Below are 143,796 nucleotides of genomic sequence, written 5' to 3'. Positions count from 1 at the left end.
AGAAGAAGAAAGAAAGCACAAGTGGGGGGAGGGGCAGAAGAAGAGGAGAAGCAGGCTCCCCGCTAAGCAGGGAGCCTGATGTGGGGCTCCACTCCATCCCAGGACCCCAGGATCATGACCTGAGCTGAAGGCAGACACTCAACTGACTGAGCCACCCAAGCACCCTGGAACACATTTTTATATTAAAAATATTCATTGATGATCTGAAATTCAAATTTAACTGAGTGTTCTGTATTCTATCTGGCAACTCTATCAATTTATCCCAACAATATGCATTGAGTCTCTGACATGTGTCAGGGGCTAGTCTAGGCAATGTTACTAGACAGTAGTGAAAGAAGTAGACCCGGTAAAACCTTCCTGGAGGTAGCAATCTAACAGGGAAGACGGGAATTAAACCATCATGTACTTAATACATTTCAATGGTGAAAGTGCTATTAAAGAGAAGTTTGAGCGGCACCTGGGTGGCTCAGTCAGTTAAGTGTTGGACTCTTGGTTTTGACTCAGGTCACGATCTCGGGGTTGTGAAATCCAGCCCTGCGGTGGGCTCTGCACTCAACTTGGGGTCTGCTGGAGATTCTCTCTCCCTCTCCCTCTGCCTTTCCCCCCCACCTTGCACACCCACACGCATACACTCTCTCATATAAATAAATAAAATCTTTAAAAAAAAGAGAGGGCGCCTGAGTGGCTCAGTCAGTTAAGCGTCTGCCTTCGGTTCAGGTCATGATCCCTGGGTCCCGGGATCGAACCCCATGTCGGGCCCCCTGCTCAGCGGAGAGCCTGCCCCTCCTCCTGCTTGTGCTCTGTCTCTCCCCCCACCCAATAAATTAAAAAAAGAGAGAGAGAGAAAGAAAAGTTTGAAATAATGTAACAGAGGTCCTAATCCAGTCAGGGGCTAGAGAAGGCTTCTCTAGTCTAGAGGAAGACAATGACATCTGAATAAGAAGGTCTTAGTGATGTAAAAGGGTCAGGTGGAGGAAGGCCTCTCCCAGCAGTTAAAAAGGCCTATTCAAGGACGTTGGGAAAGAGTGCAGGAATTTTCTTTTCTTTTTTTTAAAGATTTTATTTATTTGACAGAAAGAGCAAGAGAGCACAGCAGGGGGAGCAGCAGAGGGAGAGGGAGAAGCAGGCTCCCCACTGAGCAGGGAGCCCAATGTGGGGCTTGATCCCAGGACCCTGAGATCATGACCTGAGCTGAAGGCAGATGCTTAACCAAACTGAGCCACCCAGGTGCCCTGAGTGCTGCAATTTTCTGCATGAGAAAGAAGGAATTGGCAAGGGGAGAGGAGGTGGGTCTAGCATGGTTTTGTGCGGCCAGTAAAACATTTGCCTACTGGGCCCAAGTACAGTGGTAGGTAGACAGTGGGGATTCAGAAATGAAGGCCAAATCCTGCCCTAATAAACTCACTACATAGTGACTCAAAGAAATGAGGATAAAGAGGAAAAGGTAAGAAATAAAAATTGAATCCTCCCTTCAAATAACATGGTTATAGATATCTTTGTGGTAGTAAACGTGTTCCCAGACACTGCCAAAGATTTGTTATTGAATTTACACTGCTGTGCCTGCTCACCTCAACTGTAGTTATCTGCTGGAATGTTTTGGAGGATGTTTGAATAGCATTTTTGAAATGTGGCAAGTCTGAGACTGAAAAGCCAGTAGAAATCCACTAAATATCCTTGCAGTGAATTAGGTAAAATCTAACTTTAGAGCAGTTATTTTCAAAGATGTGTTTGGAAAAAGAACATTAAAACAAAAACAAACAAAAACCAAAACAAACAAAAAACAAGCCTTGACTATGTTAAGAACTTTGAAGGAATATTAGCTTTGTATTTTAGCCTGGTTCTTCAATTCCCGTGGCCACACACAAAAAAAAAGCATTACTCAAAATTTCTCGTGTGGATTTACTGATAGAAGAGACAGGACTACACATTCTTTGTAGGATAGAGTACAAGCCAAACTGCTTGTTTTTACTATGATTACAAAATAGGGACACTACCAATTGTGATACACCTTGGTATATGATTAAAAGCATCCGGTGCTCTGAACTGCTACAAGTTTACTTTAATCCAAAGGTAACCCTAATACCAAATCTCCCAGATCTTAAAAAAAAAAAAAAATTGGAATTGCGTGAGAAAGATTTCTGAAATTTGGGGAAAAAATTAGGATATGGGAATGAAGTGAATTGGGCTGGCTTGGAACGTCGTGTTACAAAGAGCCAATATAATTTTAATTTTTCCATCTAGTATCTCAAGAAATAGTATTATCTTTAATAAAACATTTCTGATACCAATATTCTTTGAAATACTAGTCTTTCAGTAAAGAGATCCCGGGATTTTAATTTACGAACTCCTTTGCCATTCCGAAGCTGAATCAAGCGCTGACAGCAAACACCATAACTAGAAGCAGTAAGTCTGGAGACAACCGAGCGCTAAGGGGAGGCGTGATTGGAAAAATCTCGCGAGAAGCACCGCATTCACTATTTTTCGCGATATTTTGGTGCCCAGCCTTTTTCCTCTCTCTCGCAGGATCACGGTTAATCTCGCGATATTTGGGAAGTTCCGTTGGGAAGATGGCGGCGGCCGGGAGCACCCTTCTCTTCTTGCCGCCGGGGACTTCAGACTGAGCCTTCCCTGGAAGAGTGGGAACGGCTGGTGCCCTGCGTCCCGGGAGCCCGAACCAACTTGGTTCCTTCGTTAGTGGTGGGGAAGGGCTTATCCTCTTGTGTAGGGTTCAGGACCTCCCCACCGTCGGGATGAAGGCTCAGGGGGAAACCGAGGGTGAGTGACTTGAGGGGGAAAGCAGGGGGCGGGACACAGCTTGGGGGAGCCAATCTGTGAGAGGAGCTGGGGGGCCGATGCCTCCGCCGGGGCAACGTTCCCGAGGTCGTGGAGTCCGGGAGGCGGTATAGCTTCTGACTGTGCCTTCCTTGGTGATGGAGGGCTCTGACTCTGGGATGATGTGGGCTCTCAACTTCTGTGAAGGTTTCCTGCTTAGCTAGGGACAATCAGTTGGGCCTCAGGACATTTTCAGCCTAAAGTTGATGGAAGACCAGGCGAGTGAATCTAAAACCTACTTACATCTCGTTTCAGAAGAGATGTCTGAATAATGACATTAAAAAAAATAATACAGAGCTGTGTGTCAAGTATTGAAGGATGTTTTGGCGTTAGTGAAATGATTAGGACCTTATGATTGTAACAGCCAGTAATTTAATATTTAATAGAATGTCACAATGTTCAGATTTTGTACTATTGTATATTTGTAAAATGCGTTGAATTTCATCCTTTCAGTGCTTGGACTAACTTAAGCTGCTGAAAAAACAACTTTTCTGTGGAACCGTACTTAGATTCTCTAAAGTTCTACACTCTTAAATGCTTCCTTAGTATTTTGGATATAGTTCTGTTAATAAGGATCACTGTATTGATGTTTACCCATCCATCTTCTCCACTTTGAGCTTTGTTAGATCAGGGACCTTGTCTTACTCATCATTGTGTAGACCCTGGCACAAAAAGTGTTTGAGCATTCGTGTGAAGTACTTATCATCGAGGAAAAGGGGGGTGGGGAGTGTATTTTAAAGGAGAGGAAGAAGAAAGGTTTACTCCTTGGTTGCAGAGGATTGGTGAGTGTAAAATGGAAACTCGATGAGGCAGGAATTTTGTCTAGTTTGCTCATTTCTGTATCCCCAGCATATAAAGCAATGCTTGAGTGAGTGAGTCTTGAAAGTGGAATTGCCAACAACGTGTCCAGAGCTGTAAGCTGGCTGAAACAGCCCCAAAACTGGTTTTCCAGAAGATGAGGACATTGGAGAAAGGAATTTGAATCTTGATTTAGAAAATGTCACTGCCTTAACTCTGATTGGTGACATTCTATTCATCTTTCAATGCCAACATCAACTGTCACCTTTTCTGTAACATCCCCAGGACTGATAATGAACTTTCCATTTTGCGTTTCAATTGTAATGTGTCTCTGTTTTTAACAGCATATCTCATTTTGCTTTCTGTGATGGTTATTTCCACTTTAACTTATGCACACCCCCTCACAGATATCATCTCAGGCGTATTGTGTGTTTTTGCACTGCCAGGGTCTCTAGAACAGGTCCTCGCTCATACTAAAAAGTATAAGAATTAGAGGAAGGATCAACTATATTTCAAAAGTAAAAATTTTAATAAAAATAAAAACTATAATTCAATAAGAAAACTAATAAAAATTCAAAAATAAATAAAAATCAACTAAATTTCAGTAATAAAAATTAGGAGGGCTGGAGAGCATAAGAGTTGTTCAGTCCAGGAAACTGAGGACTTTTCTATCTTTCTCTTACCTCTGCTGGAAACTCATCCTTTAGTCATTGACATATTCCCTATCCATATGGTTTTAGTTTGAATTCAAACAGGAAAATTTAAAATGGCAAATACAGCCTGTTTTCTTGATACTACTTCTACATTGATCTCTTAGAATTATGTCAAAAAATTAAGAAAGTCTGTATTTCACATTGAAAACCAACTAACTATAGTAAGGCCATGTTCAAATGTATGTTCTACATATATCATGCAAGGGATTTCATGCATATCATGAAATGATTTTGTCACCAAACATAGTCTTGATCCTGAAACATAATTAGAGGTGGTTCTTTTTTTGGTTTTCATTAAAAGACTGAATAGAAATCATTTATGTTCTATGGTGTTCATTTTGATTAGACCCCAATTTCTGCCTTCTTGTTATTAAAAGTAAAGTATTTGTATATTTTGAAGTAAATGGCGTTGAAAAATATTTTAACTGAGTTGTTACCAGGATGAAGTATGGGGGTTTCTTTTGCAAGAAAAATTGTGGAGGGTCTTGAAAGAAGAGTTTCTAATGCTGTTTTCTAATTTATATCGTAGAGTCAGAGAAGCTGAGTAAGATGAGCTCTCTCTTGGAACGGCTCCATGCAAAATTTAACCAAAATAGACCTTGGAGTGAAACCATTAAGCTTGTGCGTCAAGTCATGGTGAGGATTATGCTGGTGGATAAAGTGTTGTGCTTAGATAATTATTTAATAAGCTAAGCTCCCTCTGTAGATTTTTTTCAAACTAGTTATTATAGTGTGTCCTCAGTTTTTGTTTGTTTCTTTAAGAGAGTGTGAGAGTGTGAGCGGGCAGGGGGGTGCGAGGGCGGGAGGTTCAGAGGAAGAGGGAAAGAGAGAATCTTAAGCAGGCTCCTTGCCCAGCACGGAGCCCGATGTGGGACTCGATCTTATGACCCTGAGACCATGCATGACCTGAGCCAAAATCAAGAGTCAGACGCTTAACCGACTGAACCATCCAGGTGCCCTCAGCCACTTGATTCTAATGAGATAGTATTTTCATTGTATCTATACTACTAATAGAGTTTGCAACTGATTTTTTTTTTTTTTAAGATTTTATTTATTTGACACAGAGAGAGGGTGCGCACAAGCAGGGGGAGCAGCAGAGGGAGAGGGAGAAGCAGGCTCTCTGCTGAGCAGGGAGCCTGATGCGGGCCTGGATCCCAGGATCCTGGGATCATGACCTAAGCTGAAGGCAGACGCTTAACCAAGTAAGCCACCCAGACGCCCTGCAATGGATTTTTTAAGAAGATTTATTTATTTATTTTAGAGAGCATGTGAGCATGGGGGGAGGGGCAAAGGGAAAGGGGGAGAGAGTCTCAAGCAGGCTCTGTGCTAGGCTCCATCTCACTGAGATCATGACCTGAGCCAAAACCAAGAGTTGGATGCTTAACTGACTGTACCACCCAGGCACCCCTAGAGTTTGCAATTGATTCTTTTTTTTTTTTTTTAAGATTTTATTTATTTATTTGAGAGAGAGAGAATGAGAGAGAGCACATGAGAGGGGGGAGGGTCAGAGGGAGAAGCAGACTCCCCGCCGAGCAGGGAGCCTGATGCGGGACTCCATCCAGGGACTCCAGGATCATGACCTGAGCCGAAGGCAGTCGCTTAACCAACTGAGCCACCCAGGCGCCCCTGCAATTGATTCTTAATTAGCTTCACCTGTTCATTCTGTCTACCTTTTCCTCTGTAGTACTACTTCTTGAGTCATTTACCACTATGGGGAGACCTTAAGTGAAAGTTAAGTGGAAGACAGGGGGTAGGGCCTAGCTGTTAAAATTTCATCCATATGATTCCAGTAGTAGTCAAATGATGTAGGAAAACTTTACTTCTATGATTTGACCTCTGCAATGGTTATATGGATGTGTTCACTTTGTGATAATTCATGGATCTCTTCACTTAAGATTCATATACTTTTTTGTATATATGTTATACTTCAATGAAAGTGCCCCCTTCTCCCCAACAAATCTTACTTTGGGTCCAGAGTAAGTTCAGTTTAGTAGATGTATTAGTGTTTAAAATGATCATATCAGTATAGCCCTAGCAAAAGAACTAAAGTTGCTGTCAAAAGACCTATATTTGAGGTACTTACTACCTATGTGACTTTGGACAAATTATTGACTCTCTGAGTTCCCTCATCTGGAAAATAGAGGCACACAATACCAGTTTGCTTTTCTACATAGTTTTGTTGTACGAATCAGGTGAGATAATGGATATTACAGTGTTGTGTTGCTGAAAGATTTCTGTAGGGGCGCCTGGGTGGCTCAGTGGGATGAGCGTCTGCCTTAGCTCAGGTCATGATCCCAGGGTCCTAGGATTGAGCCCCATGTCAGGCTCCCTGCTCAGCAGGGAGCTTGCTTCTCCCTCTCCCTCTGTCTGCTGCTCCCCCCTGCTTGTGCATTTCTGTGTATTTCTGTAACTGTAAATTTGACAAATGTATGTATATCTCTGGCTGAGGATTATGTACATAGAATGTGGGTTTTTGTTTTGTGTTATTTTATTTAATGCCTTAAATAAAATAATGGCAGTTTTTCCTGTCTGGGGATTCAGAGGTTGTCATTTTTATACTACCAGGTAGCCATATTCTAGTTTGAAATATGTTCTGTAAATGATATTGTCATTAGAGAGACATCATGAGATAGAGGAATTCCAGGTGGCTACTAAGACCCTCTCATGGGGAACCAGTGTTTTGGTTTGGTTTCCATAGCCTCCACTGTCTACTTCTCACTTTGCATATTCGGAGACCTGATTGTATTGGTGTATTAAGACTTTGAAAGTTTTTCAACAACTGACATAGTAACAAAATCTTAGTAGACTAAAATGTAAATCAGACTGCCAGTTTATTAATTTACCACAGAGGGTTTATCTTTCCACTTAGCAAAATATTTGTATGCACCATCCAGAGCAACCCCTTATCTATTCAAGGTACAAGAGAAGCCCGATTATTAGTCAGATGTTTGTTTTATGAAGGTGGAATTAGAACAAAGAGATGGATTTAGGGCATTGAAAAGCCTGAAAAACTATCCTTTTATCATAAAACTTTCACATTTCTAGGGATTGGAATGTTGTGCAGGAAGAAACTTCCTTGGATAGGGTTAGAAAAACTGTCAAATCTTTTGCTCTTTGGGAGTCCCTTTTTCTGGACTACACATTCTATTTCTTAGAGTCAATCTAATTTTACTCAGGTTTGGTTTTATTTCTTAGATTACATGCGAATTACCTTGTTAGATTTGGGAATTGTCAAATCTCCTGAGCCACCTCATTAAACTTAGGATGTAGTTACTTCTGCAGGAGGCTTCAGGCTTCATTTATTATATTTGATTCTTCCTAATCTAAAATAAGATCTGGGCATACCTTTTTCTACCTTCATGTATATGGATATGGAAGTATCCATGTTTATGAACTTGTCCTCCTGTGGATGAATGGACAGAGTAATAGGAGTCTATAGATTATCTTGAGTATATAGAGAATATAGAGTATATAGACTACAGCATTTGGTCTGTAGATTATCCTGAAATATTACTACTAGGAGAAGTACATTTACCTGAAACACTGTTGGCTTGGTTAATTTCTACCTCAAATGTTTTCCTACTTAATACAGGAGAAGAGGGTTGTGATGAGTTCTGGAGGGCACCAACATTTGGTCAGCTGTTTGGAGACTTTGCAGAAAGCTCTCAAAGGTTTGTAAACGTGTTTGAAATATGCTTTCTTAAAACACCCAATTTTATAGTTACAGAAGAAATGTAAACCGAGATAGATCAACTTTCTATGCTAGGTGTTGTCTTGCTTTCACTATGGAGTTGAGATGAGCTCTTACCTGAACTTTTGAAACATTTATTTTTAATCTATTTTGGAGGGTGATAGAGATTCAAAAGATAATTGATGGAGAGTAACTATAAGATAGGAGGGGAAAGTTCTCTTTTTTCTTCACATATTCTCTTCTAATTAACTCACAATAAGAAGATGGACATTTTAACTCTAATAAAAGATTTTTACATTGTTTATGGACAGTGTTTTCAGGAAAGCAAATAAAATTTAAATCATGAGCTTGAATATTCATGCTTATAATTGCTAGTTCTGTGTATTTTGGGGGAAAATTAAAGTAAAAACAGATTTTACTCTGATCCATCACAAATGAACCTGATTCAGCTGAATATTGTCGTCCCCCCCCCTTGGGTTTCCTTTAAAATCTGAAGTCTGAGAGTGGGTTTCTACAACTCTCATCGCCCCTTCTAACATTTCCTTCTCTGATGGTTAAGAATCCTTGTTTAGTTCATCGAAATGTAGAGGATCCCACTTTTGCTTCTTCCAACTCAACACAGAGTCTCAGTCTTGAAAGGTAACCCTTCCCAATCTGTGGATATAACCATAGTATGTAGAGGCAGAGACTGGTACTTTTTTTTTAAATTGTGATAAAATATACATAACATAAATTTCACCATTTTAACCATTTTAAATTATAATTGAGTGGCATTAAGTACATTCACATTGTGTGTAGCCATCATCACCACTATCCATCTTTAGAACTTCTTCATCTTCCCAAGCTGAAACTCTATACTCATTAAACAATAACTTATTCTTTCTCCCTCTCGTCGACTGTTGGTAACCATCATTCTACTTTCTGTCTGTAAGAATTTGTCTACTCTAGGGGCGCCTGGGTGGCTCAGTCGTTGGGCGTTCGGCTCGGGTCATGATCCCAGAGTCCTGGGATCAAGCCCCACATCGGGCTCCCTGCTCGGCGGGAAGCCTGCTTCTTCTTCTCCCACTCCCCCTGCTTGTGTTCCCTCTCTTGCTGTGTCTCTCTCTGTCAAATAAATAAATAAAATCTTAAAAAAAAAAAATTTGTCTACTCTAGATACCTCATATAAGTGGAATCAAACAGTATCTGTCCTTTTGTGACTGGCTTTTCACTAGCATACTGTCTTCAGTGTTCATGTTGTGGCATGTATCAGAATTTCCTTTTTTTTAAAAAAGCTAAATAATACTTTGTATGTATATACCACATTTTATTTCTACGTTCATCCATGAATGGACATTTGGTTTGTTTCCATCTTTTGGCTGTAGTGAATAATGCTGCTATGAAAATTTAATTTTTTTAAAAAGATTTTATTTATCAGAGGTGGGGGAGCCCAACCAGGGGGAGCGGCAGGCAGAGGGAAAAGCAGGCTCCCTGCTGAGCCTGATGCGGGACTTGATCCTAGGACCCCAGGATCATGACCTAAGCCCAAGGCATATGCTTAACCGACTGAGCCACCCAGGCATCCCTTGAATATTTGCTTTTATGTTGGTTTGTTTTTGATGTTAATCTTCCTTATTCTAGCATTAGCAGATACATTTGTCTTTTTGAAGTTAAAGATAACTTATCCCAGGGCGCCTGGGTGGCTCAGTTGGTTAAGCAACTGCCTTCGGCTCAGGTCATGATCCTGGAGTCCCGGGATCGAGTCCCGCATCGGGCTCCCTGCTCAGCGAGGAGCCTGCTTCTCCCTCTGACCCTCCCCCCTCTCATGTACTTTCTCTCATTCTCGCTCTCTCAAATAAATAAATAAATCTTAAAAAAAAAAAAAAGATAACTTATCCCAGATGAGCAATGCAAAAGGGAGAGGAGAATGGTCCAATAATTTTTTCTTTTCTTTCTTTTTTTTTTTTAAGATTTTTATTTATTTATTTGACAGAGACACAGCGAGAGAGGGAACACAAGCAGGGGGAGTGGGAGAGGGAGAAGCAGGCCTCCCGGCCGAGCAGGGAGCCCAATGCGGGGCTTGATCCTAGGACCCTGGGATCATGACCTGAGCCGAAGGCAGACGCTTAACGACTGAGCCACCCAGGCGCCTCTCAATAATTTTTTCAAATAGATCTTTTTTAAGTAAGCCCCGCCGACATGGGGCTCGAACTCACGACCCCAATATCAAGAGTTGCATGCTCTACCAGCTGAGGCAGCCAGGCGCCCCTCAAATAGATCTTTTTTTTGATCCTTACTACTGCCTAGATCACAGCTAAGTCTTACTAATGAACTTGTACAAATCATAAGCATTTGAACTATTGAATGTAATGGCTTGGAAGGATGTATACTCCTTAGGATGTTGCGGTCTCTGAAGAATAAAATTTAAGTATTTGGATCATTTTGTGATTTCCCTTTTTTACCTTCCTAGTTACATCTTTACCAGCAATGACTGACCGCTTGGAGTCTATAGCAAGACAGAATGGGTAAGTAGTCTATCTCAGGCAGAAGTATTTAACTTAGTGTTGACTTTGGGTGGCTTTATTTATGTGTCTTCTATTAATTTTTGTTTTGATTTGTTCCTGCTAGACTGGGCTCTCATCTCAGTGCCAGTGGCACTGAATGTTACATCACGTCAGATATGTTCTATGTGGAAGTGCAGTTAGATCCTGCAGGACAGCTTTGTGATGTAAAAGTGGCTCACCATGGGGAGAATCCTGTGGTATGTGTTGTTGATATTTCACTGGAATCTGTGGGGTTTACTTAGGGACATTAAAATGAATTGTTGGGGTTTGAAATAGCTTGGGTTTAGGTTTTTTTGTGAGCCACTGTAGAGATGATGTGATCGGCTATAATATCAATAGCTCTAGAATTTAGAATAACATGGGTCCATCTCTGACATCATCCAAAGGCTTCGACAAGTGGAGACACTAGAGGAACGCTTTCCATTTCATATCAACAAACATGAGCCGCATTTGAACAATAGGTGCTGGGGATACAGAATTCCTTAAAGTTCCTATCCTCAAAGAGCTAATAATCAAGGACAGATAATCTTATACATAGCTAATGTCTCTGAAAAAGCCTGTAATAGAGATGAATGTTTAATGTGTGTAACCAGTTGAATATGGACTCCAAGGATGGCATTAAAGGGAGGTCCTAATGTTTTAAGCTACTGAAAGTTGATTTCTTTATAAACTAGTTCATGTTTTGATCTTTAATTTCCCACCCCAACCCCATGGTTTACTAAGTAGGAAGATGCTTTTTGATTATCTTAATAGAAGGATTTTCTGTAGTTTTATGTTTTTGTTATAAAGCATGTGCTCTTAACAAAAGAGAAAAACTTTTGATGTCTTCAGAGACCTTAAAGTAGTTTAAGGTTTTAACGTGATTTCTTTAATTTCAGAGCTGTCCAGAACTTGTACAGCAGCTAAGGTAAGCAAATGACATTTATATTCCCTGATATTGTCAGACAGTGCTGTTCTTTATAGCTAGTCTTGAGGCTGGTCAAAAGTTACTCTCCTAAGGAACATATTTATTTTCTTGGATCAGGATTTTTCAGAGTCTATATTTGTTCACTTTCAGAATTGACTTGGCTTCTTAACCTACCCCGTCTATCCCAGGGTTTCTCAACCTTGGTAGCATTGACAGTTTGGATTGGAAAATTCTTTGCTCTAGGGGGCTGCCCCGTGCATTGTAGGATGTTTAACTACATCCTTGGTCTCTCCCCATTAGTTGCCATTAGTATCTCCTGACCCGTGACAATCAAAAATATCTCTTGATATTGTCACATGTTCCCTGGAGGGTGAAATCACTTCTGGTTGAAAACTACTGATCTAGCCTCAAGAATTCTGTGTGCAACAAAAATAAATAGAACCTAATTACTGAATCAGAGAAGGCTTGAGAAAATTGAGTCTATACCATGGAAAGAACTTTTTTCACTTTGAGAAAAGTTGTTTTACATTTAAGGTATATGTGTGATAAACTCCCATCATAGTAGAAGCGCTAGACATGAAGAGTTTCTTGGCAGTTGATGGCATTTCCCCCTGGATTATCCTTTCCTTTTAAATTGAGTGGAAATTTACTTTCTGGATTTTGAGAAAGCCAATACATTAATTTTATGTCTTAAGTATAGCAAAGTTCTCAGATACTACGTGGAGATGTCTTAAGATGTTAATATTGAGGGAATAAGTTTTATACTTGGCCTTTGCAGTGATCATTTTAATGTGTTCATAGCCAAGTGTGCCACATTTGAACCACCTTTTAAAAATTGCAATGCAACATAAAAACAGCCTTTTTATGAGTTTATTGAATCAGTTAAGTCTAGCAAAGGTGTGTTGCCAGAATAGTCCAGAAAGCCAATATTTCTGGTTCTGATCTGGAGTAGGAAACTGCACCAGTTTATGAACTGGTGGTGGTTTAAAGTTAATTTGTAAGCATGTTTTGAAGTGGGAAGCTCAGAAACAATATTAGCCTTTACATGCTATTTTTAGTCACTTTGTATAGATGGTGATTTTAAGGTGGGGGCATTTTTACTGCTACTCTTGTTTTGTTTTACTGTCTTCATGGCATTTTGGGCAGTAAGTGTTGAATATATGCTCAGTAAATGCCTGACCAAATACCTGACATTGTTAGGGCAATTTAGCTTTAAGAGACTTTTTTTTCTTTTTTTTTAAGTTTGAAAAAGATACAGAGAATTAGAATTCTTGAGTTGTGTTGGATTCCTGAGCCTGCCCACAGAACCCAATTGACTAAGAATCCAAGCCTGAATATTGGGTTCTAGGATGCGAGGGGTCTAGGTAGTAGTTCTTTTTCCTGGGGCAGGTCTCGTCATAGGAACATTGTAGAATTTGTGGTTTGCCTCCACAGTACTCACCTCCTTTTCTCTTAGTCTCCTCTCTCCCAAGTGTTCATTTTCCTCTTTGCTTTTAGGTTGCCATATACATACATGCAAGTGTTCTTTCTTTCCAATTTACTTATTTCCATTTCCTCTCCAATCAAAGGTTTGTTTTCCTCACGACATCCAATCATCTCAGTTACATATTAAGAGGAAAAGAAAGTGATTTATTTAAACCAAGTCTCATTACTTAGGATCAAATTATTGTAGTATAGGAATTATTAGGTCTTTTTGACATTTTTTATAGTGCTTACAAGTACCTTCTCTAGATAAATGGGATAGAGAAAGGAAAACATTTCATTTTCTTTTGCTACTTTTGATTAATTCTAGAAAACTTTGGGGGAAAAGAGTAAAGCAAATTATTAAAATTAGTTTTATGTAGCCATGGTTTTTGGCACTTTGCATTGAGTAGTAATTGTATGTTTTATTCTCCTCCCTCTCCCCTGAATTCCTTATAGGGAAAAAAATTTTGATGAATTTTCTAAGCACCTTAAGGGTCTTGTTAATCTTTATAACCTTCCAGGGGACAAGTAAGTATTTTTAATTTTGGTTTTGTTGGAAAAATCAGTATAGATGTAAACCGTTTTGTGCTTAGAAATTTGCCAAGTCTTCTGCCCTATCTTATTTGTGATTTCTTCTCATACTGACAACCTATAGCTTCCAACTTCATATCTTTTGAAGGTATTTGAAATAAATAATTTCTGTATTAATGGATATAATGCTAACAGAGACTATAATCCTTGAGATGTCTTCAACATAATTGATTTTTAAGCTGAAAAGAAATTAGTGGTTGTGGAACTGGCTCATCATTTTTATTTTTTATTTATTTATTTTTAAGATTTTATTTATTTGCGAGAGAGAGAATGAGAGACAGAGAGCATGAGAGGGAGGAGGGTCAGAGGGAGAAGCAGACTCCCTGCTAAGCAGGGAGCCTGATGCGGGACTCGATCCCGGGACTCCAGGATCATGACCTGAGCTGAAGGCAGTCACTTAACCAACTGAGCCACCCAGGCGCCCCATCATTTTTATTTTTAACCTACCTGGGATTCTGTTAACTAGCTTGGCTCTTTGAAACAGAATTGCCCTCTAGGCTATGTTAATGTTTGTATGTGTGTGTATATGTGTATTTTTCAACTATTTAACTCTTGTTCTCTTCATCTACTTTCTAGCAAACTGAAGACTAAAATGTACTTGGCTCTCCAGTCCTTAGAACAGGATCTATCTAAAATGGCAGTTATGTATTGGTAAGACTGGCTAAGGTGTCAATTCTATATGACTCTCTGGATACTTTGTTCTTAAAGCTTTTCATCTAGGGGGTTATTAGGGTCCCATATTATAGACCCATATTATTATATATTTTATCTATATCGTATATCTTGCCCATCTTTTTTTACTTCCCAAGTGATTGCATTCCATTTTCTCAGTATAAGTTGTTGGTTGATATTCCATCAGTTTTATTTGAAGTCTTGTCAAACCTGGCCTCACGTCTGATAAATAATAGTCTAGTTGTAATTTTTGTTCACCATATTACAAACTGTTTTACATGTGTAAATAAGCTCTTTACCTTGAAAATGAAATACAATTGCTATATGTCCAGTTATAGGACAAGTTATTAAGATTGAATTCTAAGACTTTTAACAGCTTCTCATTAGCACATTGTACACTAATACCTTCAGGGCTTTAATACAAACATAGATAATTTGTCTCATAGGAAAGCAACCAATGCTGGTCCCTTGGATAAGATTCTTCATGGAAGTGTTGGTTATCTTACTCCAAGAAGTGGGGGTATGTGATCCTACTTTGCTTACTTTGAAAATTATTTATTTATTTAAGATTTTACTTATTTGTCAGAGAGAGAGAGTAAAAGTAGGGGGAGTGGCAGGCAGAGGGAGAAGCAGGCTCCCTGCTGAGCAAGGAGCCTGACGTGGGACTCGATTCCGGGTCCTGGGATCATGACCAGAGCCGAAGGCAGACGCTTAATGACTGAGCCACCCAGGCGTCCCTGTTTTTATTTATTTTATTTTATTTTTTAAAGACTTTATTTGTCCGAGAGAAAGTGAGAGCGAGAGAGAGAATGTACACAAGCGGGGTGGGGGTGGGTGGAGAGAAGCAGGCTGCCTGCTGAGTAAGGAGCCTGATGCAGAACTCGATCCCAGGACCCTGAGATCATGACCTGAGCTGAAGGCAGACGCTTTACTGACAGAGCCACCCAGGCATCCCTATTTATTTATTTATTTTAATTAATTAATTTATTTGAGAGAGACACAGAAAGAGTAGGGGAGTGCACATGCGGGGGGAGGGGCAGAGGGAGAGGTAGAGAAAATCTCCAGCAGACTCCCCACCGAGCACAGAGTGGAGATCATGACCTGAGCTGAAATCAAGAGTCGGTCGCTTAACCCACTGAGCCATCTAGGCACCCTGAAAAATGTAAAAATGTTTTATTTTAGTTAAGGGGTGATTACATTTATACCTTGGGTTTATAAGCAGAGGGAGAAAATTACCAGTCACCTGTATATTTTTAAATGGTTTCTAAGGTGTTAACACCTGCCTTCCCCCAGTTACATTTTTAAATTGTGAAGTAAATTATTAGAATCAATACTTACATTTCCATCATATTTCATAAGTTGTTTTGGAGCATGAGTCCTCTTATCTATGGAATTATTTTCTCATACACAGTTTTGTAAAAATGGGAACATTTTTATTTGCAGTTTACCTGATAAAAATAGTGATAAGTTTTATTTTGCATAGGTCATTTAATGAACTTGAAGTACTATGCCTCTCCTTCTGACCTGCTGGATGACAAGACTACATCTCCCATCATTTTGCATGAGAATAATGGTAAGACTTTAACTGAAAAGCAACTGACGGTTTGGTTCAGTGTTTTAAAAATACTTAAAATAATTTGAATGCCTGAGCCTGGTTGTGTATTTCCTGATTTGCTACTTTCTAATAAGTTTGCCATCATACCAAAGTTCACTGTTCCTATCAGATTTTGCATCTGATTCTTACACACACACATACTCTTAATATATACACATGTATGTGTACACATACATGATAATAAAAGCTTAACAGGTGCTTTTGAACAAGTTGAATGAATGAATGAAAAGGTATAAACCATTTGACTTGAAATAATCTCCTTTAATCATTACTTCAAAGGTGAAGAGATTAGCCAACTTACTAAAGAATATAATAATGCATGTTGTTTCCTATTTGCATTTTTAAAATTTTATTTCTCATTAGAAGAATGAGAAAACCCAATGTGGGGCTTGAACTCACAACCCTGAGATCAAGACCTTAGATGAGATCAAGAGTTGGATGCTTGGGGCGCCTGGGTGGCTCAGTCATTAAGCGTCTGCCTTCGGCTCAGGTCATGATCCCAGGGTCCTGGGATCCAGCCCTGTGTTGGGCTCCCTGCTCTGTGGGAAGCTTGCTTCTCCCTCTCCCACTCCTCCTGCTTGTGTTCCTCTCTCGCAGTGTCTCTCTGTCAAAAAAATAAATAAAATCTTTAAAAAAAAAAAAAAAAAGTCGGATGCTTTACCAACTGAGCCACCCAGGCGCCCCTCTATTTGCATTTTAATACACTAAAACAATGAAAAATGGCCTAATACCTCATTTGGTCCCCTTGTAACTTTAGTCATTGACTATCCTATAATCCTAATTCTATTTAAATGCATTCTGGAATTGGAGAAAATAATTAAGTGTTGGTAATGAACCTTTAAAAATTTTTTTTTCTTTGGACTGCATTGTGTTCTGTATTTTATTTACTGACAGAAATATTGGTTGTAAAAGGTAGTTTCTCAAATTTCTAAGTCATATAGGTATTACAGTATCTGACAAATTATGCAGAAGTTAGCCTGTTTTTTGTTTTTAAATGTTAAGATCCTTGTAATTTGTGTTACTTTGGAGAAAACCCTTTTTCTTTCCTATTCTCAGTTCCTCGATCATTGGGCATGAACGCATCAGTAACAATTGAAGGAACGTCTGCTATGTATAAACTCCCAATTGCACCATTAATTATGGGGTCACATCCAGTTGACAACAAATGGTAAGTTAAGTATAATTCTAGCAAGGTTCATTTTTTCAACCTCAAGCCCAGTACGAAACAAGTATTACTTTGACTTGCCTCTTTCCTCACTTGACTTTCTAGAGATTGGCTTTTTATTTTATCCATTTAATTTCTCTTTTCAGTATCTATTTGAATGTTCCTTTCTGAAGTCTGCTTATAGAACACATTGTCTATCCTGAGAGAGAGAGAGAGAAGAACTGTACTAATTCCACTGGTTTAATGACTGCTTTTTTTTTCTTACGTTATCATGGGACTTCTCTTGACTGGAGTAATAACTAGAGACTCGAGATAGATGTTTGATTAAATACTTTAGGGTTAATAAATAGGATGTTTTGGAACTGGGGAAAGAAAGTTGAAAGAGTGAACTTTTTTTTTTTTTTTTTTTAGATTTATTTATTTAGGGGCACCTGGGTGGCTCAGTTAGTTAAGTGACTGCCTTTGGCTCAGGTCATGATCCCGGAGTTCCAGGATTGAGTCCCACATTGGACTCCCTGCTCAGCGGGGAGTCTGCTTCTCCCTCTGACCTTCCCCCCTCTTGTGCTCTCTCTCTCTCAAATAAATAAAATCTTAAAAAAATATATTTTATTTATCATTTATTTATTTGAGAGCGTGTGTGTGCACGCACGCGAGCAGGGGAGAGGAACAAGTAGACTCCACACTGAGTGTGGAGCCAGACGCTGGGCTCAATGTGGAGCTTGATCCCACAGCCCTGAGATCATGACCTGAGCTGAAATCAAGAGTCAGATGCTTAACCAATTGAGCCACTCAGGTGCCCCAAAAGTGAACTTTTTTTTAAACATTTTAATTATTTGTGTTAAGTAATCTGTACACCCAATGTGGGGCTCAGACTCATGACTGCAAGATCAAGAGTTGCATGCCCTACGACTGAGCCAGCCAGGTGCCCCAAAAGAGTGAACTTTTGATAGACTTCTGTTAAATGATACAGACATGTCTAAGAATGGGTGTTTAGATTTTTCATTTTTATATCAAGTCAAAATCCAACCCACACCCTTCTTTTTCTTGAAGGACCCCCTCCTTTTCCTCCATCACCAGTGCCAACAGTGTTGATCTTCCTGCCTGTTTCTTCTTGAAATTTCCCCAGCCAATCCCAGTATCTAGAGCATTTGTTCAGAAACTTCAGAACTGCACAGGTGAGTTTTAAGTATCAAGAGCTAATTCTTGTTAAAAATGTGAAAAACAAACTTCAAATTCAGATGATCTTCGACCTCTTTCAGTCTTGTTTTCAAAAAAGTACCGATGGGTATAAATGTCATAGTGCTTTGTACTAGTAAATGCTTAGTAAGTACTTTTTCAATAAATGGATGAATGAAATAGGAGTCATCAAGGGAAAACTGAGCTGTCAGCATTTTGATGTCATTACGATCATTATGTTCTTGTTTTTCCAGGAATTCCATTGTTTGAAACTCAACCAACTTATGTACCCCTCTATGAACTGATCACTCAATTTGAGCTGTCAAAGGACCCTGACCCCATACCTTTGAATCACAACATGCGATTTTATGCTGTAAGTAAGGCTCCATAGATTGTTGTAGGTTATTTTTGAACCCAAGATCAGAATCTTCCTTTATAGGATTACTGGGTCAGAAACATTCTTTTGGACTACTGGATCATTTCCTAGTTCCTCATTCAGGCAGGAAATTACAGAAATTTCTGAAACATAGTGAAGAAAAAGCATGAGCTTCCAAGTCAGGAAGTAACAATGTACATTTCATGGCCAGAATTTCAGATGAAATTCTCTTAATGGTATCCTGAACTTTTGTAAGTTTGTAAGTAGATGTTAAGAATTCCTAATGTTTGGGGTACCTGGGTGGCTCAGTCGTTAAGCGTCTGCCTTCGGCTCAGGTCATGGTCCCGGGGTCCTGGGATTGAGCCCCACATCGGGCTCCCTGCTCGGTGGGAAGCCTGCTTCTCCCTCTGCCACTCCCCCTGCTTGTGTTCCCTCTCTCGCTGTGTCTCTTTCTGTCAAATAAATAAATAAAATCTTAAAAAAAAAAAAAGAATTCCTAATGTTTAATTCTTTCAAGTGTCATGAGCTTATAATCTGAAAAGGTCCTTCAAGTACATATAGAGAAGAAAGTGCTAGAATGAATAAATTAAGAAAGGTTCCAAAACCTCATCTGGACTTGAATTTATTTGAATGTTTGAGGATAATCTAGACTAAAGTAGTAGTTTCCAGACTCTGTGTTACAGTTATAACAAGGTGTTTTATTAAAAATAGAGATTTTGCACTTACGGTTTAGGGGCCTCTTTTATACAAATTTCTGACGTAATTTTTGTTAGTTAGGTTAGGAAACCACTAATAGAACATTTATAGAAAAGGGGTCTTTTCAGCCAAGTTAGTAATTGGCATTTATAACATCAGCTGACCAAAGAAATCACTGTGGAGTTTTATTATTCAGTGAGAAACTGCTGCTGATTTTTGAGGAATAGGGGTTTTTTATATTTTGTGGTTGGAGCACCATGGGTGAGTAAATAGTGTTCATTTCCTTTGTCCTTTTTGCCCAGGCTCTTCCAGGTCAGCAGCACTGCTATTTCCTCAACAAGGATGCTCCTCTTCCAGATGGCAGAAGTCTACAGGGAACTCTAGTTAGCAAAATCACCTTTCAGCACCCTGGCCGAGTTCCTCTTATCCTAAATCTGATCAGACACCAAGTGGCCTATAACACCCTAATAGGAAGTTGTGTCAAAAGAACTATTCTGAAAGAAGGTATTGCCTTTCCTTTTAATATACTTACTGGCAAATGGAGACTCTTTGTTCTTGTGGTTCTCTAATTTGGTGGCTTATATCTCCTGTGGAGCTTTTATAACTGGTTTCCATTCACAAGTGAACTGAATTAGAACCTCAGTGGGAGGAGTTGGGAATCTGGTTTAAGCTCCACATATAATTATGATGGAACTAATCCATAAATTGGCATTTGGAAACCACTGTTTTTTTGCAATGGACTTACTCTTTTTCTGCATACAGTGATATAGTTAGGTACCTACAGGCCTGAACCTTACAGTAGGTATAGAAGGTAGAACTTGGGATGCTGTGGGGAGAGATGATTTGTTTCTTTCTTTTTTTTTTTTTTTTAAGGCATCTCTACACCCAGTGTGGAGCTTTTATTCACAACCCTGAGATCAAGAGTTGCATACTCTGCCAGGTGCCCCAGAGACGATTTCTTGAGATTTAAATTTTAGGTTGTTAGGACAGTGCTTCCCAGCTTTTAGTCCTGCCTGAGTATGTTTCCTGTCCCCATTCTTTGGGGAACTTAAGCATATAGCCTAAAAAGGGTTAAGACCCATGCCCTTTTTTCTCCCTAGATTCTGGAATGCTGATATTTTTCAAACACAGTTTGCTGTTAGAATCCCTGATGAGACTTTTGGCTGCTCTAGTTAACTGTAATTAATTTTTTACCTTAGTTGTAAAGCACTTCAGTAATAGAAATGTATTAATGCGAATGGCAGGCAAAAAGAAACAAGGAAGGCAAATCAGGAGATCTCTTTTTTGGGAATAAGAATTGCTTTAGAGGGGTGCCTGGGTGGCTCAGTCAGTTAAGCATCTGCCTTCACCTCAGGTCATGATCCTGGAGTCCTGGGATCAAGCCCCATGTCGGGCTCCCCACTCAGCGGGGAATCTGCTTCTCCATCTCCCTCTGCCCTTCCCTGCTGTGTTCTCTCTCTCTCTCTCTTGCTCACTCTCTCAAATAAAATCTTAAAAAAAAAACTGCTTTAGAAATGAGAAATTTTAGAGAGAGTGATGACACTGAGCATGTGCAAGTGTGCTTATGGCCCTTCTATTTCATGTATTTGAATCCTGGGAGAATTCTCCAAGTAGTTTCAGGGCATCTAGAAATTAGTTTTTGTAAGCCATTTATGAAGTTAGTCCTGCAAGATGCATGCGTTTTCCCAAGAAAGTATGTGATCCTCGTCTCTGGGCTTCCAGCATGTTTGGCTTAGGAACCTATGATGATAGATATTATATGTATATTTGGCATAAGGATATCATTTTATTTATTTACTCATTTATTTATTTTACAGATTTTTTTTTTTTATTTTAGAGCCCTAGCAGGGGGAAGGGCAGAGGGAGAGGGAGAGAGAATCCTTAAGCAGACTCCCTGCAGGACCCTGAGATCATGACCTGAGCCAAAATCAAGAGTCGGCCGCTTAACCAACTGAACCACCCAGGCACCCCAAGGATATGATTTTATTTTATTTTATTTAAAGATTTTATTTACTTATTTGACAGAGAGAGAGAAAGAGAGAGCACAAACAGGAGGAACAACAGGTGGAGGGAGAGGGAGAAGATGGCTTCCTGTGGAGGCAGACGTTTAACCGACAGAGCCACCCAGGTGCCACCCCAAGGATATAATTTTATTTATTTATTTTTTTAAAAAAGATTTTATTTATTTATTTGACAGAGAGAGACACAGCGAGAGCAGGAACACAAGCAGGGGGAGTGGGAGAGGGAGAAGCAGGCTCGATGCGGGGCTCGATCCCAGGACCCTGGGATCACAACCGGGGCCGAAGGCAGATGCTTAACGACTGAGCCACCCAGGCGCCCCAAGGATATAATTTTAGATTATAGCCCCTACATCCATGCTTACCAAACTATGGGCCACATAGCTAACATCTGCAAACACTGATAAAAAGCAGGGTTTATGGCAGTGGTTCTGGATGTCTTATCAAATAGAATGAAAAACTCTTGGCCATGTTTATTTTCATAATTCACTTTCAAGGCAAGGCATTAATATCTGTCAAGGTCTTTAACAATTTAGGGATTAAGTGGTCTTCATTTTAGAAAGTGGAAGTTTAGTTACTTCTTTGGAGTATTTATAACATCAGCTGACATATTTTTTGGAATCTGATTCCTTCTGTCACCTGTGAATGATATAGTAGGCTTTACGTGTAAAAAATATGTAGGATTGGGGTGCCTGGGTGGCTCAGTCGTGTGCCTTCAGCTCAGGTCATGATCCCAGGGTCCTGGAATCAAGCCCCACATCGGACTCCCTGCTCAGCAGGGAGGCTGCTTCTCCCTCTCCCTCTGCCCCTCCCCCTGCTTGTGCTCTCTCGCTAGCTCTGTCAAATAAATAAATAAAAAATCTTAAAAAAAATAAAAATAAAAGTTAACTTACCTAAAAAAAAAAGTGTGGAATTTAGTTTCTAAGGAGACAGAGAATTTCATCCTGTATACTTAGGGATTATTATTTACTAGTGTCTAGTCTTATATTTGGTTGATTATTTTATGATCCTTTTCTTTGCCTTTTAGATTCTCCTGGCCTCCTCCAATTCGAAGTGTGTCCTCTCTCAGAGTCCCGTTTCAGCGTATCTTTTCAGCACCCTGTGAATGACTCCCTGGTGTGTGGTGAGTTGTGAGGGGGCTAGCACTTTTCTTAGCGCAGTAGTTTGGTCCCTTTATCTTCTTTTTGAAGTCAGAAGCTGAATTTCTCTCAACTCCTGTGTATTTTGTCTTTCAGTGGTAATGGATGTGCAGGACTCAACACATGTGAGCTGTAAACTGTACAAGGGGCTGTCAGATGCACTCATCTGCACAGATGACTTCATTGCCAAAGTTGTTCAAAGGTAGCACTGGCCCTTTTCCATCAGAGTCACTGCTTTGAATTCACATTTCTGTGTTTTGGGATTCAAAAGTAATGTGAGCTTTGGTTTTTTAAATATCATGAGAGTAATAGGAAATAAGGTAGGTAACTTTAGGTCCAGTATTAGGGTTCTTTTAGGAGGGAGACAGCTGAAATAAGATGTAGGTTTTGTTGTTGTTGTTGTTGTTGTTTTTTAATTTTGCATCACTTTTTAACATATGTAATATGTCATGTGGTGGCATGTGGGAAGATAACTTAAGCCAGTCAGCTTCCCAGAAATATTAATATGTAATTTTGAGATTTTTCTAGAATAGGTGCTTGTGGCCTGTTTTATAAATAAATTTTATTAGAACACAGCTATGTCTGTTCATTTATATATTGTCTGTGCCTTTTTTTTTTTTTTAAAGAGTTATTTTTTTAGAGCGAGAGAGTGTGCAGAGTGGGGAGGGGCAGAGTGAGAGGGAGAGGGAGAATCTCAAGCAGACTCCCTGCTGCATGGGGATCCTGATGTGGGGCTTGATCTCAGGATTCTGAGATCATGACCTGAGGTGAAATCAGGTCAACCAACTGAGCCACCCAGGTGTCCTTATATATTGTCTGTGGTGCCTTTTGAGCTAAGATGGCAGAGTAGTTGGACAGAAACCATGGGATCTTCAAAAGCCTAAAATGTTACTGTTTGGTCTTTTAAGAAAGGTTGCTAAAATGTTCTAGAGCAAAGTGTCTTCTAAAATGTATTGTTAAATTTATCTGTAAGATAAAAAGTGCTTTGCTTTAAAGTAATCAAGATTTTATACCAATAATAGCATCTTTCACGGTATAGCTTTGGGATGATCTAAGTCATCAAGGTTTAGAATTTGATGGTTCAAGAGATTATTCTAGTGGTTCATTAATTAAGATAAATAGCATATCCCATTAATCACGTGTGAAGCCCGAAAAGGAAGATATTTTCTTACTGAGTTCATTACTATCAGTTTTTAGTTCAGTATGACATCTAATTTGGGCTCTTGTTTGTGGTTAGTTGGGTTTTGGTAGTGCCTCAAAAGAGGTTGAGAGTGCCTACTGGTACAGATTCTTTTTAGAATGAATTTGCCCAAAGCTCTGGCATTTTACAGAACTATTTCTGCCTTTCGGGTTATTTGCCTTACCTGAAAATTGCCTACTGCAAACCTCTGAGGGCATATCTGAATCTCAGGCAGAATTAAAGCCTGTTTTCCCAAGTAAAAATTGTTTTCATTCAGCAGCTAATACACTGCTAACTTTGTTTTTTCTATCTTATCTTACAGATGTATGTCCATCCCTGTGACGATGAGGGCTATTCGGAGGAAAGCTGAAACCATTCAGGCCGACACCCCAGCACTGTCCCTCATTGCAGAGACAGTTGAAGACATGGTGAAAAAGAACCTGCCCCCGGCTAGCAGCCCAGGGTATGGCATGACCACAGGCAACAACCCAATGAGTGGTACCACTACACCAACCAACACCTTTCCGGGGGGTCCCATTACCACCTTGTTTAATATGAGCATGAGCATCAAAGATCGGCATGAGTCGGTGGGCCATGGGGAGGACTTCAGCAAGGTGTCTCAGAACCCAATTCTTACCAGTTTGTTGCAAATCACAGGGAACGGGGGGTCTACCATTGGCTCGAGTCCGACCCCTCCTCATCACACGCCGCCACCTGTCTCTTCGATGGCCGGCAACACCAAGAACCACCCGATGCTCATGAACCTTCTTAAAGATAACCCTGCCCAGGATTTCTCAACCCTTTATGGAAGCAGCCCTTTAGAAAGGCAGAACTCTTCTTCCGGCTCACCCCGGATGGAAATATGCCCGGGAAGCAACAAGACGAAGAAGAAGAAGTCATCAAGATTACCACCTGACAAACCCAAACACCAGACTGAAGATGACTTTCAGAGGGAGCTATTTTCAATGGATGTTGACTCACAGAACCCCATCTTTGACGTCAACATGACAGCAGACACGCTGGATACGCCACACATCACTCCAGCTCCAAGCCAGTGTAGTACTCCCCCAACAACTTACCCACAACCAGTACCTCACCCCCAACCCAGTATTCAAAGGATGGTCCGACTATCCAGTTCAGACAGCATTGGCCCAGATGTAACTGATATCCTTTCAGACATTGCAGAAGAAGCCTCTAAGCTTCCCAGCACTAGTGATGATTGCCCACCCATTGGTACCCCTGTTCGAGATTCTTCAAGCTCTGGGCATTCTCAGAGTGCCCTCTTTGACCCTGATGTCTTTCAAACCAATAATAATGAAAATCCATACACAGATCCAGCTGACCTAATTGCAGATGCTGCTGGAAGCCCTAGTAGTGACTCTCCTACCAATCATTTTTTTCCTGATGGAGTAGATTTTAATCCTGATTTGTTGAACAGCCAGAGCCAAGGTGGTTTTGGAGAAGAATATTTTGATGAAAGCAGCCAAAGTGGAGATAATGATGACTTCAAAGGATTTGCATCTCAGGCACTAAATACTCTGGGGGTGCCAATGCTTGGAGGTGATAATGGGGAGACTAAGTTTAAAGGCAATAGCCAAGCTGACACAGTTGATTTCAGTATTATATCAGTGGCTGGGAAGGCTTTGGGTCCTGCAGATCTTATGGAGCATCATAGTGGTAGCCAGAGTCCTTTACTGACTACTGGGGACTTAGGGAAAGAAAAGACTCAAAAGCGAGTAAAGGAGGGCAATGGCACCAGTAATAGTAGTCTGTCAGGGCCAGGATTAGATAGCAAACCAGGGAAGCGCAGTCGGACCCCTTCTAATGATGGCAAAAGCAAAGATAAACCTCCAAAGCGGAAGAAGGCGGACACTGAAGGAAAGTCTCCGTCTCACAGTTCTTCTAACCGACCTTTCACCCCACCTACCAGTACGGGTGGATCCAAATCTCCAGGCAGTTCAGGAAGATCGCAGACTCCCCCAGGTGTTGCCACACCACCTATTCCCAAAATCACTATTCAGATTCCTAAAGGCACCGTGATGGTGGGCAAGCCCTCCCACAGTCAGTATACCAGCAGTGGCTCTGTGTCTTCCTCAGGCAGTAAAAGCCACCATAGCCATTCTTCTTCCTCCTCTTCCTCCTCTTCGGCTTCCAACTCAGGCAAGATGAAAAGCAGTAAATCAGAAGGTTCCTCAAGTTCCAAGTTAAGCAGCAGTGTATATTCTAGCCAAGGGTCTTCTGGATCTAGCCAGTCCAAAAATTCATCCCAGTCTGGGGGGAAGCCAGGCTCCTCTCCCATTACCAAGCATGGACTGAGCAGTGGCTCCAGCAGCACTAAGATGAAACCTCAAGGGAAGCCATCATCACTTATGAATCCTTCTTTAAGTAAACCAAACATATCCCCTTCTCATTCAAGGCCACCTGCAGGCTCTGATAAGCTTGCCTCTCCAATGAAGGCTGTTCCTGGGACTCCCCCATCCTCTAAAGCCAAGTCCCCCATCAGTTCAGGTTCTGGTGGTTCTCATATGTCTGGAACTAGTTCAAGCACTGGCATGAAGTCATCTTCAGGGTTAGGATCTTCAGGCTCATTGTCTCAGAAAACTCCCCCATCATCTAATTCTTGTACAGCATCTTCCTCTTCCTTTTCCTCAAGTGGCTCTTCCATGTCTTCCTCTCAGAACCAGCATGGGAGTTCCAAAGGGAAATCTCCCAGCAGAAATAAGAAGCCATCCTTAACAGCTGTCATAGATAAACTGAAGCATGGGGTCGTCACCAGTGGCCCTGGAGGTGAGGACCCAATGGATGGCCAGATGGGGGTGAGCACAAATTCTTCTAGCCATCCTATGTCCTCCAAACATAACATGTCAGGAGGAGAGTTCCAGGGTAAGCGTGAGAAAAGTGATAAAGAAAAATCCAAGGTTTCCACCTCGGGGGGTTCAGTGGATTCGTCTAAGAAGACCTCAGAGTCAAAAAATGTGGGGAGCACAGGTGTGGCAAAAATTATCATCAGCAAGCATGATGGGGGTTCTCCCAGCATTAAAGCCAAAGTGACTTTGCAGAAACCTGGGGAAAGTAGTGGAGAAGGGCTCAGGCCTCAGATGGCCTCTTCCAAAAACTATGGCTCTCCACTCATCAGTGGTTCCACTCCAAAACATGAGCGTGGCTCTCCTAGCCATAGTAAGTCACCAGCATATACCCCCCAGAATCTGGACAGTGAAAGTGAATCAGGCTCCTCCATAGCAGAAAAATCTTATCAGAACAGTCCCAGCTCAGATGATGGTATCCGACCTCTTCCAGAATATAGCACAGAAAAGCATAAGAAGCACAAAAAAGAAAAGAAGAAAGTAAAAGACAAAGATCGAGACCGGGACCGGGACAAAGACCGGGACAAGAAAAAATCTCATAGCATCAAGCCAGAGAGTTGGTCTAAATCACCCATCTCTTCAGACCAGTCCTTGTCTTTGACAAGCAACACAATTTTATCTACCGACAGGCCCTCAAGGCTCAGCCCTGACTTTATGATTGGGGAGGAAGATGACGATCTTATGGATGTGGCCCTGATTGGCAATTAGGAACCTTACTTTTTAAGACAAAAGTGGCCAGAGAAAAACTAGTAAGTTTATAGGCAAACCACCATAAGGGGTGAGTCAGACAGGTCTGATTTTGTGTTCAAGAATCTTAAATGGCATGGCTTTGACACCGAGCTGGGTGAATTTAGAAAGGCATAGCCAGACCCTACTAAAGAGACCATAGGGTTTGATTCTGGTTACCAAGAATCACTTTTTCCTTTGCCAGAGAAAAAAAGAGAAAAAAAAAAAAGTTAAAATACTTGCTTATGAAAGGGAGGGGGTGGGTGGGGCATAGGGAGAGGGAAGGGTGGGAAACAGTTTTGTGGGAAATATTCATATATATTTTTTTCTCCCTTTTTCCATTTTTAGGCCATGTTTTAACTCATTTTAGTGCATGTATTTGAAGGGCTGGGCAGCAAATGAAAAAGCAATACATTCCTTGATGCAGTTGCATGAAGGTTGTTCACTTTGTTTGGATAGTTGTCCATTTGAGGCATGGACAAATGAAGGACTTTGGTCATTTTGGACACTTAAGTAATGTTTGGTGTCTGTTTCTTAGGAGTGATTGGGGGAGGGAAGATAATTTTAGCTATTTATTTGTAATATTTTAACCCTTTATCTGTTTGTCTTTACACAGTGTTTCTAATTCTATAAGGTTCAGGGTTCAAAGTGATGGGAGGTGGAAGAGCAAGGCTTATTTGGTGGTAGGGAGCCTGTAGCTTGTGCTGGTACTGTAGCATTAAGCCCAAGCAGATTAGTCAGAGTCCACCTTTGGAGTTAAGTAGAAAAACCAAAATGGTATTTTTGTTTTAGGAGGTTTATCATAGGGTTCAGACATCATAGGAATATTAGGAGTTACCTCCCTGTGGAGGTACTGATTTATAGTCTCTTTGTCCTTTAATAAAGGCTGGGCTGGCTTTTTGGGATGTAAACATGTTTTCAGATGCAGTAAGTTTTAATGTACAGCCTCCCTGACCCAGTGGCATGAAAACCATTACAGAATTAATAGTTCTCCTATTTCCACAATGTGCCAAAAGTCCACATCCCAGCATTTTGTTTGTAGGAGAACTGATGCCATTCCTGAGAGCTGGGCTCCTTGTTTCTCTGCATCACATGGAGAAGGAGTCCAGACTTCAGTCGCTCCACTGTATGCTCCCTTAGATAAAACAGTAAAAAATTTGCAGCCATAGTTCACTTAAAACAATTTCAAGCTCACGTGAAGTAATGGGGGCCTGGAATGCTAGGTGGGCATGAAGATAAACCCTTGCTACTATGTAGCAACCCAATTGGACCTTTTTGGAGGAATAGGTCTGAGTCTGGATTCTGGGGGACATCAATAAGAAGCCCTTCTCATGAATATAGAAATCCAGGAGACCATTTGAGTGCAACACAAGTTCTCAGTATTTGGAGGGTCCTCTCAAAATTCTGCGGCCTTACTTTGATTTTGACACCTGCACTGTGCCATTCCTGATGATTCCATTCAGGATCTGTATCAGCAGGACGGGGCACAGTCCCCAGCACAACTCTTCTGGATTAAAAAAAAAAAAAAAAAAAAAAAAGCCAGGTGATTCATTTGTGTGTGTGTGTGATAAATGGAAGTGACTTCATCAGATATTGAAGAAGATTTCTATATTCAGCTCTTTCTGCAGGTTGGAGTTAGCATAGAGTTGGAAAATCAGCTTTGGCGTTCTTTCCTGACTGTCTCTGATTTCCTCTAGTGTTCTCCCTTTTCTGGTCATCAGCTCTCAACAACTCTGCCACTTTTGTGTCCCAAGGTAATAAGAAGTAGGAAACGAAACATTGCAAAGTGGAGCAAGAAAAGTTATCGGTTACCGTATCAGAGTCAAATGTCTTGGGTGACACTAAGGAGGACATGGGCAAGGTGATACCAGAGTGCTTTATCTTGTGATGCTGATACAGTAGCAGCCTCTCAGACATATAACCAGGTTGGATTTCTCACAAGTTTCTCACCTAGTTTTGAATCCTATCCCATTGGTTTCTGCAGAGAAAAAAAAAATGTTACGTGGTTTTTAAGTTTGTTCTGGGTGGGGAACATCTTATGGGGAATGTACTACATATCAGGGGCTCAGCTTCCCCAAGCAGAGCCAACAGATTCCAAAATGAGTAAACTGGGAAGCTTTTTCTCTCTTTCTGTCTTCATCCCAGATCAAAGAATCCCGAGTTAGGATCTGGATGAAGGATAAGCCCCTGAATTGTCGATGGGCACACCCCACACACTGACCCAGCATCTGAACTTGCTTAACAGGGAGCCGGGGCTAACCTGCTTCACCCTGCCTGAGAACCAGGGAGCACTGCATTTCTCCACAGGGTGGAGGAGAAGAGGCAGAATAAATCAAGCCTGGGACACCTCCCTCCTGTCTAGGTGTACTCATTCTTCTGTTTCAAAAGACTGCAAGGACATGAAGTCAACTTCTACCTGTCTTCTGCTGCTGGTGTCTTATGTATTCTTAGTTTGACCTGATTCCTCTTCTGTCTTTTGGCTTCATGTTAGGGGTTCTTGGTCAAAACCTGCTCTGATGTACATGAAGATTTCAGGTTCAAAATCCATGTGTTTTAAAACAGGTATTTTATAAACGGGGGAGAAATGAAGCAGGATATAATTGCCAAAACTGGCCTTCAGGTTAGTGGCTCTCGGAAAGATTTTCCTTAAGGCCTAGGTCTGAAAATGTAGTGCAACAATAGCATGAATTCTCAGAAGCAACCCTTTCAAGGGAGCCAGTGAGTCATACAGTATCCAGTCAAGTCACTTAAAGCAGATGACAGTATAGGAAATTTTCACAATCCCTGGGCAATCTCATTTTCTCCCCCCTCCCTTTTTTCCCTTTTCAATCCCTCTACCCCCTTATTTCTACCCATGAGTTAGTTTTTGAGGGGTAGAAGTACCTAACATCTCGGAAGCTAGGTTGGGAAACATGCTCAGCTGTAAAAGCTGAGCTTTATTAATCTTGTGTTTTAGAAATGTACATCAGGAGCAGTTGGGGAGGGTCTTTTCTAAAAAAATCTTTCAAATTTGATTTTCTGTGCGTATGGCCGTTCTGTAAATACTTTGGGGTTTTTCATTTTTTTGAAAGTAGACAAAATCTGGGATTTTTCCCCCCGAAACATTACAAAAGAACCTGTTTATTTACATGCAAATAAATTTCTTTGATAAAAAGTATTATGCCTTTGTGTAGTAAATTTTTAACCTTTGAGTAATTTTCACTTATTCAGCTTTTTTAAAAAAGGATTTTCTTTTTAGAGGGGGTGGGGGGAGGGGCAGAGAGAGGGACAAGCAGACTCCCTGCTGAGCGGGACCTGCAGGGGTGGCTCAACCCTGAGATCATGACCTGAGTCAATCAAGAATCAGCAAAATTAAGAGTCAGCAGTGCAACCGACTGGGCCACCCAGAGAACCCCTATTCAGCTTTTTAAAAGTCCACCAATCAGAAAAAATTCAATCAGGAAATAAAAGTCTTCCCTGAGTATTACTCAAAATAGGTTAACCGTAAAGGATAACTGAAACCTGGTAAAAGACCTGTGAAAGTTTGCTTCATTTGATTTATCTGCTTGAGCCAGTTTTACTATCTTTTGCAGGTCTTAGTCACCAAATTCATCAATAGTTGGGAGAAAACTGCTCTTAGATCAGATACGACTAAAAAGCTGTGTTTATATGGCTGAAGTGAAATAACAGAAGTAGCAGACAATATAACATCTAGACCTGGGTTTGTGGGCCTGAGAATGAGTTTCTGAAGCTAGGTTCCTTGCTTAAGAAGCCCTTTCTAGAACAAACACGAGAAAGTTTAAGAAAAAAAAGTGCTTGAAGAGTTGGGTAATAAAGCTTCCAGCTTAAATATGCCTATTTTATTTTTATAATTTTTACTGTTTTTTTTTTTTTTTTTAAAGAGCAGGGGTTGGGCTGGCGGGAGGGGAAGGTCAGAGGGAGAGACTCTCAAGCAGGCTCCACGCCCAGCTGGGAGCCCAAGCACGGGCTGGATCTCACAGCTTGAGATCATGACCTGAGGGGAAAGAGTTGGATGCTTAACCGAACGAGACACCCAGGCACCCCAGAATATGCCTATTAAAAAAAAAAAAAAATCTCCAGCACAAGTTGCTCTTAAGTAAGCTCCTCTCTCTTTTATAAATGTTTTAAGTAATCTCTACACCCAACGGGGCTTGAACCTACAACCCCGATATCAAGAGTGGTAGGCTCCACCAACTCAGCCAGCCAGGTACCCCAGTAATCTCTCTTAAATCAGATTCGTAACAAGCCAGTCACTAAAACTAATTAAAGGAGGTATGAAGACAAACATACTTACTTTGGAATACGATTAGGGGCAGTGATCCTGCCAGGACTGCTGGAATTTATGATACAGTTTCTAATATTTCATCTTGGGTACACGATTCTGTAGTTTGTCGCTCTAAAAAAGGGTAAACTTATTCCTTAGTCCATGGAAATTCGATAATAAATTTCAAGACCTTGAGGGCTGGTGTTGCTAAAGTATAATAATATAATGACACAAACTAGCTTCTATGGAAGGAGCCAAGGAGTCAGATGAATGTAATTTCCACTGAGCCAGCGCCCCCGCCTACTAGTTAAGACACGCTTGTTTCTCCCGCCAAAGTGGCGTCAGGATCAGGTTTTCACCAAGCAAAACCCTGATTGGAGGACGGGCAGGCACTAGAGCCCATTGGGCGCCAGCAGCAGTCTGGTGGCGGAGGGGCGGGGGAAGCCAAAGGCACTTCAGCCTCGCACGGCCCCCCCCCCCAACCACCAAAGCGCGCCCCTCCCCCAGCTAAAAGGAATGGTCGCCCAGCTCCGGCGCTGCACCCCCTAACCCCAAGGCGCGAGGTGCGGCCTTGCTGCATATTCCTGGAGCAGAGGGTAGCGCAATTACCCCCTCCTCCCGTCCTCCTGATCCATGCACGGGGAGACCCACGCCCTGCCGCGGCCCCCCAGGCCTCCCTGCAACACCCGGTAATGCAATCCACGGGGGCGGGGGAGGCGGCGGCAGCGACAGCAACAGCAACGACGGCGGCGGCGGCAGCAGCACTGCCTCAATCTAGAGACAACCAGAAAGAGGAGGAAAATGGCTCCGAGCAGGGACCGCCTGCTGCACTTTGGGTTCAAGGCGACAGTGAGTGATAGGGAAAAGGAGTTGGGTGGCCGGGAAGGACATGTGTGGCTGCACAGGCTACCGGGGAAGAAGCGACAAGACTAGGGGGCTGGGAGGGCTTGACAGGAAGCTCAAGTGCTTGCTGGGTGGGTGCGTGCTGTTTGCCGGCGAAGGGGATTAGATGGGCTCCGGTACTGTGTGCAGTTGTCCTGCTTTCCTCACTCGCTAGTCCGCGAGCACGCGCGCACTCACACCCTCCCCACAGCCCCTCCCATACACAAATACACACAGACAGATAGGCACTTCCCTGCCTCTCCTCGCGGTGGGCTTGCGTGCCTCGGAGGCAAGAGCGGGCTCGCGCCGCCGCCGCCGCGCTCCGGCTGCTCCCGGGCGAACCGTCGCGGGCTGCGCCCGGGAGTGGGGGAGGGGTGGTCCCGCGCCGCCGCCGCAGCCGCCGCCGCCGCCGCCGCCGCCGCCGCGCGCTCCTCCTCCTCCCCTCCCCACGCCGTTCCGAGGCCCGGGCGGCTCTGCCCAATGAGGAGCGGCGTTGCTGGCAGGTGGGGAGTGTTTTTGTTTTGGGTTGAAGTTGAGGCTGAGGGGAGAGAAGAGCTAGCGACGAGCAGTCGTCGCTGCCGCCGGCTCTGCGGGAGGTGGAGGAGGCCCCGCCGGAGCCGAGAGGTTTCCCCTCCCCGCTGACGGCCCCTGCCCGCCGCTCCTCTACCTCCTCCCGGTCCCGGAACTCCGGGGCCTGCCCTGGGCCCCCAGTTTTTGCACTCCGCACGCTGCAGCGCCCGGCCCCGGCCGCACCCGCCGGCCCCATGAGGAGGGACGTGAACGGAGTGACCAAGAGCAGGTTTGAGGTGTGAGCCTGGGGGAGCTGGGGCGGCGTGAGCAAGGCGATTCCCGCTCTTATGCCCCGAAAATTTCGCTCGGCACGGAGCCTCCTCCCTTGCCTGGCGCCGTCACCCACCGACCGCTGGGGCTGCCAGACTTCTTTCCCCTTTCTCGCGACCTGAAAGCCCGGTGCAGCCCAGCTTCCCTAGTCCTCAGGGCTGGTCACCTCCAGCCTGTTCCACCAGCGGGCCCGGGCAAGGGATTACTCTGGCGCCCTAATTCCCCCCTCCCCCCAGTATCACTCAGCTTTCCATTCTTTACACAATCCTTGGCTTCTCTCCCTCCACCCGGCAGAAAAAGCATCACAGCTCCGATCAACCGGAGCTGGCTTCTTTTCTTTCTGCCACCTTCTTCGTGAAGCGAGAGGGACATTATGGGCCAGGGGGCCATTTCTCTGTGTTTGAGAGACCTTGGTTCAACTAGGGAAGTGGAGGTGGTAGACTGGGATGATAGAGACGACCACGAGTTTTCGGTGCTGTTTGGTGTGGGTATTGTTCTGATACTTCCTCTTCTTTCCCGTTTAGTCTGTACTTTTGTAGTTCATTGTTTCTGGGAACTCTTAGATGTGTACGGTCGAGACTTCAGAAAATCCACTCTTTAACAACTTTTTCTCCTCTGGCGAGAAAGGTTTATAGCTAATGGAATTGAGGAATGGATGAGGAAACAGGAAAACACCTGAAAGCGTCTTCAGTGAGTAGTCACCGTGTTAAGGAAGTGATTCCTTTGGGAAGTGAAGTATTCTAACTACGGATGAATTGCAGTAGTGTGGTAATATACCCCAAGGTTTACTGAGGGGGTAAGACAGTGAGACAAAAGTTTCAGGAAACTTGTCCACTAGGTGCCCAGGGTGAAATTGTTACCTAAGGGTCTTTCTTCAGTTTAGTCTATTTCTTGGTTTCTTTTTATGCTATGGGGAAAATACTTTAATTTATCCACAAAGATCTAGGTAGCAAGTGTTGGGGAGAAGTTTAAATTCAGAGCTCTACGGTATTACTGTTGGAGGTGAGGAATGGAGAAAATCGAGAAATTGATCTCTTCAGAGTTTTCATATTTAACTTAATCATAGGAAGAAAATATAGTAGATATGATTGGGTGTTTAACAGAACTTTAGGTTGCCTTAAAGTAGAGAGATCCAATAAGCTTAATTTAGGATGGTTTCATATTTAGTACTACTGTACTGTAAAGTCCAGACCCTCATTAAAATTAGTGGACTTTTAGCAGTTAACAGGAATCTTGAAAGAGAAACCCAAATACTTAAGATCTGAGTGGGGGATAGCCTTTTGCCATTGAAGTCTGCTCTTTATCATTTTGCCATTTTCTTGTAGATTGAGATACTGTTGGAAGGAGTTCTTTTGTAGTATGTGTTTTAAAATTGCATTGCTACATCCTGTTTTTGTAATTATCTTATATTTTAATTTGTAGTTTACCTGTAGTAGTGTATCATAATAAAGTTTATTGCCTTGTTAAGTATATTTATTTACCTTGAACTAAGCCAGTTGAAGCTTTCTAAAGGTGTCTGATAAGATAAAGAATAAGAGGGGATTAAAAAACCCTCCTTCTACAGTGTTCATGATTAGCTTTTGGTTTATAAATATTTTAGTCTTTTATGATAAGAAGGGGGTTCCATGCCAGAACGGGAATGGGAAAGTTTGGAAATGATATATGTTAATGAGTTTAATTATCTGAGTATTTCTTAAAGTCATTTACCTCTTTTTTTTTTTTTTTTTCCATTTACCTCTTTACTGACCTAATTTACAAGTAGTAAAACAATAAACTGTTAGGTCTCTTATGAAGTAGTAAACTTACTGCTAATTCATTGAAAACATTTTAAATATTTAGTTTCAATGGATAAAACATGTAGACAAAATAAAGCAGTCTTTTCATGTCAAAAATATTTACATCAAGTTATTTTTTTAATTCTCAGAATTACAGAATGGTTTTTAAAGGACTGATAATTTTATGATTGTAAGTAGATAGCCAATCCCTGAGAATTTTTGTGAGGGGAGGAAATTTTTGTAGCAAATAATAAGTCATGTCAAATTATGGTTAATACAGAAAGTGAAATAATTGTTTTCTTTTTCTTGGTCACATTTTTTTTCTGGGTGGAAGGTAACTAAAGTTTATTTTTTTATAGTTCATTCATTATAAGGAATATTATGTGCATTATGCTTTTGGATGTTGTAACTTCAGGCCACATACTTTAAATCTCATGCTCAGATCTGGAGCTGTAGAAAAAAATTTAAAGTTAAAATAAAGGGAGTAGAGTACTTGTTAGCCAGATATGTAGCATCCTGTAGAATAGCCAAAGTAGATGATAGTTGGGTAAAAGAGTTAAAGAGATACAGAGATGGTGAAAATATTGTTCTTTGATGTATCACTTTGACATTAACTTTCCACAAAAATAACCCTTATAAGCTAGAGTGCTGATTAATGTGTCTCTCAGTTGAAATTCTTCATCTAAGTACTTTTTATTACATTACTTACAGTATACATTGTTTTGTGGCAAATTTTGATAATTTCCTTGCAGACTTAATAATTGTTACTGAATCCTGCATGCCAGGCACTGAGCTAGATGTTTTACCTCAGTTACTTCTAATTCTCACAATTCTGTTTTACAGTTGAGGAAAGCTAAGGCTTAAGAAGTGCTCAAGTTGCACAGCTAGTAAGTGGGGGAGCCAAGATTCCAACCTGTTTTTTTTTTTTTTTTTAACTTCACTCTGTCATTCTGCTCTGTTTTTAGCATAACATAGCATAAAAGCCCATAAAATGTGTGGGCAAGAACTTTCCTAAATTTCTTCATCCAGTATATTTTATTTTGTCTTTGCTATCAAGAATGAAGTTGTTCTTCATTTGAAGTACTATAATAGTGTGTTACCTTTTTAAAAAATTTTTAGAGGGGGTAGGGGCAGAGGGAGAGAGAGAAAATCTTAAGCAGGAGCAGGCTCCATGCCCAGTGTGGAGCTTCACTCAGGGCCCAATCTCACAACCCTGAGATCATGATCTGAGCTAGAATGAGGAGTTGGATGCTTAATCAACTGAGCCACCCAGGTGCCTCTATGTGTGTTATCTTAACACTCGGTGAGATTAGTGACAAACATGTATAAATAATCTAAGGTAGCCCTTGAATCTTAAGTTTAGATTTTTTTTCAGTAAAGCCTCTCCATTTCATCATTCCCTTAGTAGCTCCATCATAAGATGATACTGGGGGGAAATTTCTATCTTATTTGGGTTCATTAAAAAGTCTAGCATTATCTATTGTGAAAACATTAACAGAAATCACAGGTAACTATTTACAGTTTAATCAGGGCCTGGGAATGTTAAGATTCACATAGGAAATGATAAGTTCCAATTTGGATACTTTGAATCCCTGTTCATTATTGTTTTCTCATTACATCTCACTGCTGCTTTGATAAATGTATAATATTACAGCCTGTAAGATTAAATTGTAATACTTATTTGCCTGCTTCATTTTATTAAGTCAGTTTGTCCAAAATAAGAAAAATCATAAAATGTGGTATGGCAGAAAGAATATACTGCATTGGGAGTTGAAAGAACTGGATGTTAGTTAATCTTGATTTTTGCCACCAATTAACTATAACTTTGGTCATTTCTTTTTATTTCTCCAGTTTGGTCATTTACCTCCTTTGCAAAACAAAGAAATTAGAATCAATTGTTTTGGTTCCTTTTGTTCCAAAATCCTATGAATCTGTCGTTTTTTTTTTTTAATCTGTCATTTTTAAAATAAAAGCAGAGGACCACATTTCCTTGGCTGTTTCTTCTAAAACAGCAACTCTAATATTGTTAAAGTTTGTAGGCAGAGTTGCACAGTACTGCTAAGGCTGCAGTAATTACCTTTTTTCTCCTGTAAGGTTTTATCTTCTACATTCTGCATAGTAAATGACCATCTTTCCTAATTGGTACTCGTGGAAAATGTTATACATTTTTCCAGTGGGTGACAGCCATTTGTTTCATTCTATTTGAAAAGCCTTGCAATGGGAAAGAGAACTAGTAAAAGTAAGGGATTTTGTATTTAACACTTTAGAGATTAGTTTGAAAGCAGTTATCTAGTATTATACAAGGTCCAAATTAGAGGTTTAGGCTTTTTGGGCCCATTCAGACAATGTGTGTGTTTTTTAAATAGTGTTATTGATGTTTATTGTATAATTATGGGTCCTTTTTACCCTTTTTTAAAAAAGATTTTATTTATTTGAGAGGGAGAGGGCAGAAGCAGGGGGAGCAGCAGAGGGAGAGGGAGAAGCAAGCTCCCTGCTGAGCAAGGAGCCCGATGTGGGGCTCGATCCCAAGCCCCTGGGATCATTACCTTAGCCTAAGGCAGTCCCTTAACTGACTGAGCCACCCAGGTGTCCCTCTCTTTTACCTTTTGAAACATGGTATGTTGTATCATGTACTTACTGTAGTAACTCATTATTTAAAAATCAACATATGTTTCCTTCTGCAGTCTACATAAGATAAATCATTACATATTGAAAATTGTTTTCCATTGTTAAAATTTTTTAATTTGGCAAAAACTTTACGAAGTGTGTTCTTGATATTTAAGTCATGCATTCTTATTTCTTAGCTGTAATCTGTTTCTGCATCGAAGTTTTTTATTCATTGAATCAGTATTAGAAGTGTTTAGAAGTATTTATACTTTTAAATTTTTATATTCTTATGTTTTAGGTCATTTGTCAGTTTTAGCTGTTAGTGTTGATATCACTTTTTAATCTTAATTTCTAAAATCCTTCTATTTTGGGGACACCGGGGTGGCTCAGTTGGTTAAGCATCTGCCTTTGGCTCGGGTCATGATCCCAGGGTCCTGGGATCGAGTCCCACATGGGCTCCTTGCTCAGCAGGGAGTCTTCTTCTCCCTTTGCCTGCCAGTCTCTCTGCTTATGCTCTCTTCCCCCCCACACCCCAACAAATAAATAAAAATATTTTTAAAAAAATAAAATTCTTCTATTTTTATCTCCCAAGTGTCTCTTTTCAAATCTTGGTCATGTTTTTCTTGCAAATTATTAAGTACTTTTGTTACAGGCCAGGGATTCCATTCCCAGCCCTTAGATTACAGGTTCCCAACTGGTGGCAGATTGGGAACGGAATTAAAATTTTCAGTAATCTAACTAGTACTGTGGTTTTGGAAGGGTATTTTTAGATGTTCAAAATAAAATATTCCGTTACACCAGGAAAATCCAAGGGAGGGAGGAAGAAGAAAGAATGCCCTTAAACTGACCAAATTTAGCTGCTTGTGCATAGTTGTCTTTATACTGTTTTCCTACTTGGTCTTCCAGACTTGATGGATTCTTAGATCAGACCCGTATCCGAAAATTGACTCAGGAAAATGAAGGCATACAACTTGGTCTTACAGTTTTATGTCTTAGTGCATTGGACCCATTTGATAAAAGATTTTAACTTAATACCAACTAAGAATAGGTGGTGGTATTGAACTGTGCAGTGGTATTTGTGCTTGATTCATCTTGCTTAATTATATAACTTTTAAAAATGAAGATATGTATTCAAATGTAAATAAATCCAAAACATATTTGCATTAGCTTTTGAATACTTTGTTAAAAGAATGGTTTTGCTAAGTATTCATTTTCAGCACATATGAGTTAATAGCAGTAGGTTAAGTAACCTCTATTCCCGAATCATTTTTCCTCTAATTTGATTTTATGATATTCTCTTGGATGTAATAAGCCTCATATCTGATAGTTGTAATCAGGTGGAAATGTAATTTTTTGCTCAGTGTCTTAAGTTGCTATGAGGTTAAAACAATTAAATCATGGTAGACAAGAATTTAGTCAATTATGAAACATATATTGGCAATGTCTTCTTCCATTTTTGTCCTTGAATTGTATCCCAGGAATTTTTTTTTTTTTTAAGATTTTATTTATTTATTTGACAGAGAGAGACACAGCGAGAGAGGGAACACAAGCAGGGGGAGTGGGAGAGGGAGAAGCAGGCTTCCCGTGGAGCAGGGAGCCCAATGTGGGGCTCGATCCCAGGACCCTGGGATCATGACCTGAGCCGAAGGCAGACGCTTAACGACTGAGCCACCCAGGCGCCCCTGTCCCAGGAATTTCTAGTAAAAACTAAAAAGGAAATAGAATACCATGAAAGCAAGTTGCAAATTGATCTTATGTATTACTTTGGTGCTAAGACAGAAATCATATCTAACAACATGGGGCTGAAGGTTAGCAATAAATCAAATGCCTGCTTGATTTTGTATAATCAGATATGCCAACTATTAGGGTATTTGTTGGTTAGTGTGATTTCCTTATCAAATAGAGGATGCAGGCAGATATAATTTTCATAATTGTTTAAAAGTAAAAAATGGAAAAGCATTTTCAGTTTTACTTATAATTTGCAATAATAAGAAGAAGCCCTAGGTATAGCTATTCTGGGTGCTTCGAGTTTGCTTTACTATCTGCAGAATGAGGTGATTTATGTGGCAGGGAAGACCGGCAAAAAGAAAATAGTAAAATATTTAGATTAGGGCAGGTTTTTAAATATAGAGTATCTATTCTTATGCATATGCAACCCTTGATTGACAGTTCGGGCCCAGGGAAGGTCATTCCCAATTCTGTGCATACTGAATTGCAGTTTACCAACAAAGAGCCAGTTTTTTTATGTTTTTTTTGTTTTCTTTTCTCCTCTTTCAAGGTGGGTGGGGAGAAGAAAAATAAAGGATTTGCAGTTGCCTGCAAATTAACAATTTAATGTTAACTGTAAATGGTAGCTGCAAAGTTTTCGAGAGTTCTCTGTTAGAATATAATCTTTTTTTTGTCATGTTATTTTTGTTTGTTTTGTTTTTAAATCACTCTTTGTCATCTTATTTTTTGAACCAGATCATTTACATATTTTAATGTTCTTTTTTTTTTTTTTTTAAGATTTTTTTATTCATGAGAGACCGAGAGAGACAGAGAGAGGGGCAGAGGGAGAAGCAGGCTCCCAAGGAGCAGGGAGCCTGATGCGGGACTCGATCCCATGACTCTGGGATCATGACCTGAGCTGAAGGCAGACGCTTAACCATCTGAGCCACCCAGGCACCCTATATTTTAATGTTCTAATTTTGAAATTAATTTGAGTAAAAAGAGGATGAAAGTGTTAAGTCTAAAGGATTTTACAAATGGAAATAATACTGTTCTGAACTATGAAATAAGTACTATATACATATATTTTATAAATGCATTATATGTATATATAATAATATGTATATAGCAATGTGTATGTGTGTACTGGTATCTATATGTCTTTTCTGGACCTCCATTACTGCAATTGTAAGTTCCTTTCTAGCATAGAAATTCTGTGATTCTCTATAAATAAATCCCCCAACTTGCTGCAGATTAGAGATTATTCAGTTTATTGCCAGTGTTCTTACATTTCTTTGCTTACAACTGCTAATAAAGACAGAACAGTCTGTGTGATCTTAACCCATATTCTCCTTTGGATTCCTGCTTGTTTTTGCTCTGAATTATGATAGAAGTGGAGGTAGACACTTGAAGAAGGAAAAAACAAACTGGTGTATATCTGTCCAAATGAACACCTTTGCCAAAGGAGTGAAGAACGGATATAATGATTGTATGATATCCTGGAGTTTAGTGTGCTGTGACTCCGTTTCTTAGGGTATATGGAATTTATATATTTATATAGAGAGAATCTATTTAAGAGCATTAGCTTTGTCTGAGCTCTGAGTCAAACTCTGAAGTCTGAGTTTGAACCCTGGCTTTGCCACCTACCATCTATGTGAGCTTGGGCAAGTTATTTATTTATTTATTTATTTATTTATTTATTTATTTATTTATTTATTTAAAGTTTTTATTTATTTATTCATGAGAGAGAGAGAGAGAGAGAGAGAGGCAGAGGGAGAAGCAGGCTCCCAAGGAGTAGGGAGCCCGATGCGGGACTCGATCCCAGGACCCTGGGATCATGACCTGAGCCGAAGGCAGATGCTTAACCATCTGAGCCACCCAGGCGCCCTGGGCAAGTTATTTAATCTCTCTGAGTCTCAGATTTTCAATATCTAAAATGGGTATAATGCTTACTTCACTGGATTGTGGGGATTTAATTCTATAATGTTTGCATAGCACTTAGCTATGCAACTTAGCAAGTTGTCTACTGAACAATAAGGGCTCAATAAATAATGCCTATTATTATATTACTCTGTGGAATCCACCACACAATAAGCACTCAGTAAATGATGACTCTCGTATTACTTTGTGGAGTAGAAGTGGGGTTTTTTTGTTTTTTGTTTTTAAAGATTTTATTTATTTATTTGAGAGAGAGAGAATGAGAGACAGAGAGCAGGAGAGGGAGGAGGGTCAGAGGGAGAAGCAGACCCCCCGCTGAGCAGGGAGCCCGATGTGGGACTCGATCCCGGGACTCCAGGATCATGACCTGAGCCGAAGGCAGTCGCCCAACCAACTGAGCCACCCAGGCGCCCCAGTAGAAGTGTTTTTAATTAGACTTTTTGTAAATCATTATTTTAAATGTTTTAAAGGAATTTACTATTTAAAGGAATAATTCTATTCCAGAGGAAAGAATGTAACTAATTATCTCGTTATTCATCTGATTCAGTTTTATATATTGGATTTATTAAACAGGAACACCTATGAATTTTAATCCGTGTAGTTGAAGAGTAGTAATTTAGCAGTGTTTTAGTCTGGAGTTTTATACTGCAACCGTTATTCTATTCATGGTTAGGCAAATGTGGGTAAATGCCTCCTAAGATGAGAATCTGGCACTAAATTGTAAGTTGACATTTAAAACACTAGATCAGTCAGCTTTTACCCAGAAACTGGTCATTCTTCCTTCCCTGATTTGTAGAAAATAAAGCTATGGCATGACTGAACTCAGACAAGTAGAGATGTATTCATTTTTGAAAAAGACCTCTGCATTGCTAATACCCTTTCCCCACACTCATCCTTACTAGTTTTTTGAAAATTGTTCACGTCCTTCATGTAAAGAAGCCCATGTTGGAAAAAAAATCACATGCTAACTTATTTCTGCAACCCATTTGTGGAAAAGAAACCTGACCTGTTCTGGAATTCTCCTTCGATAAATTAAAACATTTATTTAATACTATAACTTTCCTAACATATTCTCATGAATGTAACTTCAGGAAGATAAGGGACTTAATAGTATTCTTAGTCACAGCTGATGGGTACACAAAAGAAGTTTCCCAAACCTAGATCTCTACAACAACAAAAAATGCAGTTTCACCGAGGTCAAAAATTCCTTAAGAAAGAATAATTGTATTTAGAGTATATGCCTCAAAAGAAAGAATAATTGTATTTAGATTATATGCCTCAACTATGGATTATAGGTCCTAAGTGACATAAATTTAATCTGAGCTCATCAGTCTCTGGGCCAGACAGAAGAGTTTGGCCAAATAATAGGAGTCAAGATCTCAAGAGACCTACTGTTGGCACTATTGTGAACTTAGACTGAGCCCTTGGAAAAACCACTTACCTCTCTTTGTCTTTAGAGCTCTAAAATAAGATTTCCAATGTGTATTTCCCTAACTTAATACAAATTAGATTAATGTTAAAGATGAAACCTTATATGATGTATGTCAGTTATAGCTCAGTTTTAAAAAAAGATAAACCTAAAACTCTTTCTAATAGTAATCCCTGAGTTAAGTGGACATTATTAAGTAGGAATAAGTGAAACTAAATTTCATTTATAGAAACTGAATGACATAGTAGAAATGAATAAGGAAGAACCTGAAAATCTATTAGAATCATCAGTGAAGTTTTTGCCCAATACTGACCCCTTAAAACCGTTGGATCTGGCATGCAAGTTTCAGAAGTTCCCTTAGAGACAATGATGTAAATTTCTGTTAAAGAAATACTGGGATAAGGAATACAAAGGTAGCTTGTATTTGCAACCTGAACTCCATGTAGAAATAGATTTAAAATACCATGAATTTGACATCTTACAATCAGTACGCCTTCTATCAGGTTTCTATCCTATCATAGATGTTTTAGTCCTAGAAACAAGATATAATATCTAATGTCCAGCACCTAAAATAGTTATAACTTGTATGTTTTACATGATCAGATACATTCAGTTTCACCAGTGAAACAACCAGAACGCACTATACAGCCTCTCAAGCTACAAAAAACATCTGGGAGCTCAGGAAAGCTTATCTGACCTTGTCTAGGCTCAGAAAAATCTCAGTATAGAAAACCAAGGTACACTGCTGGTAGGAGTTGAGTACTATTCAAAAGTAACTACCATCTGTGTGTCAGATATTGGTAGGTGTTAAAGGTACAAAGCCGCTCTAAAACATTGTCTCTGCTTCAGGGAGTTTGTAGTCTAGTTAGTAAGAAAGATAATTAGTGGGTTCTGGTAAATCCAGTGTTAGAGGTATGGGAGAACCAATTTCATGAAAAGCATTCACAGTGCTTTTAAAAGAAAACAAAACCCATTGACCCTGCTTTTAAAAATATTAGCACTTTACTGTCACATGTGAACTCTTAAAAATGCAAGTATGAATTACTTATCCTTTTCTGTGACATCCTCTGCATTTTTACAGGAGAGGACCAAGGGAAAAGATAGGTTTTTCTTAGTAATTTCTTTGGGTTTGCTGACCCATCTTTAGGGAAACAAAACAGTGGCACCAACTAATGGTAGAGCTAATCAGAGTAACTGCTCCTTGCTAAAGTCGGACATTCCTCTGAGATTTAAACAGAAATTGAACAAGGTTAGAAAAAGAGTAACAGGAAAGTAACTCTTTGAGCAGTAGTTCCAGGAATTCATTATAAGTTTTGTAGTTATACACTGGTGCTCCATTTGTTTTTCAGGCAATAAATAATAAATCTCGTTAAGGAATTTATGAATGACTGCGTAATGCTGACCCTCATATATATAGGGCATCCTGCTCACTGCCCCCCCTTCAGTAGGAGAGATATTTGAATTTCTCAAGTAACATAGCGTTTTACATATTAAAGAACATGTTCCTATTTATGATTTCATTTGAACTTAAAAAAAATCTTGTGTGTTAGATGGAGGATATTTCTCTGCTATTTTATAGATAAGAAAGCAGATGCTCTGAAAGGCTGTTATTTTCCCAACATTAAATAGCTAAGTATAAAAGCCAGAACTTTAATCCAGTTGACTTGAAGTCTGTTACACTTGTCTCTAGTGTATGCTAAGAATGAGTTGTTTTGGACAATTTATTCCTCATTCCTCTTTTGATCCATAACAGGCATTTATAAGATGTTGGTTAGCACTGATTTAACACTTGAGTTTGTGGCCACAGAATTGAGCAAAGTTAGGGGCACCTGGGTGGGCTCGGGTCATGATCCCAGGGTCCTGCTCCCTGCTCAGCGGGAAGCCTGCTTCTCCCTCTCTCACTCCCCTTGCTTGTGTTCCTTCTCTCACTGTGTCTCTCTCTGTCAAATAAATAAATAAAATCTTAAAAAAAAAAAAAGAATTGAGCAAAGTTAATTGTGGGGGGGGATTGCAGAGTATGGGAATAGAACCTGTACTTTGGCTTATTAGCCATACTTACTAGCCAACTTAAATAACTCTTTTAAACAGCCATGAACAAATACTCTGTGTAAAGAATACCAAGGTACCTGTGTAAATTATAGTTGGACCAAAAGCTGTTAGTATATAATCCATATGGTCTAGTAAAACTAATTTGATTACCTTCTTTACTATAATTCTTCTTCATGAAGACTAGGAGTGAGATATTAAAACAATTTAATAAGTATTTGTAGAACCTTTGAATATAAGTTTATGAAGCTTCATATTAAGCCTTTTTGCAAGGTTTGTTCTTCGGTTTGACTTACAAAGTCCGGGCAGCATTTTACTCAATTTCATGTAGTGTATTGTTAAAGATGAAAAGTAGCAATATGCTACTGTTGAGTTAAAATAATAACAATTTTGGATATAGTATTTTATGAACAAACAAACATTTCTAGATAAAAGATTAGGTAGGTTTAGTATAATCAAAATGTTTTTAATATAAAGTACAAAGAAGCATCATTTTCTAAGGTGTTTACATTATTTCTCTTTTTTTTAAGATTTTATTTATTTATTTACTTGAGAGAGAGAGCTCAAACATGGGGAAGGCAGAGGGAGAGGGAGAAGTGGACTCCCCACGGAGCAGGGAGCCTGACGTGGGGCTCGATCCCAGAACCCTGAGATCATGAATGAGCCGAAGGCAGATGCTTGACGGACTGAGCCACCCAGGCACGCCTTTTGTTATGCTTTTATATAGCATTAGTTTTCTCTGTGTTTACATAATTAGTCTCATACTGTGTCTGTCATTCTGTAATTTTAACTACAGTATGTCCTATTAGATCTGTAGATGTATTTCTTTTAACAGCTACATAGTATTCTATGAATATTCTAGTTTATAAAGCTAGCTGCTAATGGACCTTTAGGTTTTCTCCTTGGCATTGTAAACAAAAATGCAACAAATGTTCTAGTACCCATACATGCCTTCTGGTGTGTATGTGCAAGTGTTCCTTTATGGCAAATACCAAGGAGAGGGATTTTGGGGTCATAGGGAATCTGTTTTTTAGGTTTATTAAATATTGTCAGATTGCCTTCCAAATTTATGTTTTGGCCCATAGTATATGAGTGAACTTGTTTCTTCATATCTTCACTAACACATGATGATGTTTCCCAACTTTAAAATTTTTTGTTGACAGAGGAAAAATTATATTTTATTGCTTTATTTTGTATTCTTCTCATTACTACTGAAGTTGAGTGTCTTCCTGTTTTGTCTTTGATGTTTTATATTGAACACTTTTCATTTCTTCTATAGATTGCCTATTTTATCCTTTGTCAAATGTTAAAAATTGGGTTGTGTCTTTTTTTTTTTTAATCCCCCTAGGCATTCCTGATATTGAATACTAGCACTTTGTCTACTTAAATATTTGCAAAGATTTTCATTGAGTGGGATTGTCTCTTTGCTTATATTTGCTTTTTGTGTTTATATAAAAAAGGTGTCCCTTATCCCAAGATTATAAATATTCTTCCATATTTTGTCACATTAAAAATTTTTTTAATCTAAGTTTTTAATCTACCTGAAGTTTATTTTGTAAGATAGGGTTCTTTTTTTTTTTTTTTAAGATTTTATTTATTTGACAGAGACACAGCAAGAGAGGGAACACAAGCAGGAGGAGTGGGAGAGGGAGAAACAGGCTTCCCGCCAAGCAGAGAGCCCGATGTCAGGCTCGATCCCAGGACCCTGGGACCATGACCTGAGCTGAAGGCAGACGTTTAACGACCGAGCCACCCAGGCGCCCCTGTAAGATAGGGTTCTAAATTAACTTTTCCCCCATATGGATACCCAGTTGTCCTAACATGGTTTAGTTCATCTTCTCCCCACTGGTTTTGAAATGCCATTTGTAACATAAAACTAATTAAATGAATTCAGAGGTCTGTTTTTGAACTGGGTTCTGTTTCTTCCGTCTATTTTTTATTGCCAGTACCACAATTCTGATAATTGGCCTTATACATTAATTTGGGGCAATTCATAACTTCATAATATTTTCTTTCCCATTCATGAACATTACACATATTTAGCTTTTTTCAGCACATTTGTATAGAGTTCTTCCTTTAAGATTTTACACAGTTTTTGTTAGTTTGATTTCTTCATACTTTATAGTTTTTAATATTATTATAAATGGACTCTTTTCTTTTATATTTTCTTATCACTAATTCAGTCAGCAAATGTTTGTTAAGTACTTTCTACGTGCATGAGATTGCTGTTGATGCTGAGAGTATAAAAGTGGACAAAATAGGGCGCCTGGGTGGCTCAGTTGGTTAAGCGACTGCCTTCGGCTCAGGTCATGATCCCGGAGTCCCAGGATCGAGTCCCACATCGGGCTCCCTGCTCAGCGAGGAGCCTGCTTCTCCCTCTGACCCTCCCCCACTCATGTACTCGCTCTCTCAAATAAATAAATAAATCTTTAAAAAAAAAAAAAAAGTGGACAAAATACAAGAATTACCCTATGGGAGTTTAAAATCTAGTGAAGGAGGGGCGCCTGGGTGGCTCAGTTGGTTAAGCATCTGCCTTCAGCTCAGGTCATGATCCCGGGGTCCTGGGATCGAGCCCCAAGTTGGGCTCCCTGCTCAGCGGAGAGCCTGCTTCTCTCTCTCTCCCTCTGCTGCTCCCTCTGCTTGTTCTCTCTGTCACATGAATAAATAAAATCTTTAAAAAAAATAATCTAGTGAAGGGAATTTGACATAAAACTGATAAAAAAAAGTAATTACATAATATGTCTGATGCTGATAAGTACTGTGGACAAAAATGAAGGACAAAAAAAAGAGGAAGGGAGTTGGGCATGGTTCATAATTACATAGAATGGTTAAGGAAGACCTCGCTGCTAAAGTTAACATCTGAGAAGACTTAAATCATGGAGCAGCAGCACCTGATGCTCCGTTGGTGGAGCATGCGACCCTTGACCTTGGGTTTGTGAATTCGAGCCCCATGTTGGGTGTAGAGATTACTTAAAGAAAAAATATCTTAAAAAAAAAAAGAAATGACGGAGCAAGGAAAGACCATTACAGGGAAAGGAATGCAAAAAATGAAGGTGGGAGTGAGCTTGATGTGTTCATGGAATGGCCACCAGGTAGGTCACTGTGGCCAGATGATGTGGTAGGGAGGGAGGTCAGAGAGTTAGGACTGAGAATGGAGAGGGGGTTGATGGAGAGCAGGGCAGATCATGAATGGTCTCACTGGCCATTTTAAGCCCTGAATTTTATTCTGACAAGGGAAGCCAGAGGGATTTTTGGTCAGAAGAGGAACGTGCTATATTTCCAGTTTTGAAAGGATCATTCTTGCTTTGTGGAGAAGTAGTATATAACTGGTGTTTAAGGTTCTTGCAGTAATTCAGAAAAGTAATAGTTGTATCTTGTATGAAGTTGATTGTGGTGGAGGTTTAAGCAGTAATTGGATTCTGGATATATTCTGAAAGCAGAGTTCATAGGATTTACTATCATTAGAAAGCTATAAAGTTTGTTGATTTTTTGTGTGCTCGTTTTTGTATCCAGTTAGGATGCTCTCAGCTACAAGTAGTAAACTTGTTTAGTAGCTTAAACAATAAGGTGATTGTTATCTCACATTATAAGGAATCCAAAGCAGAGCTTTTGAATCATGCTTTAGAGAGGGGGTTTTCCAAGTTCACCTTGCTTAACAATCACCTGGAATACTGGCAAATCACCTGGCCCATAAAATTGCATTTCTAGGAAATATAAAGGTGATGCCCAAGTGAGTACCACACTTTGGATAATACTGACTTGGAACACAATAGTTAGAACCATAGTTTAGTGTTCAGTGTTTGAGCAAAACTGTGGAACCAGACTACCTGGGTTCATATCTCAGCTCCACTGTTCGCTGTCTGTATTTTAAAAGTTCAGGTATATTGATCTTAAGGGGCTGTTTTCGTGGTCATTTCTAATTTTAATTTATTATGTATAATATATGTATATTGGTTATGCTAATAGGTGTTTGAAATTTCTTTGTGGTCAGGAGCATCATCAATTTTTGTAAATATTCTGTGTTGGAAGAAAGAATTTTCTGTTTATTGAGTGCTTGGGTTTGATGTGGAAAAAAGATCACAGACACAAAATTTTAAAATGAGACTGTCTTTTTAAAGAACTGAATTGCAGAAAGGAAGAAGTGCTTACCAACCAGAGGCTGGAGACCAGAATACACCATCTTCTTAACATTTCTCAAAATTGCGTCTATTTATATCTGAATATGAAGTCATGATGGATCAACAGAAGAGGCCGGTCTGAGGACCCTTAAGTACAGGAAGCAAAAGACTTTTAGGTGGAGGAGGAAAAGCGTACTGATTGTCCCCTCCTAAGGAAGGGGAAAGTGGACCTTTCTAACTTAGAAAAAATTTAGAAAAATAGAAAAATCTATTTAAACTTGGAAAACTTCAAGAGGCTGATGATAGTTTTGAAAGGGATCATAGCGTTTTTCCAATAAAACACTTTATTTTATTATCTATTATTTTCTTAAGATCTTATTTTCTAGGGGCGCCTGGGTGGCTCAGTCGTTAAGTGTCTGCCTTCGGCTCAGGTCACGATCCCAGGGTCCTGGGATCGAGCCCCGCATCGGGCTTCCTGCTCGACCAGAAGCCTGCTTCTCCCTCTCCCACTCCCCCTGCTTGTGTTCCCTCTCTCACTGTCAAATAAATAAATAAAATCTTAAAAAAAAAAAATCTTATTTTCTAATTGCTGACATGCAGCACACTGTCTAATTATGGCAAAGCTGATTTTTTCATAAGTTCGTATTTTGGCTGAGATCAGTATTTAAAATTGTGTGACTTGGAATACATCTAATCTCTGCACCTCAGTTTTCTTACTTATGAAATGGAGCTGGCCATAGAATCCTTCTTTCCAGAGTTGTTGTAAGAGTTATATGATGTAATACATAAAAAGTGCTTATAAGGGTACCGGTTGCATAATGTACATCAGTGAGTTTAAGTTGTTATTTGACCTAGTTCATTAAACATCTCTTCCATCAAGCTTGTTAGATGTGTTATTCAGATCCTATAGGTCTCTATTAACTTTTTGCCTATTTTGTCTGTTGGTTTCTTTAAGAATATTAAAATTCTCCAGCTATGTTGAAATTTATTTCTTCTTCTTTTTTTAAAGATGTATTTATTTGAGAGAGAACATGTGAGTGAGTGGGGGGAGGGGCAGAGGGAGAGGGAGAGAGAGAGACAAGCAGACTCTGGGGAGTGCTGAGCCCTGAGCACAACTCGGGGCTTGATCCCAGGACCCTGAGATCATGACCTGAGCCGAAACCAAGCCTTGGCCACTTAACCAACTGCACCACCCAGACACTCCTGTTTATTCCTTCTTGTAGTGCAGTTCTTGCTTCATACATTTTGAAGCTCTGTTGTCAGATATATAAACTTCAAAGAATGTTAAATTTTCTTTTTTATTGTTTCTATAAGGAAAACCTCTTTTTGACTCTTAATGATTCTGTCCTTGAATTAAAATTTTTTTTTTAAGATTTTATTTATTTGTAAGAGAGAGACAGTGAGAGAGGGAACACAAGCAGGGGGAGTGGGAGAGAGAGAAGCAGGCTTCCCGCTGAGCAGAGAGCCCGATGCGGGGCTCGATCCCAGGACCCTGGGATCGTGACCTGAGCCGAAGGCAGATGCTTAACGACTGAGCGATCCAGGCACCCCGAATTAAATTTTATCTAATAATATTGACATAAAGTTTTATTCTTGAGTATGGGGCTCTCACATTCTAGATTTTGGATTGATAGTTCTTTGTACTATTTTTTCCTAATCCCTGCTTTAAAAAAGTCTACTATTATTATTGTCATTTTTAATACTTCACCCAACTTTTTAGTGGTCCTTGGTAGGAGGGTTCATGAGAAAAATCTAGTCCATCACTACTGTAAGCAGAGGCAGAAGTACCTGATACACTTTTCTTCAAAAGTAGATTCTTTTTAAAAGGTCTTTTACTGTGGACTTATGGGTGGCGAATTCAGTTATTATATATGTGGGGACATCTTTTCTCCTCATTGCTGGGGCCCCCTTAGGTTAGCTGGGTATAGAGCTCTCAGTTGTGTTTATTTTCCCTTAGCACCCTAAAAATATTCCTCTGTTAACTTTTTTTTTTTAAGATTTTATTTATTTATTTGAGAATGAGAGAGAAAGCATGAACAGGGTGGAGGAGGAGTGGGAGAAACAGATTCCCCACTGAGCAGGGAACCCCACAAGGGGCTTGATCCCAGGACCCTGAGATCATGACCTGAGTGGAAGGCAGATGCTTAACCGACTGAGCCACCCAGTCACCCCTCCTCTGTTATATTTTGAACTCTGTTTTTTTCTTTTGAGCCCTACTGTAACTCAGAAGTCTACTGCGAATTTATTTTTCTTTCGTCTTCAAAGAGCTCTTTTAGTACACATTTTAATTTTTTAATTGAGATAGTCACATTACGAAAAAGTTTACCCTTTTCTAGTATACAATGTAGTGGCTTTTGGTGTATTCACAGATATGTGGAAACCATAACTACACTTAATTCTGGAACATTTTCTGTTTATTTTATTTTTATTTTAAGTAAATTGGTCATGGAGCCCAATGCGGGGTTTGAACTCACAATCCTGAGGTTAAGACCTGAGCTGAGATCAAGAGTCAGCCACGTCACTGACTGAGCCACCCAGGCACCCCATTTTCTATGCTTTAGAAACGTGTACCCTTTGTCTATTCTCCCTACCCCCCCCAACTCCTTTGTTCTAAGCAACCACTAATCTATTTTCTGTCTCTGTAGATTTTTCCTTTCTGAATTTTTATATGAATTGAATCATACAATATGTAGTCTTTTGTGACTGGTAATCTTAGCATGATGCTTTCTAGGTTAATCCACGTTGTAGCATGTATCGGTACTTCATTCCATTTTATGACGGAATAATTAATTGTATTGATATACCACATTTTGTTTATCCGTTCTTGCATTAACTGATATCTGGGTTGTTTCCACCTTTTGGCTATTGTAAATAGTGCGGCTATTGAACATTCTTTTTTTGAGAGAGAGAGAGTGCGTGCACACGAGCAGGGGGAGGAGCCGAGGGAGAGAGAGAATCTCAAGCAGACTTCCCGCTGAACGTGGAGCCTAACGTGGGGCTCCATTTCACGACCCTGAGATCATGACCTGAGCCAAAATCAGGACTTGGTCATTTAACCAACTGAGCCACCCAGGCACCCCAGCTGCTATGAATATTCTTACGAACAGATATGTGTTTGAAATCTGTATTCAGTTCTTAACGTGTATATACTTTAGGAGTGGAATTGCTAGATTGTGTGGTAATTTTATGTTTAACATATTGAGGAACTGCCAAACTTTTCCACAGCAGCTGCACCATTTTGCATTCCCACCAACCATGTGCAGTGGTTTAGTCTTCTCCATGTCTTTACTAACAGTTGTTCTTTTCTTTTTCTCCCCCCCTTTTTTGTTTATAACGTCCTAGTGAGTGTGAAGTAGTATCTCATTGTAGTTTTGTTTTGTATTTCCCTTATGACTAATGATGCTGAGCATCTTTTCATGTGCTTTTGACTGTTTGTGTATCTGTTCAGATTATTTGACATTTTTAATTGGGTTGTTTATGTTTTTATTGTTGAGTTGAAAGAATTCTTCTTTTCTTTTCCCTTCTTTCTTTTTTTTTCTTTTCTTTTCCTTCCTTCCATCCATCTGTTCATCCGCCTGCCCACCTGTCTGTCTGTCTTTCTTTCTTGTAGGCTCCATGCTCAGTATGGAGCCCAGTGCAGGGCTTGAACTCAAGACTCTGAGATCAAGACCTAATCAAGAGTCAGATGCTTAACCGACTGAGCCACCCAAGTACCCCAAGAGTTTTTTATTTTGGATACTAAACCTTTATCTTATATATGATTTGCAGTTACTTTCTTTGCATGCTTTGTAGTTTTTTTTTTTAATTAATTTATTTATTTGACAGAGAGAGACACAGCGAGAGAGGGAACACAAGCAGGGGGAATGGGAGAGGGAGAAGCAGTCCTCCCACAGAGCAGGGAGACCAATGGAGGGCTCGATCCCAGGACCCTGGGATCATGACCTGAGCCGAAGGCAGACGCCTAACAACTGAGCCACCCAGGCGCACCCATGCTTTGTAGTTTTTGATTGAAAACAGAACATCTTGAATATTAAAATGTGGCAACTCTATAAATCATATTCTCTCCCCTCCAGGGTTTGTTGATCCTGCTTATTGTAGTATTATTTGTTGAGTGTCTTTTCTGAACTAATTCTGTCAATTCTGCATTCTTTGTCATGTGTAGCCACTGAAATGTCTATTCCATTAGTGGAGTAGTCAGCTAACAATTTTACAGAGATTTCCTTAAACACCTGCAACCAAAAATTTTCAGTCTTTGCTGAGAGGCTCTTTGTATATGTTGGGACATGCCTGCAACACTCAGACAGTTTACAGTTATGCCTTAGCCTTCACTTCCTGCTTTTGCATACCCTTAAGAACAGCCAAAAGTGACAGCTTAGGGACTTCTCAGGTCTTTCCTGAGCATGTATGCGACCCGGGGCATGCATGGGGTCTTTAGATTCCCAGGAATAACCAGGCGCAGTGGGGCGCGCTTGTAGTCCCAGCTACTCGGGAAGCTGAGGCAGGCGGATCGCTTGAGCCCAGGAGTTCTGGGCTGTAGTGTGCTATGCCGATCAGGTATCCGCACTAAGTTTGGCATCAATATGGTGACCTCCGGAGTGGGGGACCACCAGGTTGCCTAAGGAGGGGCGAACTGGCCCAGGTCGGAAACGGAGCAGGTCAAAACTCCCGTGCTGATCAGTAGATTCCCAGGAATATGCTGGGGCTTTTTAACACCCTTATGGCCATCTCTTTTTCTGGTCCTTTCCTCTCTAGTTCTTTGCATAGTCTGCTGTTGGCTCTGTTATCTTTCCCTCATACAGCAGTGATTAAAACATTTGCCTATAAATGTTTTAGACAAAGTAGGATAGTTTCTTTAGTACTAGGTTCCTTTCGAGTCCAGGAAAATAAAGCCAAACCTTTTGAGCCAGTCTTCCAGGGAGCTACAGACAGGTGAAGACAAATAATTGCAACACTAGCTTAGTGAGTTAGAAGACAGTCAACACAGTTAATAAAATTTAAGCTCTATAACAGAACTATAAACAATGTGCTATGGATTATAGGGAAACAAGAGAACTTCTCTATGGGATTTCTGAAGTAGTCTCAAATAAAGCATCTGCCTTATCCTTGCCAAAGTTCTATACAAATGCAGAAAACAGGAGTGGCAGATAGGGGCCAAAATACCACTTATATTACTAGAGAGACTAGTTTGGAGGATACAGTTTTCAGCGTATGAATCAAATTCTGCCTATTAACCTAAGGTCTTTTGGTAGACCCTCCTGGTTCCAGGCAGTGCTGTGCTGGATTAAGCCTTCCTACACAGGGGAGAGTCTGTCCCTAAAGAAGTTGAGAATGTTTGCTCCAGACCTTGAAAAGGTAGAAACACAGATGAGCCAAGTTTGCTCTTCATGCTTCTAAGATTAACCAGTCAGGTAGGTTCAGATAAGTTTTTCCATCTCTATCAGTAAAGAAGTACAGAGAAGCCAGGGGTGGGTTTAGAAAAAAGTTCTTCCTCGTGGAAACCTGAAGTGGGAGACATTCCTCTGTAACAGAGAGGATCAAAGAAGATTTCATGAAGGATATGAAATTGGAGCAGAGCATTTTTTTTTTTTAAGATTTTTTTCTTTTAGAGAGAGAGAGCATGAGCAGGGGAGGGGCAGAGGGAGAGGGAGAGAGAGAATCTTAAGCAGACTCCACACTGAGCACAGAGCCCATCGAGGGGCTAGATCTCATGACCTTGAGATCACGATCTCAGTCGAAACCAAGAGTCAGATGTTTAACCAACTGTGCCACCCAGTCACCCCTGGAGCAGAGCATTAAAAATGGATAGATTTCTAGGTAGAAGATAAAAAGCCAGAGAGATGAGAAAATACAGGCTCTCTTTGAAAACAAGAGGTAGTCTAATTTAACTGAGCATTTGAGTTCTTGATTTCAATTGTGTTATCCTTTGGGAGTTAATTATCAAACGTAAACATTTAGCCCTTGAACAGTAGTTGATTCATTTTCAAGGTTATTTGACTTGAAAGATTACAAACATCACCTCTTTCTGGTTTTAAGACAACAAAGTAAAATTATTTCCAGGCTCATTTGAAAAACCACATAAAAACAATATAAAACCACATAATACACATCTGTAATCCTGCTTGTAAAGGAAGAGGAAAAGCAGAAAGAAATAGTGAGGAGAGGAAGGTCAAGCCCAAATGCCTATAGAGGAGAATACTGGCAAGAGGCAGATGATGATTTGTTTGCAGGACGCCTGCCTGAGAAACTCAAGAGCATGGAAGTATTGTATACCAGATGGAGGTTGAGAAAACAGGGGGGTTGTCTGAAAGTCTGTACTGAGAGATGGATGCCTCTCTGCCCCCTTCCCTCCTCTCAGTATTTATCCCCTTCACCCTGAGGAGTTGGACAGCTGTCATCAGCCTTACAGAAGTCAGGAGATTATTCTTTGGAGGAATTGAATTTGAGAACTTCCGGACCTAGAAACCCAAGCCCGGAGGAGGATGGGGCTGATCAACTATACTGAATATGGGAAGTTCCCAGTCTCCTTCCCTCACCTAGTTCCAGAATTCTGTCACCTAGGTAAAAGATTGGAGAATCTTCCTCCTATTAAGAGAATGGCCCCAAAAGAAAAGATAGCTGAATTTAATAATTTTGCTTATGTATCAATAGGTTCATGCCTATCAGTGTTGATTTTTTTTTTTTTTTATTATTTGACAGCACAAGTAGGCAGAGCGGGCAGGCAGAGGCAGAGGGAGAGGGAGACACAGGCTCTCCGCTGAGCAGGGAGCCTGATGTGGGGCTCGATCCCAGGACTCTGGGATCATGACCTGAGCCGAAGGCAGACACTTCATCAACCTAGCCACCCAGGTGCTCCATCAGTGTTGATTTAAAAACAAAACAAAAGGGCGCCTGGGTGGCTCACTTGGTTAAGCGACTGCCTTCGGCTCAGGTCATGATCCTGGAGTCCCAGGATCGAGTCCCACATCGGGCTCCTTGCTCAGCAGGGAGTCTGCTTCTCCCTCTGACCCTCCCCCCTCTTATGCTCTCTCTCTCTCCATCTCATTCTCTCTCAAATAAATAAATAAAATCTTTAAACAAAACAAAACAAAACAAACCTATAAGCATGTTTTTGTTCATTCTTTACGTTGCTGGCAGACAACTGCATGAAGTCATTCATGACCAAACTATTTATAGAACTGCCCCATAGAACAAAAGTTCTAGGAAATCTACAAAAGCCTTAGATTAATAAAATGGAAAAAAAATTTTTTTAAAGTAGGCTCCATGCCCAGTGTGGGGCTTGAACTCACAACCCTGAGATCAAGAGTCATACATTCCACTGACTAAGCCAGCCAGGCACCCCTAAAATGGAAAAAAAATTTTAAGAGGGAGGGGTCTAACTAATAAAAGGTTGCCAATATTATTTTAGAAAACATATCATATGCTATTGATATTTTAAAACAAAGTACAGATTAATTTACACCAAATATGAAGGCTATAATCCCAACATTCAACAATGCATGTAGATTTGTGAAAAATCTCATTGTCGTAACTTTTTTCATTTTGCCTTGGAGTCACCACTGGTTTGGGGAGATAGGATCAAGCATACTGCCAAAGAATGGAGTTATCCAGCTTATGATCTAGGTTAAGTCCTCCTTGGATCATACATACAGTAATGACACTGGCCTGTTTTTTCCCCTCAGTCTGTATTGATTTTAATTTTGTTTTAGTACATTCTGTAATCCTTAGGTAAAGTACATTTCTTTATTTCTGTTGGTTCTGTTTTTGGTTTCTTTATTCCTTTTTTTTTAAATTTCCAGTTTTATTGAGATGTAATTGACATATAAACATGTAAGTTTCAGGCATACAGTGTGAAGATTTGGTATATATATATTTTGCAAAATGATTACCACAGTAAGGTTAATTAACACATCCATCACCTCACAGAGTTAACTTTTGTGTGTGGTGAAAACGTTCAAGATTTACTTTCTCAACAACTTTCAAGTATGCAATACAGTAATGTTAACTCTAGTCACCATGCTGTACATCAGATTTGCAGAACTTACTCATTTTGTAACTGGAAGTTTTTACACTTTGATCACCTTCACCAATTTCCTCCACCCCTCAAGACCCAAGCAACCACTACATTTAAGTGAGATTATACAGTATTTATCTTTCTCTGACTCATTTTACTTAGCATAATGCCCTTATCCATTTTGTTATAAAAGGCAGGATTTCCTTCTTTTTAATAGTTGAATAATATTCCTCTGTGTGTGTGTAGGTGTGTGTCCCCAGAAGAGGATTGCTAGATTATATGGTGGTTCCATTTTAAGTTTTTGAGGAACCTCCATACAGTTTTTTCATACTGTTAGTTGCTGCATCAATTTACATTTCCACCAAGAATACACAAGGATTTCCTTTTTTTCACATCCTCACCAGCACTTACTATCTTATGTCTTTTTAATAATAGCCATTCTAAAAGGTGTGAGGGCTGTATCATTGTAGTTTTGATTTGCATTTCCTTGATGACTAGTGATGTTGAACACCTTTTCATAGACCTGCTGGTCATTTATATATCTTCTTTGGAACAGTGTCTATTAGGGTCCTGTGCTCATTTTTAAATTGGGTTATTTGCTTTTTGGCTATTATGTGAGTTCATTATATATTTTATATATTAACCCCTTATCAGATAAGTTATTTGCAGAAATTTTTCCTGTTCTGTAGGTTACCTTTTCATTTTGTTGATCATTTCCTTTGCAGATAGAAGCTTTTTATTTTTTATTAAGAAAAGCCCCAGTGTGGGGCTTGAACTCATGACCATGAGGTCAAGAGTTTCATGCTGTACTGACTGAGCCAGCTAGGCGCCCCTAGAAGCTTTTTAGTTTGATATAGTCCCACCTGTTTTTTGTTTTTGTTTTGTTTTGTTTTTAAGAGAGAGCATGTGCACTTGAGGGGGTTGGGCAGAGGGAGAGAGAGAATCTTCAGCAGGCTCCACACCCAGCATGGAGCACAATGCAAGGCTCGATCTCACGACCCTGAGATCATGACCTGAGGGGAAATCAAGAGTCAGACTTAACCGACTAAGCCACCCAAGCGCCCTGATATAGTCCCACTTGTTAATTTTTACTTTCCTTGTTTGTACTTTTGGTGTTCTATACAAAAAAATCTTTGCCAAGACCATTGTCAACATTTTCATGATGTTTTCTTGTAGGAGTTTAACAGTTTGGGGTATTACATTTATTTCAGTCTTTAATCCATTTTGAGTTAATTTTTCTCAGTAGTGTAAGATAGAGATCCAGCTTCATTCTTTTGCATGTGAACATCCAGTTTTCCCAGCACCATTTATTAAAGAGACTGTCTTTTTCCCATCGAGTATTCTTGGGTCCCTTTTCAAATATCAGTTGACCATATATGTGTGGGTTTATTTCTGGGCTCTTGATTCTGTTCTGTTGGTGTATGTGTCTGTTTTTATGCCAGTGCCATACTATTTTGATTACTGTAACTTTGTAATGTGGTTTCAATTCAGGAAGGGTGATGACTCCAGCTTTGTTCCTAAGATTGCTTTGGCTGTTTGAGGTCTTTTGTAGTGGCATATGAATTTTAGGATTTTTTCCATTTATTTATTTATTTTTAAAGATTTTATTTATTTATTTGACAGCACAAGTAGGCAGAGCGGCAGGCAGAGGGAGAGGGAGAAGCAGGCCCCCCCGCTGAGCAGGGAGCTGGACGTGGGGCTCGATCCCAGGACCCCGGGATCATGACCCGAGCTGAAGGCAGCCGCTCAACCGACTGAGCCACCCAGGCGCCCCAGGACTTTTTCTATTTCTGTGAAAGAATGCCGTTGGAATTTTGATTGGGATTGTATTGAATCTATAGATCACTTTGGGTAATATGGATATTCTTAACACTGTTAATTCTTACAATCCATGAACATGGGTTTTCTGTTTGTGTCTTCAATTTTTTTCATCAGTGTCTTATAGTTTTTAGTGTACAGATCTTTCACCTCCTTGGTTACATTTATTGTTAAGCATTATTTTTGATGTGGTTGTAAATGGGATTGTTTTCTTTATTAAGATTTTCTATATATAAGATCATGTCCTCGGGCGCCTGGGTGGCTCAGTTGGTTAAGCGACTGCCTTCGGCTCAGGTCATGATCCTGGAGTCCCAGGATCGAGTCCCGCATCGGGCTCCCTGCTCAGCAGGGGGTCTGCTTCTCCCTCTGCCCTCTTCCCTCTCGTGCTCTCTGTCTCTCATTCTCTCTCAAATAAATAAATAAATAAAATCTTTAAAAAAAAAAAAAAGATCATGTCCTCTGCAGAGAGTTTTACTTCTTCCTTCTGATTTGTATGCTTTTTTCTTTCTTTTTCTTGCTTAATTACTCTGATTCGGACTTCTAGTATTATGCTGAGTAGGAATAGTGAGAGTGGGGGCACCCTTGTCTTGTGTTTTATTTTAGAGAATGAGCTTTCAACTGTTCACTGTTGTGTGATATTAGCTGTGGGCTTGTTGTATATGGTGTTTATTATGTTGAAGTATATTCTATCCATATCTGATTTGTTGACAGTTTTTATCATGAAAGGATATTGAATTTTGTCCAATGTTGTTTCTGTATTTGTTGAGGTTGATCATATTTTTATCTTTCATTCTATTAATATAGCAGATTAATGTGGTATATCACATTGACTGGTATGTTGAACTATCATTGCATCCAGGGATAAATCTTCCTTGATCATTGTGTATGATTCTTTTAATGTGCTGTTGAATTTGGTTTGCTATTTTGTTGAATTTTTGTATCTGTATTCATCAGGGATATTAGCCTATAGTTTTCTTACAGTTTCCTTATCTGGCTTTGGTAACTGGATAATACTGGCTTCATGAAGTGGTTTTGGGAGTATTTTCTCCTCTTCAGTTTGTTGGGAATAGTTTGAGAAAGATTGACATTAATTCTTCTTTGAATGCTTCCTGGAATTTACCAGTGGAACCATCTGGCCTTGGGCTTTTATTTTGGAGGAGGTTTTTAGTTACTGATCCAATCTCCTTATTAGTTATTGGTATGTTCAGATTTTCTACTTTTTTGTGATTCAGTCATGGAACTGTTATAAACCGATACATATTAAAGTTTTGTATAGTTTATTTGAGGAAACATTGATCCAAATCACAGAGTGCTAACCCAGATGATGTTTAGAAGTGCTCCACAGGACTAGAGGCAAGATGCAGAAGAAAAGTAAAGAAATTACTTGATTGGCTCTTTTAAATGGTTGCCTTATTTGAGATTTTTCTTCTGTTTGATTTTTTTTTTTTCCTTCAGATTCCAGTGCATTGACTCTGGTTTAGGTCTTGGTTTGCGTACAGAGGCCACCGCGGTTTTGGTTTCCATATCGAGGCATTGAAGACACCTCTGTCTAATGGCCTTCTTGTGGAATTGCTCTAACAGTAGGTCATCATGTTTCTAGGGATGTATCCATTTCTTTTAGGTAGTCCAGGTCGTCAGGGTGTAATTGTTCGTAGTAGTCTCATGATCCTTTGTATTTTTTTGGTATCATTTGTAATGTTTCCTCTTTCATTTATAATTTTGTTTGAGTCCTCTTCTTTCCCTGGTTAGTCTGGCTGTGGGTTTCTCAGTTTCATTTATCCTTTCAAAGAACCGGCTCTTAGTTTCATTTGTCTTTTTTATTGGTTTCCTTTATTTCTGCTCTAATCTTTATTATTTCCTTTTAAGTTTGGGCTTAGTTTTTTTGCTCCTTTTTCTAGTTTCTTCGGGTGTAATGTTTGCTTGTTTATTTGAGATCTTAAGATCGATATTTATAGCTATAAGCTTTCCTCTTAGAATTGCTTTTGCTGCATTCCATACGTTGCGGTATGTTGTTTCTATTTGTTTGTCTCAAAATAGTTTTTGATTTCCATTTTGATCTCTTCTTTGATCCAATGGTCGTTTAATAGTGTGTTGTTTAATTTGCATGCATTTTGTGAAATTTCCGATTTTCCTCCTGTGACTGGTTTTTAGTTTCATACTTGTTATATTATGATTTATAATAAATAAATGTTGGTCTTTGTCCACAATTCTTGGCTCACAACTCCCCAAACCCTTGGAATTTCCTAAATGATAAGAGCAATGGAAACTTCTTTTGTTGAGAATTTTTTTTTTTTTTTAAGAGAGAGTGTGTGCGTGAGCATGCAATATGCGTGGGGAGGGGGAGAGGGAGAGAATCTTAAGCGACTCTGGTGCTGAGGGTGGAGTGCAGAAGGAGGGATGCTGAATCTCAAGACCGTGAGATCATGATCTGAGCTGAAATCAAGGAGTCTGATGACGCTTAAGTGACTGAGCCACTCAGGTGCCGCTGTCCTGGGGAATGTTTTTGTGTGCACTTGAGAAGAATGTGTATTCTGCTGCTGTTGGATGGAATGTTCTGTATATGTCTCTTAGGTCCATTAGGTCTACAGTGTTGTTCAAATCTTCTGTTTCCTTATTGATTCTCTGTCTGGCAGTTCTGTTGTTGAGAGTAGAAATAAAATTGCTGTTTATTTCTCCCTTTAGTTCTGTTACTATTTGTTTTATATATTTAGGTGCATAAATATTTACAATTGTTATATCCTGTTGAATTGACCCCTTTATCATTATATAATAATGATTTTACATAATATATATAATACTATATAATAATGATATATAATACCTTTATCTCTATTTCTTTTTTTAAAGATTTTATTTTATTCTTACTGTTTTAAAGATTTTATTTATTTGTCAGGGAGAACGAGCAAGCACACAAGCAGGGGCAATAGCAGGCAGAGGGAGAAGCGGGCTCCCCACTGAGCAAGGAACCCAATGTGGGACTTGAACCCAGGGTCCTGGGATCAGGACCTGAGCCAAAGGCAGATGCTCAACCAACTGGCCACCCAGTGCCCCAAGCCATATTTGTCTTAATACAAATTGCCTTCATTCTTCTAGGTTGGCTATCTGGAATAATATAGAACTACTTGATTCTAAAGGACAATTCTTCAGATATTTGATAGCAACTGTAATGTTCTTCCATTCAAGACTTTGAATATTCCTCTTACTGTTACCATTTTCCCTAAGACTTAGTTTGGAACCTCTCAATATCCAAGGTCCATCTTCTAAATGATATTTAGTCAGTTTCCTTTCTCAAAGGTGACATTAGAGTTCTTGACAACCATTCAGAATATACAGTAGGGTAGTTTTCTTTCTTTTTTTTTTTTTTTAAAGATTTTATTTATTTATTTGACAGAGAGACACAGTGAGAGAAGGAACACAAGCAGGGGGAGTGGGAGAGGCAGAAGCAGGCCTCCCGCGGAGCAGGGAGCCCGATGTGGGACTCGATCCCAGGATCCTGGGATCATGACCTGAGCCGAAGGCAGACGCTTAACGACTGAGCCACCCAGGCGCCCCCAGTAGGGTAGTTTTCTTGCTTGATCTAGTCCTTATGCTTCCCATTAATGTATCCTAAGATTATAGTTTTTCTTTTCTTTTAAAATTTGTTCCAGCAAGTCACATAAATGACTCATAGTAAACTAAAACTGTCTAATTTTTTTTTTTTTTTTTTTTGTGAAACCAGGCTTCCTGCTTTGTATTTATGTAACTGGTAATTGCTTAATATAAATGAAAGATTTTTTAACTTATCCCTATTTAGTTTCCTCTTGATACTGTCCTTTAGAAAACATAAATCATATTGAATCCTGATTCTGTTACCAAAGGTATTATTTATCCTAATGGGTTTTCTGGTCTCCACAAGTTTAGTAAATATGCTTAATGAATTTATCCAAGACATCTAAAACTAGTGCATGAGAATTTTGATCAAACTTGGGTGTTTGAGAGTACATGTATTTCCTTTCCTCTTCAAATAGTACTAAAATTACAGTAAAGGAATAAAAAGAGGCATAAGACCCCAGGGACAAAAATGAGTGGAAGAAGAAGAAACAGCCATAGATGCAAAATTCCAACTATTTTTTAGAAGATAAAAAATGGATAGAAGAATATTAAGTGATTGGAGGAAGATACACCCTGGGTTGTCTGCAGAGACAAGCAAATGAGTTTACCCAACACAACCTCCCCAGAGACTCAACATTTGGTGGCAAAGTGTCTCTGAAAAGACAAGGATGAGGCTTGAGATTAAAAATAGGTAATGTTAAAACAAAACAAAAGAAAAACAAAAACGTAGGTAATATTTCAAAGTCTTGTATGAAGTGGTTGAGTCATGCAAACTACTTCTTCCTCCTCTAGGAAACTGGGGATTTTTTTCTCCAAGAAAATGGAAGCTGAGGGTTCTGGATCCGGGAACATCAGATGCATGAAGAGGATAGGGGTTTGGAGCCAAGGAATTAAATGAAAATCTGCATACAGACTGTTGGGTCTTTGAAATAAAAATGAGCTTCCATTTAGCTTCTTAATGTCATGAATAGGAATGGACAACCAAGGAATAACCAGTTAGTTGAGGAAAGCCTCTAAAATAAGAGGCCAGGGGTGCCTGGCTGGCACAGTTGGTTGAGCGGCTGACTCTTGGTTTTTGGCTCAGGATCGTGAGATCAGCACAGTCTGCTTAAGACTCTCTCTCCCATGGGCGCCTGGGTGGCTCAGTTGGTTAAGCGACTGCCTTCGGCTCAGGTCATGATCCTGGAGTCCCTGGATCGAGTCCCGCATCGGGCTCCCTGCTCAGCGGGAAGCCTGCTTCTCCCTCTCCCACTCCCCTGGCTTGTGTTCCCTTTCTCACTATATCTTGCTGTCAAATAAATAAAATCTTAAAAAGAAAAAAAAAAGACTCTCTCTTCCTCTGCCGCTACCCTCACATGTACTTGCGCTTTCAAAATAAATAAATAAATATTTTAAAATAAAATGAGAGGCCAAACACAAATGAGACAAGGTAGAGAGCAAAGGGGAGAAAACTGGAGGTGGAGGGGGAAGAGGGTTTTAATCTCTAAAATGAAATGTTGCATCTTTAAAGGAACAGGATGTTATTTTGAAAATCTTGCAACAAATAAGAAATAACCTTTACAAATAAAAAAATATAACTATACCCCCCCCCTCCAAATAGTGGAAAGATTATAGATAAAGTTGAAGCAATTTCCTAGGAATTAGAACAAAAAGATTAAAGGAGGGAAATAGGAGAAAATAATTTTTTAAAAGATTTTATTTATTTGAGGCAGAAAAAGAGAGCATGAGAGAGAACACGAGCAGGGGGAGGGGCAGAGGGAGAAGCAGGCTCCCTGCTGAGTAGGGAGCCCAACCAAAGCTCAATCCCAGGATCCTGGGATCATGACCTGAGCCAAAGGCAGATGCTTAACCGACCACGCCACCCAGGCACCCCAAGAGAGAAATAATTTTTAAAATTAAAGATAGACCAGGAGGTCTAATAACTGACTAATTGAAATTCAGATATGAGCGGACAGAGAAAATAGAAATGATGCCCAAAAAATCTACAACGTATTTTCCAAGTCATAGATTTGTAAATTGAAAAAGCTGAAAGAATAGTAAAAAAGACAAGACCCAAGAGGCATAATTATGAAATTTAACAAACTGGAGATACAGAGACTTTACTAAAAGCTTCGAGAAAGAGTAACTAGAGGTTACATTCAAAGGACCAATCAGAATGGCATTACATATCACAGTAGTAACATAGGGAGATAGAAATGCATCAAGTTGTGTCTTCGTATATTTTCAGTGGGAAAGATTTCCTACCTATAATTTTTTAAAAAATATTATTTATTTATTTGACAGAGAGAGACACAGCGAGAGAGGGAACATAAGCAGGGGAAGTGGGAGAGGGAGAAACAGGCCTCCTGCAGAGCAGGGAGCCCGATGAAGGGCTCGATCCCAGGACTCGGATCATGACCCGAGTCAAAAGCAGACGCTTAAGGACTGAGCCACCCAGGTGCCCCGTCCTACCTATAATTTTATTCCTAGCCAAATTATCAATCAGTGTGAGTCTAGAATAAAGATAATTTTAGACATGCAAGTGACTCCAAAATTCCAGTTCTCATGAGCTTTTTTGTTCATAAGTTGCCCCTAAATAGCGAGGGAGAAGAAATCAGGTTCAAGAAGCAGAATTCAAAGAGAAGAGCTAAGGAAGAGCCCAAGATGATAGCTGTATAGCCAGTCCAGAGCATCCCCCAACAGAGTAAAGCCCGAAGAAAGAACAAAGGGTTTTGGGAAGGTACAGCTGCAGGAAAAAGACAGTATCTGATGTATTTGAGCATATGGAAAATATTGAGAGACACGTGACAGATGGAGCTTTTGAGGAAAAGCTAAAAATACATAGAAAACAAAAAAAAATGAGGTAGTCATTAATTTGGAGACGGAAGTGCATGGTCTTACTGTGTGCTGGCTAGTATCTCTCCAGTCCTTTCACACTGACTCTTGATTTAAACAAAGACTGATAAAATTACATGGGATGTGGAGGATGGGGGTAGAAATTGAAACTAAATACTTAAATTCCACAGCAGGATGTCTGTAGGTAAATCTAAATTTGACAAGTTAAGCATATTTAGAAAAAGAAAGGCAAAAAAAAAAAAAAGAGGCAACAAGAAGCTCCTAGAAGATTCTATAGGATGTAGGGATAAGGATGTCTCAGCTGTTTTTCCAGTCCTTTTGTCTTGGTTGTTTTTTTATATAACAATTCCTTGAAATTATATGGCATATTATAGAGACCTCTTTCCAGATATTTATCAGTTAATTAATACCAGCCAAATATCTAGCTATATCATGCATCCTTTGTTTAGTTGTCTTGTTCATAATAGCACCATTGTCTGACTCATCATGACCTAAGAAGTCTAATAGACTTCCTTGGTCTATTAACTTGGTATCATTTTCCCTTGATGACTTTCTTACAAAGTTATTTCTTCACTTCTGCTTTAAAGAGTCTTTGTTCTAATTTAACATTGTTTTTCTTGGTTCCTTTTAAATTTAAATATAATTTCTGACATGCGTTAGGATATCTAGGGTGCTGTGTACTTTATTTGTTATGTTATCTAAAACAGGAGAATGCTTTTTCTACAAATAAATACCATGGCTATGTTAAAATACTATTGCTTTGGAAATATTTCCATAACAGTAAGATGATTTAGAATGTGTGTTTGTGAGTGAATTGTAAAATTACTGTCTGACATATGTCTTGGAAAATTCCACAGCTTCTGCCAGTTTTCAGTTTCTGGCACATTGACTAGAATTTGTACATGAGGAAATCAAACTCTACCTTCCCTTGCTTTATCAACCCCTCTGGCATTTTGGAATATGGGATTAGAGGTTAAATACTTGCTAATCCTGAGTCAAACCCATTATTGCCTGGCTGTATCTACTCTTAGTTCTTTAGTGTTTATATAGATGGGTTGGGGCTAGGGGAAGTGAAGGAGGAGGAGAGAGAAGGACAAGTAATTATATTGTTACTTTGAGTTTTCAGTTCTTTCCTTTCACTTCATAACCTCAAAAGAAATTTTCAGTAGGGCATGGAAGATTTCCTGGATTGAGCAGCATCCAAAATGAGTTCGTCATACCCAGTGGATCATCAAAGTTCATGGAGTCCTCAGGGCCCTAAAATGTTGCTGGGGATAATTAAAACTGAATAAGTGAAAGAAATAATCAACAGAAAAAAGAATAAAGGTACTTATTTTATCCTGAGAGCAGTGAATTGGTAGTGGATATAGATTTTGGTTAGTAAACAGAAGTCAGGATAAAAGAAAGCTCAGAATGTTGAGTCAGATGTTAGAAGGTGTCCAAAGCAGGAAGTTTGACCTATTAAGTAATGTGTCTGTTTTCTAAGTGTATCCCTACCTTGGTATTTTTAATCTAGGTATTTCTTTCTTATGATAAATTTACTCATGAGATGGTAATGCACTGGCTGTAGTTTTCATTTAAAATGCAATTATATTTCTACTAGGGACAAGATGTAGGGTGGAGGAATTACAGAGTTATTTTGTTTTAGGTTTATTTAGCCATACAAAAATGTTTTTCCTCTTAGATTCTTGCAAGAATATCAGCCAATTGGAAAAACATCTGGTGTTAGTTGAATGAAGGAATGGCATAATCAGTAAAAATTACTTATAGGAAAAATAGTGAAAAGAAAATCTTATGTAGCTTTAACTCTGGATTTCTTTATGAAAATTCTTTTTTTTTTTTTTTTAAGGAGAGGAGGAGTTCTTTATTACTAATTTTTTAAATTTATTTTTAAGTAATCTCTATGCCTAACGTGGAGCTCGAACTCATGACCCCAAGATCAGGAGTCGCATGCTCTACTGACTGAGCCAGCCAGGCACCCTAAAATTTCTTTTTTTTTTTTAGTTAATTTATTTATTTCAGAGAGTGAGAGAGAGTGCATGGGAGGGAGGGGGAGAGAGAAGCTGAAGCAGACTTCGTGCTGAGCACAGAGCTGGACATGGGGCTTAATCCCATGACCATGAGATCATGACCTGAGCCAAAACCAGGAGTTGGATGCTTAACCAACAGGCCCACCCAGGCACCCCTTAAAATTTCATCCTCAATCTTTCACTAAAATTTTCCTCTCATCAAAATATTTGACCTGTGTTGGGCTCCCTTTGTATGTCTCAAGTTTTACTCAAATCTATGATCGTGAGTCATAAACCTTACATGAAGAGCCTGTTTTTGTAGCTTTTGCTGTTAACAACCACTCTAAAACTTAGTGGCGTAAAACAATTAATTATTCAGCCTGGCAGGACTTCTGGTCGCTGGAAAAGTCACTCATGAGGCTCCATTTGTCTGGTGGCTTGACTGGGGCTTGAGTGTCTAAGATAGCCTCACTTACAGTGTGACGCCTGGGTGTCACTGTCAGCTAGTACTCTTTTTTTCCACATGGTCTCTCATCATTCAGAGAGTTAGCCTGGACTTTTTCTTAACGTGGTGGTATGAGTGTTTCAAGAGGGTAAAACTTCAATGTCTCTTAAGGCTTAACCTTGGGAATCACACAGTGTTACTTCCACCACATTGTTTCGGTCATATTAAGTCACCATGTCAACTCAGATGCAGAGGGTGGGAAAATAGACTCTACTTTTTGAAGGGAGGTACAGCAAAATCCCACTGCAAAAGGGCATTGCCATAAGGAGTTAAGATTTATTGAAAGCTGTTATTACGAGTTTCTTCCATGGTCTCCCCTCTGATGACAGTGATTCACATTCTTATCACATGCAAAATATCCCCTCCGAGTGGTCCTCATATGCAGTTCCTCTTGATCCAGAGACCTGTGAACTAAAAAGTTATCTGCCCCATACATACAATACATACGCTGTTGTCACAGGGATGGAATAATGGCAATAGACATTCCCTCTAAAAAAGGGGAGATAACAGGAGGTACATAGTAATTGTTGGTTCTTAGCTGTTCTGAAATCTAGCTGGGCACATGTTGTCAGGGTCATCTACTCCAGGAGCAGGAAATATGCCTTGACTGGAGCCAGTTCTGCTTCCTGGGAATGGTTCCCTAGTCTGTTGTTCTCTGATTCTTGGTACCACATTCTGGGTGCTTAATGCTGCTTTCTGAGAGGTCTCTCCTTCTACATAAGAAATGTCTTAGGAAGCTGAATATCTTTCTCAGTGATTTCCTTCCTATAGAAAGTTGCGCTCCCAGAGGCCTCTTTTCATTTTGAATAGTCTCTGTCCCTTTTAATCCAGCTGGTACATATTCCTTTAAAATTTCTAGGATTTTGGGGGCCCCTGGGGGCTCAGTTGGGCATCCAGCTCTTGGTTTCCGCTTGGGTCATGGTCTCAGGATTGTGAGATCGAGCCCTGTATCAGGCTCCGCACTCAGCACAGAGTCTACTTGTTCCACTCCCTCTGCTCCTCCCCCCACTCATGCTCGTTTTCCTCTCTCTCAAATAAATAAAATCTTAAAAAATAATAAAAATTTTTTCTAGGATTTTTTTTTAAAGATTTTATTTTTTGACAGAGAGCAAGAGAGGGAACACAAGCAGGGGGAGTGGGAGAGGGAGAAGCAGGCTTCCCGCGGAGCAGGGAGCCCGATGCGGGGCTCGATCCCAGGATCCTGGGATCATGACCTGAGCCGAAGGCAGACGCTTAACGACTGAGCCACCAGACGCCCTAGGATTTTTTATGAATCTGATTTCTGGTATTCTTTGTCCCCAAACCTATAACATTATAACTCATTTTAAGATAGGCCTCTCTCTAGTTTGGTTGTATCAGGCTGTTGCGGCATAATTCCCTTAAGCTTCTTAGAGGGCTTCTTCCCTAGTTGAGAGAGTCAACTAGGCATGGCTTTTAAAATTTTCTGGGGTTTTTAAAAGGAACTTACAGCCACATCTTTTATCTGTTATTTACCCTGTGGGTTGTTCTCATTTTGAGAATCTTATGGCTTGAGAGACAAGATGAAGAATAGTTTCATTTTCCAGTATAGCAAGATATAGGCCCTCTGTATGTCTTCTAAATTTTTTTTCTTGCAAACTGCAGTTCTCTCTTTAGTGTATTTCTTACCATACTTTATTATATACAGCTAAAAGACTAATTACCACTTCCAAAGCAGCTAATATAAACATGTTTAAAGACTAAAGGAGCAGCGCCTGGGTGGATCTGTCAGTTAAGGGTCTGACTCTTGGTGTCAGCTTAGGTCTTATTCTCAGGTTCATGAGTTCAAGCCCTGTGTTGGGCTCCGTGCTGGGCGTGGAGCCTACTTAAAAAAAACAAAAACAAAAACTAGAGGAAATCAGGTTTAAAGATTTTTTTTTTAATTTATTCATTTGAGACACAGAGATACAGAGATAGAGCATGAGCAGTGGGAGAGGCAGAGGGAGAGGGAGAAGCAGACTCCCGGCTGAGCCAGGAGCCCGATGTGGGGCTCGATCCCAGGACCCCGGGATCATGACCTGAGCTGAAGGCAGACGCATAACAATCTGAGCCACCCAGGCGCCCCAAGAAATCAGGTTTAAATAATTAAAGGAGAGGCAGTGACTCAAATAATGTCAGTAAAGAAATAGAAATTATAAAAAAGAATCAAATGGAAATTCTGAAGTTGAAAAGTAGAATAACTGAAAAAATTACTAGCAGAGGAACTCAGAATCAAATTGGAGATCACACAGAAAGAGAATCCATGGACTTGAAGACAACAGTAAAATAATCCAATTTGAAGAAAAGAATGAAACAAAATTAACAGAACTTTGGGAATCCATGGGACATCAACTGTACCAACAATACATATAGTTGGAGATGGGAGAGTCAGAAAAAAATATTTGAAGTAATAATAGCTGAAAATTTCCCAAATTTGATGAAAAACATATATCTGCACATCCAAAAATCTAAATGAATAGGACTAACACAAAGAGGTCTACACCGGGGCACATTTTTTTTTTTTTTAAGATTTTATTTATTTATTTGACAGAGAGAGACACAGTGAGAGAGGGAACACAAGCAGGGGGAGTGGGAGAGAGAGAAGCAGGCTTCCCGCTGAGCAGGGAGCCCGACGCGGGGCTCAATCCCAGGACCCTGGGATCATGACCTGAGCTGAAGGCAGACGCTCAATGACTGAGCCACCCAGGCGCCCCCTGGGGCACATTTTTATTGAACTGTTTAAATCCAGATACAAAGAAAAAGTCTGGGGACGCCTAGGTGGCTCAGTCGGTTAAGTGTCTGCCTTCGGCTCAGGTTGTGATCCTGGGGTCCTGGAATCGAGTCCCGCATCGGGCTCCCTGCTCCGCGGGGAGCCTGCTTCTCTCTCTGCCTCTGCCTCTCTCTCTCTGCCTCTCATGAATAAATAAATAAAATTCTTAAAAAAAAAAAAAAGTCTGGAAAGCAAGAGAGAAAGAATTCATGATATACAAGGGAACAGCAATATGATTGACAGCTGACTTTTCACCAGAAACAATGGAAACCAGAAAGCATTTGGATAACAAGTCAAAGTGTAGAAAGTAAAAATTGTCAAATTAAGAATTCTATATTCGGGGGCACCTAGGTGGCTCAGTCACTAGGCGTCTGCCTTCAGCTCAGGTCATGATCCCAGAGTCCTGGGATCGAGCCCCACATAGGGCTCCCTGCTCAGTGAGAAGCCTGCTTCTCCCTCTCCCATTCCTGCTGCTTTTATTCCCTCTCTAGCTGTCTCTCTGTCAAATAAATAAATAAAATCTTAAAAAAAAAAAAAAATTCTTTGGGGCGCCTGGGTGGCTCAGTTGGTTAAGCAGCTGCCTTCGGCTCAGGTCATGATCCCGGGGTTCTGGGATTGAGCCCTGCATGGGGCTTCCTGCTCAGTGGGGAGTCTGCTTCTCCCTCTCCCTCTGCCCCTCCCCCCACCACTCATGTTCTCTCTCTCTCAAATAAATAAATCTTAAAAAAAAAAAAGAATTCTATATTCACATATCAAAGGACACTCAAGAACCTAAAAAGACAACCTAAATAGTGGGAGAAATTATTTGTAAATCATATATCTGATAAGGGTCTTATATCCAGAATATTTAAAGAACCCTTTCAAAGCAGTTACAACAAAACAACCCAGTTTTATAAAGGTCAAAGGACTTGAATAGACATTTCCTTGAAGAATATATATGAAAGGCCAACAAATATGAAAATAAGCTCAATATCATTAGTCATTAGGGAAAGGCAAATCAAAACTATAATGAAATAGCACTTTATACCCACTAGGATGAATATAATTAAGAGTAGAAAAAAATGGGAAAAAAATAAGTGTTGGCTCAGATGTGGAGAAATTTGTGTTTCTTTTTAAGTAAATTGCACCCAGCATGAGGCTCAAACTCATGAGCCCTAGGTCGAGAGTCACATGCTTTCACTGACTGAGCCAGCTAGGCACCCCCGATGTAGAGAAATTTAAAACTTTTATATTGTTGGTGGCAGTGTAAATTGGTACAGTTACTGTGGAAAACACTTTGGTAGTTCCTTAAAAAGTTAGAAGTACCATACAACCCAGAAATTCCACTCCTAGATAGATACTGAAAGAATTGAAAACAAATATTCATAAAAGTACTTGTGCACAAATGTTCATAGCAGCAGTATTCAATGGCCAAAAAGTAGAAGGAATCCAAGTGTCCATTGACAGATGAATGGATAAACATTTGGTATATCCATACAATGGAAGATTATTCAGCCGTAAAATGGAATGGATTACTGAGAATATGGTACTATATGGGTAAACCTCAAAAATGTTATAAAAAATGAAATAAGCCAGAAATAAAAGATCACATTGAATGAGTCCATTTATGTGAAATATCCAAAATAGGGAAATCTGTAGTGATAGAAAGGAGAATAGTGGTTAGCTAGGTCTGGGAGTTGGAGGATATGGGGTGTTAGGTCTTGGGAGTGATTACTTAATGATGACTGGGTATCCTGGGGGAATGAAAACTTGGAAACTAGAGAGATGTGGCAGTTACATAACATTGTAAATACTAAATGCCATTGAATTGTACTTTGAAATGGTGTATTTTATGTGAATTCCCCTTCAAAAATTATTTAAGTGAATTCTGTATCCAGCAAAGCTATTACTGAAAAATATAGGCAAAATAGAGACATTCCCAGAATAGCAAACATGGAGGATTTGTTGTTAGCAAACATAAAATATACTGCTTTACATGAAATACTAAAGGAAGCCCTTCAAGCTGAAAGGATATGGTTCCAGATGGTAACTTGAGGGAAAAGCACCATAAAAGCTAATTACAGGAGTAAATATAGAAGGCTATAAATAAATTCTTCTCTTATATTAGTTCAACTGAATTAAAAGACACTTGTGTAACACAATAGTTATAAAACTGTATTATTGGGCTTTTAGGATAAATATGTAGAGACCCCTGGGTGGCGCAGTTGGTTAAGCGTCCAACTGTTGGTTTCAGCTCAGGTCATGATCTCAGGGTCATGAGATCAAGCCCTGCGTCAGGCTCTGAGTTCAGCAAGGAATCTGCTGAAGTTTCTCTCTTCCTTTTCCTCTGCGTCTCTCTGTGTGCTCTCTCTGTCTCTGAAATAAATAAATCTTAAAAAAAAAAGATAAATATGTAACATATGATAATAGCAAAAAGGAGGGGGGAACAGATTTTTTTTGGAGCAAAGTTTTTATATTTTAGCAGAATTAAATTAGAAATAATCTAAAATAGATTGTGGTAAGATAACTTTTCTTAAACAACAGAAAAATTACAGGGGCGCCTGGGTGGTTCAGTCGTTAAGCATCTGCCTTTGGCTCAGGTCATGATCCCGGAGTCCTGGAATCCAGCCCCACATGGGGCTCCCTGCTCTGCAGGGAGCCTGCTTCTCCCTCCCCCACTCCCCCTGCTTGTGTTCCCTCTCTCACTGTGTCTCTCTCTGTCAAATAAATAAATAAAATCGTAAAAATAAAAAAATTACAATGATACGCTAGAAAATACCAACTTTAAAGAAGATAGTAAAAGAATAAAAACAGGGGCGCCTGGGTGGCTCAGTCGTTAAGCGTCTGCCTTTGGCTCAGGTCATGATCCCAGGGTCCTGGGATCGAGCCCCGCATCGCGCTCCCTGCTCCGTGGGAAGCCTGCTTCTCCCTCTCCCACTCCCCCTGCTTGTGTTCCCTCTCTCTCCCTGTGCCTCTGTCAAATAAATAAAATCTTTAAAAAAAAATAAAAATAAAAAAAAGAATAAAAACAAAAGACATGAGACATATAGAAAACAAATAGCTCAATGAGATTAAATGTGCATGACTTGTATACTTAAAAGGCATAGATTGTCAGACTGGATTAAAAAGAAAAACAAGATTCAACTTTATGTTGCGTAAAAGAGGCACACTTTAGATTCAAAGCCACAGATAGGTTGGACATAAATGAATAGAAGATATACTACATATGTACTAGCCTTGAACAACCCTAGAATGAAATTAAGAATGCAGTTTGGGACGCCTGAGTGGCTTAGTCAGTTAAATGTCAGACTCTTGGTTTCGGCTCAGATCATGATCTCAGGGGCCTGGGATCGAGCCCAGTGTAGGGTCCTGGAGTCTGCTTGAGATTCTTTCCCTCTCCCTCTGCCCCTCCCCCTGCTTATGTTGTCTTGCACTCTGTCTAAAATAAATAAGGGTCGCCTGGGTGGCTCCGTCGTTAAGCGTCTGCCTTCGGCTTGGGTCATGATCCCAGGGTCCTGGGATTGAGCCCCACATTGGGCTCCCTGCTTCAGGTGAAGCCTGCTTCTCCCTCTTCCACTCCCCCTGCTTGTGTTCCCTCTCTCACTGTGTCTCTCTCTGTCAAATAAATAAATCTTAAAAAAAAAAAAATCTTAAAAAAATTTTTTTTGATTCACAATAGCATCAGAAAAAATAAAATAGGGTCACCTGGGTGGCTCAAGTCAGTTAAGCATCTGCCTTTGGCTCAGGTCATGATCTCCATCCAGGTCCTGGAATCAAGCCCCAAGTCAGGCTTCCTGCTCAATAGGGAGTCTGCTTCTCTCTCTCTCTCTCCCCCCCTCTCTCCCACCCCTCCCCACTGCTCATTCTCTCTCTCTCTCTCAAATAAATAAATAAAATCTTAAAAAAAAGAATAAAATACTTGGGAATAAATATAACAAAAGACTTATACCCTGGAAATTATGAAACATTGCCAAGAAAAATCAAAGAAGACCTAAAAAATTAACAGACATTGCAAGTTCATGGCTTGGAAGACTCAATATTGTTAAGATGGCAGTTTTCTCTAAATTGATCTATGGAGGGTGCCTGGGTGGCTCAGTCGTTAGGCGTCTGCCTTCGGCTCAGGTCATGATTCTGGGGTCCTGGGATCGAGTCCCACATCGGGTTCCCTCCTCGGCGGGAAGCCTGCTCTCCCTCTCCCACTCCCGCTGCTTGTGTTCCTGCTCTCGCTATCTCTGTCTCTGTCAAATAAATAAATAAAATCTTTAAAAATAAATAAATAAATAAATAAATAAATAAATTGATCTATGGAATCAACGCAATCTCTGTCAAAATCCCAGCAGGCTTTTATAATTGCAGAAATTGGCAAGCTGGTTCTAAAATTTGTGTGGAAATGCTCCAAAATGACGAACACAGTAAGAGGAGTTAAACTTCCTGATTTCAAAATAATATAAAGCTATGGTAATCAAGATAGTTATTGGTGTAAAGATAGACCTATAAAGAAACGGAACAGTATTGAGAATCTAAGAATAAATGTTTACATTTGTAATCAGTTGGTTTTCAATAAAGGTTTCAATAAAGTCAATTCAGTGGGAAAATAGTCTTAAACAAATGGTGTTGAATCAATTGAGTATCTGCATGGTAATAGATGAACCTGGGTCTTCACCTCCAACTATATACGAAAAATAACTCAAAATGGATCATACATTTATGTGTAAGAACTAAAACTTTAAAACTTCTAGAATAAAACAGATAATCTTTATGACTTTTGGTTAGGCAGAGTTCATATACAGGTTTCCCCTGCCATCTGAAAGTATAGCCTTCCTGTGAAAACTTTCGTAAGCTGCAATGGTGCAAAGCGAAGAGGCAGTTACCATTACTCTATATGGAAAAATTTTTGAGCATTCCTAGACCCAAAAAATAATGTCTCCAGCTTTTCTTATACCTGAGGATACGTCTTGCTAATAGATGCTCACAGTAAATCAAGATAAAGCACAGATACTCACAGACACAGTTCAAAGCTGTGGTAGCTTGATACCGAGATGCTGAGCATAGTTCTTGGGGAAGGAGCTCGGCAGTGCTCCTCTCGCTGTTCTAGGTTGACTCTGCCTCTCGAATGGCTCACTGTAAAAGCCTGAACACTATTTTTGCTTTTCACCTTTTTTTAAAAAAGTGAAAATCCTCTTCAGCTATCTTTGGTTATCAGTTAAAAAGCAGTACCGGTGCATTAGTTAAAAACAGCTACAAATGTAGACTTTCATAAAAGCAAAGTGGTATAACACAGTCTTTCAAAAAGTGGGGAATACTTGTATGTGACAACAAAAGCATGATCCATTTTTTTTAAAAGGTAAATTGAACATAATCAAAATTAAAAACATTTGTCCTTCAGAAGATACCATCAAGAAGGAGAAGACACAACCCCCAGAATTTGAGAAAATATTTGCAGATCATATAGTCCATAAAGGGCCAGTATATATACAAAGTCCTTAAATATTATAAAGAACCCTTAAATCTCAGTGATAAAAAGACAACCCAAATAAATGGACAAATCATTTGGCTAGCATGAAAAGACGCTCCTACAGAAAAGCAAATTGAAACCATGATATACCAACTGGCTAAAGTTAAAAAGATAGACAACAGCAAGCGACAGTAAAATATGGACACACTGGAACCCTCATACATTGCTGGTGGGAATGTAAAATGGTATAGCTGCTTTGGAAAATAATTCAGTGGTTTCTTTAAAAGTTTAAAATAAACTGCGGCATCTGGCTGGCTCAGTTGGTAGATCATGCAACTCTTGACATCAGGGTTGTGAGTTCGAGCCCTACCTTGGGTATAGAATTTACTTAAAAAATCTTGGGGAGTCTGGGTGGCTCAGTTGGTTAAGTGTCTGACTCTTAGTTTTGGCTCAGGTCATGATCTTGGGGTTGTGAGATTGAGCTCAGAATCTCCACACTCAGCGCAGAGTCTGCTGGAGATTCTCTCTCCCTCTCCCTTCCCCTCTCTTCTTCCCCCCTGCTCACGTGTGCTCTCTCTCAAGTAAATAAATAAAATATTTTTTAAAAATAAAAATTAGGGCGCCTGGGTGGCTCAGTTGGTTAAGTGACTGCCTTCGGCTCAGGTCATGATCCTGGAGTCCCGGGATCGAGTCCCACGTTGGGCTCCCTGCTCGGCAGGGAGTCTGCCTCTCTCTCCGACCCTCCCCCCTCTCATGCTCTCTATCTCATTCTCTCTCTCAAATAAATAAATAAAATCTTTTAAAAAATAAATAAATAAAAATTAAAAAAATTAAAAATTAAAATTAAAAAAAGTACAAAATAAACTTAACATACAACTCAGCAATTCTCCATCTTAGATTCTGTACATAAGAAATGAAAACCTATTTCAACCAAGACTTATTTTTGAATAATTATAGCAGCATTGTTCATAATAGTAAAAAAAATTGTAGCAATCGAGATGCTTGTCAGCTGGGAATGAATAAACAATATGGCATTTCATAAACTGGAATATTATTCAACAGTATAAAAGAATGAACTACTGGGACATGCTACAACATGGATGAGCTTCAAAAATCAGAATAAAGGAAGCCAGATGCAAAAGATGACTTGTTTTAGGTTTCCATCTTTTTAAATGTCCAGAAAAGGAAAATCTGTAGAAACATAAAGCCAGTTAGTGGTTGCTTGAGGTTGGGTATAAGCAAATGGATGGATTGCAAACAGGCATGAGAGATACTTTTGGGGTGATGGGAATTCATCAACAGCCTTACAGATTTACTGGAAATTACTGAATGTACACTTAAAACCAGTGAATTTTATGGTACGTGAATTATACCATTTAAAGCTGTTGAGAAATACTAGATACAGATAAAATTGCATTATGGTGAATAGTAATTACAACTTTTCTTTAACAAGAAATTTAATGTACTCATATCCCTTAGAATAAATGGGTTATATGCTGAGTCTCCAAATTTTCATTTCTTCAGATATTTTAATTGTTAAGTCATTTGTTGTAATGATAATCAGTCTGTTACTGTGTTGATGTCATTTGTATCTTAATTACTAAATTTAGGGTCACATTCAATTTATTAAATTTTTTTATTTAAAATATTTTTTTTAAAGATTTTATTTATTTATTTGACAGAGAAAGCTAGAGAGCACAAGTGCGGGAATGGCAGAGGGAGAGGAAGAAATAGGCTCCCCACTGAGCAGGGAGCCCGAAGTGGGGCTCAATCCCAGGACCCTGGGATCATGACCTCAGCCAAAGGCAGACACTAAACCAGCTGAGTCACCCAGGCGGGCCCTATTTAAAAAAATTTTTGGCAGAGCACTCTACTAAAGAGATACAAAGTGTGAAAATCATGGAAACCTGCTGGGAATTTATAATCAGAGTATTACCAGATCTCTACAGTATAAATAACATTGATTGGTTCACCAATTTCTAGGCACTGTGTTGGTTGCTGACTACAACCAGATCTTATAGTCTGATACAAGGTGCTTTCTCCTCAGATATTATAGTCTGATATAAGGACTTCTATACCAACTCAGAACTGGTGCTTTGTGGTTTCATTGGGGAAGAAGCAATCCCATCCTCTTAGGGAGATTGGGAAAGCCTTCATGGCATAGATAGCATGTCCAGTGGACATCAGTCTATTTCTACGGCTAGAATAGGCAAGTTTGGTTGCGTGGGTGCTTTAGAGAAAATAGTAGAGGGGCGCCTGGGTGGCTCAGTTGGTTGGGCAACTGCCTTCAGCTTGGGTCATGATCCTGGAGTCCCGGGATCGGGTCCCACATCAGGCTCCCTGCTCGGCGGGGAGTCTGCTTCTCCTGCTGACCCTCTTCCCTCTCATGCTCTCTCTCATTCTCTCTTTCTCAAATAAATAAAATCTTAAAAAAGAAATAGTATAAACCAAAAGCACATTTGCTTGAAGAGAAGCAAATGGTTTTTAAGTTCTGTTTTATTTGTTTTCCTCCATTGGTTGTACTTTACTATATATAGTTAAACTTGCTTTAAATAATAAAATTTATCATTATAAACTATAAAATGCTTTTGCTTTTAATTGTAAATTAAAAATTAAAATTAATTTTAACTGTCCTAAATTCAGAAGTATTAAAATGTAAAAACAAAAACAAACTTAAATTTTTTTAATTGTGGAAAAATACATATAACGTAAAATTTGCCGTCTTAATCATTTTTAAGTGCACAGTACACTTACAATGTTTGTGTAATCTCCAGGATTCTTCATCTTGCAAAACAAAAGATGCCTCTTAAAATCTAAAGTAATGTAAGTGAATTAAGCTGCATGTATCAGAGACCCAAATTAAAAGTGGCTTAAATATGATAGAAGTTTCTTTTTCTGTCATATGAAGTCCAAAGGCCTTGTGTCTCTGCAGTCATCTACAGGCTTTTTCTAGTTTTCTGCTTATCTTTAAAACTGTGGCCTTCAACTTCATGATAGAAGATGGAGTTTGGTCATCCTAACCACATTTCAAGCAGCAGAAGTAAGGAAGGAGTAACAAGGGGCACACCTTCTCTCTTTAAGGACACTCCTGAAATTGCACATACCACTTTTTCTTCCATCCCATTGGCCAGAACTTAGTGACTTGGCTTTATCTAGCTGCAAGACAAAGTCATCTTTCCATACAGCCATGTGTTAGCTAACAGTTGGGAATTCTGTTACTCTAGGAGAATGGATAACTAATATTCTCTGCCGAAGTACTCATTAAATTTTCTGTTTCTTCTATAAAGCTGAATCAGATCTTTTAATTTTTGAGGTCGGAAACTATACTCCAGTTGAACCAGCAGGGGTCACTGTTGAGCGAGTGCTTTCTTTGTTGTTTCCTTTGTTAAACCTACCTGCCATTACATTTCTCAGCTATATAATTTATAGAAGAACAATTATAGTTTAATACAAAGCAACAAGACACATCACTTAGATTTTTTTTTTTAAAGATTTTATTTATTTATTTGAGAGAGAGCATGAGAGGGAAAAGGGTCAGAGGAAGAAGCAGACTCCCCGCTGAGCAGGGAGCCCGATGCGGGATTCGATCCAGGGACTCCAGGATCATGACCTGAGCCGAAGGCAGTCGCTTAACCAACTGAGCCACCCAGGCGCCCATCACTTAGATTTTTAAAAACCTGAATATTTAAGAATGTCCTATCCCTAGATAAATGCTGTTGCAGTGTTTGCTTGCTCAGGGGATGGTGTCCTCCCTTGAAACAATTAATAGAGAGCAACCTAGTTGCTCTCATGTTCTTCCCATGACCACGTCCTTGTACTTGTTTGTGGATAGATTATAAAAAATATGTAATAAATATATTCCTTTGTTAATATGAAACCAGATTACCTAAGAATGTCACATGTTTGGAACAGTCACTTCCTCTACAACAATTATACCTAAGATCTTTCACAAATTTGTTGTAGTTCATTATATCCTGGACCTAATTGGTTTTGACAACCTTTATATTTTGCATGAAAAACCAAAGTTTGGATTCAGCTGAAATAGTAAAATACCTAAAACATATATTCTGTTGCTTCTATGAAACGTTTATTTTACCAGCAATGCCGTGAACTGGAGAGGAAACCATATGGGTTTCCTAGAAAACATTTAAAAATATCGTGTCTACCTCTAGGATTATTTTCTAACCTCCTGCGTTATGTCACTTCAAATAAGGAAATATTCTGATTATTTTATACAACTGTAATTCATTCTATCTTTCTTTTTTTTTTTTTTTAAATTTTATTTATTTATTTGACAGAGAGACACAGCGAGAGAGGAAACACAGCAGGGGGAGTGGGAGAGGGAGAAGCAGGCTCCCCACTGAGCAAGGAGCCTGATGCGGGGCTCAATCCCAGGACCCTGGGATCATGACCTGAGCCGAAGGCAGACTCTTAACGACTGAGCCACCCAGGCGCCCCTTGTTTTTTTCTTTAAGTAGGCTCCACACCCAGCATGGAGCCCAGCGTAGGGCTCGATCTCATGACACTGAGATCAAGACCAGAGCTGAAATCCCAAGTTGGATGTTTAAGCAACTGAGCCACCCAGGCACCCCCAGAACTGTAATTTCTTAAATCCTGAGATTTGCAGTCTGCTTCATCTGGTCCATTGGTTCTTACACTTTAGAAAGCATGGGTGTCACCTGAAGGGCTTCTTATACTACAGATTGCCCTTCTTTCTCTCCACCTCCTCCTCACCCCATTTTTGGTATTATAGGTCTGGGGTACAGCCCAAGAATTTGCAGTTCTGATGAAGGCCCCACTTGATGCTAATGCTACTGGTCAGGTGACCACGGGTTTTGAACCACTGATCTTACCCTTTCTTGGAATCTTGGAGTAGAATATATATGTGCAGAAGGGAGAGAAGAGATAGGTAAATCTGGACAGATGTCCTGTAAGCCTGGTGTTTTCCAAATCCTCCTGGGACACCGTCTATTCCTTTTTCCCTTCGTTTCATGCTCCCATAGAGACAACACCATTCAGTCTTTTTTTTTTTTTTTTTTTTAAGATTTATCCATTTGAGAGAGAACATGTGCTCACATGCACAGTGAGGGAGGGGCAAACAAGCAGACCCTGCAGGGAGCCCGTCCTGGGTTTGATCCCAGGACCTGGGGATCATGACCTGAGCTAAAGTAAAACCATTCAGTTTATATAGACTGATGCAAGGAAAGAAATTAGTTGTTAGGTGTGATTTTTGTTCCTTTTTATCTCTAGAGTTGTAGAAATCATGTGAATGACGTATGGCAGGTTTATATTTTTTAACAATTTAATTACTGTGTATATTCAAGTGAGCAAAGTGCTTTACGAGGTGAGATGTGTAGCATTTAATAAATATACTTTGAATATACAAGATAAAGAGATTAGCATTTCTAATATATAAATGATTGTCCTTTTGTGAATTTGAATTGGGCAGAGTCTAGTAGATTGGGTGTTGAGTGAGTCTATTTTGTACATAAAAAAATTTTTTTCCAGGGCGCCTGGGTGGCTCAGTTGGTTGAGCGACTGCCTTCGGCTCAGGTCATGATCCTGGAGTCCCTGGATCGAGTCCCGCATCGGGCTCCCTGCTCGGCAGGGAGTCTGCTTCTCCCTCTGACCCTCCTCCCTCTCATGCTCTCTGTCTCTCATTCTCTCTCTCGTAAATAAATACAATCTTAAAAAAAAAAAAAAAAAAAATTTTTTTTCCAAAGATCTTAAGCTTAAGACATATATTGTGTGCTATATAACACTGAAAAGTCTCCCAGATCTCTATTTTTGATACTTTAGTTTTCTTTGCTAGACGTTATTTATGTCATCAACCCTTGATTATTCAGCTTTTTATTTTTATTTTATTTTTTTAAAGATTTTATTTATTTTTTAGAGAGCGAGAGAGAAACAGCATGAGAGGGGCAAGGGTCAGAGGGAGAAGCAGGCTCCCCGCTGAGCCGGGGGCCCGATGCGGGACTCGATCCCAGGACCCTGGGATCATGACCTGAGCCGAAGGCAGACGCTTAACCATCTGAGCCACCCAGGCGCCCTATTCAGCTTTTTAAATGGGTTATAATTCCCCCATGTGTTCTTTTCTGTAAGTGTACCTGGAGAGGAGTGATCATGGTGTAGCATCTTAGAAACTGTATCATTTGAGAACTTAAACTTGTTTAGGAGGAAATATGATGGCTTCATTTTGAAAGACTGCCTTATAGAAGAAGGATATGTTTTTTTTTAATAGCTTCCACTAATGGGTAGAAATTATAGGGAAGCAGATTATTCTTTGATGTCATATAATTTCCTGAAACATGTCATTGTCAGTCAACAGCTTTTATTATAAGATTTTCTGTTGCAGTGAAACTTGATAGTCCAACTTTCCATCACCGAGTCCTTTTGCTTCTTCAAAAATCCTTCTTTCTCCAGTTTCTTTTCTTTTTTAATTTTCACCAGCCCTGTAATCTCACAGAGACCTGCGTCATCTTTTACTTGAACTATAATTTCAGTGTATTCTTCGCTTATGTCCTTACTACCAATCCAGAGTTTAATTTCTTTAGGTTTCTCTTCTCTCCAGGATTATTTCAAATTTCTAGCCTGATATACAAATTTCCTTCACGACCAAGCCCCACTATCCACATAACAGTTCAGTTTATTTTTTTTTAAGATTTTATTTATTTATTAGAGAGAGCGACAGCGAGAGAGGGAACACAAACAGGGAGAGTAGGAGAGGGAGAAGCAGGCTTCCTGCTGAGCAGGGAGCCCGATGCAGGACTCGATCCCAGGACCCCTGGATCATGACCTGAGCCGAAGGCAGACGCTTAACGACTGAGCCAGGCCAGGTGCCCCAGTTCAATTTATTATTCAGTTCCTACCATGTATCGGGCTCTGTGCTCAGTCTTGGAACCATGTTGGCAAATATGAAAGCCATGGTCCCTGCCCTCACAGAGCTTTCCATTTAGCTGGAGGGTAGGTTGTTATAGTTATTAAAAAATATGTTTTGTAATTACCCTTTGAATGTCTGAGATTGAGGGGGAAGTACGCTTTGTCTGCTACTTTCCTATCCCTCCTCTTCCATTATTTTTTCTTCTTTGAATCATGAAATGCTAAGGCCTCATGTATGACTCCATGCTTTTATACATCTTATCTCCCCCCTTTTCTCCTAGTTAATTAACGTCTGGCCTTCCTTTAAGACTCAGATGTCAAGGTATGAGCAGAATTAGTTATTTCTTCCCTTGCTCTCATATGCCTCTTGTCCTTTATCTCTAATAATTAATATTTACTTATTTGTGTTCATTGTAGAGCAAGAGCTCCTGAAACACAGAGATAACATCTCCTTTTCTTTGTATCTCATTGCCTGTGAGAGAGCCTGATTTGAGAGGGTGTTCAATGTTCATTGCATGAAGTCAAGAGGCAACTCTGTAACATGTGATAGCAGGGACTGAGCATCTTTCCCTCAGCTTCAGTGACATGTGTGTTTGCTGTTATTACTCTGCTTTTTATTGAGTATAGGTATTCGGTTTTTTATATAGATTACTACACAAGCTTACAGTCTTGATCTCCTTTATGGAAGAAATGGTGACTCTGTTGAAAAGTACCCATTGTGGGTTACTTGATTAATTTGTTAAATGATCACTTGTGTGCAGCAAGAATGCATGTAGTGGTGGTTATGAAGCATTACCAGTTTTCTGCATGTTATGTAAAACTCAGAATGTTCCCTATCCTAGGATGGTTTCTGAGCACCTCCTTGAACAAGTAAATGTGACTTAGATTTGGAGAATCACCCTATCCTAATGGCATTTTTAAATGGCCACTGTGCAGTGATGTGATTTTAAGCAAGTAAATCTTTTGCAATTCCGTTTCCTTACAAGAAAATGAAGATTAAGGATAGTATGAAGATTCAGTACATTAGTACATGAAAAACACTTAAAACAGTACCTGCCACATAATGTCATCCTTCTGATTGCTATTTTTATTAATTTTTTCTAAAGACAGGGAACAAATTAAATGTCTCAAAAGATGTTTTTCAGCCTAAAGAGTCCCTAAGTATATGACTTCAGCTTATAATATCCACTATACTTATTCAACTCTCTCTTTAGAGGATTGCCTCTAAACTTTGAGTTGAATGTAATAAAATGTTAAGTAACACTAAATGATTTTGTTTTTGCAGATGTTCTCAAATAGTGATGAAGCTGTAATCAATAAAAAACTTCCCAAAGAACTCCTATTACGGTAAGTCTGAATGCTAATTTTAGCTTGGTGGTGTGTGTGTGTGTATATCATATTTGCCTATTTAAAATTTTTTAGACTTATTGCTAATTTTCATGTATGTATAGGAACTGGATTATCTGAATTTTAAATTTATTGATTCTTTTGTCATATAGTCTTGACTCTGTACTTTCTAGATATGAATCAAAATTTCAAATGTTTAATTTAAAAACAATTTTCTCCTACCTGATTTGTACCTATATTTGATTTTATTTACTAGTTTTCCCTTGCTCTATGTTTCTATATAATGTGAAAGAGATAATATATTTTATTTTATTATAATGCTGATTTTTTTGAAGTGGTTCTGATCCATCCCTTCGCCCCACTTCCCATTACCAATATCAAATATGTCCATGAAGTGACTTGTATTTGTAACAAAATATCACATATACTGAGGCACTGTAGAGAAGAGTTACAGCCCTTTACTTTAAGGGTAAAAAGGTAGGGGCACATGACTGGCTCAGTTGGTGGAGCATGAGACTCTTGATGTCAGGGTTGTAAGTCCAAACCCCATGTTGGGTGTACTTAAAAATAAAATCTTAAAAAAAAAAAAAAAAGATAACAATGTAGAAGTTATTTGAAGTTCTTTCTTGTATTACAGTTACAATGTTATCATCATTTTTAATAGGTAAAAATTACATTTGGATCACCCACAACATAAAACTCACAGCCCCCAATTTATATACATCTGACCTAGGTATTGCCTAGGAAAAAAAAAAACTAGGGGAGTTATTTCACAGCCCATTTATTTGGCACTTTTTTAAAAGATTTTATTTATTTGAGAGAGAGTGAGCGAACGAGAGAGACAGAGAACACAAATGGGGGGAGAGGCAAAGGGACAAGCAGACTCCCACTGAGCGCAGAGCCCAATGTGGGGCTCAATCCCAGGGCCCCAAGAACGTGACTTGGGTCAAAGTCAGATGCTTAACTGAGCCACCCAGGCACCCCTATTTGGGCACTTAATCATGCTATTCTTTGTTCACTGATGTAGAATACCATGACTGAGAAAGAAGGGTACATTCTCTCTTGCAAATGTTAGAAGTTAACAAGTTGTACTGAGGTGCATCTGCCTCTTGCTCTTAGCTGCTACTGCCCCAGTCCATAACCAGCCAGTCCCTGCTCAAGGTGTGAAATAATCTCACACTAGTACTGGTGAAGAAGAGTATCCCTGGCATTTCAAAGGATTTGCACATCTGAGTCCTTCACTATATTGGAAATACCTTGCAAGCAGGGACTGTTTTCTAATAAATCTTTATGTAATATCTTATACATTGGAGATACTAAGAAAAAATAATGGAATTAAACTTGGAATGGATTTTTCATAGAACCAATGCTTTTGTACATGCTGGTTAACTATAGTTGAAATAATAGCAATATACCCTTGGTTACCTGGAGCTATTGGAAAATGTTTCCTGGATATATTGAGTATTCCTCAAATGTCAGCAAAATTTTAGCTATCTTAAGGAGAAATGTTTTTAAATGGGTCATGTTTTTTAGTGTTATTATAAACCGAGTACACTAAGACATACTTCAATTTTTTTTTTATAATGGCATTAATTTGTACTATAGTAGTTTACCTAAAGACTCAAGATTCAGGGAAATTATTTGATTCTTTGGTAATTAGCTGCCCCCTGTTATGGTTTACATTTTTATATTTTATTAGAGTTTTTCTCCATGGAAGACAGACATAAAGGCCACATACTGTATAATTCCATTTATATGAAATATCCAGGATAGACAGATCCATGGAGATTGGGTTGCCAAGGGGCTGTGGTGAAGGGTGATAGGGAGTGACTACTAATGGGTATAGGGTTTCTTTTGGGAGTGATGAAATGTTCTGAAATTAGGTAGTGATTATGGCTGCACAACATTGTGGTTATACTAAAAACCACTGAATTGTGTACTTTAAAAGGGTAAATTTCATGGAATGTGAATTCACTCTAATATATGTATAATTTGTATAAATTTTCAATTTATAATTTATAATAAAATTTTTAATAATACAGTTGTAATAAAATATGCAATTATATAATAAGTGTTTATTATATAATTTTAAAAATGCAGGGGCACCTGGGTGGCTCAGTGGGTTAAGCATCAGGTCATGATCTCAGGGTCCTGGGATTGAGCCCCGTGTTGGGCTCTGTGCTCAGCGGGGAGTCTGCTTGTCCCTCTGCCTCTCCCCCAACTCATGCTCTCTCTCTCTCAAATAAATAAAATCTTTAAAAAAATTCAGCCCATATGATAAACAAATGCAGTCTGTTGCTCTATTTTATGTTGTATATGTTCACTAATTCTTCAACCATATCCCACTCTTGGTGATTTATTGTAGCAAAGGTTTTGTAGATATTTTCTTTGATGCTAGTGTTTCTTCCTTTAAATGCAGTCAGTCCCAAAGACAGCATTAAGGGTAGACTAATAGGTGACTTCTTAAGTGGATGATTTGTAGTCTTCTGTCTGTTAAGAGTGACCCCACTTTAGGCATTTCTTCATAGCCATTAGGTTACTAGTGGTTACCTCTGATAAAATGGTATTGAAGAAGCAGGTAATTCACTCCATACTTGTTTATTTAACAAAAATGTTTTTTGCTGAAGACAAGAATAGCAAATAGAAAGTTATTACAGTAATCTTTATTGGGGGAAATGATGGCCTAAACCCCATTGGAAGGATGGGCTCTATCAAGAGGTTTTTAAGAGCTGGTATTGGCAGTATATTGCTGATTGATTTGATGTGATGCTAATGAGGGTATTGGGAAGAAGGCAAGGATGGTGCCCCAGTTTTTTGCTTTCTGCCAAGTGAATGGTGGGAACACTTCACTAAGATAAAATAGGTGGAAGAACAGGGTTAATTGAAAGAAAATAATGAAAATGAGTTCAGTTCTGGTACCTGTGGATATCCAGGTGGCAATGCCAAAAGGCAGATGTATATACAGTTCTCAAGCTTAGCAGCATGATTTAAAATTCATATGTATATAAAGACATGAAAGAGTAAGAAATTGTGTATATTTAGCTCTTTTTGGATTTACTAGTACCCATGAGAAATAAAGAAAACAGGAAGAAATACAAGGCCTCTCAGACACAGAAATGAAGAGCTTCGGGGCCAAAACATCATATATAACTATGAAATATATAAAATGTGGCAACATTTCGGTCAGGTTTCCAACCAGGCTCAGTGAGACACTTGGTGTCATCACCTGGTGATTGATTTGGTAAGAACTCTAGAAAAGAGCTATGTATGGCAGATGTTGAGGTTTGGCTGTATGTCCAGATTAATTGTACTCTTATACATTCACTCTTGGCTTAAATGTTCTATATTAAGATAGTTGAAGTCTTATGAGTTAGCAATATTTCATGCATATCTTAATCTAATATATATGTAAATCAGTATGTCATCTGTAAACTCTGGAACCCATTTTATTGATACTCATTTATTTGTCTCCAGAGTACTTGAGATGACTTGGATCAGGAGCAAGTATAATAAATACAAATAAACTATGAGGACCATGACAAATATTTTTTAAAGTAGAAAACCAAAACCAGAAAGGAAACACATGTACCCTTGTAAGAGTTTACACAGTTGCTATACGTGGGTCTCACATTTAGCTTTAAATTTTCTTGGTAACATAAATGAAATAATATTCTTTTTTTTTTTAAGATTTTATTTATATATTTGACAGAGACAGAGAGAGAGGGAACACAAGCAGGGGGAGTGGGAGAGGGAGAAGCAGGCTTCCCACTGAGCAGGGAGCCTGATGTGGGGCTTGATCCCAGGACCCTGGGATCAGGACCTGAGCCGAAGGCAGACGTTTAACAACTGAGCCACCCAGGTGCCCCAAATAATATTCTTTTTTTTTTTAAGATTTTATTTATTTATTTGACAGAGAGAGACACAGCGAGAGAGGGAACACAAGAATGGGGAGTGGGAGAGGGAGAAGCAGGCTTCCCGTGGAGCAGGGAGCCCAATGCAGGGCTCAGTCCCAGGACCTTGAGATCCATGACCCAAGCCAAAGTCAGACGCCCAAACACTGAGCCACCCAGGCACCCCTAAAATAATATTCTTAGCAGAAAAGATGAAATATATATATTATACCACAAAATCAGAGCTCTTTCTAGAAAGCACTACTTTCTAAGAGAAATTTCTCAAATGAGAGTCTACTTAACATTTTGTGGGTAAAGTTCCATAGCAAATTCAGTCACAGATTTCATATGGTCACATCTTGTAGCACCTTTGTAGTAGTTAAAAAAACAAAATAATAACATGTAGGGCGCCTGGGTGGCTCAGTTGGTTGAGCGACTGCCTTCGGCTCAGGTCATGATCCTGGAGTCCCAGGATCGAGTCCCGCATCGGGCTCCCTGCTCGGCGGGGAGCCTGCTTCTCCCTCTGACCCTCCCCCCTCTCATGTGCTCTCTGTCTCTAATAAATAAATAAAATCTTAAAAAAAAAAATTTTAAATAAATAAATAAATAAATAAATGGATGCTTCTGACAGTCCAGTTGATCCAAGGTTGCTTTTGGCTGCAAGTAATAGAAACTCTGAAATGGGCTTACACAGTAAGGGAAGTTATTTCATACAAAAGGAAACACAAAGATCAGGCTGCCTACATCCCAAGGTTCATTGATTTATGGGATCCCCAATGTCATCAGCAATTTTCTGTTTGTTCTGCTAGAAGCCACATCAGCTTGGTCCTAAAAACTCTTTTCTTTATGGGCACAGGATGGATGCCAGCAAATACTGGATCAACATGTATCTTTGTTCACTCTGAGGGGAGAGATAGGCAACCATTTATACTCCTATAAAGCCTCTTCTCCGATCTCATTAGCCCAAATTGGCTTAGGCCTGAACCAATCACTGTGACAGGTTTAGACTAACTAACTGGGCTGAAGTGGATGTTAGAGAGTCAATTACAGTGCCTACCACAGATAGAATATAACATACTTAAAGGAATCATGAATGTCCTTCAAACAGTCTTCTATAAATTTCACTTATCTTAGCTGGAATTTTCATAAGATTAGGGTAGCACAAGGATTATATTTCTTATGAGGTCCTGGAGTCAAAATATCCTTAGCTGTGGATTGATGATTGATTCCTGTACTTCAAACCAGGTGAACAAGTAGATTTGTCATCCTTTGATGGAAAATAAAAGGCCTAACCATGACAATAAAGCACTACCCTACTTTTGCATTGAGTTTTATTTCAAGAAAAAATTATAAACTATTTCCAGCATGTCAATAAATGGTTAATGCAGTGCTCAAAATTCTGTACCACATAGCATAGCCAAGGTGATTTTTGTCTAGGAAGTGTTCATAGGGGCATCTGGGTGGCTCAGTCGTTAAGCGTCTGCCTTCGGCTCAGGTCATGATCCCAGGGTCCTGGGATCTAGTCCTGCATCAGGCTCCCTGTTCCACGGGAAGCCTGCTTCTCCCTCTCCCACTCCCCCTGCTTGTGTTCCCTCTCTTGCTGTGTCTCTCTCTGTCAAATAAATAAATAAAATCTTAAAAAAAAAAAAAGTGTTCATAGAAGGTGATATTGCCAGTTGCTCAACATAGTCACATAAACATACACAAAACCCTCATTAACATTCCTGTAGAGCTTCTCATTTAGAAAGACAAAACTTCCCTGTCAACTCGGTCTAGTTAATAATTTAAGTAGTTGTTACTTGTACACCTGAAGAACTAAATGATTTAGTGTGCTACATGGGATTACCAGAATGAGTAGATTAGGTTTGCATAATTTCTGATCCGTATAATCTTGATTGAATAGTTAACTGTAAGTAGCTGGATAGAAAACCAGTTGTCTGATGTGTCCTCTCCAGATTTGTAACAATAAGATCATTTAAAAAACACCTAGGATACTTATTTTTCTATTCTTTATGGCCAGGGGTGTGCATCTGGTTTATTTAGGAGCAGTTTTGCACTGAGATTCAAGTTAAAAAGGAGCCAAAAAGCACAGCCCTAATTTAAGAAGCTAAGATGATCTGATCTCTTGGTGGTTATGTCTGCCAACTCTGATTCACTTTTAATATGGAAGTATGTCCACATTAATAACCAAGTATGTATAGAGAGTATGTCCACATTAATAACCAAGTATGTATAATTTAATCTGTAACAGATTCTTGTCTAAAGAGTCAATGCTCTTGTCCACGATAGCTACAGATAACATACATTGCTTTTAGCAGAATTCTCCACAAGATGATGGATGATAACCATAATACCTTAAGTCCTCTCACTTAAAGCAAAGGCCTAGTAAACCTGCATCTGGTAGGTAGATAATAAAGATACTAGCATACAGTTTTAATGACCAGTTCCTGCAAACTGATTGTCTCTTGTGAGGAATAAGAAGTTTCCAATTTTGAAAATGTGGTGTAGTTTCTGTCAGACAGTAGGCAAGTATCAGAACCCTAAATTCAGGGGCGCCTGGGTGGCTCAGTCTAAGTATCTGCCTTTGGCTCGGGTCATGATCCCTCGGTTCTGGGATTGAGCCCCACATCGGGCTTCCTGCTCAGCGGAGAGTCTGCTTCTGCTGCTCCCCCTGCTTGTGATCTCTCATGTGCTCCCTCTCTCAAATAAATAAAATCTTAAAAAAAAAAAAAAAAAAAAGAACCCTAAATTCAGAGCAGGCCTTAACACATCATATGGCCAAAGATCTTCATCCCGTTCCTTTAAAATTTTTTTAACAAATAATATATAAATTACTCATTAGCCCAACACTTTGAAAAATACAAAGAAGTAAACAACTGACTTCCTTAATCCCTGCTTTCAGTATCCACCTACCCCCAAAAAAAGCCTATTCTCCCCTCCAAAGGTAGCAGATGTATCCACTTGTATCTATATATATAGATACATATATAGATATATATAGACATATATAGATAGATAGATAGATATATTACATGTACAATACTTATATGTCTCCATGTATCATATTTTATATTTTTCAAAAATGAAAACATGATATAAATACTCTTCTACAACTTGTTTTTGTTTCTGTCACTTAATAATCATTGACCTCTTTTTAGGTCAGTTCATGTAGCATTACCTCATTCTTTTAAAAGTCAGCTACGTACAATAGTTCATTGACCGAATGTACCATATTTATTTAAGTATTGTTATTTATATAAAGATTGTTTCTAACTTTTCATTATTTCAAATAATGCTGTCATGAATATTCTGTAAGCCATTTTTACTCCTACTTTTGCTTCTGCAGGTTGTAATATGTGTATCTTTTATTTTAATAGACACTGTCAAATTATTCTTAAAAAAGTTATACCTATAGATATCCCCATTATGTAAATGGAATTATCCAGTTATAACCTCTCCAGGACCACTGTACGCTTTTTTTTTTTCTTTTAAAGATTTCATTTATTTATTTGACAGAGATAGCGAGAGCAGGAACACAAGCAGAGGGAGTGGGAGAGGGAGAAGCAGGCTTCCCGCTGAGCAGGGAGCCCAATACAGGGCTCGATCCCAGGAGCCTGGGATCACCTGAGCCGAAGGCAGACGCTTAATGACTGAGCCACCCAGGCGCCCCTGTTTTTTTCTTTTTTTGTATGGTAGTGAGTTTTATGTAGAATTAGACCCTGTTTTCTTCCACATGATGTTTTAGTGTCTTTTTGCTTCCTGGTATTCTTTATCAAGGGTGGGGAAGGCGAGGTCTACTTTGCTTAAACCTGGGCAGCCTAAAGCCAGTCCAGTCTTTCTCGATAGTCTGTTGATAAGAGATGGGAAAAGACTTTTATTGAAGCAATCAAGAGGATCCTTAGACAATAGCAGACCCTTCATTCCATCTCAGTTTTCTTATCTCTTTGATCTTAACCATTCTGGTTATCAGGGCAGGGCCCCTGGCTGGCTTAGTTGGTGGGGCATACAAATCTTAATCTCAGAGTCATGAGTTGGAGCCCCACATTGGACCTGGACCCTACTTTTAAAAAAGAAAAAAGTACAACATAGTGATTTGACAGTTGCATACATTATGAAATGCCCACGACCATAAGTGTTGTTATCACCTAACCATTCTGGTTATGGACATAGGTATCTCAGGAGGAATTATGTAAAGGGTTAAAGTGTGGAGAAAAGGACCACTGTCAACATGCTCTAAGGTACTTAGCCTGAAGATAATGAAAAGCAGGAAGGTGCTCAGTATAATGTAGTTTATTATGCTGGCTTATTATACAGATGCTATAGATATATATTTATACATGTACTGATTTTTTTTTTTAAAGATTTTATTTGACAGAGAGAGACACAGCGAGAGAGCGAACACAAGCAGGGGGAGTGGGAGAGGGAGAAGCAGGCTTCCCGCCAATCGGGGAGCCCGATGCGGGGCTGGATCCCAGGACCCTGGGATCATGACCCGAGCCAAAGGCAGACCCTCAACGACTGAGCCACCCAGGCGCCCCTGTACTGATTTTTTTTTTTAATTTACATTAACATTACGATATTTCGAAGAATAAATGCTCATTGTGAGCCCCCCACCCCAACAACAAAAAAAAACATTGCTCTGGCTAAAACCCTGGCAGCCTATCCCAACAATTCTTATATTCAGGTCTCTAAAGATAATTATCTCCACTGTCAAGTATGTAGAATAAGTAGAAATCAAAGAAAGTTTACAACATAATAGACATTTAGACAGACTAGTATGGAGTGGTAGAAGGGACTTAAGCACTGAGGCTTATCAGTCATCTTACTAGGGAGCCAAATCAAGACTGGAAAGACCAAGCTCTTTTTACTTGAATACAGGAGCATAGTGGCTGTATTTGTCTTCGCTCTTTTTAATGTACTGTAGTGTCAAAATTCAGGTGAAAACCTAACTCATTTGGGATCTTGATATTCAGAACCCCAGTCAGTACATTCTAAGACTGGAATTAGGATTGCTGAGATGTGTGCTTCAGAGAGCCTCCTAGGTGTGCATTTGGCCTCCAGCCTGATGTTTCATGTCTGTCTGTCTATAGTGCTTCCTTTTGTGGAGAAAAGTTTACTGTAGTCTAACTAGGATCATTACCTGTAAAGCTGTTCGCCTGTGTCCCCCCAGGTGTAATAATACATTTATACAAATTGCTCAGGAGTTAGTGATGAGTTTGCAGAAACAGGATCTTTAGATTATGAAATTCCACATACAGGTACGATATAGCAGAAGACAGGAAAAGGCAGGGGCGTTTCAGCAATTCAAGAATGTTTGTTGCATAAGAAAAATTCACTGTTTTAGGAATTGAGGTACCTAAGTTGGGGATATCTATATTTATTTGGGAGTGGTTAGTAATCTGTACTGAAGAGGATGGGAGATTTATTCTATAAAAAAATGTCATCAGGGTGGTAGCTGGACCACCTCAAGGGAACAAGAAAGGCATCCAACCTTTCCTTCTATGGACAGATGTACAAAATGTAATAATGCACATACAGTGGAATATTTTTTTTAAAGATTCTATTTATTTATTTATTTTAAAGATTTGTATATTTATTTTAGAGAGAGCATGAGGGGGGCAGAGGTAGAGGGAGAGAATCTCAAGCGGACTCCCCACTGAACATGGAGCCTGAGGTGGGGCTTGATCCCACAACCCGAGATCACCACCTGAGCTGAAACCAGAGTTGGCTGCTTAACCGACTGTGCCACCCAGGCGCCCCAAGATATTTATTTATTTATTTATTTATTAAAGATTTTATTTATTTATTTGACAGAGATAGCGAAAGAGGGAACACAAGCAGGGGGAGTGGGAGAGGGAGAAGCAGGCTTCCCACTGAGCAGGGAGCCCGTTTTGGGGCTCGATCCCAGGACCCTGGGATCATGACCTAAACCGAAGGCAGATGCTTAACGACTGAGCCACCCAGGCGCCCCAAGATTTTTATTTATTTAGAGATGCCCCAAGGTTTATTTAATTAATTAATTTATTTTATTTTACTTATTTAAGGAGGGGCAGAGGCAGAGGGAGAGAATCCCAAGCAGACTTGCTCTGAGCATGGAGCCGGATGGAGGGCTCAATCCCATGACCCCAAGATCAAGACCTGAGCCAAAACCAAGAGTTGGCTGCTTAATTGACTGAGCCCCCTCCCCCCCAGGCGCCCCTACAGAGTATTATGTAGCATTAGGGAAGGAAATTCTGAGACATGTTACCTCGATGAACCTTAAAGACATTATGCTCAGTGAAATAAGCCAGTTACAAAAGGACAAATACTGGGGCGCCTGGATGACTCAGTCTGTTGAGTGGTCTGACTCTTGATTTCGGCTCAGTTCATGATCTTGGGGTCGTGAGATCGAGCCCTGCAAGCTCCTCAATCAATGTGGAGTCAGCTTAAGAGTCTCTGTCTCCCTCTCCCTCTGCTCTTCCCTCTGCTCTCTCTCTCTCTGAAATAAATAAATCTTTAAAAAAGCACAAAAGGACGAATACCATATGATTCCTCTCATATGAAGTACCTAGAGTAGCCAAATTTATAGACAAAGAAAGTAGAGTGGTAGTTGGCAGGAGCTAGAAAGGGGAAGGAGGAGTTACTGTTTAAGTATGGAGTTTCAGTTTGGAAAGATGAAAAAGCTCTGGAGATGGGTGATGGTAATGGTTGCACAACAGTGTGAATGTACTTAATGCTACTGAATTGTACACTTAAGAATGATTAAAATGGCAAATTTTATGTTATGTATATTTTACCCAAATAACAAAAAAGTTTATTTATTACTATTTTTTTTTTAGATTTTTTAAAGATTTTATTTATTTATTTGACAGAGAGAGACACAGCGAGAGAGGAAACACAAGCAGGGGGAGTGGCAGAGGGAGAAGCAGGTGTCCCGCGGAGCAGGGAGCCCGATGTGGGGCTCGATCCCAGGACCCCGGGACCTGAGTCAAAGGCAGATGCTTAATGACTGAGCCACCCAGGTGCTCCAACAAAAAGTTTAAAAAAAAAAAACCCACAAATATTTACAAAATGCACATTACTTTTTGTCTGATGTAATTATTTTTTAAAGTTTATTTTTTATTTTTATTTTTTTAGAGAGAGAGAGAACATGTGAGTGGGTGAGGAGTGGAGAATCTTAAGTAGTAGGCTCCACGCTCAGCGGGCAGCCCAGCGTGGGGCTCAATCTCATGACCCTGAGACCATGACCTGAGTCACCTAGGCGCCCTTGTCTGATGTAATTATTAGCTGAGTTTATTCCTAGTTCCAAAAATGTGACTGATAGGCTCTAATCACTAAGCAACAAAATTTTGTTCTTTTAAGCTAACTCAGAAGGTTTTTATGCTTAAAGTAATTATGGAAGAAAAAAATCTGGCCTTCATTCTTCTCCAAATTAATGCTTCCTGAGCTCCATTTTGTAACATCCTAGGTATCTCCAGTTATCTCAAGGAATTTATAAAATCCTTAAGGCAAAATTAATTTACTTAAACCTTTGAAGCACGTGCTATATTACAGTTCTTGTGCACTTGCAGAAGAGTTTAGCTTATTATTCAGATCAAAATGACCTTTAAAGGGCGCTCATGAGTAAAGAGGGCTTTAAACAGATGTGACCCATTCACTTATTACCAGGATGCTCTGACCTGTTTTTACAGGTGGCTTATAGTGTAGAGAGTTATCACACTTTAAGCAAATCAATTATTTCAAATAATAACGCTTCAAAATAAATATTTAACTTCTGTAGGTCTGAGAAGAATTCTAGGCTGTGTTTCCCGACAGTGATGAGTTTTATAACTTCCTAAATTAGAATTACATGTATAGAGATTTAATATAGTTATTCATTTTTTAGGTGTTACTATATTATTTAATCTTTTTTCCTTCATAATTGTCATATTCTTTGTAAAGTTAACACTCCCCTAGTCTTTTGATAACCAGAAGTGTGAACATTGTTTTTTTTACTTTTTAACAGATTGTATCAGTTAGAAATATTTTATTATCCCTTGATATAAGTAATCGAACTTATGTGGTACTTATACATACATTCTCAAGTAAAAGATTTCTTTCTCCCCCAATGTTTTATATGGGCAGTGTTATGTTGTAAGTTGCTCCCATTTTTTGTGTTTGTTCAAAAGAACTTCTCCCTGGGGTGCCTGGGTGGCTCAGTCGTTAAGTGTCTGTCTTCGGCTCAGGTCATGATCCCAGAACCTTGGGATCCAACCCACATCGGGCTTCCTGCTCAGCGGGAAGCCTGCTTCTCCCTCTCCTGCTTCCCCTGCTTGTGTTCCCTCTCTCACTGTGTCTGTCTCTGTCAAATAAATAAATAAAATCTTAAAAAAAAAAAAAGAACTTCTCCCTTTTCATGCATTTATTAACATAGGCATTTATAGGTAAAAATCAAAAGAAACTACTTATCATATAATAAAGTTTGTCTCCCTCTCTTTTAGGATATTTTCTTTTCTGGATGTTGTTACTTTGTGTCGCTGTGCTCAGGTCTCCAGGGTAAGAATTGTTGATGATTATAGGGGTACCCTTTCCTGATGCTGATGATATCAGCCTCTGTATATAGTAGGCAAACCGTTTCCTTCAGATGTTAGTTGGTTATGTGTCAGAGGTTGGTATTTAATGCATGGCATTCCCAAACCCATGTAATTCTGCAGTAGGATTCTACAATATATACTGTCTCTAACTTTAATTTTTTGGAAATCTTAACTATTTATATAATGCAAACAGGAAACATTTTCTTTCTTTTTTTTTTAACGAAACATTTTCAAGGAAAAAGTATTAAACTTGCAAATCAAAAAGTTAGGCTCTACTCAGAATTGTAATAAAATAGTGTTTCATTATGTTTTTCTAGTTCATTTTATATGCACACACACACACACACACACACCCACGGAAGGCTCAAGGCTCTAATTCTCATGTTTTTTCCCCATATTGCTTTCCTCAAAATTTAATACCTAGAATATAATTTATTTAAAAATTACAGGGCAAACCAGATTCCATTCTTAAAGTCAGTTTTTAATTTCACTTATCTATTTTTGTCAATTGATATTGTTGTGACAAAACTGAAATATAATCTTATTGGCTGCCACTAATATAAAGAATAGATTCTGTGTTGTGGGAAAATTGCTTTCTCTTTTGTAATACAGATCTGTAATGATTAACTTACATTGAATGGGCGCATGCAATCATCACTTTTTTAAATAACTGGGCAATGGCTTTTTGCTTGTCCGTTTAATAAACATTTATTGAGAAACTACTGTGTATGAGATACTGTCCTAAGTGCTGGATATGGAACAGGGTTATCCCATATTGTGTTTATCTTTGTAGGTGTGCACAGGTTTTCAAATAACCAACACTACTCCCCTCAAAAAACCCCACAAAACTTACCATAGAAAATTCACCATGTCTTGCTAACTTTAATATAATTTCTGCATCCCAAAAGCCATACTAAATCTGTGTATCAGCTACTTTGGAAACAGTCAGTAGTATTTTGATGATTTTTCTTGATGACTTTTTTATCCCTTGTATTTGTGCTATGGAAATGGCTGGTACAAATGAATAGGGTTTCCTTAATATCTTCATATGGAGCTGAGGTCATCATTGAGAAACAATATACCCAGACTCATGTCTAAACCTTTTTGTTAAGTTGCAGTCTCATCTCATGGGTGTTGATTTTAGTGAATTTTAATTGTTTTCATTTGCAGGTTCCTCTTCCCTATTAATGTTTTAACTTTAAAAGAAAGGAAAGCACACCACCAGTTTTTGTTAAATCTGGAGAATTGGTACATCAGTACTTATGCGATGATTGTTTTCTGTACTTGAACTACTTAATGAATTAGTTTTTTCCTTAAAAAAAGACTCTAGGAAGGAACCTGTGATTCCTAATTTTAGTCTCAGTTTGTCATGTTTTCTTCTTATTAGTGAAAGGAAGGAAATGAGAAATATCAAATCAAACCAGAAGTATATTTACCTAAGAAGCTAGTAAACATATGATCTTTTAAAAGTTTTATCTTTTGTCTCCCATGGTTAGCCATTTAAGATGCCATGAGACCACAAAAAGAAAAGCAACACTGAACTCCTGAGTAAACCTTAAAGATTTCCAAAGTAATAGCTTTATTTACCCTCATACCCCTGACATATTTCTGGCTGATTGTGTGACACTTACCCTGGGGCTTGTAATCTCCTTTTTAGAATCTCAGTATTGACTCCATTTTGATGTGTTATAGTAAGAGATAATATTCTAAGTTTATAACTCAGCAATTTTAAAACTTTTGTTTATACTTTAATAGGAGAAACTTTTAAAAGCTTTCTCATTAAAATATGGTACACAATAAATTAAGTCTTATTGGAGTCATTTTTTCTAATCCTAAAAAGTCGAAATTCTTGCCTCTCTTTAGCTTAACTGAAGAAATGTATGAGAAGTGTTAAACGTTCACTGTTTTAAAATTTCCACTGACTCGAGTAAGTTAGAGGGAAAGATGACCAGTTGAAAAACATGCCTCAGTGAGTAAATTGCTAATGAGGAAAGCAATAAGATTCTGTCATGTATATGGAGAAATGAGTGTCCTTTCTAAGTCCCATGTTACTATATCAGTTTCAAGTCTGACCAAGTGATTATGGATAGCAAATATGTATATTGAATATACCCATATTCAGAGTACTTTACTCTTTCTTTGGTTTCACCTCATCTTGCTCCTAGTGGAAGGATTGGAGTAAGAGACTTGTTTTTCATCAGCAGAAGTATCTCATTTGGAGATTAGAAACTAAATCTTCCGGTTAGAAAAGAGATTCTGGCTAATATACTTACCACAATCTGTCCTCTCCCAACCCCCCTAGCTTCTAGTTTCTATATCCACTCATTTATGGGATAATCTAATTGGATAAAATATCAATCAGAAACAAGGCAGACCTTTTGGGAGTTAATGGTGGTGGGCTGAGAAATTTTTTGGTCAATTTCAATCATTGGTTTGAATTGTGAACTTGAATATTGCTGGTTTTCCCCCTTGAGCTTCTGCTCATTTTGTCTCTTTTTCTTCAAAACAGGCCTGGAATGTTCTGGCTCTGGATGGCAGTAACTGGCAGCGAATTGACCTGTTTGATTTCCAGAGGGATATTGAGGTATAATTATGTGGTGTGTGGCCCCATTTCTCATGTTAGAATGTAATTACAGCATGGAACAGATTAGCCCCAACCATATAAATCTCCTTTCCCTGGAGAGAAAAGCTATTAATTTCAGTGCATCTGAACTTCATGGGAACCTGCAATGTTCCCAACAAGCTTGCTCAGATTTTGAGAATAAGCAGAGCTATTTTACTGATGGAATACTGAATTATTTAGTATTAATAGGACTAAAAATTTTTGTTTTTATTTTCGTGGTGGAAATGTGAACTTGTGTTCATTTTTAAGGAAGTCTTTTTATATTTGCTTACTGAAGAATGAATAGAGTTAACAACTTGGAGGATGATATTTGTATAAATTCTAATTGAGATGAGCAATTTGGTCTTTGGGGAGCCTAGAGACAGTTTTTGTGGAGAATGAAAAAAGAATGAAGCCAAAGTCATTTAATGAATTATTTTTGCTGGGGAGAAATTTTTTTTTCCCTTCAAACTTCTTCCTCATAGTTCATCTCTTAGTATATAGCCTATTATCTCTAAAACAGAGAAGGATAATGGCTTAAGCTTAGATTATTTTAACATGAACCTGAATTCTGTGGTGCTTGGTTTTCTTGTCAGTAGAGTGGAAATAATAGCTTCCTCATCATATTATAAGATTAAAATGAGATTTAGATTTAAAAAATTTTTAAGTTCTAGGGGAACTTGTCTTGAGTATCCATATAAGAAGTTTTTCAAAAGCCTCACATGAACTTTCCATTAGAAATGGAACTTTCCATTTCTACAGAAAGTACTTTTAAAATAATACCCACTGACATTATGCTGGACTCTTAGGTTTTTCACAGTTGTCTGATCTTCATGGATATAAATATTTAAAGCAACATGACCCACAAAATCATTCAGCAAGCTTCTGTTAAGTGTTTGTTGAGTCTCCGCTGTATTTAGAGTGCTATAGTAAACACTTTGGAAAGGATTCAGAAGTAGTAAAGATAGCTAATGTCCTTCAGTAGCTGCAGTTTAACCCGGAGGTCAGTCTGCATTAATATAGTGGCATAAGAAGAACAGAGCACCATTTCCTCAACTGCAGAGTGTCTCACAAACCGAACAAAATAAACAATACAGGGTGTAAACCTGTTCCAGGTAGATGAGTTGATCAGGAAAGATTTCTCAAAGTAAGTTGAAATTTCTTTATTGAATTAAGTTTTGAAAACAAGTAGAGGGGCACCTGGGTGGCTCAGTCGGTTAAGCGGCTGCCTTCGGCTCAGGTTATGATCTCAGGGTCCTGGGATCGAGTCCCATATCAGGCTCCCTGCTCAGCGGGGAGCCTGCTTCTCCCTCTCCCCATGCTCATGAGCTCTCTCTCTCTCTCACTCACTCACTCTTGCTCTCAAATAAATAAAATCTTTAAAAAATTTTAAAAAAAAAGAAAAGAAAATAAGTAAAAGTTCTTTTCAAAAACAATGTGGTACCTTATTGTTCTGCTTTGTTTTGTTTCTATCTTTTTTGTACAGGGCCGAGTAGTGGAGAATATTTCAAAAAGATGTGGGGGCTTTTTACGAAAGTTAAGTCTTCGTGGGTGTCTTGGAGTAGGAGACAATGCATTAAGGTAAGAACATAACTATTGATTAATTGATCTTCTTGGCTGAAGTAAAGAACAGCACCATCTCACCCAGAAAAAGCTAAAATAATTTTTATATTCTTAAGCTCTTCAGAACCCAAACACACATACATTGCTTATAACACTGGGATGTATGGTTTTGGGATGTATGGTCTTGAGAATAAAACAAGAATAAGTACTCCCTACCAAAAGCCAGATTCCTCATATCATAAATGACTCTTTTGGAGCCTTGAGTAAGTTCGGGTAATTGTAACCTTGGTTGGCACAAAGATCAATGTTTAAAAGTTCATGGTTGGGGTGCCTGGGTGGCTCAGTAGGTTGAGCGTCTGCCTTCAGCTCAGGTCATGATCCCAGGGTCCTGGGATCAAGTCCTGCATCGGGCTCTCTGCTCGGTGGGGAGCCTGCTTCTCCCTCTCCCTCTGCCTTCTGCTCCCCTTCCTTGTGCTCGTTCACTTTCTGTAAAATAAATAAATAAAATCTTAAAAAAAAAATCGTGGTTGAAAATGAATTTATTTGTAAATGTGAGCTTGTTTTGTACAAACATCCAATATTACCAATAATAATATCTTTTATTATTTTTTTGTAATGCCTAGAATTGTGCCCATTTCTTTTCAAACGTTTAACTTTGTTTCTTTCCTGTAAAGGACCTTTGCACAAAATTGTAGGAACATTGAAGTACTGAATCTAAACGGATGTACAAAGACAACAGATGCGTAAGTATTTCATGTATTAGAAGGGTAAGTCATAGCCCCTTGTGTCCTGCCTATACTAGCTTTAAATGTGGGTTATTAAATATATTTAGCAAATTTCATTGTAGTCTTACAGAGGAAAGATATTTTATTTTAAGATTTTATTTATTTATTTATTTGACAGAGAGAGAGACAGAGAGAGAGGGAACACAAGCAGGGGGAGTGGGAGAGGGAGAAGCAGGCTTCCTGCAGAGCAGGGAGTCCGATGCGGGGCTCGATCCCAGGACCCTGGGATCATGACCCGAGCCGAAGGCAGACACCCAATGACTGAGCCACCCAGGCGCCCCAGGAAAGATATTTTAAAAGGAGAAAACATTAAAATAGAAATGGCATAAGAAACTTATTTTGGAGTCTGGCCCAAATTCTATCTTGATATTTAAAGTGAAACTTAAGGGACACCTGGGTGGCTCAGTCAGTTAAGTGGCTGCCTTCCGCTCAGGTCATGATCCCAGGGTCCTGGGATGGAGTCCCTCATCGGGCTTCCTGCTCAGCAGGGAGCCTGCTTCTCCCTCTGTCTGCCACTCCCCCTGCTTGTGCTCTCTCTCTCTCTGTCAAATAAATAAATAAAATCTTTAAAAAAAAATAAAGTGAAACTTAAAAATTATAGACCATGGGTATGCAGTAGGGTTATTAATAATATAAACTACTAGGACTACTTATATTTCAAGAAGATACTAGTAGCTTTCATTCAAAAGACATGGTAAATAGGGGCTCCTGGGTGGCTCAGTCATTGGGGCATCAACTTTGCCTCTGGTCTGATCTCAGGGTTCTGGGATCCAGGCGCCACCCCCCACCCCAAGTCCTAGGGCTCTGTGCTCGGTGGGGAGTCGTCTTGTCCCTCTGCCCCTCCTCCCCGACCGTGCTCTCTCTCTCTCTCTGTCTCAGATAAATAAATAAAATCTTTAAAAAAACCCACAGTAAACAGATAATTCTATAAAATCTTAAACACATAACTGAGCAACTTGTAATAATATTGAGAGCATTTATTAAATGACCCTTTAAATGTACTGTGTCTGTCAGTTACAGTATAAATGAAATAAAGCACTCCTTCATCCTTGAGAGCTTACTATCACAGACATAATAGACATGGAAGGTAGACATAAAAAACAGCACGCCCCCAAAAAATTAGTTCCAGGGTATCTATTGGTAATAATTAATAATATGTATCAAATAACATTTACAATCACATAGGGAAATTGTTGCCTGTTGTGAGGTGAAGTGAAGCCGATGAGGAAGCATGTTTATACAGGGTGGGGCCAGGATTATTCAGTGAATGTTCCTGTTCAAAAAGGCCTCATAAAGGAGGTGGGATCTTTAGAATTGTTTTAATGAAGGAAAGTGAAATACACTCCAGACACAGGGTACAGTTTATTTCATTCCTTTCTTTGAGGTCACAATAATTGTTAACTTTTAATATAAGACAGTGTCTGAAAAACAAGAACTACGGTTATTAATTCTACTATGGTAGAATTACAAGAGTATTTGTAATAATAAACAAGTATTACTTCTGTGGATTGATTTGACCCTTTAACATGAGAAATAAATATAACCCCTCCTCTAACCATGACTTTATACGGGTAGCCTACATTTACTTTAGATAAGTAACCTGTTTATTTTTTTTCTTTTGAATACTTAATGTTACAGAGATTAAGAATTTTACCAATTTGGTATCTAGAAGAGTGACATACAATTTACACTTTTTTCTAGGAATCTATCCTACGTACCAAAGATAAACTGACAAAAATAGAGTAAAATTTATGCACAAGGCTATTCATTTTTACTGTTTGTAATAACAAATACTGCCATATTTTTAATAGCAAAAGACGGGAAACAATCCAAATGTCATTCCGTAGAGAACTATTAAATAAATGGAATGAGGAAATATATAGTATTCTGGAGTGATCTCTAAGACATACAGTTAAGAAAGCAAACTGCAAAAAAGCTTGTATAAGATACTTTTTTGTAGGGATTCCAGGGTGGCTCAGTAGGTTAAATATAAGTAAATAAAATCTTTTTATTTTTTTTTAAGATTTTATTTGGCAGAGAGATAACGAGAGAACACAAGCAGGGGGAGTGGGAGAGGGACAAGCAGGCTTCCCACCAAGCAGGGAGCCCGATGTGGGGCTCAATCCCAGGAACCTGAGATCATGACCTGAGTCAAAGGCAGACGCTTAACAACTGAGCCACCCAGGTGCCCCTGTAAATAAAATCTTAAAAAAAAAAAAAAGATACTTTTTTTTTTTTTTTTAAAGATTTTATTTATTTATTTGACAGAGAGAGAGATAGCGAGAGCAGGAACAGAAGCAGGGGGAGTGGGAGAGGGAGAAGCAGGCTTCCCGTGGAGCAGGGAGCCCGATGTGGGACTCGATCCCAGGACCCTGGGACCATGACCTGAGCCGAAGGCAGACGCTTAACGACTGAGCCACCCAGGCGCCCCAAAAGATACTTTTTGTAGGGCCCTTTTAACATAAGCATGTTAACTTTATCACTCCTATAAAAAAAAAATCTTAAAATCATCAAATAACCACTGGTTAGTTCAGATTTTTGCCTGTTCTAGTGACTTTAGAAACATAATATTTTAGGGGTGCCTGGGAGGCTCAGTCGGTTAAGCATCTACCTTCAGCTCAGGTCATGATCCCAGGGTCCTGGGATCGAGTCCCGCATTGGGCTCTCTGCTTGGCAGGGAGCCTGCTTCTACCTCTGCTTGTGCATTCTCTCTCTCTCTCTTTTCTCGGACAAATAAATAAAATCTTAAAAAAACAAAAACAAAAACATAGTATTTTAAGTGCAATATCAAAGAAAAAAGACGCAAACTTTAAAAAAGCAAAGATGGAGGGGTGCTTGGGTGGCTCGGTTGGGCAACTGCCTTCAGCCCAGTTCGTGATCCTGGAGTGCTGTGATCGGGCTCCGCATCGGGCTCCCGGCTCAGCTTCTCCCTCTGACCCTCTCCCCTTTCATGCTCTCTCTCTCTCTCTCAAATAAATAAATAAAATCTTTAAAAAAATAAAAAATGAAAACAAAAAAGCGAAGATGGAGACTTCTGCTTCTGCCATGACAGTAACTGCCCTCCTGCCATCAACAACTATAAAACTATACAAAACATAGCAAAGAACCAGTTTGAGATGTTGGATAATATGCAGCACAGGATGGAGAAACAAATCAGGTGAACCCTATGACTACCCTGGCTTTCTGCATGGTGGTATTTTCCAGATGATGGTATTAAGGAGAAAGAACTCGAGCAGAGAACAAAGTTTTGGCTGATTTGAAGAGTAAGAAATCGGAGCTCAGGGAGACGAAAGTGGAATTTTTGTCTCGAGATGGCGGATCTACTCAAAAAGAGCTATAGAAATCTACATCGATTTGGCCGAATAGTAAAGTGTAAATGCACATATTGAGACCTTACAAAGCCAGGCAAAGAGCATCTAATAAGGAAAGAACAATTACTGGGAAACTGTAAACTGAAAAATTGCCAGAGCTTAAATAAGGCTGAGAAAAGTTCTGACTACCTCAAATGGAGAATACCTCGGGGCATTTAATAACAGACTTCAGAAAGGTCACATCTTGGTAGTAAAGCTAGACTAGACCTGTCCCAGTAAAGGTTAAAAGAAGAAAATTTAGAATCAAATTGATCCATAACTATTTTAGCTATCTGCTAAGTTGAAATTCAACATTCTTTTTATTTATTTTTTTTTTTAAGATTTTGTTTATTTATTTGACAGAGACACAGCAAGAGAGGGAACGCAAGCAGGGGGAGTGGGAGAGGGAGAAGTAGGCTTCCCACGGAGCAGGGGCTCGATCCCAGGACCCTGGGATCACGACCTGAGCCGAAGGCAAACGCTTAACAACTGAGCCACCAGGCGCCACCTCAACATTCTTTTTAAAGAAGGTGACAAAACCTAGGCACTCAGCATACAGAATTTCCAGCATTCAGTGAAAATTACAAGACATGCAAAAAAGCATGAAATGATACCAGATTAGAAACAGACCTAGAAATGATAGAGATTAGAAAATGGACCAATAAAAAGTTTAAAAAAAAAAAGCAAGTACAAACATGCTCAAGAATTTACAAGAAAACTTAATATGGATGTGGAAGTAAAAGGATGAGAAAGGCTATACTATCACAATCACTAATCACAGGAAACTTGGAGTGGTTATTAATATGAGATGATGTAAACTTCAGGAAAAAGTGTAGATGGAAGATAATAAATAGTAAAGATAAAATCAAGTAGACCAAACACCGGTAAAGCTCTAGAAGACTTGAGCAACACTGTCAATGAACGTGTCCTAATATCATCCTTCAGAATAACATGGGTGAAAAAATAGATTACAAAGAAAACTAAAAAATGTTTTGCTGTGTGATAATGAAAACACAACATTTGAAACTTGTGGACTGTACCAAAGGCAATACTTTAGAGAAAAATGTAGTTTCAAATGCTTATGTTAGAAAAGAAAAGTTTAAAATCAAGGATCTAGGGGCACCTAACTAGCTCAGTCGGTAGAGCATGTGACTCTTGACCTCCCGGTGGTGAGTTGGAGTCCCATGTTGGGTGTGGAGATTACTTAAAAAAGATTAGGTTGAATATCAATAAAATAGGAAACAGAAAAACAGTAATGAAACCAAAAGCTGGTTTTTGGGGGGAAAAAATCAAAATTGACAAGCCCAGACTAAGAAAATAAAAGACATAAATTATCAAAAGCAGGAATGAAGAAGACTAAATACTTTACCCAAAAGATAGAGATTAAAGGGATTATCAGGGAATATCATAAATGACTTTATTTTTTTAAAGATTTTATTTATTTGACAGAGAGAGATAGCTAGAGAAAGAACACAAGCAGGGGGAGAGGGAGAAGCAGGCTTCATGCCAAGCAGGGAGCCCGATGTGGGGCTCAATCCCAGGACCCTGGGATCATGACCTGAGCCGAAGGCAGACGCTCAACGACTGAGCCACCCAGGCACCCCCATAAATGACTTTATGCTAACAAATTAGACAGTCTAGATGAAATGGACAAAGTCTAATTCAAATAACCAAATTAGACTTAAAAAAAAAAAAAAGACAATCTGAATAGATCTGTAACAAGTAAGTTCAGTGAATAATTCAAAAGCATCCCATAAAGAAAACCCCAGGCCCAGATGAGTTCACTGGTGAATCCCATCAAATATTTAAAGAAGAGATAATACCAATCTTCAAACTGATTCATAAAATGTAGTATGTTATAACTCATTCTATGAGGCCAGTGTTTTTCTGCTACCAGAGACATCACAATAAAAGGTAATCTACTGATTGTGATCCCTCAGAAACAGAGCCACAAAAATACTTTGACAAAGTGTTAGCAAACTGAATCCAGCAACGTATGAAAGGATTTGGGATCATAACCAAGTGGGATATATCCCAGAAATACAAGTATGGCTTAATATATGAAAATTAATTAATATAATATCTCATAATAATTAGTAGAATAAAGTAGAAGTCAGCAGACTTTCCGTATGGGGCCAGATTAAGTAAATATTTTTAGGGCTTCATTGGCCATACAGTTAGCTGTCACAACTCCTCAACCCTGCCAGTGTTTTCCAAAGGCAGCCATAGCCTATACGTGAACAAATAGACATAACTGTGCTCCAGTAAAACTTTATTTCTGGGCAATGAGATTTGAATTTCATATGATTTTCACATGTTGCATGATGTATCTTTAAAAAAAATTTCAACCATTTAAAAACATCAAAATCATTCTTGACTTGTGAGCCATATAAAAATAGGCAGCTGGTGAGGTTTATTGCCTCCTGGAATAAAGGACAAAAACCACATGATCATCTCAGTGGGATTGGTGGCCTCTAAAATGGCCCCCAAATAACCCCTGCCTCCTAGTACTCACACCCTTGTGTAATCTTTTCCCTTGAACGTGGACTGGACCTAGTGACTCATTTCTAACAATAGAATACTGCCAAAGAGATTGGATGTCACTTTGGAGATTAGGTTACCAAAAGACTGATTCTGTCTTGCTCTGCTTTCCCTCAGGGCTCCAGCTCTGGGGGGAGCAAGCTGTCCTATTGTGAGTAGCTCTGTGAAGAGGTCCATGTCACAAGGAACTGAGGGCTAGCCAACAGCCAGCAAGGACCTGAAACCTACCAAAAGCCAAATGAGTGAGCTTGGAATTGGATCTTCTGAGGTCTGCCAACAGCCACCTAAATAAGCTTGGAAGGGAGTTTGCCCCCAGTTAACCTTTGAGGTGAATGCAACTGTGACCAGTACCTTGATTACAGCCTTGTGACGAATCCTGAGTCAGAGGCACCCTGCTAAAGCCACCTGGGCCTGTATTCCTGTCCCACAGAAACCTGTGTGATAGTAAATACTTGTTGTTTTAAGCTGCTTAGTTTTGGGGTAATTTGTTAAGTAACAGTAGATCATTAGTACATCATCCGATACAGAAAAAACACATGACAAAATCCAACACCCATTCATAATAAAAAAAAAAATTCTCAACAAACTAGAAATAGAAAGGAGTTCTCGCAATCTGATCAGAAGCATCTACGAAAAACCTACCGCTAACCTCATACTTATTGATGAAAGACTGAATCCTTTACCCTAAGATCAGGAGCAAGGTGAGGATGCTAAATGTCACCATTTCTACCAACATTCTGTTGGAGATTCTAGCCAAATGCAATAAGCAGGAAAAAAAGGGGGGGGGGGCGCATACCGACAGGAAAGAAGTAAAACTGTCTATATTCTCAGATGACATAGTTCTAAAAGAAGTATCTGAAAATGACAAAACATTACTGAAAGAAATTAAAGACATGTATTAAGAGTATATATAGAACTCTTGGGCACCTGGGTGGCTCAGATGGTTGGGCATCTGCCTTCGGCTCAGGTCATGATCCCAGGGTCCTGGGATCGAGTCCCGCATCGGGCTCCCTGCTCAGCGGGGAGCCTGCTTCTCCCTCTGCCTCTCTCTGTCTCTGTCTCTTATGAATAAATAAAATCTTAAAAAAATAAGAGTATATAGAGAACTCTTATAATCAGTAATAAGTCCAATTAAAAATTGGGCCAAACACTTAGATATTTCACCAGGGAAAGAGATGAATGGCTAATAAGTACAAGAAAGGGTATTCATTACAGAACTGCAGCATAAAACCAGTAGGATTACAATCCATACCCACTAACATGGCTATAATCAAAAAGAGAGTGCCAAGTATTGGCAAGAATGTAGAGAAACAGACCTTCATGCATTGCTGGTGGGAATGTGAAATAGTGCAGCCACTTTGGAAAGCAGTTCGGTAGTTTCTTAAAAAGTCCAACATAAACATAGTGTAGGACCTAACAGTGCTAACCCTAGGCATCTATCCAGAAGAAATGGAAACAGGTCCACACAAAGACCTAAGACACATATCAGCCAAATAGAATGTATGGCTCCTATTTGGATCCTATTTGAACAAATCAACTTGACAAAGGCATTTATAAGACAATTGAGGAAACTTGAACACAGACGGGTTATCAGATATTAAGGAATTAAAGTCCTTATCTATTAGAAATATGTCCTGAAATATTTATAGGTGAAATAATATGTCTGGGATTTGCTTTAAAATACTGGAACAAAAAAGCAGAGGGAAATAGATGAAATAGAAATAGTAGAAATTAACAAATGTCAGAGCTTAATGTTGGTACATGTGCATTCTCTATTATTCACTCTTGTATATATTTGAAATTTTCCATTGTAAGTTAAAAAAATTAAACTCAGAACATGATCACTGTAGAAAAAGAGCCTTTAGGGGCTCCTGGATGGTTCAGTCGGTTAAGCATCTGCCTTTGGCTCGGGTCGTGATCTCAGGGTTCTGGGATTGAGCCCTGCATCGGGCTCCCTGCTCAGCGGACAGTCTGCTTCTCCCTCTTGCTCTGCCTGTCTCCCCAACTTGTGCTCTCTCTGTCTGAAATCTTAAAAAAAAAAAAAGCCTTTAAGAAATTCATAAAGGAGTACCTGGCTGGTCAGTTGGTGGAGCATGCGACTCTTGATCTGGGAATCATGAGTTTAAGCCCCATGTTGGGGGTAGAGATTACTTTAAAAAAAAAAAAAAACAAGGGCACATGAGAGGCTTAGTTGGCTAAGTGGCTGACTCTTGATTTCAGCTCAAGTCATGATCTCAGGGTCCTGGGATAGGAGCCCCATGTCGGGCTCGCACTTAGTGGAGTCTGCTTGAGGATTCTCTCTCTCCCTCTCCTTCTGCCCCTCTCCCTACACACGCTTGCTCGCTCTCTCAGAAATAAAATAAATAAATAAATATTTTATTTATTTATTTATTTTTAAGATTTTATTTATTTATTTGACAGAGAGAGACACAGTGAGAGGGAACACAAGCAGGGGGAGTGGGAGAGGGAGAAGCAGGCTTCCCGCTGAGCAGGGAGCCCAATGCGGGGGCTCGATCCCAGGACCCTGGGACCATGACCCGAGCCGAAGGCAGACGCCCAACGACTGAGCCACCCAGGTGCCCCAATAAATCTTTTCAAAAAAAGTCATAAGGACAAGTAGGTAGTAATATTCCATAACTTAGTTTGTTCAAGCCCGATACCGGTCTGTCCTCAGTACACCTTGCAAAAATCCACCCATTTCATTACTGCCATGCAAAAGGTTATCTTGAGCAGAGATTTAAATGAAAGAGCAGAGGGGCGCCTGGGTGGCTCAGTCATTAAGTGTCTGCCTTTGGTTCAGGTCATGATCCCAGTGTCCTGGGATCAAGCCCCACATCAGGCTCCCTGCTCAGCAGGAAGCCCGCTTCTCCCTCTCCCACTCCCCCTGCTTGTGTTCCTACTCTCCCTGTCTCTCTGTCAAATAAATAAAATCTTTAAAAAAAACAATAAATAAATGAAAGCACAGAGACAGAGCTTTCAGTCTTCATGTTTCACCACTTGCTCACAAGTTTTAAGCTAGCTTTCTGGTATTTCTGTATTTGCAAAAAGCATATAGGTCTCCTATGAGCACAGAGGTAGTTTGCTGTTAAACATTTCCAAATGAGAATGAAGCATCATCATCCCCTCGTGCTAATTCTCATACACAGCACAGCCTTTCTTCTTTGTGAATGACACCTGCCTCTTCCTCAATGTGAAAGGTCCCAGGATTTATAACTGCTTTTATTTGGGGTATGGAAGTTTTACAGTTCATATGTATACACGTGTGCTTAATGAGAATTGTGCATGATTTACTAAAGATGTGTTCCTGTGTGTTTATTCATTATTTTCTCCTTTTTCCATTTTTCAGTACATGTACTAGCCTTAGCAAGTTCTGTTCCAAACTCAGGCACCTTGACTTGGCTTCCTGTACATCAATAACAAACATGTCTCTTAAAGCTCTGAGGTAAATGTCTTATAACAAGAGTATCCAATAATCAGAACAAATACTGATTTTTTTTTTTATTTCAAATGACTGAAATAAAGTTGGAATTGAAGGAAACTGTGTTTTATGGATATGTACTAAAGTTCAGAATAGATCTTTTGTTTTATCACTTGCCCAAATTACAGAACACATTCAGGTGAAATGACTAGAGGTAATTAGGATTTCTGAATAGACTGGTATAGCGTATACACGAATGATTAGATTTCTATGAAGGCTTGGTTGCCCCCACTCCCCAGAACGCCACATATCATTATAGCTTAGTGATCAGAACAGCACTCCGGAATCAGGTGATTAACCAGGTACCTTGAACAAATATAACCCTTGTGAGCTTTTCCTTATCATCTCATAGTCCTGTTGTTAGAGTTAAACAGTATTATTGTTTGATAATATTAGGCCAAACCATACAAAGTTGCCAGTATTTGACAACTTTTGGCTTCATGTGGTTCAACCTAACATATATAAAGTGCTTAGGAGAGTTTCTGGCATATAGTAAGCACTCAGTAAGTTTCATTTTAATATTAATGTATTTTTTTAAAGTACGTTATAGAAGGTGTACCTTAAATGGAGGGTGAAATGCCCATTCTCTTTGTATCTTTACTTTTTTATCAGTCTTTTACAGGTAATTATGGTCCCATGTATTGGTTATGCTCATAAATAATAAAAATTAAGCTATTAAAAGAAGAAATATAGATTTAGTTGAGTATAAGTAATCTAGAAAGGGCTTCTAGACCTTCCTTATGAATACTGAGTACATATGTTTCTAAGGCCATTTGCCATGTGGGATAATAAATAGGATAATACAACAGCATTTATGGTTTATAAAATATTTTCACATAAATGATTTCATTTATTTGAAAACCATGTGAGGCAGATAGGACAGACACTTACAGATAAGAAAATCTAAAACACTTTTGAATGCCAGGTACTGTGATTGAACCTCACTGAATAAGGTATTGTTGCTGCCCTTTAGCTGCTCAGAGTGTAGTGGGAGAAAAAAATAATAATAAACATGTTGTCATACTACAGTGTTATAAGAAGTGAGTGCTTCCATTTGGGAAGAACATAGGCTATGGCTGATCTTACATTAAGAGAAGTTCAGGCAGGTTTCCTAAAGTGACTTGTCTGAAGTCACACTATTAATGTTGAAGAATGGACTTGAACCAGAATCCCCTGCCTTCATTTTATAAAACAATTAAAGCAATATTTTCCAAAGAATGTCATAGAGCTTGGGATTCCTGCATAGTTCAAATGTGAAATCAAAGATGATACTGATATTTGATAGAAGGCAGAGATCAAGCACAGTATAGCCTAAATTTAGCCTATGGAGACCGTACTCTAGAGACTTCACAGATAAGGAAAATTTATAGATCCTTTGTAACTTTTTAAATAAGAATTTAAACGTCTTCATTATTACTTTGATAAGTAATAGAATTACTTGATAAAGAATCTGAATCTAAACTCTTCACAAATTACTCTGTTAACTTGAACAGGTCACTTAGTTCCCATTTCCTTTCCCGAGACCATTTAAACATGTGATTAAGTGCATAAAGAATATATTTGAAAAGGATAAACCTCCATAACAGTCTAATATATCTGAAAAACAATATTGTGCTTTGTGTCGAACCATGAGAGACTATGGACTCTGAGAAACAAACTGAGGGTTCTAGAGGGGAGGGGGGTGGGGGGATGGGTTATCCTGGTGATGGGTATTAAAGAGGGCACGTTCTGCATGGAGCACTGGGTGTTATACGCAAACAATGAATCATGGAACACTGCATCAAAAACTAATGATGTGATGTATGGTGATTAACATAACATAATAAAAAAAAATTTTTGTGCTTTGTGCTTGTTAGTTTAGCTGGATTTGAGATAGCCCTCCTAGTGATACAGTCCCACCTGAACTCAACCAACATTGATAAATATGCATTGTTGTTGTGAGATTGCCTGTATTCTAAATCTGTGTTAAGTAAATGAGTATATCCTTGTGGGAAAGCATGGGGCTGTAGCCATTTCCTGACTAAATAGCCAGTAAAGTGAGACTTTGGTGCCTTTGGAAATGGATTTAGTCATATATTTGTTTCATTTTGTTTTGTCCTAAGTGAGGGATGTCCACTGTTGGAGCAATTAAACATTTCCTGGTGTGACCAAGTAACCAAGGATGGCATCCAAGCACTAGTGAGAGGCTGTGGGGGTCTCAAGGCCTTATTCTTAAAAGGCTGCACACAGGTAATACTCCATGTAGTGCTTGTGAATTTTAGAAGAACCGTGAACTTTGAAGGCAGCCCAAGGATGTTGGCTGGAGGAATATGTAGTTGTATATTAATGACCAAAGATACATGCTTACCAAAAATTAAAGTGTCTTCCTTAGAGTAAAAAAAATATGAAAAGAATTAACATCTGACCAAAGATAAAATTTTTGAGGGGAGGCAAGATGGGGAGACAAAATCACACTGAACATGCACCATAGGCAGGAAGCATCTTACGCAATTTAATCTGAGAAGAAAAGTTGCCATGTTGTCACTGCCTGAGACCTTGAACTGGAGACACAAGGAAAGCAGTCTTAGCAATTTTCACTAGTTGTTTAACTACCAGGTTAAATGTGCCAAGTATACAGAACCTGCATTTTATAGTGTTGGTGTTTACTTCCTGCCAGTCACATTACAAATCCCAATATGTTTGGTCATTAAAGATTTTACTATCTTCGTATTTTACTGTTATTTAAAAAAGGAATTGACATGGCAGCATCTCGAAGGAAATAACCAAAAGTGAGTTTAGAAGTGACTGACAAAGTAGGGCTAAGCTCTTGTGACATTATTTTATTAATGGTTACTGGAACCATGCCTTGGATTTTGTTAAAAGTGCTCTTATTCCATATTACTGTTATGATTGTTTAAAAAAAAAAAATTCCGGGCACTGGGTGGCTCAGTTGGTTAAGCGACTGCCTTCGGCTCAGGTCATGATCCTGGAGTCCCGGGATCGAGTCCCGCATCGGGCTCCCTGCTCGGCGGGGAGCCTGCTTTTCCCTCTGACCCTCCCCCTTCTCATGTGCTCTCTCTCATTCTCTCTCTCTCTCTCAAATAAATAAATAAAATCTTTAAAAAAAAAAAAAATTCCTGTAAGGTACACACTACATACTAAGATCGGCTATCATTCCTGTTAAAAAAAGTTTTTACCAAGCTTAAGATGAAGCTTTGTGTTTGAAAGTTAGAAGATGGTGGTTGTACATTATTTCATTTAGAAAATATAAAAATTCATTTTGTTTTGAAGCTAGGTGTTAAACTGGAATAGCTCTTATACCCCAGAGAATGGGGCAGTTGTGCCCTTCCCTTGACATTCCTTTGTTGTTTAATTCTTTAGAATCTTAATAATTGTTTTTTTTAATCCCGAGAGATTAAATAGTAGACATGTTAAGAAAACAAAAATGAAACTGTAACCAAAATTTTAAAATAAAGTTTAAAAAATAAAAAAGTACCCTTATTCCTTCACCGTGATGGGAGGAGTTCCATTGTTTGAAACAGAGCTTTGAAAGTAAGACTGCCTTAAAACAACAGCTTGAGCTTCTGGTTATTTATGGAATCCTGAAAAATATTGATTGGAATGCACCATTATAATCAATTACTTGCCATCTGTTCTCAGCACTGTATGTATGGCACTGATCTTCCAGCAGCAGATAAACCGGATTCCTTTCTCAGCTTCTGCTCCCCAAAGTTTGTTTTTAAAAAAAACTTTTTATATAGGAAGTATAGAAGTGTGAAAATTATTTTAGCTTCATAATCCCTGAGCAAAATGCTGTGAGGCATACTTAATTTTTATCAGAAGAAACATCCATAAACATTAGGCAGTGTTTATTTTATCTTTTCCTTGATTTGATGGTCATGTGAATTTGATGTGGTTGAAACTGATGAAAAATACTGATAACCATACTAATGACATGAATTACACCTTTATGTGACTAAGGGTCATTGTTTCTGGTTCACTGTTCTTTGAAACCTGGTTGGCTGTATTTAGAATATATTGATGAAAGTGTATACTCCTGAATCTTTGTCCCTTGAAACAATGTTAGTAATCATTTTTTTCTGTCTTTTTAATTTTTCTAGCTAGAAGATGAAGCTCTCAAGTACATAGGTGCACACTGTCCTGAACTGGTGACTTTGAACTTGCAGACTTGCTTAGTAAGCAGTCCTTCCCACAACTCTTTTGTATTTGTAATTCATTGCAGTAATATTGTACAAGCTTCAGTCATCAAGACCAGTGGTTTTTTCCACTTCAGCCCTGGGGACACAGGAAACGCACAGATGATTCTTTGCATGCTTAATGATACTCACTCCTAAGGTCTTTGACATAAGTCATATAGAAGATAGCTCATGCAGAATTCCAAATAAGCTAACTGTAACTCCACCCCTTTTCTTTTCTGCTTTTTAGAAGTGAATTATTCACAGACTTTAGTACTTAGAATATTTTTGGTTAATTAATTGCAGTCATGCCAGTGAAGATCTATCAGCGAGGGGGCGCCTGGGTGGCTCAGTCGTTAAACGTCTGCCTTCGGCTCAGGTCATGATCCCAGGGTCCTGGGATCGAGCCCCGCATCGGGCTCCCTGCTCGGCGGGAAGCCTGCTTCTCCCTCTCCCACTCCCCCTGCTTGTGTTCCCTCTCTCGCTGTGTCTCTCTCTGTCAAATAAATAAAATCTTTAAAAAAAAAAAAAGAAAAAGATCTATCAGTGAGTCATTAACGAATGGGAACCACTGATCTAAACAGATGACAAGCAAAATGTACTCTCTAAATTATTTCCAGGTAGTATTTGTAGTTCACATTGGGCTTGTTTAGACTGTCAGCGTTTTTGTGTCTATGCCCAAACCCCTGCATTTTGCTCAGAGAATTTGCTAAAACTTTTCAGGGTCCTAGAACACTGACAGTACACTTTTAGCTTTTCTCTCTTGCCTTGAAAATTACAATTATGTGTTGCCTTGCAGTGAGAGCCTCTCATGGCAGTGAAAAAGAGTTGATGAAGGTTTGCCTTGTTTTTGCTAAAACTTCTGCTCATTATCCCCTCCCTTTCTTGTATGATCACCTGAAACTTGAGACCATAATGGTTGTTTAGTGACACATAAGGGAGTGGGGGGATGGGTTAGCCTGGTGATGGGTATTAAAGAGGGCACATACTGAATCGAGCACTGGGTGTTATACGCAAACAATGAATCATGGAACACTACATCAAAAACTAATGATGTAATGTATGGTGATTAACATAATAAAAAAAAAAGTGACACATAAAGGGCCACATTTTGTGCAATTGAAGCAACCTCCCCTTCCAGCCCTTAAGGGATGGTGCTGATAATGATCTACTTGGGAGGCTCCTGAAGACTGAGTTAAAGGAATGACATTCCTTTTAAGTCTGATCACCGCTTCCTTTTAATTCTGATTGCCATAGTTGCTAACTCTCAGAATTTGCCTACTATTCATTTATGAAACCGAAATATTTGGCCTGACAGGAAGAGCTTACACAACTGCTGTAAACATGAAACCATCATCTTACAATGATAGGAAAAAACTATTCTCGGGGATCTTTGGATCTTACGTGTATGTATCTACACACAGATACACTCTATGTATTTGTGTGGATATATTTACATACACATATATGCCATACCTACTGTTTGCTGTTTTAATTTCATATCCTTGACCCTTCCAGCAGACAGAAATCACAGTCGGTAAGCACAAAGAACCAGTTCTATCATCTGTTTATTTTACTCTTTCCCTTCACCCAGATCTTAGGATATAAGGCATTCCTTCTGTAGAATGTGATGCAATGATCCTCATTCCTAAGACTTCACGTTTCTGCCCCAAAACTGTTGACGTGACCAAAGTACATTCTCAGTCCATTCTATTTTTCTTGACTAAGTTGAAAACATAAAAGTTTAGTAAATTTTATTCTTTTTAAACTTTGAAGAATTGTTACGTATGACTTTCCTCCTCTTTCTTCTTCAGTAATCCCTTATGGACTTGAAAACACTAAGGAACAGGCAGCACAGCTCTATAGTACTTTCCTAATATGTGACACAAATTCTCATTGGCCTGATAAAAGGAATTTAATTGAATCTACCCCATGATGCACCTCATGCTGTTCCCAGCCCCTTACGTTAAAAGAATCCCATTATAGCTTCTTCCCTTTACACCAAAAATGAGCACAGGGATGCTTGGCTGGCTCAGTCATGTGACTCTGATCTCAGGGTTGTGAGTTCAAGCCCCATGTTGGGCGTGGAGCCTACTTAAAAAAAGAAAAGAAATGAGCGCAGATTCTCTCACAAGTAAATCAAAAGGAACTGAAAAGGAGAAACAGTGTGTTCATTTTCTTTTAGGTCTGCTACCTGATTGATATTAAATCGGTTTTATTTCTTTTTGGTGCTTATTTTCCCAGGTAACGTTTTTTCCTTCTTTTTCTTCTGCTACATTACTAATACCTGTGGGGGTTTTTTGCTCTTTTTTTTTTTTAGCAAATCACAGATGAAGGTCTCATTACTATATGCAGAGGGTGCCATAAGTTACAGTCCCTCTGTGCCTCCGGCTGCGCCAACATCACTGATGCCATCCTGAATGCTCTAGGTCAGAACTGCCCTCGGCTTAGGTAAACATTTCTTGTTGAGCTCAAAAAACCAGGGAAAAGGAACAAACGCCTGCTTCATCCAAATTTATTCCTTGGAACTTTGAGATTTTTAAGGGAGACGCTACAAGGCTACTACCCTTTTAGATGCTAACCTGTTGGCTCTGTACCTCATTTGATTACATGTAATTGGCTTAAACCAAGGGGTGATAGTTTCCTACCTCTTGCTCTGCATACTAGAGGAAAAAAAATTTAAACATTTTATTTCATTACTTGAGAAATGAAATAAAGGCATTTTCTCTTATTAATACTTCCATATAATTCCTTTTTGAAGAAAGTTTTTAAAGTCCTACCCTGTGGTTATTTACCTTGTGGTAACGATGCCAGGTACTTAGCAATCAGTATTTAAAAAGAAAAACCAGCCCTGCAGGAAAACTCCTTTGTGCTCGTGGTCTTTTAGAGCAAGCCTGATTTCTCTATGGTTCCTCCTCTTTGCCTAAATATAGGATTGGCTGAATATTTACTAAGAATGCTGTGTTAGCATACACATGTTTTCGAAACCCACGTTGGTTCTGTAAAAGCACACAGCATGCTATTTTGTAATAAATAGGGATGATCCCCATACATCTTTTTTGCTTTTAAAATAGAACTTTTATTGTACTTATGTTAGATATGTTAACCATTGTTTTAAGTGATTTGCAAATATTAATTCATTCAGTCCTCATAATAGCATATAAACAGTTGTTATCTCCATATTACAGATGAGAAAACTGAAGCACAGAGAGGTCAGGTAACCTGTTCAAGGTCTCACAGCTAGTGAGTTCAGGAGCAAGGATTCAAACTCAGGCAGTCTGGCTCTAGAGCCCAGGAAACCACATATAATAATCACTATAAACCCATATAACTTTATTAAAGCTTTTTGTTATCACCTGGCCAGGGGCCTAACCATAGTTATTAAAAGTTGACTGGATTATCAGAATTCCTTGATAGATCATAAACTTGGTCAAACTTAATAATATCAGAGGCCTGGGGCTTAGGAGGTAGCCGGACTCCTCCCTAAAAATACTATGCGTTACCTTTTTCTCTTTTAAAGCGAGTGTTCGGCTCCTTACTCCTTCATGGTTTATCTTATTGTCCAAACAGAAAGGCTCTCAAATATGATAATCAAAAGTTAGGTTCAGTCAGATCATGCTTTTCCATTAGAAATTTTTCTAATTAATTGGTAGTTGATAATGATTTATTTTACTGTAGCTTTATTTGTTTCAACTCATGTAGTAAGTAATTTGTAAGCAAACATAAAGATGTTATTTGGTACTGTTGTGCAGATGCCGCCAAACTTTTCACAGAAAAGAGCTACCTTTGAGTCCCCTGTCCTGTGGTTTTAGTATTTCGGTTAGTGTTTAGCAGTTCCTGAGTAGGAGAGTGGCTGCCAGCTCAGCCCCACTCTGCACTGGGCCTCCCTGGGAGCCTGTGGGAGGAGGCAGGAAGCTTAAGGGCATTTTTTCATAAGTATGGAATTTCATACTTGGGACAGGCCTGTAATTAATCAGTCCCTTCATAGCATTTTTAAAAGCTATTTAAATCTGAGTGAGCCTTCATGTAAAATAGGGAAAGAGAATAATTTTCTTGAGCAACAGATTAATTGAAACAGAGTATTTAGCGCCATTTCCTTTGTTTTCTAGGAGCAGGCTGCCCTCTGGGGGTAAGCAGTATGCCATCAAGGCTTTTTAAATGCATTTTTCATGCATTTTGGCATTAACTACAAGCTTCTATTACATTCTTCTGATTGCATCACCCTGAAATGTGGTGGTATTTACAGGACCGCTTTATAATGACTCCATGAAAATGAATGGCAAGATCTGTATACAGACTTGCTTAGCTGTTTATGTCACTATATGATGCAGTGCTTAGGGAATGGGAGGTTATTTTCTTAAATTCTTGCTGTTCTAATAAACCCAGTTTTCAGGGAACCAAGGGGCTTGACTTTCACTTTGCTTTTTTTTTAACAGAATATTAGAAGTGGCAAGATGTTCTCAATTAACAGATGTAGGCTTTACCACTCTGGCCAGGGTAAGTATTTTCTCCAGGTTCTGTAGGTTTGGTTTGGATTTTTTTTTTTTTTTTTCCAGAAGAGTGAGCACTGAGGGAAAAGTGGAATGGCGGCAGAATGGAGGGTGTGGGGTGTGAGGGCACTTCTTGTGGCTGGTGGGCCTGAACATTCTCGTGCTGCAGCTGCAGGCCCATAGAACATAGACTGCTCTGGAAACACAGACATGCATTGGAGAACATGATGCTCCTTCTTTAGACTTGATTTGCCACGTTTTCACTGATGGTAAACTAGGGAGGGCCTTCCTAGTGCTTTGTGAAAAAACTTTCTTGGTTGTTCAGTATGTGACTGGTGGGTGAGAGTAACATTGAAGGAAACATATGGGCCTGATTTTAAATGGAGACGGTTTAAGAGATTTTTTTGTGTTCTCCAGAATAAATACTTGGAATGGTTTATAAATCACTGTATAATAGTAGTATTTAAAATTATACTGTCTTTAACTAGTATGTAATGGAATATGGGGAGGAACATTTGCTTTCAGGCAGATTGATGGAAGACTAATGGGTTGGGGGGGGCAGTGCATGGCATAACTCAGTGAGGACACAAAGCTTACCTTCCATTCCTCCAAAGAAATCATTTTCATGGGGCGCCTGGGTGGCTCAGATGGTCAAGCGTCTGCCTTCGGCTCAGGTCATGATCCCAGGGTCCTGGGATCGAGTCCCGCATTGGGCTCCCGATGCTTCTCCCTCTGCCTCTCTCTCTCTCTCATGAATAAATAAATAAAATCTTAAAAAAAAAAAAATCATTTTCATTAAATTATTTATGGTTGGCATGATCTGTATTATCTTGGTATTAGTGTTCAGAACATTTATTCCCTTGGGCTTACAAGATGTTAGATACTTCAAATGTAGAATAATTGAGAAATTTCCACTGTGATCAAGGTCTTTTAAAATGTATGATTAATGAAGGCAGAAAGTGACGTTAGAATGACAGAAGATTTTGTCAGTGTATTTAATACTACTTCTTAGTTTTCTGGCTTTAAATTTTCCCATGTTTTAAATGTTCGTGTTATAATGTTTGGTTTTGTATCCTGTAGAATTGCCATGAGCTTGAAAAAATGGACTTAGAAGAGTGTGTTCAGGTAAGAGTGTGGATCTTTACTCAGAAATACAGAATCATAGGGGCGCCTGGGGTGGTTCAGTTGGTTGGGCTTGGTTTCAGCTTGCAGTCAAATGCTCTACCACTGAGCTATACCCCCCGGTTTCAGCTTGCAGAGGTTTCAGCTTGCAGAGTCGTGGGATCAAGCTCAGCGGGGAGTCTGCTTGAGATTCTCTCCCTCACCCACCCCCCTTTGCCCCTCCCCCGTAAAATAAATAAATCTTAAAAAAAAAAGAAATACAGTATGATAGAAACTTACAAAAAAGAAAAAGAAACTTACATAATACATGCACATCAAAACATTCAGTTCCCTACTCTAATGTCATGTAGTGCCTGGCAGCACTGCTGATTCTTCCTTTATTGAGGTGTCCTCCAGGCATCCCAGGCAGAAGTGCACAGTATACGTGGTAAGGAACTAGGAAAATACATTTCCACTTTCTTACCAGTGGAAAGAAAGAAGGCCCAAGCATTCAGGCCATAAAGATGTTAAAATGTTTCCTTAAACCTACAGGATTATAATACTAGTAAATAATTAAAGCCCCATCACATGGACAATATAGCACTGCCCTTTTTTTTTTTTTTAAGTTTAATGAGACCGTGGACTCCTTACATCATTAGCCCTGGAGATCCAACTCTGCCTTTTGGACAGACAGACAGACTGACCAAATACTGCCTTAACAGCAATTCTTTTATTACCAGTTATAAGAGCTTTAAGATTACTAGTTGATCAGAGAGAAATTTTGAAGGGGGACTCCTAAAAAGAAGATAGATTAATAAAAATTTTTTAATGGTAAAAATAAAGATAACTTCTAGTAACTGTAGGGGTCAATTTTTTCTGAATTACTTGTTATCCAGACACTCTTTAGCAACTATTCTTACTAAACTAAAACTTGGGGCACCTGGTTGGTTCAGATGGTTGAGCGTCTGCCTTCGGCTCAGGTCTTGATCCCGGGATCCCGGGATCAAGTCCCGCATCTGGCTCCCTGCTCCTTGGGGAGCCTGCTTCTCCCTCTGCCTCTGCACCTCTCTCTCTGTCTCTCATGAATAAATAAATAAAACCTTTAAAAAATAATAATAAACTAAAACTGTTCACATCCATCTACCTCTTGCGTATGCCTGAGTGTCCTGTGTGTCCTCTCCAATGTTACTCCCTCTCAATGATGTGCACACACCTTCCCTCCCCAACCTTCCATCCCCCACCATTTCTTAGCCCCTGTGAAGCTATGTATGTTATAGGCATCATCATCATTTCAGAGTTGGAGGAGCATTTGAAAAGAAGCACTGATTTACTTTCCAGCCTAAGATAACTATAAAAGACTGTTCTTCCTTCAAGAGTTCCTCCTTCTTTAATGTTCATAGTTAACCCAGATTCCAGCAGTGCCTTTTCTGTCACCTTCGGGAAAATACCTGACACCCAAGATACCAAATCAGAGTTATGGCATGGCTTATAAAATATAGGCCAAATATACTTAAAATTTGAGGGTATTTTCACATTAATTTTTTTTTCACATTTGAGCAGCGTTTTTCACATGGAGCAGCATCTTCTGATTCTTTTCTGTGGTGGTTCTAGGGAGCTAAAGTCCAGTGGGTAGAAGTTACAAAGGGACAGATTTTCATTCATTTCAAAAACAAAAGAGAACTTTCAACAGACCTGTTCAAAGATGAAGACTACAGATGACTAGACGTGTTCAAAGAACAGGTTCAAGTAGCCAATGGGATTTCAGTCTTAAGATTCTGTTATTTTATGATTAATATCAGGATATCAGTTTAGAATACAAGTGTACTCAAGAATGAGGTACAGCTGGGGCGCCTGGGTGGCTCAGTTGTTAAGCGTCTGCCTTCGGCTCAGGTCATGATCCCAGGGTCCTGGGATCGAGCCCCGCATCGGGCTCCCTGCTCGGTGGGAGGCCTGCTTCTCCCTCTCCCACTTCCCCTGCTTGTGTTCCCTCTCTCACTGTGTCTCTCTCTGTCAAATAAATAAATAAAATCTTTAAAAAAAAAAAAAAAAGAATGAGGTACAGCCATGAAGCTTTTTTGGAATTATACGTATAATAAATTTATGTGTTTCTTTCAGATAACAGATAGCACGTTAATCCAACTTTCTATACACTGTCCTCGACTTCAAGTATTGGTAAGTTTGACTTTTTAAAAGTTTTATGTGTTCATTGGATTTAATCAAAACCCAGCTCTTACTTTCTTCTTGGTGTCTGGCTTCCATTTGGGAAAAGTATATTTCTATAAATTACCAATTTATAGAGGACCAAGGGATTATGTATCAATACTAGGAGGTAGAAAAGTGACATGGAGCGTATGAGTTCTCCCTCCCACATGAATTACACTTCATCCTGAATGATGTTTAAATTTCAGAGATCCAGGAGACAAGATGGCCCCAAATAAAATTTGCTTCACCTTGCTGTGACTAAATGATCCTGTAAAACAGAACTAATCAAGGCTTTACTAGGGGTGTTCTCTGCTACTGTTTCCAGTAACACTGTGGGAAAGCATTCTGCTTAACTATTTTGTGTCCAGGCTCATTTTTTGTGTGTATTTGGTATGTTACTGTCCAGAATTGGGACAAGGGGTTCTGAGTTTCACGTGGAGGAACCAGGGATTTATGGAAAATTGATAAAGGGATTTGTGTGAAGAGATGACCACACCTGACAAGTGTATGAATCATCTTCAGTTAGTTAACTGTATTGACATTCTCCTATACCAGGTATTCAGTATTTAGTCCAAATTCCAGAAAGTTTTGTTCAAGAAAACCTTGAGCCCCTCTTGTCCCAGTAGAAAAGTGCTAATTTGTATGTGGGGGTGGGTATCATGTTTTGTTCATGAACTAAAAGTCATTGCATGAATTCACAAGGTATATTTAGAATCATAACAGAAGGACACCTGGGTGGCTCAGTCGGTTAAGCGTCCAACTCTTAATTTTGGCTCAGGTCATGATCTCAGAGTTGTGAGATTGAGCCCCATGCTGGGCATGGAGCCTGCTTAAGATACTTTCTCTCCCTCTGCCCCTCCTCCCCTCCCCAAAAAAGAATCACACACAGAAACGTCAGTCATTGATACTCAAAAGCAGAACCCCAGGAACTCTAGTTTGCTCTTCTTCGTTTCACCACATGGATCTGGTGATGGCTCCATATACATCACAATCTAATCCAGAAGATGTCCTTTCTGGCTGTGCACAGGCCAGGGGCTAGAAGAATGCCGTGAGATGTCTCAGTGTCCTCCTTGCTCTACTTGGCTGCAGAGTCTGTCTCACTGTGAGCTGATCACAGACGATGGAATTCGTCACCTGGGGAATGGGGCCTGCGCCCATGACCAGCTGGAGGTGATTGAACTGGACAACTGCCCACTAATCACAGATGCTTCCCTGGAGCACTTGAAGAGTTGTCACAGCCTCGAGCGGATAGAACTCTATGACTGCCAGCAAATCACACGGGCTGGGATCAAGAGACTCAGGGTAAAGACGGCTGCGCACTCCCCAGCTCTGGTGCTCTCGGCACCTTTTCTTCTTTCTTTTTTTTCCCTCCTCCATTTCCTTTTTGTTTGTTTGTGTTTGTTTTTGTTTCAGATTTAGATTTCTGTGATTTTTATATTTACTTGGACATTCAGCAAAGAGGAAAAAAAATGGAGAGCAAACCTAAGGGTAGTTTTTACCTGTTGTTCCAGATGGGAATTTAGTGAGAAAATACCCACTGAGGGAAAGAAAGTAGGTCTCCTCCCAGCAGAGTCTCTCCTGTAATGTCCAGGGCTTAATAACATGCCCAGAGTCAAACACACATGCCAGATTCAGGAAAGAAAGAAAGAACATAAAGAAAATACTTAGTTAAGTGGGATTTAAGACTTTAATTTGTATTTCCTTTCACATCAAACCCTTTTGCTGGGGTTCTTATTTTTTATTAAGTAGGGTTTTTTTTTTGTTTGGGTTTTTTTGTTTTGTTTTGTTTTTACCTTTTAGCCCCATTCTCCATACTAAAGAGACCCATGCATAGTCAAATGACTGGAAGACAGGTTGCCAGCAAGGAGGTTATAAAAGGATGGATGAATCTATGTTAGGTTATTCAGCTCAACAGACATTTATTGGAACATCTGCTTCACACCTGCTGTGGGAAAGGCACTGTGCTTAGTTAGGCCCTTACAACCAGTGTCTGAAAACATCCATGTTGGCCATATGGCATCTGAGTGCATAAAGGAGCACCAAACCTCATCTTGAGTTCCAGTTGGCCTTAGTTCCTCCTCTCCCTTCTGACCTAGAGGACTGAGAGCATAACTGCAGTGGGGAAGCCTTGCAGCCATATTCCTTCTACACCAAAAGACAGCCACAGGCCAACCAGAGCCTCTTCTATGGCCTCCTTGCAGTAGGGGTCCTAGACCTCCTTGGTTGTCCAGAATCTCTCCATCTCTGAGTCCTCAAGACTTTTTATCTGTTCTCAAATCATCACTTAACATTTTTTTGTTTTAATTTAGCTATTTAGGTCTAGACTGTTAAATTCCCTAAGAGCAGGGTTTCTGTGTTGACCATCTTTGTACCCCCTATGTAACTAGCACAGTGCCTTGAGTGTGGTAGGAATCCAGAAACCATTTATGTACTAAAAGCTAGCAGTATGTTTTAAAAGTGGATAATGAGGTTTTTAAGAAAATATCAGAAGAAACGTTGTCCACAGTGACTTGGAAAAAATTATTTTAAGCTTGTATAGTTTCTTTCAACTTTGGGAATCCAACTAGCAATCCCTTTGGGACGGGTTAAGAGATTAGTATGACGTTTTCCCTCAGTTTTATTATTAAAAAGCAGATACCAAAGTTATGTGAGCTATTTAGTCATTTAGAATAGCCTGGAATACTACAAAGCAGAACCCAGGTCTCTCAACATCCTGACCGGTACTCAGCCTCTGCCTTGCTTTCATGTTCACTCAGCCCCTGTGTTTTTTCTGAAAAGCAATGTTGCTCTTTCTGTTTTAGCCCTCTCTTAGTAATGTTTCTGTCTTGTTTCAGACCCATTTGCCCAATATTAAAGTCCACGCCTACTTCGCACCTGTCACTCCACCCCCATCAGTAGGGGGCAGCAGACAGCGATTCTGCAGATGCTGCATCATCCTATGACAATGGAGGTGGTCAACCTTGGTGAACTGAGTATTTAATGATACTTCTAGAGTTACAGTGGAGTCTCCAATGGAAGCAACCCCAGTGTTCTGGGCAAGGGTTACAAAGTGAGGGCAGCGTCCAGATCCCCAGAGCCACATATAACATGCAAACCCACCCTCACCCCCACCCACTCTAGTTCTATGACCAGGGGACTGAAGCCCACGCTGGCTTTATCAAGTGGATTGGTAAAACTTAACCATTCCTGTTGGACATGCCAAGAAGAAAATCATAGGCAAGGTGGAGGGAAGGGGGCATTCCAGCAAATGCAGTGTTACTGCTCCTGCCGTTTCTTCATTTTTTGAAGGGGTTTCTTTGGTGATTTTGGAACAGCAACTGCAGTCCTCCAGGGTCAAGGAAAGCATAGAAAAACAATATATGTTGTATCCAGGGACCAGAAAGAAAAATTCTTTGCATCCTATAAATGGTAGCCATCCCTCATGAGATGACTACAGAGCTTCTGTGCTTCCTTGTTCCCATGCCAACATGCTGAGCATGCTCCCAAAGAAGGCTCATCCATTCCTCCTCCTGTGTTTTTTAGTATTTGGCCCAGAGGTTTCCTAAAAGGTTGCACTGAAATCGCTGTGGTCCAAATGTGATTACTTACTCACTCAAATTGTCACTCTCTGTAGCACACTTGTGCACCTGTCTTTCGTTCTCTGTTGCTCCCTCCCGCACTCTTGCTCAGTCTGTCACCTGTTCATTGTCTGCTTACTCACACTCAATTGTTACTCTTTTGCCATTGTGTTTACAGTGTGCATTTTGGATGATTAGTTGGGGTTACCAAACATTTTTGAAAGAGACATTATCAATAAATATTTTTTTAATTCTAAATTTTACCATTAGGGGACCCTGCCTGAATCTTTGCCAGTCTGAAGGGAAACTATCACAAAACCAAGAAATGGTATGAGAAGAAATTGAGTTAAAATTATTTTGACGAAAACAAACTTTGCCTTTTGGTTTCTGTTATACCTTGTGATATATAATAATACGCATGATATGCACAATGTTCTCCCTGCACATTTTTCTTCCCGTCAGACTCCACTAACTTAATAAGGAGAGAGAAATGCATTATTAGTAAAGAGTGGAATGGCGAATCCCAAAACTGAGCCCAAAAGCACCCCCCACCCAAGCTCAGACATGTCGGGTGTTCACTGAAATCTAGGTGTGAGCAGTAGCATCCCTGATTTGTGTCTGTGAGGTTGTTTTGTTTTAGTAGGGGTGCTGCTAGAGTTGCTGTGCCATCTAGCTGGTCAGTTTCTCTCCCACCCCCCACCCCCCCACTCCCTTTCCAGCCTATCAGGGATATCAGAATGATCCTAGAACAGGTGGTCAGCTGTATGTCAGTGTTGGTGATGTATCTCGAATGTTGGCACCTCAAAGGACCAGACCATTTCAAAACCTATCAACCCTATCTTTCTTATGCTCCGGACTTCCCATGAATGAAATACAGGGGTAACCAGGTGAAGACTTTGAGAGGAAGCAGGGGGTTCACTCTCTCTGCCCAGCATGGTCAGCAGAACTGAAGGCAAGTATTCAGTGCCCATGACTCAGAGGCAAAGAAGAGGCTTCCTTCCTTCCCCCCAAAAGTCATAAAGGATGAGGGAACTAAAATGAGCTTCTAAAGTATAAGAAGTAGATTTCTAAACCCCAAAGTTAGAAACCTTATGTGGTTTTTAATAGGACACCTTTTTTTTTTCCTTTTGGTCTTTTAGGACATTATTGTGCAGTCTGCCGTGATCTTAGATCATCTTCTGCATGATCCAGGCTGTTAAAAGGCTTGTTGTAATGCTGCAGGTGCTGGCTCTTCATAAAGCATGACTTAGTTCTCCACAAGCAGTTCGAGGAAAGGACACTAGAAATCTGTACTGTCCACCATTATTTTGCATGTTAAATTTATTTTAAACGCTCAAATTACTTTTAGTTTTCATTCCCCCTTCCCCTTAACCTCTTTTCAAATTACCATGTGAAGAATATACTTAAATTTCATTTTTATTTGAGTATAGTTGGCATAAGGATATACCTTTTAAAGTGAGACTCACTCTCCTGGTTATACCCCACACATACAAATATACACACTTGCACACTCTTCCAGATGTGGTTAATATTCAGATCCCCAGGTCACTCATTCAAACAAAAGTAAAAAGAGGAATATTTAGGGGCCATCTGCTCTAACATATTAAGGCTTTTTTAGTATTGCATGAACAAATTGACTATAAAACCCTGATTGATTAGTGAGTATGGGTTTAAATTGCCCACCAGTTGAGGACATTAAGGTACTTCTTTACTTAAAAAGTACATAAATGTAAAAGACCCTATTCACCAGGACATGAACATCTTGGAAATGCCGTTTCTCAACTCAAAGAGTGGACCCACGTGCAGGGCCCTGTGGACTTGCTCAAGTGATCCCTACCTGTCTGGGCCAAGAGCACAGTCCAGTGAGAGAAAAAAGGAGTGTGAGCACTGTGCTTGTATGTGGTCAGGCCTTGCTCCTTTCGCAAGAAAGCTTCAGGCAGGCCCATCAAGCTTGGAAGGAAATAGATTTTTTATGCCAATCTGCAACCTACACTAGCTGATGAAATGTACCGGGAATTTAAGAACCCAGAACATGGTAAGTTTTGGTCAGGTGGAAAGGGCCCCGCCATCCTGTCTTAATATCAGGGATACTTTTGAAAATACAGTAAGGCTTCAGAGTTTAGGAAAGGCTTCTTGGCCCATTTGTCTGACTCCAGAGCCCCGGCCCTCTACGCCTTCTGTGATGAAGAAATACAAAGTGAATGGAGAGATTCGGGATAAGTCAGAAGGTACCCTCAGAGCTATTGCCTAGACCTGCAGGTAGCCAGAAGGGGTTATTGCTATGTCTGTGGAGAACGTTATTAAACATCCAGATCACCTCTTTTCCAAGCAGCCTTTCCCCCTACATTTTCCAGCATCATTTGCTACATCAGTATCTTTTCTGGCCTCTATACTGGCTCCATCAAGGTGATCCCAGCTTCTTCTTTTTTTTTTTTTTGGACTGCTCCCATTTTCTTCCTGTACTCATTCTTGTCTTCTATTTAAAGCCTCCGTCTCACTCCCAATGATGCTGCTGATTTATTCTCAACGTCTCCAATCTAGCTTCCTTTTTGGGTCCTTGTCCTGATCTAAGCAAAGTCTCTGGGCAGCCTTGAATACAGTAACTGTTGTGTGGTTCAGGCCATTTATCACCGGGTGGTCTTGGACGTTTGCTTACCAAATTTGAAATCACGCTGTTGGATATGTAAGAATATTTCTTAAATGATTTTTGTAAATTTCCACATCCATTAAGTTGATGTAGCAGACCTATAAGTCAGAAATTTTACATTTTCTTTACAGCACATATTTTAGAGGGACACCTGGCAAATATTTTTATGATGCTTTATTTTGGGCTTTCCAAACCATTTGAACTGTTGAGTACAGCTCTAATGCTACAGCAGTCGGGTTCTTTATTTCTCCTAATTGCCTTGTAAAATGCTTTGTTACCGGTTTGATGGCCCACTCATGCCGTGGGGGGTAAACAGGGTACGCGGGAACTTGTCCTGGTCTGAAGTTGTAGGGAAGTGTGAGAGTGGCACCGGAAGGAAGACGGGGCTGCCTGCCTGCCTGTGTGGACAGCGTATGTTCAGGGAACTGTGGTTTTGAAGAAGAGGAACACTTGTGGATCGTGGTTGACCCTTGGCCATTTAATGTTTATTGTGCTGAAAGTCACAGGCTTCTTATGACAGGTGCTACCAGTGTGAGAGGAGGGGCTTAAAGGAAATGGGTCTGTTCTGCCTTTCCCTCCTTGTGTGCATGGTCTAAGATTAGGTTTCCATCCCCATTGTGCATCCTGGCTGAGGGACTTTCAGTGGTATTCTTTGAGCTTCCGGAACTTTTTTTTTTTTTTAAGATTGCCTTCTTATGTGTCCACCAGTTCGAGGATCTTTAACCACCTCAAACCCAGGCAGTGTGAATGAGCTGAGACTTGTTTGAGACGAGGGGGAGGACGTTTGGTTGGAGGTCTTGAGGCAAACCCTCCCCTTTACAATGATCTTGGACCAAAGAACCCTAAAGTAGTAGGAGGGTGAGGGGAAATATGGAGTCTAAGCTTCTCGTCACCTTTATTTCTATCATAAACTTTAATTGTAATATTGGAAGATACAGAAAACTATATAATACCATGTCGGTTGGCTATAATTAACCCAGGTAATTTGGGAATAACATTTGGCTCTATTTGCTATATCCAGGTGCCCTAACTGAACAGCTTGGTTCTCCAGCAAAGAACATGCTGCTCTAAGCTTGCCCTCTCACTTGAGACAAACTCTACTTGCCAGAAACTACCATTTGAGGCAAGTGCTTTTTCTGCATGAAGGGCTTCTGCAGCTCCCCCTCACAAGGCAAGTCTCTCTCTTTGTCCATTTTTATTCTTAGGAACATCAGATCTGCATCTCTGAAGGCTTTGACCCTTAGGAGAGTCCATAAGAACCTCTCAGCTGAGTCTGAGTGAATCTTTGGAGCCCAACAGAATTACACTTAATTTTCAGCAGGAAAAAAAAAAAATGTCTTGGGTAAGCTCACATGTGGGATATTAAGAGAAATTCCATAATGTGCTTCTTCCATCTCTGCCTCATGCGTTTTTGAGTAAGCCCCCGGTGGAGTCTGGTTCGCAGGTGTTGAGTACCTCCTCAGCCAAGGTGTCTCACTGCCCTTTTAGGAAAAAGAAACATGAGCAACCAGAACTGTGTCAATGGACTCTTATTTTCTGTGTTTTTCAGTGTCTTGTTTTGAAGAATTGGGGTGGGGAAATGGTAATGAGATTGAAAGTAAAGGAGAGAATCGGCTCTGGAACTGGGGCACTTTGCTTCAGGTACAAGCATCTGTCCCGAATATATAGAAACACCTGCCTCACGCATGTGAGTAGATTTGCTTTCCTCTGCATCCCGTGAACTCCATGCCCTTCTCACCGGCACGGAGGGCTTCTGCCTACCACGCACCCGACCAGTCACCCAGATGGGGATTGGCACCCCCCGAAGAACCCCCAGTGCTTCTGGGTGTGGCTCCCCCCACCCAGGGCAGGAGCAGGTAGGCAGTGAATGAGAATCCCCACCCCAAGAAGAGATGGGAGAGGAGAGGTGTCCAGACACATACCTTTTCTCTTCTGCCACACCCCAAGAACCCAGGGAAATCTTTGAAGTAATGTCTTATTTATTGAAGTGGAAGAAGAAATCTTTGCCCCACGACGAAGTTCCGCTTGTCACTGTTGCTTACTGCTTATTTTCACTAATTCAAATCTGTCTCACTGCTGCTCACACACATGTGTTTCTTACCTTAGCCTAACCCTTCTCAGCCCCTGAAGTCATTATTTCTGTGTTGTTTTTCTTTCTTTCTTTCTTCCTTTTTTTTTCTTATGGCACTAGTGAACGACAACCGAAAGTCTTAGAAAATCCTAACTTGAAAAAGGAGTCTCTAACTGGCATGGTTTGATTAATTACTTTACCCCCCCACACACACCCCCCCAAAGACTTGAATGATTTTCTTTCCTAGAGCTATATAATAGACCTGTAAAAAGTGAAACCTTTGCTGCTGCTTTTCTGGGTTTACATGTTTTTTCCTGCCCTTAAGAATCTTACCTGTGCTTCTCTGATGACTGTTACTTTCTAATAAGTGCAGGAAGGAGGTGAGCCTGAGATTTCTTCTCTTACTCCCCTCCTCACCCTACCCCCAAACTCCATGCTAACCTCTAACACACGTAAGCTCCGTGGGGCGGGGGGCTCAGGAGCTGCGTGGGGGGTCTTTTCTCCCCCTGCCGTGGCTCTGCTCTCGCAGCCGGCCCCTGAGGATCTGTGACTGCCCCGTCTGAAGGCTTGGAAGGGTTACGGCCGGGTGATCGGCCCGGGGGAGAAAGTCCTCTTCTGCCTTTTGCCTTCTTCCATTCCTGTTTAATGACTCAGCCTTCAGCTGCCTCCCACCCTGGCTGCCTCCTTTTTCCTACCAGGAATTGCTTCCAGGTAACTTGCCTCAGGCAGTTTCCGGCTGCTCTCCTCAGCCTTGCCCACCTTCCCGTGACCCTGAGAGCACAGATCTGTGCGGAGCTCAGCTGGGAGGACCACCCCTGCCTGTCAGACTCTGCCCGAGGATGGAGATGGGTGGGCAAATGGTGCTGCGGGAGAAATTTTTACCTTCAAACCAGGCTGTTCCATCCCTGCACTAACCCCCTCGGACCCCTCTCCCCCTGAGGGAACAGAAGGCAGAGGATGGTTGACTGGCAGGGTCTGATCCCAAACCTTGCTGTGGCCTCAGCCTCCTGCAGCCATTCGGCCTGCCCCGGAGTGCTTCAGTGTGCGGGAGCTGCCGCTGACTTGTTTCTCCACCAGGCCTGCCCCCCGCGCTCAGCCGCTCCCTGGGCTGACCCGGTCCCCGACTCGGTGACTGAACACCAGGCTCCATTAGCTGTCTAAGTGACTGCTTCCACCCAATACTTTTGGCGCTTGAGGATGGGGGGAGGGAGGGTTATTTAAAATAAAATCCAAGGTGGCAGTAGAGGATTCCTTTTGCTTTAAAATCTTTGGACTAAAAGAAAAATGTTTTTTATATATAAATATATAAAGTAAATTGTTATGTAACTATTACTGTTTCCTGTATGTTCTAATTTTGTCTTATGATGTAATTAAAGGAAATAAGCTGTGAAGACTTCTCATTTTGCCGGGGAAATAGCCTGACTCGGAGCTGTGATTCTTAACTTCCTTGAACTCTGGAACTGCAAAGGCTCCCGAGGCTGAATGAAGGGGCTTCTTTTTGGCATCCTTGTATTTGTTTAGTATTCTTTGATTGATACCCTTTATTTATTAATAGGCTTAATACCTTTTTAAGAGCCGTTAATACCCTGAACTCCACCTGCCTCTGAAGACGTGATATAAGTCAGAGTTTCTAAAAAACCTTTGTTTTAATTCATTTGACAGCAGCAGTTCAACCTGAGTCCCCTCTCTGTGCAGAGCATTGCCCTCACCTTGACTAGGAAGGAATGATGATGGAGAAGTGTAATAGTTAAACAGGCTCCAAGCCGGAGTGCCTGACTTCCACCCGAACGACCTCAGCCAGTTGACCCTTCCATCTCCGTTCCTCATTGGTAGAGCGGGGATAACAGTACCTGCTTTAGAGTGTGAAGATTAAAAAAGATAACAATGACACATGGCAGATACTTGTTACCTGCTTTTATTCCCTTCGTGTCAACAGATATTTCAGGATCTAGTCTGTGCTAGAGGCTCCTAGGTTGAGAGATACACAAAAGTTAATGCAGTGGGGTCCCTGTCCTTTTGATGGAAATGAGCAGTGGAGCCAAGTCAGCAAGCTGAATTTCAATCTCAAGTTATCTGCCCTGTTGTGAAACACCCTTGGGGAGCCCTGTGGAATTATAGGCCCCCTCAGTAATAACTGAGGTAAATGATCAATAAGGAATTAAGCAGATATTTTTAAGAGGGCACATTGGCCTGTCTTCCACTCCATGCATATGGGTTTTCTCTTTTCAGTGTTTGAAATTTCTTAAAGATTTATTTTAGTTATTAATTTTTTTTTTTTTTTTTTGGAGAGAGAAGATCTCCAACAGACTCCTGATTGAGTGCTGAGTGCAGAGCGCCAACATGGGGCTCAGTCTCACAACCCTGAAATCATGACCCCCGAGTCAAAATCAAGAGTTGGAGGCTCATTCAGTTAGTTGAGCGTCGTTTGAGCGTCAGGCTCTTGGTTTCGGCTCAGGTCGTGATTTCATGGACATGAGATGGAGCCCTGAGCTGGGGTCAGCGAGGAGTCTGCTTAGGACTCTCTCCCTGCCCCCCGCCCCCACTCTCACGCATGTGCACACGCACGCTCTCTCAAATCTTTTTTAAAAATGAGCAGAATAAGATACAGCTCATTGCCATTTTTTTTTTAATTAAAGACTTTATTTATTTGACAGAGGCACAGCGAGAGAGGGAACACAAGCAGGGGGAGTGGGAGAGGGAAAAGAAGGCCTCCCACCGAGCAGGGAGCCCGATGTGGGGCCTGATCCCAGGACCCTGGGATCATGACCTGAGCCAAAGGCAGACGCCCAACGACTGAGCCACCCAGATGCCCCACCATTTTTTTTTTTTTAACGTTTTATTTTTTAGGGGCACCTGGGTGGCTCAGTCAGTTAAGTGTCTGCTTTTGGCTCAGGTCATGATCCCAGGGTCCTGGGATCAAGCTCCACGTCAGACTCCCTGCTCATAAATAAAATTCCCTACCCTGAAGAGTTTTCTATTCCCTTCATTCCTTTAAAAAAACAAAAAGGATTTTTTTTTTTTTAAGATTTTATTAATTTATTTGACAGAGACACAGCAAGAGAGGGAACACAAGCAGGGGGAGTGGGTGAGGGAGAAGCAGGCTCCCCGCTGAGCAAGGAGCCCGATACGGAACTCGATCCCAGGACCCTGGGATCATGACCTGAGCCGAAGGCAGACGCTTAATGACTGAGCCACCCAGGTGCCCCAGGATTTTTTTTTTAAGATTTTATTTATTTATTTGAGAGAGAGAGAGAGAGAGAGCCGGGGGAGGGGCAGAGGGAGAAAGAGAAGCAGACTCCCTGCTGAGCAGGAAGCCTGACATGGGCTCCATCCAGGGACCCCAGGATCATGACCTGAGCAGAAGGCAGACCCTTAACTGACTGAACCACCCAGGTACCCTACATCTCTAGAAGTTTTAAATAAGCACAGTGATTTGATAGTTGAATGGTCTTTTAGAGGCTTTAGTGATTAGTTTTTGCCCAAACTAGTTGGGAAAAAAAAAAAATCCATCCAGATTTATTTATTCCTCTGTCTCAGACTCCATGCTTTGCCCTAGTCTATAGTTTAAGTAAGGAGAAAACATTTCCCCAAGAGGACCAAAACACCAAGGAAATTGAACAAGCATTGAACAACATATTAAATATATATGCCTTTTAGAATTAACTATTAATATTAAGGAAAGGAAAGGGTGAATACAATTTTAAATAAACGTGAATCAATGCGCCCAGTGTTCAGGCAGCACTGCTTGGGGCAAAGGCGCCTTATCCATATTGGCAGGTTCCATGCCTCTCAGGCATGAGCTTGAGCTTGGGAGGCTGTGCCCAGGTTCCATCAAATGAGCAGAGAGATGGGAGCCTGGGGGCTGCTCCCCTCCTCTCTAGGGGTAGGACATCCCGCTTCACCCAGAGCCGGATGAAGCAGCTGAGGATTTAAGCAAGGCTTCTGGTGAACGTGGGGCCCCCGAGAACCAGGCTGGCATCAGTCTCCTACTCTTGCAGCAGGATGTCCCTGGGCCTAGGTGAGAACCAGGTAGTAGCCATCTGGATTCTGCACTGGAAGCAATGAAAAGGGCACCACTGGGATGAGACAAGCCGAGCACCACTTCTGTGCTGCTCCCAAACCAAGCAGCGGGGAGTGCGCCTGCCACCCCCCAGTGTTCCTCCTACCCCAACTCGAGGAAGCCTCCCTCTGTCCTGTAGGAGGGATAGAGGGCACGCATCTGAATAACCAGCACCATAAGCCAAGTGGCCAGAGGCGCTCTGTGCCAGGGGATGTCCAGCAAGCATCTTCTGCATTGTAGGATGGTGGGAGTGGGGCAGAAGAGAGAGGGGGCCTTACTTTCCCCTCTATTAAATTCCCTGACCCAGACACTGGGACGTTTTATCCCTGAGCGGTAAATAGCTGCCCTGCAGCCGCGTGCATCTGTCCCTTTGACACCAACAAAGCTGGCATTCAGATGTTTCCAGTTGACTGGAACGCAGCACTGGCCCCGCCCCACCCCCAGCATACACACACCTTCAAGGAACCTTTTAATCTCATTTTAGGAGACAATATAAACACAATCTTGCCCTTTCTAGGGCCTGCCAGATACACTTCTCTCCCCTCCAAAACCCCTACCTTTTTTCACCACAGCCACAAAGTATGATTCATCCTTAAGATTCTGAACCACCTGCAGGGGAGAAGGGGTCACTGAGACAGTGCTGTTCTTAAAGCCAAACGGAAGAAGCCAGGGCAGGGAGAGGGGCCTGAGGTGGGAGAGGGATCAAGGCCCTTGTGGGGCCTGGCAAGAGCCGGGGCTCACCTACCTGGTCACTGAGGAGAATTAGGACGCCCCCAGGGCCTTGGTGAAAGAGGTAGTGGATCTGATTGGCCGGGAGGGCCAAGAGCTCAGCCAGTTTCCCCATCAGCTCAACAGCACTGAGTTCATCTAGAAAGATCTCTTGATAAAAGCCTGGGGGTGTGGGCAGCACAGGGCAGGGATCAGTATATGTGTGCGGCGGGGGGGGGGGGGGGGGGGGGGGGAGCTGAGGGAGCCCCAGAGACCAGGAAGAAGGAGAGGGCAAGGTGACAGCCTCTTGGGGAGTGGGGGCAGGAAGGAGTAAAGAAGCAAAAAGGTTTATAAATCCACTTAATCCTCACCTATTCCTCAGCTTTGGGGAGGCCTCAGACCGAGGGGAGCCCCCAACTTAAAAAGGGGGGACACCTACATGCAAATGACTGAAACCCAAATACAATGATTATAATGTTCTAATCCCACGTATCAACAATGACAAAGTCAGATGGGTTTGGGGAGTAGAACATGGAGGAGTAAGCCCAGGGGACATCTTGGAAGGAGAGGACTGATCTGGTCATGGAAGACGGGAATGCCAAGGAAGGCATGCTGGGTCCCAGGAATGATGGAGGATCACCCTCTCCCCAGGCCGGAAGAGGTTTCGCGCAGCCACACCTGAATCTCGCCCGGAGAGAGAGGCCAGAACCTCACCTGAGTCAGGGTTCTTAGGAACCTCGTTCTCTTGCCTAGAGGCCTCCCGAGCCACATACAAAGTCCGCCGGTGACGAATGGGCCTGGGCCAGGAAAACAGTTTACCTATCAACACTTCATACCTAAATTAACAGCCCCCTCCCTGGGAGGGATCCCGCCTCCTCCCAGGTCTCCAGGGAGGGAGGTCACCACTCATTTCTTAGAAATTTAATGAATGCTGGACCCTGCAGGGAGAGATGAGAAAAATCCATCTCTGTCCTCAGAAATGGAGTGATGCGGGTGGGATGGCTACAGAAAAAGATCACAGGAGCCTCACTTTCTAGCCCATCCCTGCCATCTTTGCTCTGTGACCCCAGGGAGGTCACTGTCCGTGGGCCTCAGTTTCTTCCTCTGTAAAAAGAGGGTATGGGACTAAGTGGTCTTTAAGGTACCTTCCAGCTTGAACATGCCATGAGACACAACCATTAGCCAAGTTGGTAAACGCCACTACAGAGGGAAAGGGATTCTGGTTGGCAGTGCGCGGCACCTGGCTCTAAGAGCGTTGAAAAGGCGGATCCCATCAGCAGCCCCGCAGATCTGGATAAGGTCCTGGCGGGTAAGCTTCAGCAGATCAGTGCCTGCAGAGTCAGACAGGGCCCGATTGGGGGAAGAGGCCTGGGGTCAAGGGTGGCAAGGGATACAACCCAACATTAGTCTACAAATCGCCCTAGCATGTCCAGACATGGGGATCAAACTTGGATTCAAATCCCAGTTCTGCCCCTTGCTTGTTAGCTATGTGTCTTTGGGCAAGTTATTTAACCTCTCTGAGCCCCATCCGCATGGGTAGTATATAAATTATATGGGGTGATACAGGAGAAGAGAGCCAAGCAGGCATAGTGCCTGGCAACTCTCAGTCCTAGAGAGAAGTTAGCTGAAGAACACACAGCAAGCCAGGCCACAGGCAGGCGTCCTGCCCTCAGCCCCCTACAGGTAAGGTCCCTGCCGGACCCCAGCCTCACCAGTGAAGTTGGCCAGCACCCGGCAGTAGCTGGAGAACTGGTGCCGATGCAACCACTGCTGCGTCTCTAGGATGGAGGCTCCAGGGTTCAGATCCTGCGGCACGAAGAGGACAGTCCAGGTTGTCACCATGGGCGCACGGACTGAGAACGGGGTAGGAGAGACACAGCCCCCTGCCCTCGGCGGGCCCGCGTCTGAGAGCCCGCAGGCTCATCGCCCAGTCCTCTCAGCAGTTTGGCCATCTGCGGCCATACAAGCTCTGTCCAGCAGGGGGCAGCGCCACCCCATTCCGGAGAGGCCGCCGAAGCCCCGAGGAGGCTTTGAGACACAGGTGGGGGGATTGGAAAGGCAAGACGCACCTCAGCGGGGCTGCCCCCCAAGGTGTCCAAGGCGAACGGCGGGGAGGAGCAGAGCCTGCGGGGGAGCAGAGAGTCGGCAGTGCAGCCAGCCCCCAGCGCCACCCCCCCTTCCCTGGGAGGCAGAGCTTGCTGGGGTCCCCCCCCCCCGCCCCACGGGTTACCCAAAGGCCACAGAGCTGAGCCTCTTGCCCTCAGCCGCACCCTCGACCCCGCCCCTCCCCGGATGCCTGGGCTGTGGGGCTCTTCTGTTCGCGCTCAGCCCGGAGGCCCGAGCGGGGCCCACCGCGCCTCACCTCCCCGGGGACAGGGGCTTGCAGCCGTGGGGAGACGTCAGAGCAAGAGGGCTGAGCGGCGAGGAGGGCCCTGCCCTGGGGTCCGGCCACGGCGAACACTGTGGGGCAAACAAGCCGCAAGGTTCCGCCTACACGCTCCGAGGCCAGGGGCGGCTCTTCCCTCGCCTCCGTCGGGCGGGAGCTGACGGGGGGCGGGGGGGGGCGCCCGGGGCCACACTTGGCCCCCGCCCTAGGAGGCCCGGACGAGTGGACCAAACGCCACTCAAGGGAAGAGAGTAAACCAGCCCGCCGGGCTGGCGGGGGGAGCTGGGGAAGCTTCCAGGAGCCGCTAGCCAGAAGCGGCCGCAGGAAGGGCCACGCTCCAGGCAGAGGGCGCCGCGGCGAGGCGGCCGATGGCGGGAGCGGGCGAGGCCGCCCGGGAGGCTGCAAGGCGTTCGCGCCTGAGCCTTGACCACACGGTGCGGCTTTGTCCTTGCAGGGAACAGGCGGAATCAGTGGGGATTGGGATGGTCCTGCCGCAGCCACGGCCCTCAGGCCTCAGTTTCCCGGCACGCGCAACGAGGACCCTTCCTCCAAACCCGCTCTGCGGCGCGCGGCGCCCCGCCACACACCTCGGCGAACACCGTGCTCGCACAGGCGGCCTGGTACTGGTGTCTCTCCCGCAGGGGCTGTTTCTCCAGCTTCGCCCGGTCTGTTTTCAGCTTGCGGTCAGCTCCTTTGGGCTACAGGCGAGGGACAAGGGCAGCTCAGAGCGCCCCCCCCTTACCTGCCCCCTTCTCACTACAGAAGGGGCCCCAAGCAAGAGATCAAGGCCCCATCCCTCTGTGCATAGACAAGGGGCTGCGGGCCGAGCAGGGTGACAGTCCTGAGGGGGAGGGGGAGGGGCCTGCCTGTACCTTGAACACCTTGATGAGGCACCCCGCTGAGTGCAGGTGCTCAGGTGGAAGGTCCTTGTCGCTGGGCTTGAAAGTGTCAATCTGGAGGCGGAAGGGGACACCCTTCTCCCCACCTTTCTTCCGAGGAGTGAACTCGGTGCTGATGCAGTGAACCTGAGGTGAAGAAGAAGCAAAGAGAAAGCAGGGTGACTCCAGGTCCCACCCACATTCAAGCAAGTCCACCTTCAAACCTGTCACCTGCCTGCCACCTGTCAGCCTTTTACCACGGCAACTTTCCATCCCCAACTGCAGTTTATTTCTTTTTTTTTTTTTAAGATTTTATTTATTTATTTGAGACAGAGAGAATGAGAGAGAGAGAGCACACGAGAGGGGGGAGGGTCAGAGGGAGAAGCAGGCTCCCCGCCGAGCAGGGAGCCTGATGCGGGACTCGATCCCGGGACTCCAGGATCATGACCTGAGCCGAAGGCAGTCGCTTAACCAACTGAGCCACCCAGGCGCCCTGCAGTTTATTTCTTAATGCGTACCTTTATTAGGTTCTTTCCCTTGTTCAAAATCCTTCAGTAGCTCCCCATGGTTATGGGATGAGAAGCAAAGTTCCTGACCCTCATGTTTGAGCCCCTTAAAGAGTCATGTCAAGCCTCTCTGCATGGCTGCTCTCTCTCCCCCATCAGAGAACACACTGACCCACCGAGCCAGCCTAATCGTGGCCCCCAATACACTTGCATAGTTCTCCCTAGAATCTTCTACCTGAAAAGCAATGCCTGCTCCTATCTAAGCCAAAATGCCCCATTCCAGGGTAGAGTTGCCAGTTAAAATGCAGGCATGCCCTGTTAAATTTGAATTTCAGGTAAACAACAATTTTTTAGTATAAATATATCCCAAATATTTCGTGGGACATTCCTCCCCTCACCCCATGGGACATTCTTTTTTTTAATTATTTAAAGATTTTTATTTATTTATTTGACAGAGAGAGACACAGCAAGAGAGGGAACACAAGCAGGAGGAGTGGGAGAGGGAGCAGCAGGCTCCCCGTTGAGCAGGGAGCCCGATGCGGGGCTCGATCCCAGGACGCTGGGATCAGGACCTGAGCTGAAGGCAGATGTTTAACGACTGAGCTACCCAGGCGCCCCTAGACCTCACTCTAATGGCTACATAATTTCTAGTGTATGTCTGCACTCAAACTTATGTAAAAGTCAATTGTCTTCCAACGTGCATTTTGAATGTTTAAAGTCTTTGAATATGAGAAAGAGCGCTGCTATGAAGGGCTGGTCACTATATCTTCATGTAGGGAGCCCCTGGGTGGCTCAGTCGTTAAGCATCTGCCTTTGCCTCAGGTCATGGTTCCAGGGTTCTGGGATCAAGTCCCGCATCGGGCTCCCTGCTCAGAGGGGAGTCTGCTTCTCCCTCTCCCTCTGCCTGCCACTCTGTCTACTTGTGCTCTCTCTTTCTCTGTCAAATAAATAAATAAAATCTTTAAATATATATATCTATATCTATATCTATATATATATATATATCTTCATGTACTTATTAAACACTGCTGTAGGATGAATTTCTTGAGATGGAACCACTGGGGGGCTGGCACCTGGGTGGCTCAGTCAGTTAGGTGCCTGACTCTTGGTTTCAGCTCAGGTCATGATCTTGGGGTCTTGAGATCAAGTCCTGCTTTGGGCTCTGTGCTGGACGTGGAGCCTGCTTGGGACTCTTTTCCTCTGCCGCCCCCCCCAAATAAATAAATAAATCTTAAAAAAAAAAAAAAAGGAATGACAGGGTAGAATGCTAGGAACATAAAATTCAATAAATTTTGCCCAAGTGCCATTCTACCCACAGAATGAGTGCACAATTTCTTCTAATTTTTTTTTTAAGGAGCTAGAAGTTTATTGAATACACCGCAAGAGGGCAGCAGGCAGACAGCAGAGAGGCCGTCTGCCTCCCCAAACTACTTCTTCACCAATAAGTCTTTTTTTAAGTCTTTGCCATATATATATATATGCATTTAATTAACATTTTCTGAGGTTGAGTTTGAACTGTCTACATTTATTGGTAATTTGTATCCTTCTTGTCTGCTTATATCCTTTGCCTATTTTTCTACTGAGCTTTCATCTACTTTTTCTTATTGATATATGAGAACTTTTTATATATTGAGGATATAAAGCATTATAGGTCACATGACAACTATTTTTCCCATTTGATGTCTCCTTTTAATTTTGCCTATGTACTGCAGACCATTACTTTTTATGAAGCTAAGTTCTGTCCTGAGTTTTCTAGCTTCTTCCAATGCTTTAAGGTTTAACAAGTTCTTCCTTGTGGTGAGATTCAATAAACATTTAGTCATATTTTATCTTCAAGGTGCTTTCTGGAAGCGGTTTGTTCTTACTGTTCCCTCACCCCCACCCAAACTCACCTTCCTTTCCCACCTAGGCTCCTGCCACTCCCATTTGACCTCAAGCCTCCTCCCAGTCCCAGCTTCAGACTCACCTGCAGGAAGAGGGAGGTCCTCTTGGTCGGGTCCCAATGAAACTCCACTGTGTTGAGTTGTGAGGGCAGCACCTGGGGTTCTATCAGCCCCACGGACAGTGGCACATCTGTAGGCACGGGGTGGCAAGCAGGGAGCAAGCCTCAGCCTCCCTGCCCGCCCCTGCCATCCACGTGGCCTTCCAAGCCAGAAAGCGGCCCTGAAGGGTCCCTGGTCCCTCCCCATTCACCGATGTCCAGGATGCGGTCCCCTGGCCGGCTCCATCTCCACCCATCCAGCTGCTCTTGCTCTGTGTACTGCAGGCGCCGGTCGTGGAAAACCACACGCACCACGCTCTGGAGGCACAGGAAGTCACGGCTCACAGGTCAGAGGGTGCCTGGGCATTTGGGAACCAGTTCCCACCGCTGGGGTAGGCCAACCATCCCACCCTCCTCGCCCCCACCTTGCTTCCCACCTTCACGGGTCATAAGCACTTAGATCGCTAGGTCCGTGTCCAGACGCCCACCTGCCACTCACTAGCTATGAAACTGGGGAAGTGACCTAGACACCCTGAACCTCAGTTTCCTTATCTGTGAAATGGGGGAGTTAATCCTTTCCCACTCTTGGCCACTCTACTTGTTTCTTTTCTTGCTGCACTTTTCAATTTGCAATTGGTAAATCGATTTGTTATTGCATATAACTTGTTTAATTACATGTTTGTCTCAGTAGAATGCAAGCTCCCTGAGGAAGGGAACCACATCTGTCTCTTTACTGTTGAATCCCTAGCTCATAGAATAGTTTCTGGCAAAGCATGGGAGCTAAATATATAATTTTTTGGAGAGAAGGAATCATGCCTGTGAATAATGCTATGTAAATGTACTTCTAAATCCCAGATCTGCTATTTTGTGTCCTTGAGAAAATATTTAACCTCTGTGCCTCTTTCCTCAACAATGCCTGCCTACCACTGTGCGGCTATGAAGGTCAAGTTAAAAGGTGGGCTCGAGAGGGTTCTACTTGACAGTCACATCACAGTGATGACATTGGCTTCCTGCCCAGAGGGACAGTCATGCCTGGCCCTTGCCAGTTCGGGAAGGGGATGCATCTACCTTCAACAGCTGGGCCCATTGGGTAGCATCGCTCAGCTTGGGGTTGCACAGCATCCGCACCTCATAGGACTGGCCTAGGAGAGGTCAAGGGGATGTGTGAACCCCACTGGGGCAGAGATGGAGCCTGCCACCCCCATCTCGCACTGCCCCACTACGCCTTTTCCTTCCCCAGGCCCAGCAGCATACCCTGGTTCAGGTAGGTGAGGGTCTCTTCCTGCTGCTTCACAGCCGGGGAGGTGGCTGCACAGAGAACGTACTGGAATGTGGGGCAGGGAGGCTCCGAGCTGGGGATGTTGTGCAGCTCTTCCTGCTTCAGGTAGGGCAAGGGCAGGGACTCCCTGTTGGCGGGGGAGGGGAACACCGGTGGCTTCCACCCCATCCCCTGTAGGGCTTTGACTCTCTCTGCCAGATCCTCAGGGAGCCAAAGGCTTCTGTAGCAGGCACTCCAGCAACAACCAGGGCCTGAGAGTCCCCCACTCAACTCCTCTGGCCTCTGGGAGACCACCCTTTAGGGGCAAATTCCAGATACTACCAAACATCTCCAAAAACCTGCCATCAATTACTTGTTTGCCATCTCAGGGCTTATCTGATACCAAGTAAAATGCCCAACAAAAGTGCCCTGAGAGGGTGGGTGGTCAGGGTGTTTCAAGATGGTCCAGGATCAGGGCACCTGGGTGGCTCAGTTGGTTAAGCAACTGCCTTCGGCTCAGGTCATGGTCCTGGAGTCCCGGGATCGAGTCCCGCATCGGGCTCCCTGCTCGGCGGGGAGCCTGCTTCTCCCTCTGACCCTCCCCCCTCTCCTGCTCTCTCTCTCTCATTCTCTCTCTCAAATAAATAAAATCTTAAAAAAAAAAAAAAAAAAAAGATGGTCCAGGATCCACTAAACGTTCGACCACTCCCCTACCCACAAAGGCACCCAAGCACAGGAAGCCCATCCCCCTCCGCTTGAAACGGATGGCCCTATCTGTCCACCGCAGCTCAGACCAGGACTGTCCTTGGAGGCTAGGGGAAGGGGTTCTGGCTCTTACCTGAGCAAGCCAGTTGGAGGCCCTGGGTACAGTTCCCCGGGACTGGGCCATGGGTGCTCTGACTGTTTGTGCCAAAACAGCATCTTGGAAAGGGAGCAGGGCCAGCTGTCCGACAGAGAGCTCAGCACTGGGTTGGGCTGGCCCCCCTGAACTGTCCACCTGGGGCCCCAGGCTTTATACACAGAAGCAAACCCACAAAAGGGTGGGGC

The 143,796-nt window shown here is 40.7% G+C and overlaps 3 protein-coding genes across 9 annotated transcripts; 2 read left to right on the top strand and 1 right to left on the bottom strand.

Annotated features, from left to right (window-relative positions):
- Positions 1-2,540: 2,540 nt before the first annotated feature.
- On the top strand, positions 2,541-28,704 carry MED1 (mediator complex subunit 1). 5 transcript variants are annotated; one of them, XM_045888991.3, is made up of 17 exons: positions 2,541-2,775; positions 4,873-4,979; positions 7,936-8,014; positions 10,484-10,538; positions 10,642-10,774; positions 11,456-11,484; positions 13,405-13,476; positions 14,116-14,190; positions 14,658-14,731; positions 15,695-15,784; positions 16,883-16,994; positions 18,042-18,166; positions 18,422-18,540; positions 19,542-19,743; positions 22,285-22,380; positions 22,493-22,598; positions 23,899-28,704. In XM_045888991.3, the coding sequence occupies exons 1-17, from the start codon at positions 2,751-2,753 to the stop codon at positions 27,146-27,148; spliced, it is 4,749 nt and encodes a 1,582-aa protein (XP_045744947.1). In that variant the 5' UTR covers positions 2,541-2,750; the 3' UTR covers positions 27,149-28,704. The 5 variants fall into 5 exon arrangements, with proteins under 5 accessions (XP_045744947.1, XP_064438496.1, XP_064438497.1 ...); XM_064582426.1 differs by lacking the exon at positions 13,405-13,476; XM_064582427.1 differs by lacking the exons at positions 2,541-2,775; positions 7,936-8,014.
- Positions 28,705-31,912: 3,208 nt separating this feature from the next.
- Positions 31,913-132,862, top strand: FBXL20 (F-box and leucine rich repeat protein 20). Of its 3 annotated transcripts, none has more exons than XM_045888992.3 (15): positions 31,913-32,279; positions 83,907-83,968; positions 96,318-96,372; positions 98,920-98,994; positions 100,499-100,593; positions 101,250-101,318; positions 110,598-110,693; positions 112,832-112,958; positions 114,830-114,904; positions 117,225-117,355; positions 119,341-119,401; positions 120,475-120,519; positions 122,611-122,667; positions 123,787-123,999; positions 125,532-132,862. In XM_045888992.3, exons 1-15 carry the CDS (start codon positions 32,232-32,234, stop codon positions 125,637-125,639), a joined length of 1,317 nt encoding a protein of 438 aa, XP_045744948.1. In that variant the 5' UTR covers positions 31,913-32,231; the 3' UTR covers positions 125,640-132,862. The 3 variants fall into 3 exon arrangements, with proteins under 3 accessions (XP_045744948.1, XP_045744949.3, XP_054366803.2); XM_045888993.3 differs by lacking the exon at positions 31,913-32,279 and adding an exon at positions 32,812-33,118; XM_054510828.2 differs by lacking the exon at positions 31,913-32,279 and adding an exon at positions 82,293-82,943.
- A 1,039-nt stretch (positions 132,863-133,901) lies between these two features.
- Positions 133,902-141,896, bottom strand: LOC123854734 (transcription factor CP2-like protein 1). The gene is made up of 13 exons (XM_064583304.1): positions 141,877-141,896; positions 141,704-141,831; positions 141,477-141,583; positions 138,999-139,151; positions 138,714-138,824; positions 138,103-138,230; positions 137,810-137,864; positions 137,453-137,546; positions 136,981-137,071; positions 136,455-136,537; positions 135,778-135,923; positions 135,590-135,641; positions 133,902-135,024 (listed from the first exon to the last, which is right to left on the bottom strand). Exons 1-13 carry the CDS (start codon positions 141,894-141,896, stop codon positions 134,987-134,989), a joined length of 1,206 nt encoding a protein of 401 aa, XP_064439374.1. The 3' UTR covers positions 133,902-134,986.
- Between the last annotated feature and the right edge of the window lie 1,900 nt (positions 141,897-143,796).

The sequence above is a fragment of the Mirounga angustirostris genome, unplaced genomic scaffold, assembly GCF_029215605.1.
Source record: "Mirounga angustirostris isolate CCGP_5_RB_7025 unplaced genomic scaffold, mMirAng1.0.hap1 SCAF_17, whole genome shotgun sequence".
NCBI classification, from domain to species: domain Eukaryota; kingdom Metazoa; phylum Chordata; class Mammalia; order Carnivora; family Phocidae; genus Mirounga; species Mirounga angustirostris.
This window is presented reverse-complemented; position numbering and strand designations above follow the sequence as displayed.

What these genes read in the sequence shown, in the direction of transcription:
- MED1 (XM_045888991.3), top strand. Translation starts at nt 2,751, where the DNA reads ATGAAGGCTCAGGGGGAAACCGAGG. An exon ending in GAACTTGTACAGCAGCTAAG is followed by an intron (nt 11,485 to 13,404) that starts GTAAGCAAATGA and finishes AATTCCTTATAG; the next exon opens with GGAAAAAAATTTTGATGAAT. An exon ending in AAAATGGCAGTTATGTATTG is followed by an intron (nt 14,191 to 14,657) that starts GTAAGACTGGCT and finishes TTTGTCTCATAG; the next exon opens with GAAAGCAACCAATGCTGGTC.
- FBXL20 (XM_045888992.3), top strand. Translation starts at nt 32,232, where the DNA reads ATGGCTCCGAGCAGGGACCGCCTGCTGCACTTTGGGTTCAAGGCGACA. An exon ending in CAGAACTGCCCTCGGCTTAG is followed by an intron (nt 117,356 to 119,340) that starts GTAAACATTTCT and finishes TTTTTTTAACAG; the next exon opens with AATATTAGAAGTGGCAAGAT. An exon ending in GCTTTACCACTCTGGCCAGG is followed by an intron (nt 119,402 to 120,474) that starts GTAAGTATTTTC and finishes TGTATCCTGTAG; the next exon opens with AATTGCCATGAGCTTGAAAA.
- LOC123854734 (XM_064583304.1), bottom strand. Translation starts at nt 141,896, where the DNA reads ATGGTTGGCCTACCCCAGCG. An exon ending in GGACCTCCCTCTTCCTGCAG is followed by an intron (nt 139,152 to 141,476) that starts GTGAGTCTGAAG and finishes TCTTCACCTCAG; the next exon opens with GTTCACTGCATCAGCACCGA. An exon ending in AAGCCCCTGTCCCCGGGGAG is followed by an intron (nt 137,865 to 138,102) that starts GTGAGGCGCGGT and finishes GCTCCCCCGCAG; the next exon opens with GCTCTGCTCCTCCCCGCCGT.